The 144,179-nt window shown below is 44.6% G+C and overlaps 2 protein-coding genes, 1 long non-coding RNA gene and 1 pseudogene across 3 annotated transcripts in view; 3 read left to right on the forward strand and 1 right to left on the reverse strand.

The window, feature by feature from the left end:
- Positions 1–25,000: 25,000 nt before the first annotated feature.
- LOC117525719 lies at positions 25,001–26,915 on the forward strand (annotated as a pseudogene).
- Positions 26,916–29,961: 3,046 nt separating this feature from the next.
- On the reverse strand, positions 29,962–109,222 carry aars2 (alanyl-tRNA synthetase 2, mitochondrial (putative)). The gene is made up of 22 exons (XM_034188431.1): positions 108,959–109,222; positions 95,947–96,135; positions 94,707–94,852; positions 92,832–93,023; positions 89,935–90,079; positions 89,696–89,841; positions 89,511–89,619; positions 87,680–87,718; positions 86,337–86,451; positions 82,464–82,591; positions 79,746–79,884; positions 78,074–78,243; positions 77,880–77,993; positions 77,559–77,699; positions 75,658–75,795; positions 74,046–74,149; positions 57,473–57,581; positions 55,292–55,417; positions 43,479–43,589; positions 30,505–30,588; positions 30,268–30,381; positions 29,962–30,191 (listed from the first exon to the last, which is right to left on the reverse strand). Exons 1-22 carry the CDS (start codon positions 109,175–109,177, stop codon positions 30,024–30,026), a joined length of 2,946 nt encoding a protein of 981 aa, XP_034044322.1. The 5' UTR covers positions 109,178–109,222; the 3' UTR covers positions 29,962–30,023.
- LOC117526372 lies at positions 34,833–42,543 on the forward strand. Its single transcript, XR_004565274.1, has 3 exons — positions 34,833–34,843; positions 39,400–39,403; positions 42,344–42,543. It is a non-coding gene; the product is annotated as an uncharacterized LOC117526372 (long non-coding RNA).
- Positions 109,223–143,515: 34,293 nt separating the features above from the next.
- alg13 (ALG13 UDP-N-acetylglucosaminyltransferase subunit) overlaps positions 143,516–144,179 on the forward strand; it is a 39,279-nt gene continuing 38,615 nt past the window's right edge. The window contains exon 1 of the mRNA XM_034187650.1: positions 143,516–143,691. Within this exon, the coding sequence (XP_034043541.1) occupies positions 143,572–143,691 (120 nt within the window). The 5' untranslated portion in view covers positions 143,516–143,571. The remainder of the gene's footprint in view (positions 143,692–144,179) is intronic.

Genomic DNA, 144,179 nt, shown 5'->3' on the forward strand with positions numbered 1-144,179 from the left:
TCCTGTGGCCACATTCTGACCTCACTGCCCACGGCTTTGTCCCACGTCACTCTGGGTCTGTATGTTGGTGTGAGTCATCCCTGATATCCTCCATAAAAGACTCTCCAACATCTCTGTGCCAGCTCCCACCTGTCAGTAGATCTCCAACTTCCTGATGGCCAGGAAACAGCAAGTGAGGCTGAGGAGCATCACATCTAGCACACAGACAATCAAAACTGGCTCCCCTCAGGGGTGTGTGCTCTCCCCACTGCTCTTCTCCCTCTATACAAATGACTGCACCTCAGGGGACCCCTCTGTTGAGCTGAACCCTCTTAAGACCATGGAGTTGATAGTGGACTTCGGGAGGAACCCACCATGCCCCCCCCCCCCCCCCCCCCCAAAATCCTCAACAACACTGTGCCTACTGTGGGCACTTTCCCATTCCTGGGATCCACCATCTCCCAGGATTTGAAGTGGACCTCCCACATAGACTCTACCAGGACAAAGGCACAGCAGGGGATGTGCTTCCTCAGACAGCTCAGGAAGTTCAACCAGGAACTGTTCATCATCTTCTACACATCCATCATCTAGTCTGTCCTGTGCATCTCCATCTCTGTTTTGTTTCCCTCTGCCTCAAAACATGACAGGCACAGAAAAAAAACCATCGATGCCAGCCTGCTCTCCATCCAGGACTTATACTGGTCCAGGACCAGGAAGCCAGCTGGTAACATCTCTGTAGACCCCTCCCACCCTGGACACACCCTGTTTAAACTCCTCCCCTCTGATCGACGTTACAGAGTTCTGTAAATCAGAACAACTAGACACAGGAACAGTTTCTGTCCACAGGCTGTCACACTGATGAACAACTTAACCTGACAAAAACCTCACTCATTCATATACCTCATGTACAACTTCAGTCTGTTTGTCTGGTTCTCTGTGCACATTTTTTTTCTTGCACATTTCATTTGCATAATTTTTTGATGTTGTATTATTCTGTGTATATTTCTACATGCTGTACAGAGAGAGTGCAGCTCAAACCAAAGTCAAATTCCTTGTATTCTTGTAAATGCTTGGCAAATAAAAACTACTCTGATTCTTCTGATTCAATATAAATAAGTGTTTTCACTTTATTGTGTCATCCGTGTATTATTTGATGCGTATGGAAGCCCGTTTGTGCCACTTGAAAATAGATTACAATTTGTTCATGTAAATGGGGAGTCTTCTTCACGGACTAAGGTTAATTATGGAGTTCCACAAGGTTCATGCATTTATTTCCTCTAGGCTGGACTTGTTGTGTGTTGGGGGGGGGTTTGGCTGGACTTTTTGGTGTTCTTTTCTTTTCTTTGCTCTCCAGGTGGTATGCAAACTGATTTATCGTCTGTGGAGAAGGTGCTGGCAGAAGAGTCCTTCACCCTCATCAACGTGATATGCAGCACCTGTGGATGATGCTCACGTGCAACCTTAAAGACTTTCAGCTGAAGCAGATAATGAGATGGCGTTCTGCATTTAAGCCATGTGTGATTCAAGCAGAATTGCCGGGAACTCGACCTTGTGACGTTCGTTTGTGAGACGCTGAGGACCGCGCCAGGGTTTGACACATCGTGCCTGTGAAGGAGGACGGGTGAGGGACACATGCTGTCAGCACACATCAGAGGTGATTTGATTGTCTGAATAATTGTTAACAGTAATTTGGTATTTTGTTACGCAGTATATGTGAATATTGATGAGAGTTGTGCAGCTTGCTTCTCACGGCCGTGGCGTGCGGACAGATGATCCTCCACCTGTTGTGAGAAGCTGCTCATTTACATAAAGCTTAAATTCAGACCTGAATGTGTTGCTGAGAGTGTGTGCCTTTGAAGGATATTAGTTGTAGCTGCTGACTTACCTCACCTTTTCTATCCTTCACAGAGTCGGTTTGTCGTGTCCACCTGGGGGGTGTTTGGCGGTGAACGTGGGTCCAGAGGCGCCGGGCTTCAATCCCTTTGGGCGCTGGAGAGTGTGCCGTCCTTCACTCCGCCAGACAGACGCGTTTTATGTTTGTACACCGAGTATTGCACAAAAGGGGGAAAATAAATTGTTTTGTTATTGGAACCGCTTTCTAGTTATTTAGCGCTGTGTTCAGTCAGACGCAGGTCTGCTCCTCAACCTGCGTCGGCACATAACAGGACTATTGTAATTCATTATTATCAGGTTGTCCTAAAAGTTCCCTGAAAAGCCTTCAGTTAATTCAAAATGCTGCAGCTAGAGTACTGACAGGGACTAGAAGGAGAGAGCATATCTCACCCATATTGGCCTCTCTTCATTGGCTTCCTGTTAATTCTAGAATAGAATTTAAAATTCTTCTTCTTACTTATAAGGTTTTGAATAATCAGGTCCCATCTTATCTTAGGGACCTCATAGTACCATATCACCCCAATAGAGCGCTTCGCTCTCAGACTGCAGGCTTACTTGTAGTTCCTAGGGTTTGTAAGAGTAGAATGGGAGGCAGAGGCTTCAGCTTTCAGGCTCCTCTCCTGTGGAACCAGCTCCCAATTCAGATCAGGGAGACAGACACCCTCTCTACTTTTAAGATTAGGCTTAAAACTTTCCTTTTTGCTAAAGCTTATAGTTAGGGCTGGATCAGGTGACCCTGAACCATCCCTTAGTTATGCTGCTATAGACTTAGACTGCTGGGGGGTTCCCATGATGCACTGAGTGTTTCTTTCTCTTTTTGCTCTGTATGCACCACTCTGCATTTAATCATTAGTGATTGATCTCTGCTCCCCTCCACAGCATGTCTTTTTCCTGGTTCTCTCCCTCAGCCCCAACCAGTCCCAGCAGAAGACTGCCCCTCCCTGAGCCTGGTTCTGCTGGAGGTTTCTTCCTGTTAAAAGGGAGTTTTTCCTTCCCACTGTCGCCAAGTGCTTGCTCACAGGGGGTCGTTTTGACCGTTGGGGTTTTTCTGTAATTATTGTATGGCTTTTGCCTTACAATATAAAGCGCCTTGGGGCAACTGTTTGTTGTGATTTGGCGCTATATAAATAAAATTGATTTGATTTTGATTTGACTTGAATTCTGACTTATTATCTTGCAATTCTGAGATACTTTACGTTACGAAATGCATTGCCCGCTACTCCACATGGTCATTCCATGGATTCGATCATTGAAAGCTATTTTCGGCGTGGTTTCACAAACTGTGAATAAGTCAGAATTGTGAGATAAGTCAGAATTGCGAGATAAGTCAGAATTGCGAGATAATAAGTCAAAATTGTGAGATAATAAGTCAGAATTGTGAGATATCAATTAATTAATTAATCAAAAAAACTTTTTTTCAAGTGGCACAAACGGGCTTCCATAGATGCGCATACTTTGATATGTGTATTAAATAAATTCAATCAATGAAGTTTCAACAGTGAACCTCTTCCAAACAGTTGGGGTGTTTTATTGTGAAAGTCGTGACAGGATTCAGTGCTTCTTATTGGGTCCGCTTTGATTCATCCAGGAGGACGGGACACGCCCTTTTTGCGTCACTCACCTACAGACTTTCCGAACACTTCCGAACTTTTCCGACTATCAGCATGTCAGGCATCGCGAGCACCCTGCAGCAGCGCCAGGACCGGAACCAGGGTCTGGGGTCTGGGGTACCTGAACCAGGACTACGAGAGCCTGCGCTCCAGCTGCCTGGAGTCCGGGTACATAAAAAAACAAAACAAATAACTTCATTTCAGCGAGATTTTTCACTGAAACTGCCTCATTTGATTGATGATAAATACTTTACCTGGTTATTTCAAACACATAAATTTCTTTTTTTTTCTGTTATACGTTTATTTATCAAAAATATCCAAGTGGATAGAAATCTTTAATGCAATAAGACAGAAATCCTATAATTGGAATTATTATAATAACTGTCGTGTTGTCCGTGGGGATCCACGGGCTCCAGATCGGTCGTGTTTCTAAAATAAGTCGCAGACATTTTTCAAAGGTGGTAATAAATTAAGCAATGGGTTTGAATGACGTGTGAGTCCAGAGTGTTTTTAGAACCTTAGACCTCAACAGTTTTTAGATAAACAAATCAACCCTTTTATTTCCTGTTAATTATGTCATTTTTAATGTTCATTTATTGTCTTAATGTCTTTATAAATTGTTTAGGTTCTTGTTATCATATACACACTATTATTATCATTATTATTTTATTTTTACTTCTGTTTTGTCATTTGATTTTTAAATGAATCATAATGGAACTAAGTGTAAATGGTAAATGGACTGCATTTATATGGCGCTTTTCCATCTGCATCAGACGCTAACCCTAACACTTTACAATAATGCCTCACATTCATCCCGATGTGAGGGTGCTGCCATACAAGGTGCCCACTACACACCAGGAGCAACTCAGGGATTAAGGACCTTGCCCAAGGGCCCTTAGTGATTTTCCGGTCAGGCTGGGATTTGAACCGAGGATCCTCTGGTCTCAAGCCCAATCCTTAACCACTAGACCATCATTCATTAAGTGTTTTCACTTTCTTGTGTCATCCATGTATTTTTAATGCATTTACAATTATATATTATGTACTTACATTGAACTTACTAAATAAAATCACACACGCACACTTTTAATATAAAGATGATTTACCGCCCCCTGCTGGAATGGGATGTGAATCCAGAATGTAAATATCAACATCCATTGTTCAGTGTTGTTGCAGCTGGTCTGCTCTGTGCGAGTCTGATCCCGTCAGATCTCAGAAGCTAAGCAGGGCGGGACCTGGTTAGTACTTGGATGGGAGACCTCTTTGGAACACCAGCGGCTGTGTGCGTTTCTCCAGGTTACACTGGAGTTGCGTCAGGAAGGGCATCTAGTGTAAAACCTGTGCCAAATACCAATGTGGATCTGGCTGTATATATGCCGTGGCGACCCCAAACAAAACAGGAGCAGCTGAATGGACAACAACAACAGTGTTATTAGCTAATACATGTAGTTTCTCTAAAAATATTAATTCTGTCAAGGTTCCGTTTTCACACTGTTCATCCTTGATCCAAAATATTTCACCCTATAACGCCAAGTGTATCATATTTGATACAGGATTTTCTGAGATGTCTGCTTCATCAGTGTGATATTTCCTCCCCAAAAAACCCATCGTATACAATGAGATACTTGTAGTGCACAGACAAACCACCAGATGTCAGTATCTTATGCATCAGAGGGCCTTCAGATGAGACATTCATAATGGCTGCCTGAAACAAGTGAGCCACAGCAATTTCCCTAAGAAAATGCAGCATTTTATAGGTTTTTATGTTTGCTCTGGATTTAAAATTGATGTTTTTATGCTAAAACGCCCAATGTAGCAAATATGATACAAATAAAAACTCATATATGCAAAAAGTTTTTTTGTTTTTTGTTTTGTTTTTGTTTGTTTTGTTTTTTTTGGTGGGTTTGTTAAAAGGTCCAATAAAGACTCTTGTTTCAAAAAAATTAGAATTTTCTGACAATTATTTCACAGGGTGGGCTTTATAGGGATAAACATACCAAATAGCAAATTTCAGCTTTCCCCAGTTTGTGCATACTCAAAATTGCACACATACACAGCTGCTGTAAGCAGGTGCTTTTAATTTGACAGAGACATTGGTGGACAATATTAAAAGCTAAACACAAGTTTCCAGTCCATCTAAACTGCATGTCTTTGGATGTGGGAGGAAACCAGAGGGAACCCACACAGACACGGGGAGAACATGCAAACTCCACCCAGAAAGGTCCAAGCAGGAGTCGAACCCATGACCTTCTTGCTGTGAGGCAACAGCGCTAACCACTAAGTCACAGTTCACACAAAAGTAGCCAAAGACAAGAACTTTTTGACTGAAAACAGTGTCTGTGTGTTTCTGTGTGTGAGTGAGAACATAAACCCCAAATACATTCTTGATACTTACACCAAAGGTCTACCCTATATATGAGCTGATTAGTTTGAGGTTGTTTGTTTTTTTTTCTCAGAAACGTATGAGGAAATTGAGCAACCTGAGATATCGACGTCACAAGCAGCCGGGTTTACGACTGGATAGACAACAACGCTACTCATGTTTAAGATGCGTCTTTAAAATCTATTTTCAATGAGACATTACTGCTGCAGTCAGCAGCATCAAACAATCAATAGTGTGAGCCTCACTCTGATTGGCTGAGCAGCTGTAAATCTCATGAGCACTGTTTTTCCAGAAGTGTCTGGACTGTGCGAGGGTTCTGAACGCGGCACTGATGTTGTTGAGGTTTATGTTAATGATGTGGTTGTTTATGTTCCTGATGTTGATAATGTTGTTGTTTATGTTGTTGTTGTTTATGTTGATTGTTGTTGTTATGATGTTTATGTTGATGATGTTGATGTTAATGATGTGGTTGTTTATGTTGATTATGTTGCTGATGTTGATAATGTTGTTGTTTATGTTGCTGTTCATGTTTATGTTGATGTTAATGATGTGGTTGTTGATGTTGATAATGTTGTTGTTTATGTTGTTGATGTTGATTGTTGTTATGATGTTTATGTTGTTGTTTATGTTGATTATGTTGTTGTTTATGTTGCTGATCATGTGTATGTTTGTTATGTTTATGTTGATGATGTTGATGTTAATGATGTGGTTGTTGATGTTGATAATGTTGTTGTTTATGTTGTTGATGTTTATGTTGATTGTTGTTGTTATGATGTTTATGTTGTTTATGTTAATTATGTTGCTGTTCATGTTTATGTTGATTGTTGTTGTTGTTATGATGTTTATGTTGATGATGTTGATGTTAATGATGTGGTTGTTTATGTTGTTGATGTTGATAATGTTGTTGTTTATGTTGTTGATGTTTATGTTGATTGTTGCTGTTGTTATGATGTTTATGTTGATGATGTTGTTGATGTTAATGATGTGGTTGTTTATGTTGATTATGTTGTTGATGTTGATAATGTTGTTTATGTTGCTGTTCATGTTTATGTTGATTGTTGTTGTTATGATATTTATGTTGATGATGTTGTTGATGTTGATAATGTTGTTGTTTGTTGTTGATTTTTATGTTGATTGTTGTTGTTATGATGTTTATGTTGATGATGTTGATGTTAATGATGTGGTTGTTTATGTTGTTGATGTTGATAATGTTGTTTATGTTGATTGTTGTTATGATGTTTATGTTGATGTTGTTGATGTCAATGATGTGGTTGTTTATGTTGTTGATGTTGATAATGTTGTTTATGTTGATTGTTGTTATGATGTTTATGTTGATGTTGTTGATGTCAATGATGTGGTTGTTTATGTTGTTGATGTTGATAATGTTGTTATGTTGTTGATGTTTATGTTGATTGTTGTTATGATGTTTATGTTGATGATGTTGATGTTAATGATGTGGTTGTTTATGTTGTTGATGTTGATAATGTTGTTTATGTTGTTGATGTTTATGTTGATTGTTGTTGTTATGATGTTTATGTTGATGATGTTGTTGATGTTTATGTTGATTGTTGTTGTTATGATGTTTATGTTGATGTTAATGATGTGGTTGTTTATGTTGTTGATGTTTATGTTGATTGTTGTTGTTGTTATGATGTTTATGTTGATGATGTTGTTGATGTTAATGATGTGGTTGTTTATGTTGATTATGTTGTTGTTTATGTTGCTGTTCATGTTTATGTTGATTGTTGTTGTTATGTTTATGTTGATGATGTTGATGTTAATGATGTGGTTGGTTTATGTTGCTGTTCATGTTTATGTTGATTGTTGTTGTTGTTATGTTTATGTTGATGTTAATGATGTGGTTGTTGATGTTGATAATGTTGTTATGTTGTTTATGTTGATGTTTATGTTGATTGTTATGATGTTTATGTTGATGATGTTGTTGATGTTAATGATGTGGTTGTTTATGTTGTTGATGTTTATGTTGATTGTTGTTGTTATGTTTATGTTGATGATGTTGTTGATGTTAATGATGTGGTTGTTTATGTTGTTGATGTTATGGTTGATTGTTGTTATGATGTTTATGTTGATGATGTTGATGTTAATGATGTGGTTGTTTATGTTGATTATGTTGTTTATGTTGCTGTTCATGTTTATGTTGATTGTTGTTATGTTTATGTTAATGATGTGGTTGTTTATGTTGTTGATGTTGATAATGTGGTTGTTTATGTTGTTGATGTTGATAATGTTGTTTATGTTGTTGATGTTTATGTTGATTGTTGTTGTTATGATGTTTATGTTGATGATGTTGTTGATGTTTATGTTGATGTTGTTGTTATGATGTTTATGTTGATGTTAATGATGTGGTTGTTTATGTTGTTGATGTTTATGTTGATTGTTGTTGTTATGATGTTTATGTTGATGATGTTGTTGATGTTAATGATGTGGTTGTTTATGTTGATTATGTTGTTGTTTATGTTGCTGTTCATGTTTATGTTGATTGTTGTTGTTATGTTTATGTTGATGATGTTGATGTTAATGATGTGGTTGGTTTATGTTGCTGTTCATGTTTATGTTGATTGTTGTTGTTATGTTTATGTTGATGTTAATGATGTGGTTGTTGATGTTGATAATGTTGTTATGTTGATGTTTATGTTGATTGTTATGATGTTTATGTTGATGATGTTGTTGATGTTAATGATGTGGTTGTTTATGTTGTTGATGTTTATGTTGATTGTTGTTGTTATGTTTATGTTGATGATGTTGTTGATGTTAATGATGTGGTTGTTTATGTTGTTGATGTTTATGTTGATTGTTGTTATGATGTTTATGTTGATGATGTTGATGTTAATGATGTGGTTGTTTATGTTGATTATGTTGTTTATGTTGCTGTTCATGTTTATGTTGATTGTTGTTATGTTTATGTTAATGATGTGGTTGTTTATGTTGTTGATGTTGATAATGTTGTTGTTTATGTTGTTGATGTTTATGTTGATTGTTGTTGTGATGTTTATGTTGATGATGTTGATGTTAATGATGTGGTTATTTATGTTGATTATGTTGTTGTTTATGTTGCTGTTCATGTTTATGTTGATTGTTGTTGTTATGATGTTTATGTTGATAATGTTGTTGTTTATGTTGTTGATGTTTATGTTGATTGTTATGATGTTTATGTTGATGATGTTGTTGATGTTAATGTGGTTGTTTATGTTGATTATGTTGTTGTTTATGTTGTTGATGTTTATGTTGATTGTTATGATGTTTATGTTGATGATGTTGTTGATGTTAATGATGTGGTTGTTTATGTTGTTGATGTTTATGTTGACTGTTATGATGTTTATGTTGATGATGTTGTTGATGTTAATGATGTGGTTGTTTATGTTGTTGATGTTTATGTTGACTGTTGTTATGATGTTTATGTTGATGATGTTGTTGATGTTAATGATGTGGTTGTTTATGTTGTTGATGTTTATGTTGATTGTTGTTATGATGTTTATGTTGATGACGTTGTTGATGTTAATGATGTGGTTGTTTATGTTGTTGATGTTTATGTTGATTGTTGTTATGATGTTTATGTTGATGACGTTGTTGATGTTAATGATGTGGTTGTTTATGTTGTTGATGTTTATGTTGATTGTTGTTATGATGTTTATGTTGATGATGTTGTTGATGTTAATGATGTGGTTGTTTATGTTGTTGATGTTTATGTTGATTGTTGTTATGATGTTTATGTTGATGTTGATGTTAATCATGTGGTTGTTTATGTTGTTGATGTTTATGTTGATTGTTGTTATGATGTTTATGTTGATGTTAATGATGTGGTTGTTTATGTTGTTGATGTTTATGTTGATTGTTGTTATGATGTTTATGTTGATGATGTTGTTGATGTTAATGATGTGGTTGTTTATGTTGTTGATGTTTATGTTGATTGTTGTTATGATGTTTATGTTGATGATGTTGTTGATGTTAATGATGTGGTTGTTTATGTTGTTGATGTTTTATGTTGATTGTTGTTATGATGTTTATGTTGATGATGTTGTTGATGTTAATGATGTGGTTGTTTATGTTGTTGATGTTTATGTTGATTGTTGTTGTTGTTATGATGTTTATGTTGATGATGTTGATGTTAATGATGTGGTTGTTTATGTTGATTATGTTGTTGATGTTTATGTTGACTGTTGTTGTTATGATGTTTATGTTGATGATGTTGTTGATGTTAATGATGTGGTTGTTTATGTTGTTGATGTTGATAATGTTGTTGTTTATGTTGTTGATGTTTATGTTGATTGTTGTTATGATGTTTATGTTGATGATGTTGTTGATGTTATGATGTTTATGTTGATGATGTTGATGTTAATGATGTGGTTGTTTATGTTGTTGATGTTGATAATGTTGTTGTTTTATGTTGTTGATGTTATGTTGATGATGTTGTTGTTATGTTTATGTTGATGATGTTGTTGATGTTAATGATGTGGTTGTTTATGTTGTTGATGTTAATGATGTGGTTGTTTATGTTGTTGATGTTGATAATGTTGTTGTTTATGTTGTTGATGTTTATGTTGATTGTTGTTATGATGTTTATGTTGATGATGTTGTTGATGTTAATGATGTGGTTGTTTATGTTGTTGATGTTGATCATGTTGTTGTTTATGTTGTTGATGTTTATGTTGATTGTTGTTGTTGTTATGATGTTTATGTTGATGATGTTGATGTTAATGATGTGGTTGTTTATGTTGTTGATGTTTGTTCATTGTTGTTGTTATGATGTTTATGTTGATGATGTTGTTGATGTTAATGATGTGGTTGTTTATGTTGATTGTTGTTATGATTATGTTGATGATGTTGATGTTGATAATGTTGTTGTTTATGTTGTTGATGTTTATGTTGATTGTTGTTGTTATGATGTTTATGTTGATGATGTTGATGTTAATGTGGTTGTTTATGTTGTTGATGTTTATGTTGTTGATGTTTATGTTGATTGTTGTTATGATGTTTATGTTGATGATGTTGTTGATGTTAATGATGTGGTTGTTTATGTTGTTGATGTTTATGTTGATTGTTGTTGTTGTTATGATGTTTATGTTGATGATGTTGATGTTAATGATGTGGTTGTTTATGTTGTTGATGTTTATGTTGATTGTTGTTGTTGTTATGATGTTTATGTTGATGATGTTGATGTTAATGATGTGGTTGTTTATGTTGTTGATGTTTATGTTGATTGTTGTTGTTGTTATGATGTTTATGTTGATGATGTTGATGTTAATGATGTGGTTGTTTATGTTGTTGATGTTTATGTTGATTGTTGTTGTTGTTATGATCTTTATGTTGATGTTGTTGATGTTAATGATGTGGTTGTTTATGTTGATTATGTTGTTGTTTATGTTGCTGTTCATGTTTATGTTGATTGTTGTTATGATGTTTATGTTGATGATGTTGATGTTAATGATGTGGTTGTTTATGTTGATTATGTTATTGTTTATGTTGCTGTTCATGTTTATGTTGATTGTTGTTGTTATGATGTTTATGTTGATGATGTTGTTGATGTTAATGATGTGGTTGTTTATGTTGTTGATGTTAATGATGTGGTTGTTTATGTTGATTATGTTGTTGATGTTGATGATGTTGTTGATGTTAATGATGTGGTTGTTTATGTTGTTGATGTTGATAATGTTGTTGATGTTTGTTGATTGTTGTTGTTGTTATGATGTTTATGTTGTTGATGTTAATGATGTGGTTGTTTATGTTGATTATGTTGTTTATGTTGCTGTTCATGTTTATGTTGATTATTGTTATGATGTTTATGTTGATGATGTTGTTGATGTTAATGTGGTTGTTTATGTTGATTATGTTGTTGATGTTGGTATGATGTTTATGTTGATGATGTTGATGTTAATGATGTTGTTGTTTATGTTGATTATGTTGATTGTTGTTGTTATGATGTTTATGTTGATGATGTTGTTGATGTTAATGATGTGGTTGTTTATGTTGTTGATGTTGATAATGTTGTTGTTTATGTTGTTGATGTTTGTTGATTGTTGTTGTTATGATGTTTATGTTGATGATGTTGTTGATGTTAATGTGGTTGTTTATGTTGTTGATGTTTATGTTGATTGTTGTTGTTATGTTTATGTTGATGTTAATGATGTGGTTGTTTATGTTGTTGATGTTTATGTTGATTGTTGTTATGATGTTTATGTTGATGATGTTGTTGATGTTAATGATGTGGTTGTTTATGTTGTTGATGTTAATGATGTGGTTGTTTATGTTGATGATGTTTATGTTGTTGATGTTGTTGTTTATGTTGTTGATGTTTATGTTGATTGTTGTTGTTTATGTTGTTGATGTTTGTTGATTGTTGTTGTTTATGTTGTTGATGTTTGTTGATTGTTGTTGTTTATGTTGTTGATGTTTATGTTGATTGTTGTTGTTTATGTTGTTGATGTTTATGTTGATTGTTGTTATGATGTTTATGTTGATGATGTTGATGTTAATGATGTGGTTGTTTATGTTGTTGATGTTAATGATGTGGTTGTTTATGTTGATGTTGTTGATGTTAATGATGTGGTTGTTTATGTTGATGATGTTGTTGATGTTAATGATGTGGTTGTTTATGTTGATGTTGCTGTTCATGTTGATTGTTGTTGTTATGATGTTTATGTTGATGATGTTGATAATGTTGTTGTTTATGTTGTTGATGTTTATGTTGATTGCTGTTGTTATGATGTTTATGTTGATGATGTTGTTGATGTTAATGATGTGGTTGTTTATGTTGTTGATGTTTATAATGTTTATGTTGTTGATGTTTATAATGTTGTTGTTTATGTTGTTGATGTTTATGTTGATTGTTGTTATGTTTATGTTGATTGTTGTTATGATGTTTATGTTGATTGTTGTTATGATGTTTATGTTGATTGTTGTTGTTATGATGTTTATGTTGATGTTGATGTTAATGTGGTTGTTTATGTTGTTGATGTTTATGTTGATTGTTGTTATGTTTATGTTGATGATGTTGGTGTTAATGATGTGGTTGTTTATGGTGATTATGTTGTTTATGTTGCTGTTCATGTTTATGTTGATTGTTGTTATGATGTTTATGTTGATGATGTTGATGTTAATGATGTGGTTGTTGATGTTGTTGTTTATGTTGTTGATGTTTATGTTGATTGTTGTTGTTGTTATGATGTTTATGTTGATTGTTGTTGTTATGATGTTTATGTTAATGATGTGGTTGTTTATGTTGATTATGTTGTTGATGTTGATAATGTTGTTGTTTATGTTGCTATTCATGTTTATGTTGATTGTTGTTGTTATGATGTTTATGTTGATGTTGTTGATCTTGGTAATGTTGTTTATGTTGTTGATGTTTATGTTGATTGTTGTTGTTGTTATGTTTATGTTGATGATGGTGATGTTAATGATGTGGTTGTTTATGTTGTTGATGTTTATGTTGATTGTTGTTGTTATGATGTTTATGTTGATGTTGTTGATGTTAATGATGTGGTTGTTTATGTTGATAATGTTGTTTGTGTTGCTGTTCATGTTTATGTTGATTGTTGTTATGAGTTTATGTTGATGTTGTTGATGTTAATGATGTGGGTGTTTATGTTGTTGATGTTAATGTTGTTTTTGTTGATGTTTGTTGATTGTTGTTATGATGTTTATGTTGATGATGTTGATGTTAATGATGTGGTTGTTTATGTTGATTATGTTGATGTTGATAATGTTGTTGTTTATGTTGCTTTTCATGTTTATGTTGATTGTTGTTATGTTTATGTTGATGATGTTGTTGATGTTAATGATGTGGTTGTTTATGTTGTTGATGTTGATAATGTTGTTGTTTTTGTTGTTGATGTTTGTTGATTGTTGTTGTTATGTTTATGTTGATGATGTTGCTGATGTTAATGATGTGGTTGTTTGTTGATTATGTTGTTGATAATGTTGTTGTTTGTTGCTTTTCATGTTTATGTTGATTGTTGTTATGTTTATGATGTTGTTGATGTTAATGATGTGGTTGTTTATGTTGTTGATGTTGATTATTGTTGTTGTTATGATGTTTATGTTGATGATGTTGTTGATGTTAATGATGTGGTTGTTTATGTTGATTATGTTGTTGATGTTAATGATGTGGTTGTTTATGTTGATTATGTTATGTTGCTGTTCATGTTTATGTTGATTGTTGTTATGTTTATGTTGATGATGTTGCTGATGTTAATGATGTGGTTGTTTATGTTGTTGATGTTGATAATATTGTTTATGTTGTTGATGTTTATGTTGATTGTTGTTATGATGTTTATGTTGATGATGTTGATGTTAATGATGTGGTTGTTTATGTTGTTGATGTTTGTTGTTGTTTATGTTGATTGTTATGTTTATGTTGATGATGATGTTGATAATGTTGTTTATGTTGCTGTTCATGTTTGTTGATTGTTGTTATGATGTTTATGTTGATTATGTTGTTGATGTTGACAATGTTGTTGTTTATGTTGCTGTTCATGTTTGTTGATTGTTGTTGTTATGTTTATGTTGATGATGTTGATGTTAATGATGTGGTTGTTTATGTTGTTGATGTTGATAATGTTGTTGTTTATGTTGTTGATGTTTATGTTGATTGTTGTTGTTATGATGTTTATGTTGATGATGTTGTTGATGTTAATAATGTGGTTGTTTATGTTGATGATGTTGTTTAAATCAGGTAAATCAGGCTTGCCACGTGCCTGACTGTTTCAAAACCTCCATCATTGTTCCTGTTCCCAAGAAACCGAGGATCATTGGACTCAATGACTACAGACTGGTGGCACTGACTTCTGTAGTGATGAAGTCATCTGAGCGTCTGGTTCTGTCCCACCTCAAATCTCTCACGGCCTCCCTCCTGGACCCCTTACAGTTTTCTTACAGAGCCAATAGGTCTGTGGATGACGCCATCAACCTGGCTTTGCACTTCGTTCTGCAGCATCTGGACTCCCCGGGAACCTACGCTAGGATCCTGTTTGTGGACTTCAGCTCTGCCTTCAGTACCATCCTCCCAGATCTTCTCCAGGCTAAGCTTTCCCAGATGAACGTGCCTGATTCTACCTGCAGGTGGATTGCCAACTTCCTGAAGGATAGGAAGCAGCACGTGAGGCTGGGGAAGAATGTCTCAGACTCCCGGACCATCAGTATCGGTACTCCTCAGGGCTGTGTCCTCTCTCCTCTGCTTTTCTCCCTGTACACCAACTGCTGTACCTCTGATCACCAGTCTGTCAAGATTGTCAAGTTTGCAGATGACACCACCCTTATCAGACTCATCTCTGATGGGGATGAGTCCGACTGTAGGTTGGAAGTCCAACGACTGGTGTCCTGGTGCAGCTATAACAACTTGGTGCTGAACACAGAGAAGGCAGTGGAGATTATTGTGGACTGTAGGAAGAACACAGCCCCTCTCCCCTTCATTACCCTGGCAGACACCCCCATCACCATAGTGGACACCTTCTGTTTCCTGGGAATCACTCTAACCCAGGACCTCAGGTGGGAGTCCACCATTACTTCTGTTGTCAAGAAGGCCCAGCAGAGGATGTAGTTCCTGCGGCAGTTGAAGAAATTCAACCTGCCAGCAAGGATCATGGTGCAGTTTTACACTGCCATCATCGAGTCCATCCTCACCACCTCCATCACCGTGTGGTATGCTGGAGCCACCACCAGGGACATACAGAGACTACAGTGCATCATACACTCTGCCGAGAAAGTGATTGGCTGCAACCTTCCATCTCTTCAGGACCTGTACACCTCCAGGACACTGGGGCATTCAGGCTGGAGCCGATCCTTCTCACCCTAGATATAGCCTTTTTGACCTCCTCCCCTCAGGCAGGAGGCTACGGTCCCTTCGGACCAGAACCTCCCGCCATAAGAACAGTTTTTCCCCCTCTGCTGTTGGCCTCATCAACAAGAACTTTTATAACTATATTGTTGATTGTTGTTATCACCATTTATTTATCTTAGCTCATACATTCTGTACATTTTGTAACATTGTTATAGTGTTAAGTTTTATTATATATTACTTGTTTTACTGCTTTTTGTAATGTTAACACCAAGTACCGCAGCAATTTCCTAATGTTGTGAACTTGTTCACTCATATGGCAATAAAACGTTTCTGATGTTTATGTTGATTATGTTGTTGATGTTTATGTTGTTCATGTTGTTGATGTTTATGTTGATTATGTTGTTGATGTTTATGTTGTTCATGTTTATGTTGATTATGTTGTTGATGTTGTTTAGGTTGTTGTTTATGTTAATTATGTTGTTGATGTTTATGTTGTTGGTTTGTTGACATTGTTGTTGTTTATGTTGGTTTGTTGACATTGTTGTTTATGTTGTTGATGTTGATTATGTTGTTGATGTTTATGTTGATGTTGATTATGTTGTTGATGTTTATGTTGTTTATGTTGATTATGTTGTTGATGTTGTTTAGGTTGTTGTTTATGTTGATTATGTTGTTGATGATGTTTATGTTGTTGATGTTTATGTTGTTGATGATGTTTATGTTGTTGATGTTTATGTTGATTATGTTGTTGATGTTTATGTTGTTGATGTTATGTTATGTTGATTATGTTGTTGATGATGTTGTTTATGTTGTTGATGTTATGTTGTTGTTTATGTTGATTATGTTGTTGATGATATGTTGTTGTTTATGTTGATTATGTTGTTGATGATGTTGTTTATGTTGATGATGTTTATGTTGTTGATGTTATGTTGTTGATGTTTATGTTGTTGATGTTTATGTTGATTATGTTGTTGATGTTGATTATGTTGTTGATGATGTTGTTTATGTTGTTGATGTTATGTTGTTGTTTATGTTGATTATGTTGTTGATGATGTTTATGTTGTTGATGATGTTTATGTTGTTGTTGATGTTTATGTTGTTGATGTTTATGTTGTTGATGTTTATGTTGTTGATGTTTATGTTGACATTGTTGATGTTTATGTTGACGTTGGTGTTTATGCTGCTGATGTTGTCATCATAGTTGACTTCAAACCCTCAGTTTATCATTTCTGGAGCATCGAGGACGGACATCTGCCCCCACTTATTAAAAATATTTATGTTTGTGAATCTTATAGTCTAAACAGCGCCACCTTCTGCTGAAAAACAAACCAAAACAGCTAAGAGGAAATAAGTTTGACATCAGGATAAACTGTTTAATGTCATGAAATAATTTGTTATTCTGAACAACTGCTTGTTAAATCATTTTGGTGCAAAAAAACTTCAAATGTTTACCACTGCAGTACTCACGATGGCGCTATACTCAGGTTTATCTGCTGTGTGTTAGCCCAGAAAGCCCTTTTATTCCAACTGACCCATGTTACGTCTACAACATAGGGCACAAGATAGGACGTGCCGGCCCCAAGCCCAGATAATTGGAGGGTTGTGTGAGGAAGGGCATGCAGTGTTTAAAAAAACACACACACAAAAAAAACTGCTGCCAGTGCTGTTGCCCAACAGGGTGCCTGTGGAAACTGGGCTACAGCTGGGCGAAGCAGCAGAAGAGAACATGTCCAGAGACAGAGGGGGAGAGCTGGCTGATATGATGGAGAGAAGAACAGTAGACATACTGCTTGTGCAACAAAGCACGTGGAAGGGAAGTAAGAGCAGGAGCATCGGGAGTGGGTTTGAATCGTGGTATTGTGGTGAGGACAGGAAGAGAAATCTGTTGGGGTCATTTCAAAAGAAGAGTATGTTAAGAGTGTGTTGGAGGTTAAGCGAGTGTCTGACAGGGTGATGAGTGTGAAGTTGGAAATTGAAGGGGTGATGATGAATATCATCAGTGCATATGCCCCACAGGTAGGTGGTGAGATGAAGGAGAAAGAAGATTGTGGAGTGTGTTCGATGAGGTGGTGGAGAGTGAACCCAAGCATGAAAGAGTGGTGAGAGGAGCGGACTTCAATGGGCATGTTGGTGAAGAATGCCTCATATTCACCCCGATGTCAGGCTGCTGCCATACAAGGTGCTCACTACACACCGGGAGAAATAGGGGATTAAAGACCTTGCCCAAGGGCCCTTAGTGATTTTCCAGTCAGGCTGGGATTTAAACAGAGGATCTTCTGGTCTCAAGCCCAACGCTTAACCACTAGACCATCTCCTCCCCAGAACAGAGGTGATGAGGAAGTAATGGGTAGATATGGTATCAAGAACAGGAATGTGGAAGGACAGATGGTAGTTGATTTTACAAAAAGGATGGAAATGGCTGTGTTGAATACCTACTTTAAGAAAAGGGAGGAGCACAGGGTAACATATAAGAGTGGAGGAAGGTGCACACAGGTGGACTACATTCTGTGTAGGAGATACAATCTAAAAGAAATTACAGACTAAGGTGGTGGCAGGAGAGAGTGTCATTAGACAGCATAGGATGGTGGTTTGTAGAATGACTTTTGAGGTAAAGAAGAAGAGAGTGCGAGCTCAACAAAGGATCAGATGGTGGAAGCTGAAGGAGGAAGATTGTTGTGTGAAATTTAGTGAGCAGGTGAGAGAAGCACTAGTTGGAGGGGAAGCAATTTTGGACAACTGGGAAAGTACTGCAGATGTGATGAGGGAGACAGACAGGAAGGTGCTGGGTAAGACATCTGGACAATGGAAGGAAGACAAGGAGACTTAGCAAAGGCTAAGGAAAGGACATGTTAGCTGTACAGGAAGTTTAACAGTAAGGAGAAAAGGACGTGTATAAATTGGCACAACAAAGGAACAGAGCTGGAAAGGATGTGCAACAGGTTAGGGTGGTAAAGGATGCAGATGGTAATTTTCTGACAAGTGAGGAGAGTGTTTTGAGAATGTGGAGGGAATATTTTGAGGTGCTGATGAATGAAGAAAATGAGAGAGAGAAAAGGCTGGATGATGTGGAGAGAGTAAATCAGGAAGTGCAAGAGATTAGTAAGGATGAAGTGGGGGCAGCTATGAAAAGGGGAAAGGGAGTTGGTCCAAACGACATTCTAGTGGAGGCACGAAATGTCTAGAAGAGAGGGTATTGAATTCCACTCAATTTAATTCATTTTATTTATATTGCATCAAATCACAACAAAGCTGTCTCAAGGCGCTTCACACAAGTAAGGTCTAACCTTACCAACCTCCCTCAGCAAGAACACAGGCAACAGTGGTAAGGAAAAACACCTGTGGATTCCTGAGGAGTGGAGAAATGGTGCGCTGGTAATAATGGTGATGTGCAGAGCTGCAGTAACTACAGTAATTAAGTTGATCAGCTACAGCATGTAATAGTGGGAAAGAGTAGTAGAAGCTAGGCTTCAAAAACAAGTGAAGATCTGTAAGCAGCAATATGAAGAAGAAAGAGCACTACAGATGCAATGTTTGTGGTGCAGGACATGTATAAGGACAGTGTGACAGTGGTGAGATGAGCAGTAGGAATGACAGACTCCTTCAAGGTGGAGGTGGGATTACACCAAGGATCAGCTCTGAGTCCTTTCTTGTTCGCAATGGTGATGGACAGGTTGACGGATGAGATCAGACAGGAGTCTCCATGGACTATGATGTTTGCAGATGACATTGTGATCTGCAGTGAGAGTAGAGAGCAGGCTGAGTCTAGTCTGGAGAGATGGAGATATGCTGTGGAGAGAAGGGGAATGAAAGTCAGTAAGAGTCAGACTGAGTCCATGTGTGTGAATGGGAGGGAGCCCAGTGGAATAGTGCAGTTACAAGGAGTAGAAATGGTGAAAGTAGTTGAGTTTAAATACTTGGGGTCAACTGTTCAAAGTAATGGAGTGGGTGGAGAAAGGTGGCAGGAGTGATTTGTGACCAAAGAATATCAGCAAGAATGAAGGGGAAAGTTTACAAGACAGTAGTGAGACCAGCTATGTTGGACGGCTTAGAGACGGTGGCACTAACAAAAAGACAGGAGGCAGAGCTGAAGATGTTGAGATTCTGTTTGAGAGTGACAAGAATGGACAGGATTAGGAATGAACATATCAGAGGGACAGCTCAGGTGGGACAGTTTGAAGACAAAGTCAGAGAGGTGAGACTGAGATGGTTTGGACATGTGAGGGAGGAGTTCGGGGAGGCCATGGAGGAGGACTATTGGTCGGCCTCAAAGAAATTCTGGCAACCGTCCGACGCCTCAGGAGGCGGAAGCAGCTCTCCACCAGCACTGTTTACGGTGCAGGTGGGGAGCTGTTGACCCTGACTGGGGATGTTATCAGGCGGTGGAAGGAATACTTTGAGGATCTCCTCAATCCCATCGTCACGTCTTCCGAAGAGGAAGCAGAGACTGGGGACTCAGAGGCGGACTCATCCATTACCCAGGCCGAAGTCACCGAGGTGGTTAGAAAGCTCCTCGGTGGCACGGCTCCTGGGGTGGATGAAATCCGTCCTGAGTATCTTAAGTCTCTGGATGTTGTGGGACTGTCTTGGCTGACATGCCTCTGCAACATCGCGTGGCGATCGGGGACAGTGCCTCTGGATTGGCAGACCGGGGTGGTGGTCCCTCTGTTTAAGAAGGGGGACCAGAGGGTGTGTTCCAACTATAGGGGGATCACACTCCTCAGCCTCCCCGGTAAGGTCTATTCCAGAGTACTGGAGAGGAGAATTCGACCGATGGTCGAACCTTGGATTCAGGAGGAGCAGTGTGGTTTTCGTCCTGGTCACGGCACACTGGACCAGCTCTACACGCTCCATCGGGTGCTCAAGGGTTCATGGGAGTTCGCCCAACCAGTCCACATGTGTTTTGTGGATCTGGAGAACGCGTTCGACCGTGTCCCTCGGGGCACCCTGTGGGGGGTGCTCTGGGAGTACGGGGTCCGGGGTCCTTTGCTAAGGGCTATCCAGTCCCTGTACGACCGCAGCAGGAGCTTGGTTCGCATTGCCGGTAGTAAGTCAAACCTGTTTCCAGTGCACGTTGGCCTCTGACAGGGCTGCCCTTTGTCACCGGTTCTGTTCATTATTTTTATGGACAGAATTTCTAGGCGCAGCCAGGGTGTAGAGGGGGTCTGGTTTGGGAACCACAGAATCTCGTCTCTGCTGTTTGCGGATGATGTGGTTCTGTTGGCTTCGTCAAATCAGGACCTTCAGCGTGCACTGGGGCGGTTTGCAGCCAAGTGTGAAGCGTCCGGGATGAAAATCAGCACCTCCAAATCCGAGGCCATGGTTCTCGACCGGAAAAAGGTGCTTTGCCCTCTTCAGGTCGGTGGAGTGTCCTTGCCTCAAGTGGAGGAGTTTAAGTATCTCGGGGTCTTGTTCACGAGTGAGGGATGGATGGAGCGTGAGATCGATAGACGGATCAGTGCAGCATCTGCAGTGATGCGGTCACTGTATCGGACCGTCGTGGTGAAGAGAGAGCTGAGTAGGGGAGCAAAGCTCTTGATTTACCGATCGATCTACATTCCGATCCTCACCTATGGTCATGAGATTTGGCTCATGACCGAAAGAACGAGATCGCGAGTACAAGCGGCCGAGATGAGTTTCCTCCGCAGGGTGGCTGGGCGCTCCCTTAGAGATAGGGTGAGGAGCTTGGTCACTCGGGAGGAGCTCGGAGTCGAGCCACTGCTCCTCCATGTCGAATGGAGTCAGTTGAGGTTGCTCGGGCATCGTTTCCGTATGCCCCCTGGACGCCTCGCTGGAGAGGTGTTCCGGGCACGTCCCATTGGGAGGAGGCCCCGGGGAAGACCCAGGACACGCTGGAGGGACTACATCTCTCGGCTGGCTTGGGAACGCCTTGGGGTTCCCCCGGAGGAGGTCTGGGCGGCTTTGCTTGAGCTGCTGCCCCCGCGACCCGACTCCGGATAAAGCGGAAGAAAATGGATGGATGGATGGGTTGGACATGATGACTTGTCATTCTGAGGGTGGACACGACAACTCGGCGTTCCGAGGGCGGAAACTGCAATTCGGCGTTCTAAGTTCAAGCTTGAACGTTCTGTCGCCCCTGTAGGGTGAACGGATGCTACGAGGTGCTGTCTGGAGGATCGACCACTGGGGGCTTCAAGGATTTCACTGGAGGCATTGCAGAGGTCCACGAGCTCGTCCGGCCCCACCCCAACCTTTTCCACATCATCCAGAAGGCGCTGAGCCGCGGTTCACTCATGGGCTGCTCCATTGATGTAAGCACTGCGGCATGCTGGGAAAGTCCCTCCAGTGATCCAAATTTAACCTTCTTTCTTTCATGTATTTATTATTTCAGATCACCAGCTCGTCTGACTCTGAGGCCGTCACACGTCAGAAGCTAGTGAAAGGCCACGCCTACTCTGTGACTGGAGCAGCTAAGGTGAGATCAGTCCTGCCCCGTGCCCACAATGCTCTGTGTTCACTTTCAGACCTGGAGTAAACACTGGATTTCCCATGAGGCTTTGCTGGAGCATTATGATTCATTTCCTGTTTGCCTGCCTGTCACTCAAAAAACCTGAGACAAGAGCAAAGGGGCGGAGCTTAAGGAAATAAGATTTATGTCTGTTGTGAAAGCAGCAACAAAATAAATTCAGAATCATGTGTGTCTCTGTCTGTCTGTCCCTCTGTCTGTGTCTCTGTCCATGCAGATGTCTTTGTCTGTGTGTCTCTGTCTGTCTGTGCGGATGTCTCTGACTGTTTGTCTGTCTGTCCCTCTGTCCATGCAGATGTCTCTGTCTGTGCGTGTCTCTGACTGTGTGTCTCTGTCCTTGCGGATGTCTTTGTCTCTGTCTGTTTGTGACTCTGTTTGTCTCTCTGTCTGTCTCTGTCCCTGTGTCTCTGTATGTGTCTCTCTGCCTGTGTCTCTGTCTCTGCCTGTGTCTCTGTACCTGTCTCTGCTTGTGTCTCTGTGTCTGTATCTCTGTATGTGTCTCTGTGCCTGTGTCTCTCTGTCTGTGTCTCTGTATGTTTCTCTGTGCCTGTCTCTGTCTGTGCATGTGTCTTCATCTATGTCTCTGTCTGTCTGTGCGTGTCTCCGTCTGTGTCTCTGTGCCTGTATCTCTGTCTGTCTCTGCCTGTGTCTCTCTCTGTGCGTGTCTCCATCTGTGTCTCTGTGCCTGTCTCTGCCTGTATCTCTGTCTGTGTCTGTCTTTGCATGTCTCCGTCTGTGTCTCTGTGCCTGTGTCTCTATATGTGTCTCTGCCTGTGTTTCTGTCTGTGCATGTCTCCATCTGTGTCTCTGTGCCTATTTCTCTGCCTGTGTCTCTGCCTGTGTCTATGTCTTTGCGTGTCTCCATGCCTGTGTTTCTGTATGTGTCTCTGTGCCTGTGTCTCTGTATGTGTGTCTATCTCTCTGCCTGTGTCTCTGTCTCTGTCACTGTGTCTCTCTGCCACTGTCTCTGCCTGTGTCTCTGTCACTCTGCCTCTGTCTGTGTCTCTGTGCCTGTGTCTCCATATGTGTCTCTGTGCCCTTGTCTCTGCCTGTGTTTCTGTGCCCGTGTCTCTGTCTCTCTGTCTGTGTCTCTGGATGTTTCTCTGTGCCTATGTCTCTGTGCCTGTGTCTATGTCTCTGTCTGTGCGTGTGTCTTCATCTATGTCTCGGTCTGTGCGTGTCTCCGTCTGTGTCTCTGTGCCTGTATCTCTGTCTGTCTTTGCGTGTCTCCGTCTGTGTCTCTGAATGTGTCTTTCCCTGTGTCTCTGTGTTTGTCTGTGCGTGTCTGCATCTGTGTCTCTGTGCCTGTGTCTCTGTCTTCATCTGTGTCTCTGTCTCTGCGTGTCTCTGCCTGTGTCTCTGTCTTCATCTGTGTCTCTGTCTCTGCGTGTCTCTGCCTGTATCTCTGTCTCTGCCTGTGTCTCCGTCTGTGTCTCCATCTGTGTCTTTGTTTGTGCGTGTCTCCGTCTGTGTCTATCTCTCTGCCTGTGTCTCTGTGACTGGGTCTCTGTATGTGTCTCTGTGCCTGTCTCACTACCTGTGTCTCTGTCTCTGTGACTTTGTATCTGTATGTGTCTCTGTGCCTGTCTCTCTGCCTGTGTCTGTGTCTCTCTGCCTGTGTCTCTGTCTCTCTGCCTGTGTCTCTCTGCCTGTGTCTCTGTCTCTCTGCCTGTGTCTCTGTCTGTGTCTCTGTCTCTCTGCCTGTGTCTCTGTCTGTGTCTCTGTCTCTGCCTGCGTCTCTGTGCCTGTGTCTCCGTATGTGTCTCTGTGCCTGTGTCTCTGCGCCTGTGTCTCTGTATGTGTGTCTGTGCCTGTGTCTCTGCGCATGTATCTCTGTATGTCTCTGTGCCTGTCTCACTGCGTGTCTCTGTCTTTGTATGTGTCTCTGTGTCTGTATGTTTCTCTGTATGTGTCTCTGTGCCTGTGTCTGTATGTGTCTCTGTGCCTGTATGTTTCTCTGTATGTGTCTCTGTGTTTCTCTGTGTCTGTATGTCTTTGTGCCTGTGTCTGTGTGTCTCTGTGTCTGTATGTGTCTTTGTGCCTGTGTCTGTATGTGTCTTTGTGCCTTGTCTCTGCATCTGTCTCTGTGCCTGTTTCTCTGTATTTGTCTCTGTGTCTCTGCATCTGTCTCTGTGTCTGTATGTGTCTCTCTGCCTCGTCTCTGTGCCTGGGTCTCTGCATCTGTCTCTGTGTCTGTGCCTTGTCTCTGTATGTGTCTCTCTGCCTTGTCTCTGTGCCTGGGTCTCTGTGTGTCTCTGTGCCTGGGTCTCTGCATCTGTCTCTGTATGTGTGTCTGTGCCTTGTCTCTGTATCTGTGCCTTGTCTCTGTGCCTGTTTCTCTGTATTTGTCTCTGTACCTGTTTCTCTGTATTTGTCTCTGTACCTGTGTCTCTGTGTCTGTATGTGTCTCTCTGCCTGTGTCTCTGTATGTGTCTTTGTGCCTGTGTCTCTGGTTGTGTCTCTCTGCCTGTGTCTCTGTCTCTCTGACTGCGTCTCTGCGCATGTATCTCTGTATGTGTCTGTCTCTGTGCCTGTCTCACTGCGTGTCTCTGTCTCTGCCTGTGTCTCTCTGCCTGCGCCTCTGTGCCTTGTCTCTGTGTCTGTATGTGTCTCTGTGTCTGTATGTGTCTCTGTGTCTCTGTGCCTGTTTCTCTGTATGTGTCTCTGTGCCTACACCTGCTCTGGGAACACCGGGTGCCCAAACTAGCCCCTCCCACAGTGCCAGTCTTCCCTGCCACGCCTCCTGTTGGGTGTCAACTGGCGGTCACAGTCAGATGAGACCATGGCAGTCAAACCAACGCATCTGCCATGGGCCTGAGGCCAAAGGTCAAACCTGAGACTTGATGGTGCTGGAACGCTGGTCATGGTCGGGTCTGGGTTCTGGATTCAGAGTTGGTTTGTGCACAGGTCATCTGAGTGGAGCGACATCAGCGACGATGACAGAGAGCGACTCAGCCACCGCGGGGAGGACGGAGAATTCTGTTAAGACCACCATCTTTAATGAGCACACAAATGCACGCTGGGGGGTTCTGACCGTCCGCCTCCAGGATGTCTTTTAACGACTTCCTGCAACACTACTCCCACCTGGAGATCTGTAACCTGATACCTGATGCCCTGACCGACGACTCCATCTCCAAGTGGGCACTGTCAAAGTTTGAGGGCAGCTGGAGGCGTGGATCCACCGCCGGCTGCTGCAGGAACTTCCGCTGTGAGTCTGCCGGACCCGTTTGGATTGGACCATCGGTCAGTCCAGGTGCGAGCACCGCACATACAGAATGTGTCTGACCGCTTTCTACTGTCCACAGACACTTTCTGGACCAACCCCCAGTTCGTGATCAAGCTGAAGGAGGAGGACGAGGAGCCGTACGATGCCGACGCCCGCTGCAGCCTGATCACCGGACTCATCCAGAAGAACCGCAGATGCATGAGGAAGATGGGCAAGGATGTGCACACCATCAGCTTTGCCATCTATGAGGTGAATCGCCAAGAAACGCATCAACACCATTGGGGGTGGGGCACAGCCATACTTGGCCCCCTCGTGCAAAGTCAACCAAAAACAGAGAGGGCGGAGCCCAGTAGATACAAGGGGGTGGAGGTACACAATCCATGAGTGAAAAAAAGGAAGGTGGAGCCACTCCCCCCCCACGCATTTCTAAAATGCACACACACACACCCAGAGAGGCTTCTGGAACATAATCCAGTGATACCCAGAAGCCTCAGCAGCCGTTGGTATGATGACGCCAAAAGCAGCCAATCAGAGCTCATGACTCCTCTGTGACAATTGCAGGCAATGACACACTCACTCATCTTCAACTGCTTCCTCCAATTAAAGGTTGCGGGGGGCGGAGCCTATCCCAGCAGTCACAGGGCATGAAGTGGGTTCACCCTAGAAACCAGATCCCATCACACACTAAACATGTATAAATATTTTTAAATTCAGGTTGGTGACCTTTAAGGTTTCCAAGGGCAGGACTCACATGCACTACACGTGCACATTAGTACAACCCCAATTCCAGTGAAGTTGGGATGTTGTGTAAAATGTAAATAAAAACCGAATATAATGATTTTCAAATCCTCTTCAACCTATATTGAATGTTGAGAAACATTGTTCTTAAACTGTTGGACTATTTGGACTATCCTCCCACTCACGCCTCGCTGCATCAGTGTTTCTGTTCAAGATGGTGCTCTGCTTTTCCCACATGATTAAAGTCCCCAGCTGAGGGTGGGGGAGGCAGGGCCGAGGGGGGAATCTTTGTTTACGTCCTGGAAAAAAACTGAAGCTTGTGTAACATCGAGTGGCAGAAAAAAACTGTTGGAATTGTGCTGTGGACTCACTGGTCGTTTGTTTTTTTGCTTTTAGGTCCCTGATGAGGTGCCGACACACTGACCTGTAGCGACACCTAGTGTTAAGCAGAAATAGTCCTACTGGTTCTCAACATTTCACCTTGCCATTTCACTAACTTTACCGCTTACTCAGTTTAGTCAGAAACTGAACCATTGTCTCTCGTCCAGTTTTGCGGCCAGAGGAACATCCATTTGAGCAAAAACTACTTCCTGCAGCATGCCTCAAAGGCTCGGTCTGAAACCTTCATCAACCTGCGGGAGGTCTGCAGCCGCCTCTCGCTGCTGCCCGGCGAGTATGTCATGGTCCCGTCCATCTTTGAGCCCAACAAGAATTGAGACTTTGCTGTCCACGTGTTCATTGAGAAACACTTTCATGACCTAGACTTCCTGTTCATAGGGGGAAACAGTCAACAAAAACAAGCATAACTCAAAGTTCTTGTTCGACATGGTGGCAACACTTATTCATGGACAACCACCTGTAGTTCGCTCTCCTTTTACAGCACAAGATTTCTTGGATTACTTTGAGAAGAAAATAGAAGACATCAGGTTAAACATATCCCAGCATGCCTTAATCCAGCCACTACATCCTGCTATTGAGGTGGGCGCCACTACTGAGGTATTACCTAGATTTACAGAATTTGATAGTATCTCACTAGGCATGCTGACAAAACTCATAACGTCAACAAAAAGCACAACCTGTTTATTTGATCCTATACCAACAAAACTGTTTAAGGACCTGTGGTCCACTCTTGGGTCGACTATGCTGGAAATGATTAATCTTTCTTTAACTTCAGGATCTGTTCCTAAATGTTTCAAATCTGCAGTGATTAAACCATTACTTAAGAAACCTAATCTTGACCCTAGTGTATTGACAAACTATCGGCCGATATCAAATCTATCATTTTGCTCTAAAATTCTGTAAAAAGTGGTGTCACGGCAGCTCGTAGACTATCTTACTGAGAATAATCTTTTTGAGCCACTGCAGTCTGCTTTTAGAAAATATCATTCCACAGAGATGGCTCTCACTAAAGTGGTGAACGATCTTCTGCTTACAATGGATTTGGACACCACTACGGTTCTGTTGCTGTTAGATCTCAGTGCTGCATTTGATACAGTGGATCATCATATTCTACTTGATAGGCTGGAAAATCATTTTGGGATTACTGGGAGTGCCCTTGCATGGCTGACGTCCTACTTGACCAGTCGTTCCCAGTCGTGTTTTGTACAGTAACACTACCTCTAACCTTAGTGACATGAAATTTGGGGTTCCTCAGGGGTCTGTCTTAGGTCCCTTGCTTTTCTCCCTTTATGTAGCACCCTTTGGACACATATTAGGGTGTTTTGGGATTAATTTTCACTGCTATGCAGATGATACTCAGTTATACAAGCCAATAACTGCTGGTAATCTCGTTCACATAAAATCCATAGAAGATTGCCTTGCAGCAGTGAGAAGGTGGATGTGTAGAAACTTCCTACTTTTAAACTCTGATGAGACTGAACTGATGGTTCTTGGTCCAGTGAGACATCGACATCAATTTAACCAGTTAACACTGACAAAGTGAGGAACCTTGGGGTAATTTGTGATCCTACATTGTCCTTTGACCTCCACATTAGAAATATTACTAGAACTGCTTTCTTCCACCTGTGTAATATAGTGAAGATTCGTCCCATCCTGTCTATGGCTGATGCTGAGACCCTGATCCATGCGTTTGTCTCTTCTAGATTGGAAGACTACAATGTTCTATTTTCTGGTTTACTGCAGTCCAGCATTAGGGGTCTCCAACTGGTTCAAAATGCTGCTGCCAGACTTTTGACACAAAGCAGAAAGTTTGACCACATTACACCCATTTTGGCGTCTCTTCACTGGCTTCCTGTCCCAGTGAGATCAGATTTTAAGGTTCTGCTACTAGTCTATAAAATCATTCATGGACTGGCACCTCCCTACCTAGCTGACCTAATTAAACCTTACGTATCGGCCCGGGCTTTGTGTTCTCAGGGTGCAGGACTACTTTGTGTCCCTAAGGTGAATAAGAAGTCTGCGGGTCACAGAGCTTTCTCTTATCGTGTCCCTGTTCTGTGGAATGATCTCCCTGCATCAATAAAACAGTCAGATTCTGTGGAGACTTTCAAGTCCAGACTTAAGACGCACTTATTTTCCCTTTCGTAGGGCTAGCATACTGGTACAGTTTTGTTTTACACTTTTTACTCTTTTAATTCATTTTATTATAGTTATTTATAGTGGCCGGCGATCACCTTAGTATTTCTTCTGTTTTTCTTTTTTCTTGTTGATTAATGCTGACAAATTATACTGTGTTTCTTGTCTTTCTGATGCCTGATTTTTTTCTCTGTTTAAGGTGCAGCTCCATCCAGAGATGGATGTGGTGTCTGTTTCTGTAACCCTCCTGTCCTGTGCGCCAACAGCATTTCCTGTATATTTGTTTTGTGAATTGTTTTGTAATTTGTGTCTGTATCATGGCCCAAGCAGAGGGTCACCCCTTTGAGTCTGGTCTGCTTGAGGGTTCTTCCTCAAGCCCCTTTCACACTGGGGCTGCTTCGAGTTGCTTCCTGTGGCGTCATGAATGTCTGCGTCAGGTGCGAGCAGCAGGGGGCAGAGAGGAGGAAGCAGCCTGCAGGTTCTCTGCACAGAGAAACAGTTTGGCTGCAGACAGACTGTGCACTCTGATTTCTCTTCTAGTTTATATTTGTTCTTGTGCTGAGCTACAGGTCTGCACTCTGAGTTCCGTTATAGTTTATCTTTCTTTGTTTGACCGCGAGATGCGTGTGTGTGAACACACACTGTCCGTGGAGTTATACTGGGTTGCTTCCACGTGCCGTCGTCATGACACCGCACGACACAACTCGAAGTGGGCCCGGTGTGAAGGGGCTTTAGCTTAGATCCTACTTGTGTGAAGCACCTTGAGGCAACCTTGTTGTGATTTGGCTCTATATAAATGAAAATAAATTGAAATTGAACGTCACATCAGTGTTTATCAGCCATCAGTCGCCTCTTCCCGCCATGAAAAGAAATCCCATGATCCACCAAGACAAAAACAAAATTAAATCAAACAAATGTTAAATTCTTCTGTTTGGTGTCCGTGTGAGATGTGTACGAGGTTCTTGTGAACACATAAACCCACACGCTCACATCACATGATAATTATTAATAGAAAATGTGAACTTTGAAAATAACTGTAAAAATTTGTTCTATTTGATACAATGACACTATTATACCATCATTTTTAAAGAGGTCCCTTTAAAACGTTTGTGTAACGCTACATGTTAGCATATCCTGTAATGATAAACCTTTAGCATCAGCATTCTTAGCATGTTAGCATCAGAATTGTTAGCATGCTAAAACATTTCTCATTTTATTTACATATTTAAATCAATATGACATTAGCCGTTAGCATGCTGAAACACCACCACACCATGGTGGCGGTTGGCATAGGGGGTGTGTCCAATCACAGCACTATCTCCCAAACGGATTAAGTGCTGATTTTCTCCTCCCAGCAGCAGGCGACGCTGTAACAAGGATCACCTCTCCGTTTTTTGGCGAGCAAATTCCTCTGCCCACCTCAGAGCATTAGTGATGTCACTGGTATTTCCTGTTCCCCTGGCAACCAGTGCAGAGCCCCCGGCATCGCCCCCCATGTGGTGACAAACTGCTACAGCCCAATCACAGGCTGAGAGGGGCGGAGACTCCTGATGAAAGACAGCAACAGCCAGTCACACAGCGTGCTAAAGGCTCCACCTGCAGGTGGCAGTGTGATGGCATTACCTTGGGAACCTGGCAGGCACACAAAACCTTCCCAGAATCCTTCTTTTGAGCGAGCAGCATCACCAGACTGTTGGGTGCGGCAGCGCTGACCCGGTTCACCGTCTTCATGAGGATCTGATGGTCATGTGACATAGTCATGATCGATAATCAATAAATGTGATCATCCACTGTACAGACGTTTTCACTTTCATGAACAGGAAACAGAAAGTGGCCATGTTTGTGTGTTGTTTTTCGTACCGACGCAGAGTCCGTGTCCACAGCATCGACCAGGAGCTCCTTCACACCATTTTTCTCCAGCACACCCAGAGCTCGCGCCACAGCCTGTGCAAAGCATGATGGGAAAGAACACAGAAAAACATTACAGGCAGCGAAACATGAGCCAAATGAGTTTTACAGACACCAGGTTCCAACGCCGAGGAGACCTCAGAGGGCCATGTATCCATCCCCCAACAAGTCAGGGGATGGATACATGAACATTTTAAAGTCACTGAATATGTCTTGAACTTCATTTCCATCAGTTATGTAGAAATACAAACAGTTTGGCACTCTATGGTAAATCTGTGTGGAGTAGACAGTTCACAAAAACTGAGTGACTGTGCAAGATGGAGAAGTGAGGAAAGCCACCAAGACACCCAGACAACCCAAAAGAAGTTACAGGCTTCTGTGGCTGTGACTGGAGGAATTTTGTATTTTATATCCCCGGTTATACAGCATCATAATGAAGTGTTACAGAGGAGGACTTTCACCAAAACATCAAATCTAGGCTTGCATCTCAGATGTTCCTTCTGGAAAAATGTAGATGAACTTTCAGGTCTTCTTTTTAAGAAAGTCCTCCTCAGTTTTTGAGAACTGTGTTTCTACATAACTGATGTAAATAAAGTCCAAGACATTCAGTGACTTGGAAATGTTCATGTATCCATCCCCTGACTTGTCAGAAGAAAACTGGCAATAAAACTGGTTGTTTACAGGTATTATACCAAAGGGGCCAATTACATTTGCAACCCATCATCTTGGCTTTTATATTTTGAATTAATTTACAGTTGTATGTAAAAGTTTTCCTTTGTAGGGAGACTTAAAACCAGGGGGACAGGGCTTTTTCTGTGGTGGGCCCTCAGCTGTGGAATGATTTTCCCCTTAACAACCGAACAGCCCCCACTGTAGAGTGTTTTAAGTCTTGTCTAAAGACCCATTTTTATGCTTTGGCTTTTAACACTGCGTGAGTGTGTGATCCTCTGTGTGTGTGTGTGTGTGTGTTTTTGTTGTACAGCACTTTGGAAACTATGTTTGTGAAATGTGCTATATAAATAAAGGGTATGGTTTATAAATCACTGGTTGTCTGGATCAGCAATTTCAGTTAAATATATCATATAGCAGACGAACACAGTGATAGTTGAGAAGTGAAATGAAGTTTATAGGATTTACAGAAAGTGTGCAATAATTCTTTAAACAAAATTAGGCAGGTGCATAAATTTGGGCACCCTTGTCATTTTATTGATTTGAATACATTTAGCACTAATTATTGGAATACAAAATTGGTTTGGTAAGCTCACTGACCCTTGACCTCCTTACACAGGTGAATCCAATGATGAGAAAGTGTATTTAAGGTGGCCATTTACAAATGTTTCCCCTCTGGAAATCTCTTCTAATGAGTGGCAACATGGGAGCCTCTAAACAACTCTCAAATGACCTGAAAACAAAGACTGGTTAGTCCCACTGAGAGTACCGACAGGCACGAAGGGCAGCAGCCTCTGCTGTGGGGGAGGCAAAGCAGCAGGTGTGGGAGGAGTTCAGAGCAACCATGGAGAAGGACTTTCTGTCAGCATCAAGGTGCTTCTGGCGGACCATGAGGCACCCCAGGAGGGAAAATGGGGAACCATCCAAGCTGTCTACAGTAAGGATGGGACTCTGTTGACCTCAGCTGAGGATGTAATCCGGTGCTGGAAGGAACACTTTGAGGAACTCCTGTATCAGACCCGAGCGCCCTCTATAGGAGGGGCAGAGCTGGAAGCTGATGGAGGATTTTCATCAATGTCCCTGGTGGAAGTCACTGAGGGAGTCAAACAACTCCACAGTGGCAAGGCTTCAGGAGTTGATGAGATCCGTCCAGAAATGCTGAAAGCTTTGGATGTGGAGGGACTGTCTTGGATGAGACGTCTCTTCAACATTGTGTTGAGGTCTGGGTCAGTGCCTAAGAAGTGGCAAACTGGGGTGGTGGTCCCCATATTTAAAAATGGGACCAGAGAGTGTGTGCCAACTACAGGGGCATCACACTACTCAGCCTACCTCGTAAAGTCTACTCCAGGGTGTTGGAAAGGAGGGTTTGGGCGATAGTCGAACCTCTGATTGAAGAGGAACAATGCGGGTTCCATCCTGGCTGTGGAACAACCGACCATCTCTTCACTCTCACAAGGATCCTAGAGGGGACCTGGGAGTATGCCCACCCAGTCTACATGTGTTTTGTGGACTTGGAGAAGGCGTATGATGGGGTACCCCGGGAGATACTGTGGGAGGTGCTGCAGGAGTATGATGTGAGGGGGTCCCTTCTCAGGGCCATCCAATCTCTGTACTCACAAAGCGAGAGCTGTGTTCGGGTACTCAGCAGCAAGTCGGACTCATTTCCAGCGCCACCCCTTGTCACCAATCCTGTTTGTGATATTCATGGACAGGATATCGAGGCGTAGTCAGGGGGAGGGGTTTTCCCAGGTGTGTAGGCTCAGGGTCTCATCACTGATTTTTGCAGATGATGTGGTCTGAGGCCGTGGTTCTCAGCAGCAGTGGCGGTCCTAGAGTGATTTACTCCCTGGGCGAAACCCCCTGCGTGCGCCCCCCCCCCGCGCACACTAACGTGGCCACCACCTCCGCCCCACCACCCATGAAAACACTAACTTCATCCTGAACACCCACAATCCCACAAATTAACTCACAACAGCTATTTTGAAGAACAAATTTCCAGTTTTAATGACTACTGCAATAACAAACCCAAAGAAATTGGCACAGTCTAATGTGTCATCATCCATGGACTTATCTGCAATGATCATCTCAAAAGTTTGCAGGAGGCATCATAATTGTTTGCCACAGTGCTCACTATCCGTGATGTGAAATTCCATCGAGTAGGAGCATTTCTGGGCAACCTTGAGCAGCCTGCAGACTCAAGGAAAGACATCTTCTTTGTGGATTTTGAGAAAAATGTGGCAAACCCAGAGAGTGATGCAAAAAATATTCTGCACTCAGATAAGCATTTAGCCCCCTGAGACAGAACCAGATTCAGTCTGTGTGCAGAGCAATGCACAAACATTGACCTGGGGGCTGTTGCTTTAACTTTGGCCTGCAAACCATTGAGAGCTGAAGCCATGACAGCAGCTATGGCTTCTTCATAAGGAAGACTATCAAATGGCTTCACCAAAATCTGGTCCACAACATTCAAATTGTCTGCCATTATGTGCAGCTTGCTACCTAGCTAGCTCGCTAGCTGGGACTGGCGCGAGGCTCGTGTGAAGTTTGTCCACCTGTGAGTGCTTTGTGACGGTGGAGGAGCTCAGCAGCACCTGCTGCTCGGTAGGAACAGAAACTGAGATAGAAGACAGAAAGCGTGATAGAAGTCAGTCTGCAAACACAAGCAGCTACAAAAAAAACACCAGAAATAGAAGCTCGATTTGTCGCTAGTCGTTTTTAACAAAGAAAATGCCGCTAAGAGAATTAGGAAAGTCTCCGGTTCAACTCAGAACAGAATGAAAATTTAAAAAATGCTCCCACGGATGTTTACACCAAAAGATCGCTGATTCGCTCATTTCGCTGTCAATCAAAAAGGGATTCAGCCTCAGACCGATCAACCAATCATCATGCAGAAGCTGAGCGTCCGGGCCAGCCGAGGCCCGCCCACTGCCCCACAGACACGCTGAGCATCCGATGGGCGGGACAAAGCCCAGCATTTATCCAATGACTCGTCTCGTTTCACTGCAGTCTTTGCTTCGCTACTGTTTATAACACTGTGAAGCTGCGGGAATGAGTGAGAGGAAAGCCGCCATGGGACGGGAAGGTGGGGGCGCCGCTCTGCCGTAACGTAACCACGATCCCCCCCGTCAGGACAACCCCCCCCACCCCGTTTTTTTTCCCCACACGGTCGTGCTGCCCCCCCCCCCGCGATGCCGCCCCTCAGCAGGAAACCAATGGATTGCCTACTCCAGGTAGGGAATGAGGTCTTGACCCAAGATAAGCAGTTCAAGTAACTTGGAGTCTTGTTCACGAGTGAGGGGACAATGGAGCATGAGATTGGCCGGAGAATCGGCACAGCAGGGGTGGTGTTGCATTCACTCTACCGTACTGTTGTGACGAAAAGGGAGCTGAGCCAATGGTCATGAGGGTTGGGTCATGACTGAAAGAACTAGATTGCAGGTACAAGCAGCCAAAATGGACTTCCTCAGGAGGGTGGCTGGTGTCTCCCTTAGAGACAGGGTGAGAAGCTCAGTCATCCGCGGGGAGCTCGGAGTAGAGCTGCTGCTCCTTCGCGTTGAAAGGAGCAAGCTGAGGTGGTTCATGCATCTGGTAAGGATGCCCCCTGGCGCCTCGCTAGGGAGGTGTTCCAGGCACGTTCATCTCGGAGGAGACCCCGGGGACAACCCAGGACTAGGTGGAGAGATTATATCTCCACACTGGCCTGGGAATGCCTTGGGATTCCCCAGTCAGAGGTGGCCAATGTGGCACGGAAAAGGGAAGTCTGGGGGCCCCTGCTAGAGCTGTTGACCCCGACCCGTGATCCTGGATAAGCGGTTGAAGATGAGTGAGTGAGTGTCTTGTCTGTGTTTTTTTGTGGACCCCAGGAAGAAGAGTCCTCACTATGGTGATGACTAATGGGGATCCTGTTCATAATAAGCAAACAGTAAAAATGTGCACATAAAATGTGCAGTAAAAAATGTGTGCAAAAGAGAAACAAACAAACAGATTGAAGTTGTACATGAGGTATATGAATTGGTTCATTTTTGTCAGGTTCATTTGTTCATCAGTGTGACGGCCTGTGGAAAGAAACTGTTCCTGTCTCTGGTTGTTGTGATGTACAGAGCTCTGTAATGTTGACCAGAGGGGAGGAGTTTAAACAGGGTGTGTCCAAGGTGGGAGGGGTCTGCAGAGATGTTACCAGCTGGCTTCCTGGTCCTGTACTGGTATAAGTCATGAATGGAGTTCAGCCTGGCTCTGATGATTTTTTTTCTGCAGTTGGTTGAAGTCTGTGCCTGTCGTGTTTGGAGGCAGAGGGAAACCAAACAGAGATGGAGATGCACAGGACAGACTGGATGATGGATGTGTAGAAGATGATGAGCAGTTCCTGGGCAGGTTGAACTTCCTGAGCTGTCTGAAGAAGCACATCCTCTGCTGTCCCTTTTTCCTGATGGAGTCTATGTGGGAGGTCCACTTTAGATCCCAGGAGATGGTGGATCCCAGGAACTGGAAAGTGTCCACAGTCGACATAACTGTTGAGGACTGGGGGGGGCAATGGTGGGTTCTTTCTGAAGTCTACTATCATCTCGACAGTCACCGCTGGGTTCAGATCCAGCAGTGGTGGGCACAGATAACAAAAAAATTTACTTCCATAACAGATAATCAGATAACTGAAAAGTTATCTTTGATAAAGCTAAAACGATAAACAACCCGAAAATGTATCGGAAGTTACAGATAACCGATAAGGGATAAATTTCAGTATTGTTTCCGGTAGACTTGCCACTACTAACAAGCTGATTTTGAGTTTTAACACCACGATCGATTCTGGAAGCATCAAACAGGACGATAGACCCAAACAAAGAGTCAGCACTTCTGTCTTTGAGCATCCGGCCCCCTGCTGGAAGCTCCTGTTTACTACATGGCTTCCAGCACAGAAGCAAGTTGAGAGAAGCCATGAAGCTCAACTTAAATTAACTCAAATTAATACTGATAGAATAACTCCATTAATGTCAATTCTGTCATTTGTACAAAGTTAAAATATAACATATCTTTTAATCTTGAATAATGCAGTAATTCTGAGGTTTTGTAACAAACACAGACAGATCACAAAGGATTCTGGGTAAAATGTGCCTCTGCAAAACACTGACTGGTTCAGTCATTCATTATGTAAACCAACAGGTTAATGTGACGTGTGTCGTGTGTTGGTGTTTCCAGATAAATGTGCTTTTGTAAAATATGCCATTTTTATTTGTAAAAAAGGCATTTTCAAAAAAAAAAAAGCCAAGTTGTAATTAGATAACTGTCTGATATAACCGGTGTCAAAAATAAATAATAGAACACTGTAGGGCTGCAACAAACGATTATTTGGATCATCGATTAATCTGATGGGGTTTCGACACGCTTAATCGATTAATCGGATTAGCGGGGAATTTTTTAAAAATGTGCCAGGGAAACAATTTTTCTCTCCTATCACTTTATTTAACAACAGAACATTATTTGAAAACTTAAAATACTTGAAAATCAACAAATTGTCAAATGTCCCTTGGCTGTTGAAATATAAAATAATAAAGAATAAAACAGTTTATAATAAAGAACAAAAATAATTATTTCAAATGGCATTGCTTTATCAAAGTGCTGAGTTGCCATAAAACAACACTGAAACATACGAGGTCTAATAGAAAAGTATCCAACCTTATTTTTTTCAAAAACCATATGGATTTGAATCACGTGTGATTACATCAGATAAGCTTGAACCTTCGTGCGCATGCGTGAGTTTTTCCACGCCTGTCGGTTACGTCATTCGCCTGTGAGCACGCTTTGAGTGAGGAGTGGTCCACCCCTCTTGTCGTTTTTTTCATTGTTTAGGAATGGCTCAGAGACTGCCGCTTTGCTTGATCAAAATTTTTTCAGAAACTGTGAGGGACATCAAAGTGGACACCATTCAAGAAATTCAGATGGTTTGTGGTGAAAATTTTATGGGCTTCAAAGAGATTACGGAGTGTTACTGTCGCTTTAAGGACGGCCCCCAGAGGCTGTGGGGCGCGCTGCACTCCCAAGCCGCCATCGACAGGCTGAGTGACCATTTCATTTCTAAACGGATGGCTGTATGGATCCGTGACCATCGATGCGCGAAGCCTCCGCTCCTCTTTCCATGACAAAAACTCCTGTAACAGTGGAATGTGCCGTTCATTTCCAAACTGGACGCTGTGTTTTATCCGGGACGTCGTCTGACTAGCACAGGAATTGTGAAAAGACGTGGACATCAGCACTTTTTCGGCACATTGAGACAGACGTGCGGAGGAATTCTGCACGTTGCGGCGGTGCCGCATGGCGCACAGCAACGTTGTGATGAAGCCTCACGGGACATGTTCTGGCATGTCCAGGCACATCCACAATTTCTCGGATAATCACTCGATGGAAAAACCACTGACAGCTGTCTGAACGCCATCTCAAAGCCGTCCTGTGAGACCAAAACGGAGGTGGTTTTGTCTCGCTCCAGTAGCGAATCCATCGTGATGCGCGAAGCCTCCGCTTGGCTTTCCATGACAAAATCTCTTGTTAAAAGTGAAATCTGCCGGAAAATGGTTGATGTCCAGCTCTTGTGATAACCAGGGAAATGGCACACGATGGTCAGGATCCAGACAGCCATCCGTTTAGAAATGAAATGGTCACTCAGCCTGTCAATGGCGGCTTCGGAGTGCGGTGCGCCCCACAGCCGCTGGGGGCCGTCCTTAAAGCGACAGTAACACTCCGTAATCTCTTTGAAGCCCATAAAATTTTCACCACAAACCATCAGAATTTCTCGAATGGTGTCCACTTTGATGTCCCTCACAGTTTCTGAAAAAATTTTGATCAAGCAAAGCGGCAGTCTCTGAGCCATTCCTAAACAATGAAAAAAACGACGAGAGGGGTGGACCACTCCTCACTCAAAGCCTGCTCACAGGCGAATAACGCAACTGACAGGCGTGAAAAAACTCACGCATGCGCACAAAGGTTCAAGCTTGTCTGACGCAATCACACGTGATTCAAATCCATATGGTTTTTGAAAAAAATAATAAGGTCGGATAGTTTTCTAATAGACCTCGTATAAATGTTATAACATATATGGTGAAAAAGAGGTATTTTTATTTCTGCAAATGAGCAATTAGCATAACCAGTTAACCATAAAACCTAAATCAAAAACTGTAGCCGACTCATTATATGTTCAACATTCTCTGGATAACTTGTAAACTATGTGGTCATTTCACAGTGACACACGTGACTCATCCCACATATTTCTCTTTCTCTCTCTCTCTGCGAGGGAATGAGAGACTCTTCACTCTCGCACCGTATTTGAGCAAACTTTGGAAACATGAAGACTTTCAACTGTAAAATAAAGCCTATAAATTAATTTCTGGGGCTATACAAGCTGAAGGAGCTGGTTTTATGTGAAGACTGATGGAGTTTTTTTTTTTCTCCGCTGCAGCGCTGCTCGGCTCTCTGTCTGCAGGGCGGCCAGTGCAGCACAAACAGCCTGGCTGGATTTTACGACTGCTTAAACAAAAACATTTGTTAACTTGCCCAGACACTGAGCTCTCCCCTTCCTCGTAGATGACTCCGATATGCTTTCGTTTGAGATGCTGCATCATTACGTCGTACTCCCGTGCCATGTGAGGTCCGACTTGCAAATGTTGGAGTTAACAAACGTCTTTGCGTTGTTTAACGTAAAGTGCTCCCACACTTTTGAAGTCTTGATTTTCTTCTGTCTACTTGTTTCTGCCATGTTCTAAGTGTGTAGTTCTTCTACGAAACAGCGTCTGATCTGCTCTGTGCACTGGTCGCTACTGGCGTCAGGAGCGGCCAGCAGCTTCTGACGCCATAATCGCTCGACACAATGCGTTGCCAACGCCTGTTGTAATCGAATTTTATCCATTTTATCGATTCGTTGTTGCAGCCCTAGAACACTGTCATGATCTACTGGTGCCAGATGTTCAGTACTTAAGCTGGGTTTACACTGTGCGAGTTTTGGCCCTTTTTCAGCTGATTTTTCATTCTTGCAAGAATTTTTTTGGATCGCACTGAGTTTCAGGTTAATCGTGCGTCCTGCATCATGTAGTATACATGGAGTAACGAGCTGTGTTTAAATCTCATGACCACCTCCTGATCGGCGATCATATGGTCAGATGAAAATCAAACCTGTTTGATATTCTGGTCGGCCGTCAGGAGGGTATCCTGCTGCTGAAGAGCTACAAGCATCCAACCTCTCGCACTGTGCCTGCAAACACCGCAGACCTGTCTTGTAAATTTTTTTTTGTTTGTTTTTTAAACTTTGATGTCTCCCATCGAGAGTTTTTGTAAAAAAAATAAGAAATGTAAATTAAATTTGAAAAGAAAAAAAAAAAAAGCTTCTGTTTACGTTTTGCTTCTGGAAACATGAGTCCGAGGTGTGGTTTTTGAACGTACAATGTGTGTGAGAACATAAATTGTGCGCTCTGAACTTTTACACCGTGCGGTTCTGTGGTACAGTTTGAGCTGGAACCGAATACAGCGATTGAAAACATCAGCCCAGCTTCAGTTTGAATACTGCCATGAACACTCCTGGCCAGTAGATGGCAGGAGACACAGTGAAAACTTGCCAAAACAAAATTCCATATAATCTGTGTCTGCTACATTTAAGATGCGTGAAATTTAACAAACGCAAACACAACAACAATGTTTATAAACCCAGAGAATATATTCACGAGAGTTTTAGGCACTAGAGTTTAATGCTGTTGTCTGTGGAGCCTGATCAGAGTGTCTCAAATGCATTTCTCATGTCGTGAACGTACTGAGATTACCCTATCATACCCATAATGCACTGGGCACAGCATGTCCACACTAAAATCTTACAAATTAGCGCATTACTTTAAAACTAAAACATATATCTGATATTTTCACTTTATAAAACTTCAGATGTGACATTAATTTAAATAACTTGTCCTAAATTAGTTTGGTTAAAATTTGAACCATAAGTTAAAAATGTATCCCTCTGGGTGACTTGGGTGATATTGCCCGCGTATCAGTATGGGGTTAAAAGAAATGAGTTTTTTTTGTGACCAGTTCTCCTTTGTCTGCAGAGGATAGAGCGGTTTCTTCTAGAAGCGGCTCTCCTCTGTTTGCAGAGGGTAGAACTACAAATCTGCTATAAAACATTTAACAGGTAGATGCTCAACTGATTTTAAATTTTAAAAATGTTTGTAGCTGTTCAGCTTTATTTACCAAGTTAACGGTCTAAAAATTATCGAACAAAAATTTATCGGAAGATAATTAGTCCGATAATGGTTTTTAAAGTTATCTGAAAAAATAATCTGATAATGAAAACATTATCTTCGATAATTATCGGTTATCGGAACTGTGCCCACCACAGATCCAGGTTGTTCTGACCACACCAGAGGACCAACTGTTCCACCTGCTGTCTGTATGCAGCCTCAGCACCATTCTGGATGAGTCCAATGATGGTGATTCATTCATAAGAGGGGTTCCCTAAGGTGCAGTTGTTCGTACAGAGGGAGAAGAGCAGTGGGGAGAGCACACACCCCTGAGGGGCGCCAGTGCTGACTGTCCGTGTGCTGTATGTGATGCTCCCCAGCCTTACCTGCTGTGTGCTGCTCATCAGGAAGTTGGAGATCCACTGACACATGGGAGCTGGCACAGATAGGTTGGAGAGTTTTTGATGGAGAATGTCGGGATGATGGTGTTGAATGCCGATCTGAAGTCCATGAACAGGATCCTCACATACGTCCCTGCAGAGTCCAGGTGCTGCAGGATGTAATGCGGTCATGTTGTCTGTATCCTCAACTAACCTATTTGCTCGGTAGGCAAACTGCAGGGGGTCCAGCAGGGGTCCTGTGATGTCGTTCAGGTCGATCAACACCAGCTGTTCAAAAGACTTCATGACTACAGATGTCAGGGTGACGGGCCTGTAACTATTTCGTCCTGTGATGGAGGCCTTCTTTGGGATTGGGATAATAATGGAGTGTTTCAGCAGGAGGGGATCTTCTTGATCTTTTATAATCATTAGATCATTGGTGTGGGTGGGTTGCAGAGGGGAGGTGGAAAGAGGTGTCGAGGGCAGGTAGTCCATTGTTGTTGGGGTGGGTGAGGGGTGCATGAGGGCCTCTTTCAAATTTTGGATAAAAGAGGTTTAACTCCTCAGCCAGTTGGAGATTCTCCACAAGTTGGGGGTTGGTCTCCTGTAATGTGTGGTATGCTGAAGACCTCTCCACAATGTTGCAGCATCGTTGGATGATAACTGGCTTTCAGCCTGTCAGAGTAGCTCCTCTTTGCCGCTCTGATCCCCTTTTTCAGTGTGTTCTTGGCCTTCTTTTACAGGAGCCTGTTTCCACTTCTGTAGGCCTCCCCCTTGGCTTGACGGAGTTGCCTTAGTTTCCCAGTAAACCAAGGTTTGTTGTTGCTTTATGTGCAGAAAGTTTTGGTCTGCACACACAGGTCCTCACAAAAACTGATGTAAGATCACAAAGTATCACAAAGTCCATGAATGTCTATCGATGCAGCTTCAAAGATGCTCCAGTCTGTGCAGTCAAAACAGGCCTGTAGCTCCTGCCTCGACTCATCTGTCCAGTGCTTTACAGTCTTCACTACAAGCTTTGCAGGTTTTAATTTCTACCTGTAGGTAGGAATGAGGTGGATCAGACAATGATCAGAGTCCCAAAGCTGCACGGGGAACAGAACGATAGGTGCCCTTTATTGTTGTGTTACAGTGGTCAAGAATATTTGCATCCATGGTGGGACATGTGATGTGCTGTCTGTATTTATGGAGATCCTAGCTGAGACTTGGCTCTGGTAAAATGTCCAGAATGATGAACAAGGAGTCTGGATACTTCCTCTCCATGTCTGTGATCTGGTCAGCAAGCGGCTGCGCCTCTGTTGAGCATGGCTGGAGCGGAATATACACGCCGACCACCACGAACGAGGAGAACTCCTGTGGTGAATAGAACAGGCAACAGTTGAAAAAAGTTTCCATCTGAGGGCTGCATGTTGTCTTCAACACTGTGGCATCTGTACACCAACCATCGTTTATATAAACGCATGCTCTGCCTCCTCTCGTCTTTCCAGAGAGCTCCGTTATGCAGTCCGTGTGCAGCAGCTAGAAGCTGGGGAATTGCAGAGCACTGTCAGGGATATGTTCACTGAGCCAGGTTTCAGCGAAACACAATGCTGCGCATCTGCCAAAGTCTGAGTTTTTCCTGTTGAGAAGCAGCAATTCATCCATCTTGTTTGACAGAGAGCGTACACTGGCGAGGTGAACTGACGGGAGCACAGAGCACAGCTCCCACCACCTGAGTTTTATGAGCACTCCTGCCCGCTTCCCCCTCTAGCGTCTCCTGAAAACTCCAAACAGAGCTGCTGCTCCTCCAACCAAACCATCACCTCCTCCTCCATCACCGTCTGGTATGCTGCTGCCACTGCTAAAGAAGGGAGCAGACTGCAGCATATCATCCACGCAGCAGAGAAGGTGATCGACTGCAGTGTGCCATCCCTACAGGACCTGTGCACCTCCAGGATGTTTGTGAAGATAGTGGCCGATCCCTCTCACCCAGGACACAAACTGTTTGTCTCCTTCCCCTCTGGCAGACAGCTGAGATCCATCAGGACTAAAACCTCAAGACACAAAAACAGCTTCTTTCCATCAACAATGCCAGAGACCCCCACTTACCCTGTGTCACCCCCACCCCCCCACCACAAAGTACAGATTGGTACTGTACATCTGTACTCCAATCACCTGTTTTTGCACAGCCCCATTCCACTACATTGTATTTATTTAACAGTGAACATAGTTTTGCCTATTTGAGTCTTTGTTTTCTTTTTGTTTATGTACTAATAACACCAGATCAAATTCCTTGTATCTGAGAACTTACTTGGCAATAAATTTGATTCTGATTCTACAACTCCCTGGATCAGTGCAAACCAGCGAAAAAGATGACAATCCAATGTTTATGAGCTCTTCCCTGGTGTAAGAGACCAAAGAAGGTGAGCACAGTGCAAAAAAACAAAACAAAAAAAACCAAAATGTGCAACATATGGGAGAGTGCAGTACCACGGCGTCATCTGCAGTGCCACACAGTATCACTTAAGGATGATCTGCTTTTTGTAATCTGTCACCATTAAAGCATGATCTAATTTGAATAATCTGGGACAAATAAAGGACGATCTGATTTTTGTAATCTGTGACCACAAAAGATGACATGATTTTTTTAATCTGGGACTCCTAAAGGATGGTGTGATGTAATAGCCTGGTTCACCTCCATGGTCTCCAGTTTCCTGACCATGGTGTTGGTCTTCCTCTGCAGCACTTTGAGTTGACTCTGCAGCTCTCGGCGTTGCCACTGAGGGATGGGCGTATTATCTACAGCCTGACAGAAAAAAACAAAAAACAGCAACAGTCACAATAAACTCATCATTTTAATCTGACGACAAACAGGAAAAAGACCAAGGGAGCAACTTTCCATGAGCAGTTCTTTACATTCTTCAGTTTGAGTATCTGCTAGTAGATACTTTGGAAATATCTTATTTTTGTTCAAGGTAATTCAGGTCACAGAGCGGCACTTGACAAATCAAACTTGTTTGTGTTGGTTTCCATAGTGATGCTGCTTCCTGAGGGGATGCAGATTTTATTTTGTAACAAAGTCAAACTGAACTTTTGTCACAGTGCAGTTAAATGAAGCCGACCTGACAGGAAGTGATGTCACGCTGAGCTGTGAGCTTGCTGTCATGTTTTCAAGGTTTACATCTGCAGGTCTCACAGTGTGCTGCTGCCAGCGGACTGGAGAGCATTTCATGATGTACTTGTATCCTGATGTCATCGTTTAGGGCGACTGCGTCTCCCACACGATCAATGTCAAGTTATTATTTACTGTCAAACCTTAAAGCTCGGGTAGGTAACTGTGTTCAGAAGCACTTTTTGTTATATTGGGTGAAATGGTCCATCTATCCTAACAGTTGTCAATACATTATGTATTCAGACGTCTGTAGCAGCTGTAGGATCGATAAAACTCCGACCAGTATAAGCTCCGCGGTGCGCTCTCAAAAAAACAATCAGATGCCTTCATGTCTAGTTCTTCCTGTTCGCATCACCAGGCTCAATGCCCCCCTCCGTCCCACCCTCCTCCGCGCGTGCACACTAGGGATGGGTATTGATAAGTTTTTATCGATATCGATGCCATTATTGATTCCTTTTCAATTCCCTTATCAATACCTCTTGTGAATTTTCTGTGTACTAAAAGTACGAGGTCTGTTAGAAAACTATCCGACCTTTTTAATTTTTTAAAAAACTATATGGATTTGAATCATGTGCGCTTGCATCAGCCAAGCTTGAACCTTCGTGCACATGCGTGGGTTTTTTCACGCCTGTCGGTTGCGTCATTCGCCTGTGGGCAGGCTTTCAGTGAGCACTGGTCCACCCCTCTTGTCGGATTTTCATTGTCAGGCAAATGGCTGAGCGACTGGAGCAGCGCTGAATCAAATTTTTCCAGAAACTGTTAGAGACAGCCAGGTGGAAACCATTCGGAAGATTCAGACGGCTTTCGGTGGCTTTTCAGTCGAGTGAGTATCCGAGAAATTGTGTAACAGCTCGGTATGTCACAACTTGTCCTGTGAGACTTCCAACACAGACGTGCTTTTAGTTGCGCGCCATTGCGGCTCCGTCCCGACGCGCGAATTCCTCCGCACGTCTTTCATTACAAAATCTCCTGTAACAGTGGAATGTGCCACAAAAGTGCTGATGTCCAACTCTTCTGCAATTTCTCTGGTAGTCAGACGACGTCCCAGATCAACACAGCCTTCACTTTGGAAATGATCTGGTCGTTTCAGCCTGTCGATGGACGCTCGGAGCGCGGCGCGCCCTGCGCCGCTGTGGGCTGTCTTTAATCCAGTTGTAACGCTCCTTAATCTGTGTGACGCCCAGAGTATCCTCACCGAAAGCCGTCTGAATCTTCCGAATGGTTTCCACCTGGCTGTCTCTCACAGTTTCTGGAAAAATTTGATTCAGCGCTGCTCCAGTCGCTCAGCCATTTCCCTGACAATGAAAATCCGACGAGGGGGGTGGACCAGTGCTCACTCAAAGCCTGCCCACAGGCGAATGACGCAACCAACAGGCGTGAAAAAAGTCACGCATGCGCACGAAGGTTCAAGCTTGGCTGATGCAAGCGCACGCGATTCAAATCCATATATACTCAACAAAAATATAAACGCAACACTTTTGGTTTCGCTCCCATTTTGTATGAGATGAACTCAAAGATCTAAACCTTTTTCCACATACACAATATCATCATTTCCCTCAAATATTGTTCACAAACCAGTCGAAATCTGTGATAGTGAGCACTTCTCCTTTGCTGAGATAATCCATCCCACCTCACAGGTGTGCCATATCAAAATGCTGATTAGACACCATGATTAGTGCACAGGTGTGCCTTAGACTGCCCACAATAAAAGGCCACTCTGAAAGGTGCAGTTTTATCACACAGCACAATGCCACAGATGTCGCAAGATTTGAGGGAGCGTGCAATTGGCATGCTGACAGCAGGAATGTCAACCAGAACTGTTGCTCATGTATTGAATGTTCATTTCTCTACCATAAGCCGTCTCCAAAGGCGTTTCAGAGAATTTGGCAGTACATCCAACCAGCCTCACAACCGCAGACCACGTGTAACCACACCAGCCCAGGACCTCCACATCCAGCATGTTCATCTCCAAGATCATCTGAGACCAGCCACTCGGACAGCTGCTGAAACAATCGGTTTGCATAACCAAAGAATTTCTGCACAAACTGTCAGAAACCGTCTCAGGGAAGCTCATCTGCATGCTCGTCGTCTTCATCGGGGTCTCGACCTGACTCCAGTTTGTCGTCGTAACCGACCTGAGTGGGCAAATGCTCACATTTGCTGGCGTTTGGCACGTTGGAGAGGTGTTCTCTTCACGGATGATGTGAAGGAGATGTGTTGCACTGCATGAGGCAAATGGTGGTCACACCAGATACTGACTGGTATCCCCCCCAATAAAACAAAACTGCACCTTTCAGAGTGGCCTTTTATTGTGGGCAGTCTAAGGCACACCTGTGCACTAATCATGGTGTCTAATCAGCATCTTGATATGGCACACCTGTGAGGTGGGATGGATTATCTCAGCAAAGGAGAAGTGCTCACTATGACAGATTTAGACTGGTTTCTGAACAATATTTGAGGGAAATGGTGATATTGTGTATGTGGAAAAAATTTAGATCTTTGAGTTCATCTCATGCAAAATGGGAACAAAACCAAAAGTGTTGCATTTATATTTTTGTTGAGTTGGATAGTTTTCTAACAGACCTTGTAGACTTTACAGGTTTTCTATGTCAACAACATTTGAAATCGGTCACTGGATCCTTGATCTCTGGACATAAATAAAAATAAATAAAATCTGTAGTTCTTGTCCAAAGCATTTCCTTTCAGACATTGTGGCATGAATGTCTCTCCATACCTCTGAGCTGAGCTCAGTCATCTGCTGCACGTCAGCGCAGGATGTCTCATTTTGGGAGGAAAAAACATTTTGATTGCAGTCTGTTTGTGTTACAACGTTTGGAAAGAGGTGTCATTTGATTTAAACGGTGTTTCACTTTGAAGTTATTAATTACGACTGGATTCTATTGTTCTAACTTGACTCGTCAGAGAGCCGTGCAGTGTTTGGAGCTGTGTGAACAGAACGGAGGACGATTCTCGTTTCTTTCTCGCAACAAGACAGGAGTCCCAGTTAGTGACTTTAGTCTGCACAAAAGTGACTCACGATTGACACATTCAGGGATGAAAGTGGTGAAAAACAAAAAAAGCTGAAACCCAAAATTATCCCCAACACCACCTGCATGAAAATGTTTGAATTCTAGAAGCTCTGAAATGCAATCTGGGACTATTCCAGACAATAAACTGGAGTGAGTGCAGCATCCATTTAGTGAGAAACAAAAAAAACAACTTTCCTTATTCAAATTCATTCCAGTAGTATTCTGCTCTTACTAGGATGCAGCAGTTTTCCAGTTTGGCAGATAGTTCTGGAGGAAAACACTGAAGAAATTAACACATTAAAAATATGGTTTGACTGAAACAAACTGTCATTAAACTTAAGACAGGGATGAAGTGGAGGTGGAAGAGTCACTAGGTGTTCACAGGAAACATTTATTTATGTATGTATTTATGTTCATTGCTAGTTGATTTTATATTTTCTGTTGTGTTTTTAATCAGGTTCTTTTTGTCTCTTTCTCTAAAATTGTATCATAGCATTATCAGTTATTACTATTGTTGTTGTTGCTGTTATTATTATTATTGTTAATATAAACAAAAATAAATTTAAAAAATATTACAATTTGTAATACATTTGACTCTTATGACAACAAACGCTGAGCCATTAATTATTATGCAGAAAACAAATGCACACAAATGTGCTGAGATGCGAACAGCTTAATGCTAACTTTAACACTGAACGCGCCATAGACATGCTAACGTGTTAGCTTCGGTCCCGTTTTTAAACTATAAAATACATCTGTCAACTGTTTCAGAAGACCATAACAGGTCAGTTCAACATAAAAAGGTAATTATTACTCACAGACATATGCTCTTTAGGGTTTTAGCGGGAAAAATTAAGATAAAGTGAAATAAAACAAAGAACCACAAAGCAGCGGGTCAGATCAATACTTCATTGCCTCAAGCTTCAAAGAAGAGCCGTGCTGCAGAAACGGTTGATTACAGACCCTGCAGGGTCATCTGAGAAATGATCATTTTCCCGACAAACACCCTCAAAAACAACGGCAACTCTGAAGGATCGATAAGGGAATCCATCCATCCATCCATTTTCTTCCGCTTTATCCGGAGTCGGGTCGTGGGGGCAGCAGCTCAAGCAAAGCCACCCAGACCTCCCGATCCACACACACCTCCCCCAGCTCCTCCGGGGGAACCCCAAGGCGTTCCCAAGCCAGCCAAGAGATGTAGTCCCTCCAGCGTGTCCTGGGTCTTCCCCGGGGCTTCCTCCCAGTGGGACGTGCCCGGAACACCTCTCCAGCGAGGCGTCCAGGGGGCATCCGGAAAAGATGCCCGAGCCACCTCAACTGACTCCTTTCGACGTGGAGGAGCAGCGGCTCGACTCCGAGCTCCTCCCGAGTGACCGAGCTCCTCACCCTATCTCTAAGGGAGCACCCAGCCACCCTGCGGAGGAAACTCATCTCGGCCGCTTGTACTCGTGATCTCGTTCTTTCGGTCATGAGCCAAATCTCATGACCATAGGTGAGGATCGGAACGTAGATCGATCTGTAAATCGAGAGCTTTGCCCCCCCCTACTCAACTCTCTCTTCACCACGACAGTCCGATACAGTGACCGCATCACTGCAGATGCTGCACCGATCCGTCTATCGATCTCACGCTCCATCCGTCCCTCACTCGTGAACAAGACCCCGAGATACATAAACTCCTCCACTTGAGGCAAGGACACTCCACCGACCTGAAGAGGGCAAAGCACCTTTTTCCGGTCGAGAACCATGGCCTCGGATTTGGAGGTGCTGATTTTCATCCCGGACACTTCACACTCAGCTGCAAACCGCCCCAGTGCACGCTGAAGGTCCTGATTTGATGAAGCCAACAGAACCACATCGTCAGCAAACAGCAGAGATGAGATTCTGTGGTTCCCAAACCAGACCCCCTCTACACCCTGGCTGCGCCGAGAAATTCTGTCCATAAAAATAATGAACAGAACCGGTGACAAAGGGCAGCCCTGGCGGAGGCCAACGTGCACTGGAAACAGGTTTGACTTACTACCGGCAATGCGAACCAAGCTCCTGCTGCGGTCGTACAGGGACCGGATAGCCCTTAGCAAAGGACCATGGACCCCGTACTCCCGGAGCACTCCCCACAGGGTGCGCCGAGGGACATGGTCGAATGCCTTCTCCAGATCCACAAAACATGTGGACTGGTTGGGCAAACTCCCATGAACCCTCGAGCACCCGATGGAGCGTGTAGAGCTGGTCCAGTGTGCCGCGACCAGGACGAAAACCACACTGCTCCTCCTGAATCCGAGGTTCAACCATCGGTCGAATTCTCCTCTCCAGTACTCTGGAATAGACCTTACCGGGGAGGCTAAGGGAATCGTTAAGCAAAAAGACTATTGTTGTCAGTGGACCGAATCATTTCTTAATGATACCCAAAAAGAACCGGTTCTCGATACCCAACCCTCGCGCACACTCATCTCGTTTCACCAAAGAAGTTCACTTCGGTACAGTGGCAGAGGGAACACAGCCGAAACTACCACTTCCACCGTTACGTTTAACGTCTTACCCCAACAGAAAGCCAAGGAAAAGAAAGCCCAAGACAGAAAAGGCTGCTATGAAAAAGGCTCAGGATGAAGCAAGAGGTCAGACGAGGGTCAACATCAGTGCAGCATTTTCACGGTGGAAACAACTGAGGGATCTGAAGGGCCTGAAAAGTGACACAGCAGTTACTCTCTTTCTGCTGGACAGGTAATTACTTCTACTTCGGGGGGATTTGTTATTTTCATTTAAGATTTGCCAACTTGGCTACTTTTGTAGCGCGTATTAGCCTTCTGTGGGGGCGTGGCTTTGGACGGAGCACTGACAGGGTAGGGGGTGGAACCTAGAGGAGGTGCTACTTTCAAATCTTCCTTGCTCTCTTGCTCGCTCTCCAGGACCAATTCTAGCTTTAAAGATGTTCAACTTTTTCCTCACAGCAACACATAAAATGGACATTTTGACCTTCAGGAGGAGAAAAGACAGATGGCATCAGATTCCCCTGGCTTGAATCTGGCAATTTCAAGTACTGTCCCTATATTTTCTTCTACTGTTTTTTCCATTCATTTCATTTGTTTTATTCTTTTTCCATGGTAATGAATTAAAGAAAAAGAAAATTGCACTTTACAGAGTACAAAACACTCCATGTAAACAGGAGTAGGATGAAGAAAACATCTTATTATCTCCTACCCCATTCTTGTTTCAACACAAGTTTAGACGGCCTCACCTTTGTGTTCCATTATAAGAACACATAACAATGAGCATTTTTTCCTTTTTCTTTTTTAGCTGTATTCATTTGAATTTTCATACAATTTTAATATTTTCTGTTTATACAGGCATTTAAATAGAAAGACATTTGAACAACATTTTAAATGATTTTCCATAGAGTTCCACTGTTTCACACCTGCCACTGAAACACACATTTGCTTCAGTGTAGATGAAGCAAAAGGGGTTTTTAAAATCATACCTTCTTCGGCTTGTCTCACTATTTACAGTGAAAAGTGTTTGCAGACTACGTGATAACAGAAAAAGTTTGGCTTTATGAGGAACTAATAATGTTTTTAAACCAACCAAGTCCTTCAGTTTTAATAGTTGTGACCTCAGAAACAGTTCTGTTGTATGTGCTGTCGGAGCAGCTCTATTAATTATCCTTTTAGCCCTCTTCTGTAAAATAAATAAAGGCATTACATTAGTGACATATGTATTGCCCCATATCTCCAAACAGTTCGTCGGGTATGGCAAAATCAAAGAACATTAAAGGAGTCTCATCGCCTTGCAACATATACTTGACCTTGCTCAAAACAGCAATATTTTTACAAATTTTCTTTTTTACATCTGCTATGTGCGACTTCCATTTCAAGTTTTCATCAATGAGTACTCCAAGAAATTTAAATTCAGACACTCTCTCAATATCAATGCCATTAAAATTCAGCTTGAAATTATCAGCGCATTTATGATTTGTAAACAGCATATATTTTGTCTTACTCAAATTCAATGATAATTTATTTTTAATAAACCATTTCTGAAGTAATATCATTTCATGTTCAACAGTCTTCTGAATTGTTTTTAAATTATTCCCAGACACAAAGAAATTAGTGTCATCAGCGAAGAGGACAAAACGTAATACCCTAGATACATCACAAAGGTCATTAATATACGAGTATATATTAAAGAGTTTTGGCCCCAATACCGAACCTTGGGGGACCCCACAAGAAATTGTGTTTAATATAGATCTCTGGCCTACATATTCTACATATTGTTTTCTATTTTCTAAATAACTAATAATCCAATACCTCTAATTCCATATGACTGTAGCTTGGCTAACAAAATTTTATGATCAAGAGTATCAAAAGCCTTTTTAAGGTCAATGAAAACTCCTACTGTATGATTTTTATTCTGAAGTTCAGTAGTAATGTCCTCTGTGATTTCATTAATGCCATATCTGTTGAACGGTTGCTTCTGATGCCAAACTGATTGTCATAAATTAATAGATTTTTTTTTAAGCAAAAAGTTCTTCCAAAATTTTGGAAAATTGAGAAAGTAAAGATATTTGCCTATAGTTAGTAAGACTGTGCCTATCACCAGTTTTGAAAAGTGGTCAAATCTTAGCCACCTTCATTTTATCTGGAAATACACCAGTGTTAAAAGACAAATTAAATATAAATTTTAATGGGCTACTAATGCAATGAATTGTCTCTTTGATAATAGAAATATCTAACCCGTCACTATCATATGAATATTTACTTTTTAATGTAGACACAATAGTAGTAATATCATTCTCACTAATTTCACCAAGATAAAAAGATTGCATGACTTTGCTTTCCCCTTTCCAACATTCTTTATTTTGCAAAAGAAAAATTTTAGCTAAATTTGGGCCAACATTAACAAAAAATAAATTAAATTCATCAGCCATTTGTAATGCACTTTTTTCAACATTCTGCTCATTTGTTAAATATGATGGCAAACTAAAGCTCCTTTTAGTACCAATTACATCCTTTAACACTTTCCACATTCCTTTAATATCATTTTTGTTTTTCATTAACAAATTTGTATAATACTCTTTTTTGGATCCCTGATTATAGACGTCAATTTGTTTTTATAGGCCTTATATCGCTTTTCAGCGTTTAATGTCCAATATTTTACAAAGTCTCACAGAGCTATAGCAGTAAATTTATTTTTAAATGTATTCAAATAATTATGTATCTTACCAAAATTAGAATACAAGCTTCTAGAATTAAAATGAATTAACGAAAATGTCCCATCTGTTTCAATATTGGTATTAAATTCTGCTTCTGTATAATATTTACATTCTTGATGTATGTTTTGGTACAAGTTATAATCCGAGTCCAGTTCATTCTCATTGTCATACACACGAGATTCTGAGGTTTCAATATGCGTAAATGTACGTGTAAAGGTATACCCGGACACTGTGGCCACAGCACTTTGAAATTAACTTGTGCTTTCCACTGGCCTCTCCTCGGTGTAATTTCCACATACCTTAATCATCCTGTAACTTGTTCTTCTTATATTTGTCCAAAGAAAGGTGTAAAGTTTCAACACTGGCAGTTATTTCTCCAACAGGAGCTTGTTTGTTCCTGCTGCGAGGGGACTGCCAACCTGCAGCGCACAATGCTAACTCCCAAGCCGGCTCCTTTTTTGGTGCTTCCATCATTACGCCAAATTCTTCGAGACCTTTGGCTGCTTCTTGTGGGTTGTCAAAAGTCAGTCTTTCCATCCTGTAGAAACAGCTTGAGTTTAGCAGGATTCGATCTTTTGTTCCTTCAATTGATTCCTCACATTTCTGTACACTGCGCGCTCCTTGAACACTTCGGTTGTGAAATCCTCATTGAAGTATATCCTTCTGTCATTAACCCAAATATCCTTTAAAGACATGCAGCCTGTAGAACTCGCTGTTTTTCTCTGAAACTGTGGAAATAAACAATGATGGATCTGATGTAGCCCGCACACCCAGTGGAAACACCTGTTGCGCCCTTTCGATGTAAATTTCTTCCCGGATATTCAGCTTGTCACAAATAAGTTTTGCAATAAAGGCTACATTTCCTTCTTCTGCTTTCTCAGGTACAGAGTAGATTCTTAAGTTATTCCGCCTTGAGCAGCTGTCCAGATCATCATATTTCCCTTCAAGGTGCTTATGTTTGTGCATAAAATGAAGAAGCACTTTTGTCAAATCCATATCACGATCCTTGTTGGACGCAATCCTCTTTTTGGCTTCATTCACTCTTGTTTTGAGATCTTCACAATTCTGCTTTATGTCGCTCACCTCTTTTCTTAGTGCAACAAAGTCCTCTACAGTTTCATTTCGAAAGTTTAAGTTCCTTTAATATTTCTGAGGTTTCGTCATTGCAGTCATCCCTTAGCTGCCTGATGTCCAACAACTCGTGGTTTGAGCCTGATTTTGGCATTATTAATGTCTTCTTTTTGCCTTCCTTGATAAGTTAATCTTTCCAAAAAAATATACTTATCATGCATAGAAGTTCACCTGCATTATTTCTATGTTTTACGAATTGTCTGTCATTCGTTATGCTCTGGCACCAGCTCCTTTGGCCATCTTGAAAAAATCCTTTCGAAGCTCTTTTCAGGCCTCATGACACTCACCTGTTTCCAATTAGGTGTTCTTTTTTTTGATGGGTGACAATAAGCCGTCTCCTACCTGGAATCTGTCCAAACGTCAGAAGCAGCCAAAGAAGTATTTCTTCACACTGCACGCACCAGACCATGGTTCAATTTGAGCCAAACCCAAACCACCTCTTTTGGTCAGACCGACTTTTGGTGTTTTGGTTTTGACTGCAGTCCAAGGTGACTGTCACACCTGCTGCTTTGGTTTGGACCAAACTCAAAAGTCAGAATCAGAGCTGTGAAACCAAAGAAATTGTTTGATCACACAAATACTTCAATTACTATCAGGACAACCCGCACAAAACTGATGCCCTTCAGCCTGATGGACACAACGCAGTGACAGCGTTAGTATACAAGTCTGGCGGTTAGCTGGTTCAAAGCTGTGGGCAGCTGGCCCTCAAACCCTGGAGTCAGGTAAGAGGTGCTGCAGGCAGTAAGTGAAGTGTGTCAAGCTGAATGTGCTTCACAATAAGTGTTTTAATGTCAAAGCAGCAGCTATTTAAATTTAATTTATTTTCATTCATATAGTGTCAAATCACAACAAAGTTGCCTCAAGCTGCTTCACACAAGTAAGGTCTAACCCTACTAACCCCCAGAGCAAGAACACAGGCGACAGTGGTAAGAAAAAACTCCCTCTGATGATTTGAGGAAGAAACCTCAAGCAGACCAGACTCAAAGGGGCGACCCTCTGCTTGGGCCATGATACCAGTTACAAGGTTTTTACAAGTTCACAAGTTTTACAAAAGATGAATCTGATGAGAAGTCCAAACAGGCATCCAGTCACGGGCAGGGGTCATCCATCATGACATTCAGTGGGCCTGGTCCCGTGGCAGAGTCTGTTCCACATCCATTTAAGAAATTATGCAGTCATCAAATTCAGCACATGATGTCATCCGTACTACACATAAGGTAAAATTCATCAGCATTAAGCAACAGGAGAGCAGAGAAAATACTAAGTTAATCGCCGGCCACTAAGCTTCACTAACAGACCCAGAATTTAGGTAAAGTTGAGGCCGTGGCACGCTCCGTTTACTAATAAAATGAATTAAAAGAGTAAAAAGCATAAAACAAAACTATACCAGTATGCTAGCCATATGAAAGGGAAAATAAGTGCGTCTTAAGTCTGGACTTGAAAGTCTCCACAGAATCTGACTGTTTTATTGATGCAGGGAGATCATTCCACAGAACAGGGGCACGATAAGAGAAAGCTCTGTGACCTGCAGACTTCTTCTTCACCCTAGGGACACAAAGTAGTCCTGCACCCAGCTACAAAGTAAAAATGCTGTTCAAGCACTAACGAGCATGCTAATGGTAAATGGACTGCATTTACGTAGCACTTTACAATGATGCCTCACATTCACCCACTCACACACACACACACACACACACACACACACACACACACACACACACACACACACACACACACACACACACACACACACACACACACACACACACACACACACACCAATGTCAGGGTGCAGCTGTGCAAGGTGCTCACTACACACCAGCAGCAACTAGGGGATTAAGGACCTTGGCCAAGGGCCCTAATGGGCCTCAGCTGGTGACAACTTTGTCCCAAAGCAGATTCTAACACATTAACAGAATAACGGCTCGTATTTCACAAAAAGCCTCAGGTTGCACAGCATCATGGGTACTTACATCAATCAGCACACCTGCCTCCTTCGCCAGACGCTCGGCAGCGAGGATGGAGGAAGGGGTGGAGCCTGAGACTCTGACCAATAAAGAGCCCACATCCTGAGCCAACACCTGGCCATCCTCTCGAGCCTGGAGACATTTTAAGACACCCAATTTTCAGGTGTTTAACAAAACACAAGAATAGGCTAATAGCTCCGCCCACTCCCAACCTCAGATGCAGAATTTCCTTTTCCTTCAGAGAAAAATGTGTTGTCATCCCCCCGACCTGTGGCCCGGAAAGTGTTGTGGTTCCGGTGGTGTCCGGTGAGCTTTCGCTAGCTCTTGAAAATCAGGGTGAGTGGGTGTAAATCTCACACCACGCTGTACTCATAACCACAGCAGGTGTCCAAGGTGAACAGTCTCTGGCATGTTGCAATAAGGCGGGTCAGGGAAGTCAGCAAGCCAGATCTGTAACTTCGGGATGAGGATTGGCTGTAAAGGCCCGCCCGCTGGAAGGTGCGGGCCCTGCTGGCCCACCTTGCAGGTAGCATCTCCCACCACCGCACAGGGGCAGGCTCTTTGCAAGGCGGTGCCCAGCGCCACACTGGAGGGCGGTCGGGGCCCCGGTGGCGAGGGAAACTGGTATGATGGCTGGCAGCAGCAACTCTGGATGCGAGCAAGGCCCTTCTCGTGGATCTCCACAGTTGCGTTGCCCTCAGCCTCAGCCCCAGATTGCTGAAGGGATGTGCTGTCCAGCTGTGTGGAATTTTACAACAAGTCGTCAACTTGAACCTGAGCCAGATGGTTGTTCCTGAGCGGTGGAAAACCTCTTGTCTGGTCCCTGTGCCCGAGAAGAAGAACCCCAACACACTGAATGACTACAGACCTGTGGCCCTGACATCACACCATATGAAGTCACTTCAGAACTCATCCTGAGGAACCTCCACACAGTCACTGAATCATCACTGGACCTCCTGCAGTTCGTGTACCAGCCCAACAGGGGAGTGCAGGACGCCATCATCTTCATGCTGCACAGAACTCACTCTCAGCTGGAGGAGGCAGGTAGCACTGTGAGAGTCATGTTCTTCAACTTCTCCAGTGCCTTCAACACCATCCGGCCTGACCTGCACAGCAATAAGCTACGGGACAAGAAGGTGGAGGCTCCACTGGTGGCCTGGATTACCAACAACTTCACAGGCTGCCCACGGTGTGTGAGGCTTCAGGACATTACATCAAACACCATCAGGAGCAGCACGGGGCACCACAGGGGACGGTCCTGTCTCCCTTCCTGTTCACACTCTACACCTCAGACTTCAGGTTCTGGTCCAGTCCTGCCACCTGCAGAAGTTCTCAGATGACTCTGTCATTGTGGGCAGTGACCAGGAGGCTGAGTACTGGAGTGTGGTGGACATGTTTGTGGAGTGGTGTGGACTCAACCACCTGCAGTTCACTGTATCTAAGACAAAGGAGCTGGTGGTGGACTTCAGAAGAAGAAAGACCCGTCTGAACCCAGTTATCATTAATGGAACTGAGGTGGACATTGTGGATAACTACAAGTACCTGGGTGTCCACACAGACAACAAACTGGACTGGACTGTAAACACAGATGCTGTATATCAGAAAGGGCAGAGCCGACTGTACTTCCTCAGGAGGGTCAGATCTTTCAATGTCTGCAGAAACATGTTGCAGATGTTTTAGTGTGCTGGGGCAGCATCAACAAACTCAACAAGCTCATCAGGAGAGCCGGCTCTGTCCTGGGGGTGGAACTGGAGTCTGTGGTGGAGGTGTCAGAGAGGACGATTCTGAGGAAACTGCTCAGCATCCTGGACAACACCTCTGACCCCCTGCATGCCACACTGACGCCCTGTCAGAGCACCTTCAGCCACAGACTGAGACCACCGAGGTGCACCACAGAACGCCACAGGAGGTCGTTCCTGCCTGTGGTAATCAGACTGCCTAACTCCTCCCCCTTCTGCAGGATGAATAAACAACAGTGTTATTCAGTTATTCTGAGTTATGTGCAATATTGTTGAACATCTTGTGCAAATATCTTCCAGTCATTTCACATAAATTTGTTGTACTTATTGTAAAAAAAAAAAAAAAAAAAAAAAAAAAAAAAAAAAAAATAGTTCCCCGTTTCAGTACTCAGGCAGAATAATTTCCTTTGGGATAAATAAAGTTCATCTCATCTTAAATGATGCTCACCCGCCGGGCGTCCCGTCCAGTCACGGCCACAATCCGACTGATTCCTTTAGCCAGCTGCTTCTCAGAGACGATGACCAGCTCCTCAACAGCGCCCGTCTGCAGGAGGTGACTGAAAACCACAGAGTTAGATATATGAAAGCTAGTGTCTGGACTCGAGCCCGGCCATGTGCTAACTTGGAGCACGCACTGCCACGCCCGCGGAGGGCAGAAAGCCAGATTTACTGCACAGTTTAATGGTGTAAGTGATACAGCGTAATCATGCTGCTGCCGTGTCTTCAGACTGATTTTACTTGGATTGGATTATGCATTCACTCAGATCCAGAGTGCGCTTCAAGCACTATTTAGTAGCAAGCTGGAAATTTCATGTGAATGAATGAATTTATTCGGCACACACAGATCCACAACAACGTCGTCACTGGGATCTTGGGACAGCAGCATCATGAGCTTTTATTTACACTGCATGATGCACTGTGCTGTGTTTAGCGATGATCAAGTCCACCATTTCTGCCAGGAAGGTAAGAAAGTGAACTCTTTATACTGTAATTTAATTAATAATATTATTTTCATTAAAACGTGAAGCATAAAGAGGTAGGTACAGCACTTATGGTCCCTGGAAGACCATTGTTTTTTGTTTTGATTTTTATGCATCAATTTCAAACAAAACAAAATCCTGAAATAGCTGCACACATAAAATTAAAAAGTAAAAGACCATAAGGGGCTTCTTGTATAATATTTACATATAATAAAAGTAGGGCTGGGCAAGTTAATATGTTATTATCACGTTAACCCATTCATTAATTAATGCTGAAAAAAAATTTTTAATCACCCATCAACACATTATTTTTCTTTATAAGCCCATAATGCAAAAGTCTCGGTGGGGGGACCTAAGCATCCTGAACCCCCGGCTTTTAAAGGTGATTTTTTTCCATCCAATTATGAAAAAAATCCTGTTAACTGCAACTGCATAAACAAAACGCTGTTGTTAAGTGTTTGCAGAACAAACCTTATGGCACTTTCTGTTGTGTGGGCCGCTGAAGAAGAGGTACTGCTGGCCCACCACCACCAGAGGGCGCCCTGCTTGGAGTGCGGGCTCCAAGCACGAGAGGGCGCCAGACCTAGAAGAAGTGACAGCTGTCATTCATCCCCTGCACCAGCTGTCACTCGTTCATCATCATCACCATCATAAAAGCCGGACTGCAACTCCACCTCCTCGCCGAGAAATCGACTACCAGTAACAAGGTAATTTCTCTGCTGACTGACACTGTGTGTGTTTAACCTGAACTTCTATTGCAGCCGTTTTCCTGGAGTGTTTCCTTATCTGGAGGATTGGCGTTTGGTGTGACAGTGACGGCTTCGCCTCACACCCCAACTCAGATAAGTGGTTGACCAGGAGCTGCACGAGTGTGTGTGATTGGAGGTGGAGGTGCTCCCTCCTAACTGTGTTTGGACTGTGAATTACTGAGTGTGCGGACTCACACTCACACATCATATCTCTGCTTTCTGCCAGCAGTACCAGGGTCGACAGCCGAAGACAGAGGCCACCTGGGGACTCGGGACTTGGCGGCTCCGGTGTTCTTCAGACCGTTGGTGGTGGAAGCCGTGTGGGACGCAGCTTCTCTCTCGTCGGGGGTCTTCTATCTTCGAGCCTGCCCACACGTCACCTGGTGTTTATTGACTGTGCAAATTACTGTACATTTCGTTGTGTATTATCACAACATTAAATTGTTACCTTTTGGCTTACTCATTGTCCGTTCATTTGCGCCCCCTGTTGTGGGTCCGTGCTACGACACCTTCCCAACAGGATTTCTCGGCCATCGCCATGGATTCCGAGGGGCGTCAACCCGAGCTTGAACGGCCAATGGAAGAGCCAGGAGCGCAGGCGTCAGCGGGAGGCGTGTTGAGTGAGCTGCAGCAGATCTTAACCGCCTTCACGGCTCGGTTAGATTTAGTGACCGAGCAGAATGTCCTCCTTAATCGGAGGGTGGAGGCTCTCACCGCCAGGGTGGAAGCACGCGATCAGGGCGCTGCTGCAGCCACTCCTCTGGCTGGTCCTGGGCCTGTATCAGACGTTCCACTGGTCGTTCAACGAACCCCCCCACCATCCCCTGAAGCATACATAAGCCCTCCGGAACCGTACGGGGGCTGTGTTGAGACGTGCGCAGACTTCCTCATGCAGTGTTCGCTCGTCTTTTCACAGCGCCCTGTCATGTACGCGTCAGACGCCAGCCGGGTGGCTTATGTTATTAATCTGCTTTGAGGAGAGGCACGCGCCTGGGCTACGGCGCTTTGGGAGCAGAATTCACGGCTCCTAACGTCTTATACTGGGTTTGTACGGGAGTTCAAACAAGTGTTTGACCATCCCAACAGAGGCAAGACCGCTTCAAACGTGCTGCTGTCTATGAGACAGGGGCGCCGTAGTGCAGCCGAGTATGCAGTCGACTTCCGCATCGCGGCAGCGAGGTCCGGCTGGAATAACGTTGCGCTCCGCGCCGCCTTTGTAAATGGACTGTCCTCGGTCCTTAAGGAGCACCTACTGGCTAACGAGGAACCGCGGGATTTTGACGGGCTTGTCGATTTAGTTATACGCTTAGACAACCGTTTAAACGAGCATCGTCGGGAGCAGGCCGGGGGGCGTGACCGGGCACGAGCCGTCCCTCCCCCTTCCGGTTCCGAAAAGGTGACGTCGTCCCCACGCTTCACTGCCAGAGAGCTCTGTGTGGCTACAGCTCCCCCTGCTGAGGAGACTATGGACACGAGCAGGGCCAAAGTAAAAACAAACATTAGACAAAGGAGGCTGGCCCGCGGGAAGTGTTTTATCTGCGGCTCTTGTGAGCACCTGCAGAAGGACTGCCCCAAACGGTCAAACTACAATGCCCGTCCTTAGAAACTGGGCTAAGGGTGGGCCATAACACGCACGCGGGGAAACCCCGCAAATCTGCACGAATCCCAGTAACAATCCTTTGTGGGGATTTAACCCTTCACGCCCCAGCACTGGTAGACACGGGGTCGGAAGGGAATCTGCTGGATAGCAGATGGGCAAAGGAAGTAGGGCTCCCCCTGGTGGCTCTGCCGGCACCATTGCAGGTGCGAGCACTAGATGGCACCCTGCTTCCGTTAATCACACATCAGACACAACCAGTGACTTTGGTTGTGTCTGGGAATCACAGGGAGGAGATTGTGTTCCATGTAACACCATCTACCTCCCGAGTGATTTTGGGCTTTCCATGGATGGTGAAGCACAATCCCCGGATAGATTGGCCGTCCGGGGTTGTGACGCAGTGGAGCGAAACCTGCCACCGGGAGTGTTTAGGATCCTCGGTTGATCCCGGCACTACGGCTAATGAGGAGGTCAAATTCCCCCCCAATCTATCGGCGGTGCCAAAGGAGTACCATGATCTTGCTGACGTTTTCAGCAAAGATCTGGCGCTCACTCTTCCCCCGCACCGACCGTATGATTGTGCCATCGATTTGGTCCCGGGCGCTGAGTACCCATCCAGTAGGTTGTACAACCTCTCACGTCCGGAATGCGAATCAATGGAGACCTACATCCGGGACTCCTTAGCTGCCGGGTTGATCCGGAACTCCACCTCCCCGATGGGTGCTGGTTTCTTTTTTGTGGGTAAAAAAGACGGCGGACTCCGTCCATGCATTGATTACAGAGGGCTGAACGAGATCACGGTTCGCAACCGATACCCGTTACCTCTGTTGGATTCAGTGTTCACGCCCCTGCATGAAGCCCAAATTTTTACGAAATTGGACCTTAGAAACGCAGACCACCTGGTTCGGATCCGGAAGGGAGACGAATGGAAGACGGCATTCAACACCCCGTTAGGTCACTTTGAGTACCTGGTCATGCCGTTCGGCCTCACTAACGCCCCCGTGACGTTCCAAGCTTTGGTAAATGACGTCTTGCGGGACTTCCTGCATCGGTTCGTCTTCGTATATCTGGACGATATACTCATCTTTTCCCCGGACCCTGAGACCCATGTCCAGCATGTACGTCAGGTCCTACAGCGGTTGTTGGAGAACCGGCTGTTTGTGAAGGGCGAGAAGTGCGAGTTCCACCGCACTTCTTTGTCCTTCCTGGGGTTCATCATCTCCTCCAACTCCGTCGCCCCTGATCCGGCTAAGGTTGCGGCGGTGAGAGATTGGCCCCAACCAACAAGCCGCAGGAAACTACAGCAGTTCCTCGGCTTTGCAAATTTCTACAGGAGGTTCATTAAAGGTTACAGTCAGGTAGTTAGCCCCCTGACTGCCCTGACCTCCACCAAGGTCCCCTTCGCCTGGTCGGATCGGTGCGAAGCCGCGTTCCAGGAGTTGAAACGCCGGTTCTCGACTGCACCAGTTCTGGTGCAGCCTGATCCTGATCGCCAGTACATAGTAGAAGTGGACGCCTCTGACTCAGGGATAGGAGCCGTGCTGTCCCAGAGCGTGGAGGCTGATAAAGTTCTCCATCCTTGTGCCTTTTATTCCCGCAGGTTGACCCCAGCTGAACGGAACTATGACGTCGGCAATCGGGAGCTCCTCGCAGTGAAGGAGGCTCTTGAAGAGTGGAGACACCTGCTGGAGGGGGCATCGTTGCCCTTCACGGTTTTCACGGACCATCGGAACCTGGAGTACATCCGGACCGCCAAGCGGCTGAACCCCAGGCAAGCCCGCTGGTCTCTGTTCTTCGGGCGCTTTGACTTCCAGATCACGTACCGCCCCGGGACCAAGAGCCAAAAATCAGATGCGTTGTCCCGGGTGCACGAAGAAGAAGCCAAAGCGGGGCTGTCTAACCCCACCAAGACCATCATCCCCGAGTCCACTGTCGTGGCCACCCTCACCTGGGACGTGGAGAAGACCGTCCGGGAGGCCCTGACAAGGAGCCCGGACCCGGGGACTGGCCCCAAGAACAAACTGTACGTCCCACCAGAGGCAAGAGCTGCCGTATTGGACTTCTGTCACGGGTCCAAGCTCTCCTGTTATCCCGGAGTGCGTAGGACAGTGGCAGTGCTCCAGCAGCGCTTCTGGTGGGCGTCCCTGGAAACCGACGTCCGGGACTACGTCCAGGCCTGTACCATCTGCGCCAGGGGCAAGGCAGACCATCGGAGGACTATGGGACTCCTCCAACCCCTACCAGTGCCTCATCGCCCCTGGTCTCACATCGGCCTGGACTTCATCACGGGCCTCCCGCCGTCCCAGGGCAACACCGTGATTCTCACGATAGTGGACCGGTTCTCCAAGGCGGCCCACTTCGTGGCCCTCCCGAAGCTCCCAACGGCCCAGGAGACGGCAGACCTCCTGGTCCACCACGTCATGCGGCTGCATGGGATACCATCGGACATCATTTCAGATCGTGGTCCCCAGTTCTCTTCGCAGGTGTGGTAGAGTTTCTGTAAGGAGCTGGGGGCCACCGTGAGTCTCTCGTCCGGGTACCACCCCCAGACAAACGGCCAGGCAGAGCGGGCCAACCAGGAGCTGGAGCAGGCCCTTCGATGCGTCACCTCCGCGCATCCGGCGGCCTGGAGTCACCATCTGGCCTGGATCGAGTACGCCCATAACAGCCAAGTTTCGTCTGCTACCGGCCTCTCCCCTTTTGAGGCATGTTTGGGGTACCAGCCCCCATTGTTCCCGCTGGTGGAGAGAGAGGTCGGTGTGCCCTCGGTCCAGGCCCACCTCAGGAGGTGCCGCCGGGTGTGGCGGACCACCCGCTCTTCCCTGTTAAAGGCCCGGACGAGGGCCAAGGCCCATGCGGACCGCCGGCGTTCCCCGGCCCCCACATACCAGCCCGGGCAGGAGGTGTGGCTCTCGACCAAGGACACCCCTTTGTGTGTCGACTCCCCGAAGTTGAAAGACAGGTTCATAGGACCCTTCAAGATCCTCAATATCATCAACCCGGCCGCAGTGAAGCTTCAACTCCCGGCTTCACTGCGGATTCACCCTGTTTTTCACGTTTCCCGTCTCAAGCCACACCACACCTCGCCCCTCTGTACTCCGGGGCCTACGCCGCCTCCTGCCCGGCTCATTGACGGGGAGCCTGCCTGGACAGTCCGCAGGCTCCTGGACGTCCGTCGTAAGGGCCGGGGGTACCAATATCTGGTGGACTGGGAGGGGTATGGACCTGAGGAACGCTCCTGGGTGAAGAGGAGCTTCATCCTGGACCCGGCCCTCCTGGCCGATTTCTACGCAAGACATCCGGACAAGCCTGGTCGGACGCCAGGAGGCGCCCGTTGAGGGGGGGGTCCTGTTGTGTGGGCCGCTGAAGAGGAGGTACTGCTGGCCCACCACCACCAGAGGGCGCCCTGCTTGGAGTGCAAGCTCCAAGCACGAGAGGGCGCCAGACCTAGAAGAAGTGACAGCTGTCATTCATCCCCTGCACCAGCTGTCACTCGTTCATCATCATCACCATCATAAAAGCCGGACCAACTCCACCTCCTCGCCGAGAAATCGACTACCAGTAACAAGGTAATTTCTCTGCTGACTGACACTGTGTGTGTTTAACCTGAACTTCTATTGCAGCCGTTTTCCTGGAGTGTTTCCTTATCTGGAGGATTGGCGTTTGGTGTGACAGTGACGGCTTCGCCTCACACCCCAACTCAGATAAGTGGTTGACCAGAAGCTGCACGAGTGTGTGTGATTGGAGGTGGAGGTGCTCCCTCCTAACTGTGTTTGGACTGTGGATTACTGAGTGTGCGGACTCACACTCACACATCATATCTCCGCTTTCTGCCAGCAGTACCAGGGTCGACAGCCGAAGACAGAGGCCACCTGGGGACTCGGGACTTGGCGGCTCCGGTGTCCTTCAGACCGTTGGTGGTGGAAGCCCTGTGGGACGCGGCTTCTCTCTCGTCGGGGGTCTTCTATCTTCGAGCCTGCCCACACGTCACCTGGTGTTTATTGACTGTGCAAATTACTGTACATTTCGTTGTGTATTGTCACAACATTAAATTGTTACCTTTTGGCTTACTCATTGTCCGTTCATTTGCGCCCCCTGTTGTGGGTCCGTGCTACGACACCTTCCCAACACTTTCATTCATATGGCAGAACATTTAAAATAAAATTGTGCTATACACGAGTTTTGAATTCATTTTTGGATTTTGTGTATAACAATGCAATTAATCATGATTAATCATGGAAATCATGCGATTAATCGTGATTCAAATTTTTAATCGATGCCCAGCTCTAAATAAAAGAACAGAAAATATAGGGCAATCAAACATTTACAGATCAAATTTGTCTATAAAAGAAACTGATTTTGAAGCATTATTGGATTCAATCAATGATAAAGACTTATAATAGTTTTACCTCATTTCTCCAATGACTGTCTGGTTTTGTCTTGGAAAAAAAACCTCAACAACATCATTTATCTTTTCAGTTGGTTAAATCTTGTTCACTCAACACGCACGGGATATTGCATATTTCGGTGCTTCGTGCCCTTTTTGCCCTCTTTGGTAGTGAGGCCGTGCCCCCACGTAGCCACGCAGTGTTATGTTAGCGGTATAGGGAGTGTGCCCTCTAGCTGAAAACAGACCAGCTGATTGGTCACCGACTCACCAATAAACTTTATGTAAGCTGTTGTCTGCATGTTGGCGTTTGTGTGTGATGTCACTGACAACACGTCGGCTGACACACTGTCGAGCGCGTGGCTTTAACCCTGTGAGGTCCAGAGGGACTTTCTGTAGTTCCTCTTTTCAGGTACTTTTTGGTGGTGTCCCCGTGGTTCTTTCTGTGTGGAGTTTGTGTGTTGTCCCCGTGTTTGTGTGGGTTTCCTCTGGGTGCCTCGGCTCCTCCCACAAACAAAGACATGCAGGTAAGGTGGACTGGAAACTTTAAATTGTCCGTAGGTTTGAATGTGTTTGTTTGTCTGTATGTGTCCCTGTGTCAGACTGGCATCCTGTCCAGGGTGAACCCCGCCTCATGCCCTGTGACTACTGGGATAGACTCCACCCATACCCTTAACTGGAGTAAGTGGGTATAGAAACTGGATGAATGTGTCACATCATTGCCTGGACCACTGGACAGAAAAATAACTTTTCTCTAACTGAAAAAGTTTTATACATTTTTTGATAAATCTTCAAATCTTTATTAAAAATACACCTTTATTTATGTATTAAATTACAGCATTATTCATATGGATGAACTGTTTTGGTGCTACAAATAAATTTACTAAAGTCTTCAGGTCACAAAAGTAGAATAATATATTAAGAAAAGTGTTTAATAATGTACAAAATGAAAATATGCAAATTCACATATTGAGTGAAAATGTCATTCAGAATATACAACCAAATCTGAGTAGGGTTGGGTATCGAGAACTGGTTCTTTTCGGGTATCATTAAGAAATGATTCGATCCACCGACATCAATAGTGTTTTTGCTTAATGATTCTCTTATCAGTCCTTCAGAGTGGCCGTTGTTTTGGGGGGTGTTTGTCGGGAAAATGATCATGTCTCTATGTTGATTACAGACCCCCTGCAGGGTCTGTAATCAACCGTTTCTGCAGCGTGACTCTTCTTTGAAGCTCAAAGCAATGAAGCATTGATCCGACCTGCTGTTTCGTTGATTCTTTGTTTTATTTCACTTTATCTTAATTTTTCCCTGTTAAAACCCTAAAGAGCATACGAGGTCTGTGATAAAGTAACAGACCTTATTATTTTTTTCAAAAACCATATGGATTTAAATCACGTGTGATTACATCAGACATGCTTGAACCCTCGTGGGCATGCAAGAGTTTTTTCACACCTGTCGGTTACATCATTCGCCTGTGGGCAGTCTTTGAGTGAGGAGTGGCCCACCCTCTCGTCGATTTTTTTCATTGTTTAGTAATGACTCAGAGACTGCTGCTTTGTTTGATCAAAATTTTTTCAAAACTGTAAGGCACAACTGAGTGGACACCATTCGATAAATTCAGCTGGTTTTCGGTAAAAATTTTAACGGCTGATGAGAGATTTTGGTCTGGTAGTGTCGCCGTAAGGACGGCCCACGGCGCCTGACGGCGATCTGCGCTTCGAGGCGGCAGCGTCTCACCGTTTCAAGTTGAAAACTTCCACATTTCAGACTCTGTTGACCCAGTAAGTCATCAGAGAACAGAGAACTTTCAGAAGAAGTCGGCATGAGGAGTTTATTCGGACATTCCATTGTTAACAGACATTTTGTAATGAAAGAACGTGCGGGCAGAGTCGCATGTCGAGCCGGACCCGACCGCGGGGGGTCGTGACAGGAAAAACACCTCCGTTGGAAACCTTAACAGACAAGTTGGAACATGCCCAAGCTGTTAAACAATTTCTCAGTTACTCACTTGTTGAAAGCCATCAAAAGCCGCCTGAATTTTACAAATGTTTTTCAACACGGAGGTGTTTTTCCTGTCGCGGCACACACAGAATTTGCGCGCACGTCTTTCATTACAAAATGTCCTTAAACAGTGGAATGTCCGCATAAAGTCCTCATGCCGGCCTCTTCTGAATCTTCTCTGTTCTCTCACGACGTCCTGGGTGAATTAAGCCTTAAATTAGGATGCTTTCAGGTCGAAACAGGCCGACGACGGTGCCTGGAAGCCATTTTTTGAAAAAAATAAAAAGGACCGCTTTTTTCATTACAGACCTCGTATGTCTGTGAGTAATATTTACCTTTTTTATGTTGAACTGACCTGTTACGGTCTTCTGAAACAGTTGATAGATGTATTTTATAACTTAAATACAGGACCGATGCTAACGTGTTAGCATGTCTATGGAGTTTCCAATGTTAAAGTTAGCATTAAGCTGTTCGCGTCTCAGCATGTTTGTGTGCATTTGTTTTCTGTATAATAATTAATGGCTCAGCGTTTGTTGTCGTAAAAGAGCCAAATGTATTACAAATTGTAATATTTTGTAAATTTTTTGTTTATATATTATTAATAATAATAATAACAGCAACAACAACAACAATAGTAATATAACTAATAATGCTACAATACAATTTTAGAGAAAGAGACAAAAAGAACCTGATTAAAAACACAAGAGAATATATAAAACTAACTAACACACACTCGCCTTCAACCGCTTAGTCCAATCAAGGGTTGCGGGGGGCTGGAGCCTATCCCAGCAGTAAACAACTAACAATGAACATAAATAAATGAATATAGAAATAAGTGTTTCCCGTGAACACCTAGTGACTCTTCCACCTCCATTTCATCCCTGTCTTATTTACGTTTAATGACAGTTTGTTTCAGTCAAACCATATTTTCAATGTGTTAATTTCTTCAGTGATTTCCTCCAGAACTATCTGCCAAACTAGAAAACTGCTGCATCCTAGTAAGAGCAGAATACTACTGGAATGAATGTGAATAAGGAAAGTTGGGTTTTTTCTCACTAAATGGATGCTGCACTCACTGCAGTTTATTGTCTGGAATAGTCCCAGATTGCATTTCAGAGCTTCTAGAATTCAAACATTTTCGTGCAGGTGGTGGTGGGGGGTAATTTTGGGTTTCAGCTTTTTTTTTGTTTTTCACCACTTTCATCCCTGAATGTGTCAATCGTGAGTCACTTTTGTGCAGATTAAAGTCACTAACTGGGACTCCTGTCTTGTTGGAAGAAAGAAACGAGAATCGTCCTCCGTTCTGTTCACACAGCTCCAAACGCTGCGCGGCTCTCTGACGAGTCAAGTTAGAACTATAGAGTCCAGTCGGAATTAATAAATTCAAAGTGAAACACCGTTTAAATCAAATGATGCCTTTTTCCAAATGTTGTAATACAAACAAACTGCAATCAATCTAAATGTCCTTTTTCCTCCCAAAATGAGACGTCCTGCGCTGACGTGCAGATGACTGAGCTCAGCTCAGATGTACGGAGAGACATTCAGGCCAAAATGTCTGAAAGGAAATGCTTTTAACAGAAACTACAGATTTTATTTATGTCCAGAGATCAAGGATCCAGTGACCGATTTAAAATGTTGTTGACATAGAAAACCTGTAAAGTCTACTTTTAGTAGACAGAAAATTCACAAGAGGTACTGATCAGGAGAATCGATATTGATAAAATCTTATCAATTCCCATCCCTAGAGAAAATGACACGAAATAAAGATGGCACACTGCACGTCAACTTTGATCCATTCATTCCATTGAGAGAAATTTACATTTTTAGAGCCGACCATGTTCACTTTTACACCAGAAATATTGGACAAAGAGCGACTGACGGTCCCTCTGAAACAGACAGGGTCACGTACAGTTAGTATAATCACACAACAGACAAGTAACAAACGGGCAACAGACAGGGTCACGTACAGTTAGTCCAACCAGACAGCAGACAGGCTCATGTACAGTCAGTCTAACCAGACAGCAGACAGGCTCATGTACAGTCAGTCCAACCAGACAGCAGACAGGCTCATGTACAGTCAGTCCAACCAGACAGCAGACAGGCTCATGTAAAGTCAGTCCAACCAGACAGCAGACAGGCGCATGTAAAGTCAGTCCAACCAGACAGCAGACAGGCGCATGTAAAGTCAGTCCAACCAGACAGCAGACAGGCGCATGTAAAGTCAGTCCAACCAGACAGCAGACAGGCTCATGTAAAGTCAGTCCAACCAGACAGCAGACAGGCTCATGTAAAGTCAGTCCAACCAGACAGCAGACAGGCTCATGTAAAGTCAGTCCAACCAGACAGCAGACAGGCTCATGTAAAGTCAGTCCAACCAGACAGCAGACAGGCTCATGTAAAGTCAGTCCAACCAGACAGCAGACAGGCTCATGTACAGTCAGTCTAGTCAGACAGGCTCATGTACAGTCAGTCTAGTCAGACAGGCTCATGTACAGTCAGTCTAGTCAGACAGGCTCATGTACAATCAATCAATCAATCAATTTTATTTATATAGCGCCAAATCACAACAAACAGTTGCCCCAAGGCGCTTTATATTGTAAGGCAAGGCCATACAATAATTACAGAAAAACCCCAACGGTCAAAACGACCCCCTGTGAGCAAGCACTTGGCGACAGTGGGAAGGAAAAACTCCCTTTTAACAGGAAGAAACCTCCAGCAGAACCAGGCTCAGGGAGGGGCAGTCTTCTGCTGGGACTGGTTGGGGCTGAGGGAGAGAACCAGGAAAAAGACATGCTATGGAGGGGAGCAGAGATCAATCACTAATGATTAAATGCAGAGTGGTGCATACAGAGCAAAAAGAGAAAGAAACACTCAGTGCATCATGGGAACCCCCCAGCAGTCTACGTCTATAGCAGCATAACTAAGGGATGGTTCAGGGTCACCTGATCCAGCCCTAACTATAAGCTTTAGCAAAAAGGAAAGTTTTAAGCCTAATCTTAAAAGTAGAGAGGGTGTCTGTCTCCCTGATCTGAATTGGGAGCTGGTTCCACAGGACAGGAGCCTGAAAGCTGAAGGCTCTGCCTCCCATTCTACTCTTACAAACCCTAGGAACTACAAGTAAGCCTGCAGTCTGAGAGCGAAGCGCTCTATTGGGGTGATATGGTACTATGAGGACCCTAAGATAAGATGGGACCTGATTATTATCCAAACCTTATAAGTAAGAAGAAGAATTTTAAATTCTATTCTAGAATTAACAGGAAGCCGATGAAGAGAGGCCAATATGGGTGAGATATGCTCTCTCCTTCTAGTCCCCGTCAGTACTCTAGCTGCAGCATTTTGAATTAACTGAAGGCTTTTCAGGGAACTTTTAGGACAACCTGATAATAATGAATTACAATAGTCCAGCCTAGAGGAAATAAATGCATGAATTAGTTTTTCAGCATCACTCTGAGACAAGACCTTTCTAATTTTAGAGATATTGCGTAAATGCAAAAAAGCAGTCCTACATATTTGTTTAATATGAGCTTTGAATGACATATCCTGATCAAAAATGACTCCAAGATTTCTCACAGTATTACTAGAGGTCAGGGTAATGCCATCCAGAGTAAGGATCTGGTTAGACACCATGTTTCTACGATTTGTGGGGCCAAGTACAATAACTTCAGTTTTATCTGAGTTTAAAAGCAGGAAATTAGAGGTCATCCATGTCTTTATGTCTGTAAGACAATCCTGCAGTTTAGCTAATTGGTGTGTGTCCTCTGGCTTCATGGATAGATAAAGCTGGGTATCATCTGCGTAACAATGAAAATTCAAGCAATGCTGTCTAATAATACTGCCTAAGGGAAGCATGTATAAAGTGAATAAAATTGGTCCTAGCACAGAACCTTGTGGAACTCCATAATTAACCTTAGTCTGTGAAGAAGATTCCCCATTTACATGAACAAACTGTAATCTATTAGATAAATATGATTCAAACCACCGCAGCGCAGTGCCTTGAATACCTATGGCATGCTCTAATCTCTGTAATAAAATTTTATGGTCAACAGTATCAAAAGCAGCACTGAGGTCTAACAGAACAAGCACAGAGATGAGTCCACTGTCTGAGGCCATAAGATCATTTGTAACCTTCACTAATGCTGTTTCTGTACTATGATGAATTCTAAAACCTGACTGAAACTCTTCAAATAGACCATTCCTCTGCAGATGATCAGTTAGCTGTTTTACAACTACCCTTTCAAGAATTTTTGAGAGAAAAGGAAGGTTGGAGATTGGCCTATAATTAGCTAAGATAGCTGGGTCAAGTGATGGCTTTTTAAGTAATGGTTTAATTACTGCCACCTTAAAAGCCTGTGGTACATAGCCAACTAATAAAGATAGATTGATCATATTTAAGATCGAAGCATTAAATAATGGTAGGGCTTCCTTGAGCAGCCTGGTAGGAATGGGGTCTAATAGACATATTGATGGTTTGGATGAAGTAACTAATGAAAATAACAGAACAATCTGAGAGAAAGAGTCTAACCAAATACCGGCATCACTGAAAGCAGCCAAAGATAACGATACGTCTTTGGGATGGTTATGAGTAATTTTTTCTCTAATAGTTAAAATTTTATTAGCAAAGAAAGTCATGAAGTCATTACTAGTTAACGTTAAAGGAATACTCGGCTCAATAGAGCTCTGTCTCTTTGTCAGCCTGGCTACAGTGCTGAAAAGAAACCTGGGGTTGTTCTTATTTTCTTCAATTAGTGATGAGTAGTAAGATGTCCTAGCTTTACGGAGGGCTTTTTTATAGAGCAACAGACTCTTTTTCCAGGCTAAGTGAAGATCTTCTAAATTAGTGAGACACCATTTCCTCTCCAACTTACGGGTTATCTGCTTTAAGCTGCGAGTTTGAGAGTTATACCATGGAGTCAGGCACTTCTGATTTAAAGCTCTCTTTTTCAGAGGAGCTACAGCATCCAAAGTTGTCTTCAATGAGGATGTAAAACTATTGGCGAGATACTCTATCTCACTTACAGAGTTTAGGTAGCTACTCTGCACTGTGTTGGTATATGGCATTAGAGAACATAAAGAAGGAATCATATCCTTAAACCTAGTTACAGCGCTTTCTGAAAGACTTCTAGTGTAATGAAACTTATTCCCCACTGCTGGGTAGTCCATCAGAGTAAATGTAAATGTTATTAAGAAATGATCAGACAGAAGGGAGTTTTCAGGGAATACTATTAAGTCTTCAATTTCCATACCATAAGTCAGAACAAGATCTAAGATATGATTAAAGTGGTGGGTGGACTCATTTACATTTTGAGCAAAGCCAATTGAGTCTAATAATAGATTAAATGCAGTGTTGAGGCTGTCATTCTCAGCATCTGTGTGGATGTTAAAATTGCCCACTATAATTATCTTATCTGAGCTAAGCACTAAGTCAGACAAAAGGTCTGAAAATTCACAGAGAAACTCACAGTAACAACCAGGAGGACGATAGATAACAACAAATAAAACTGGTTTTTGGGACTTCCAATTTGGATGGACAAGACTAAGAGTCAAGCTTTCAAATGAATTAAAGCTCTGTCTGGGTTTTTGATTAATTAATAAGCTGGAATGGAAGATTGCTGCTAATCCTCCTCCTCGGCCCGTGCTACGAGCGTTCTGGCAGTTAGTGTGACTCGGGGGTGTTGACTCATTTAAACTAACATATTCATCCTGCTGTAACCAGGTTTCTGTAAGGCAGAATAAATCAATATGTTGATCAATTATTATATCATTTACCAACAGGGACTTAGAAGAGAGAGACCTAATGTTTAATAGACCACATTTAACTGTTTTAGTCTGTGGTGCAGTTGAAGGTGCTATATTATTTTTTCTTTTTGAATTTTTATGCTTAAATAGATTTTTGCTGGTTATTGGTGGTCTGGGAGCAGGCACCGTCTCTACAGGGATGGGGTAATGAGGGGATGGCAGGGGGAGAGAAGCTGCAGAGAGGTGTGTAAGACTACAACTCTGCTTCCTGGTCCCAACCCTGGATAGTCACGGTTTGGAGGATTTAAGAAAATTGGCCAGATTTCTAGAAATGAGAGCTGCTCCATCCAAAGTGGGATGGATGCCGTCTCTCCTAACAAGACCAGGTTTTCCCCAGAAGCTTTGCCAATTATCTATGAAGCCCACCTCATTTTTTGGACACCAGTCAGACAGCCAGCAATTCAAGGAGAACATGCGGCTAAACATGTCACTCCCGGTCCGATTGGGGAGGGGCCCAGAGAAAACTACAGAGTCCGACATTGTTTTTGCAAAGTTACACACCGATTCAATGTTAATTTTAGTGACCTCCGATTGGCGTAACCGGGTGTCATTACTGCCAACGTGAATTACAATCTTACCAAATTTACGCTTAGCCTTAGCCAGCAGTTTCAAATTTCCTTCAATGTCGCCTGCTCTGGCCCCCGGAAGACAATTGACTATGGTTGCTGGTGTCGCTAACTTCACATTTCTCAAAACAGAGTCGCCAATAACCAGAGTTTGATCCTCGGCGGGTGTGTCGTCGAGTGGGGAAAAACGGTTAGAAATGTGAATGGGTTGGTGGAGTACACAGGGCTTCTGTTTAGGGCTACGCTTCCTCCTCACAGTCACCCAGTCGGCCTGCTTTCCCAGCTGCTCGGGATCTGCCAGAGGGAAACTAACGGCGGCTAAGCTACCTTGGTCCGCACCGACTACAGGGGCCTGGCTAGCTGTAGAATTTTCCACAGTGCGGAGCCGAGTCTCCAATTCGCCCAGCCTGGCCTCCAAAGCTACAAATAAGCTACACTTATTACAAGTACCATTACTGCTAAAGGAGGCCGAGGAATAACTAAACATTTCACACCCAGAGCAGAAAAGTGCGGGAGAGACAGGAGAAGCCGCCATGCTAAACCGGATAAGAGCTAGTAGCTGCGCTAAGCTAGCGGATTCCTAAAAACACACAAAGTGAATAATGTGTAAATAATTTAGAGGTGATTCAGCAGAGGGAGTGCTTTAGTTAAGGCACGTGAAGATTACACTGTGAAACAAATCGTTATCTAGGTAACTAGATCAATCTAACTGCGCAGATTAAACAGCTAACAGATACAGCAAAACACCGCTGTGCTCCGGAACAGGAAGTGATACAATACCGCAGTGAGCGCCAACCACCAGTAGAGGCAAGCAAGAGCCCGTACAGTCAGTCTAATCAGACAGGCTCATGTACAGTCAGTCTAATCAGACAGCAGACAGGCTCATGTAGACACTAATGAAACAAACCAGACAAGTAACAGACAGGTCACAGACAGGCTCACGTTCCACAGCAGAGCTCCACAGATGTGTTTCTGTCTGTGGGGTTTTCCAGCAGCTCGGACACTGGCAGTGAGACAGAAACCACCCTGACTGGGTCGGGATAAACCTGGACACAGGAGAGACGGAGCCTTTACATGAGAACGTCATTATTAGCACAAGATACACACAATCCTGATTCCTGACGTGTCCTCAGTTACTAGTGGTTAGAAAATAATTCACCACTTCATCATTAATATGCAGATATATGCAAACAACCCAGACAGCTTGTGTACTCCATACGGAGTACCTATGGTGGAAGTATCAAGTGCCATGTATGTGTCATTAATGAGTCATGGTGATCACAAGAACCCCCCCAACACACACACACACACACACACACACACACACACACACACACACACACACACACACACACACACACACACACACACACACACACACACACACACACACACACTTCATTGTGGTGGTTCAGCTCCAGTTCCTTTTCAAATCTGACCACAAACTGAAATATAAATTAAAAGCCTCTCAGTTTTTGAGGAAGACTCTTATTTAAGGCCCGGTCACATGGCACTTAATGAAGAGCAACAAAGCCCAAACAAAACAAGAAATATGGATTTTCGTTGACATTGTTTAACCTTTGTTCCTGCAGCTGGCGCTTCGTCAGGATTTTTAAACTGTTGAAAAATATGAAACAGCAAAAAAGTTGTATAATTTCCGCTGGTACTTGAAGGCAGCGGCAGCTCCTGTGTGCGCTTATTATTTTTTTATTAAATATAACAATATGAGAGTAGGAATGACAATCCAGGCTTTCTGTACATTTGACAACAGGTAGATGATTCAGATGATTATATAAGAGCTGTTCTGGAAGGAAGAATTCACGTTGTGGATCAGCTGCAGCTGGTGGAAATAACCGCACACACGGACTGATCAATTTACTGCTCTGATATATTCAGTCATCTTTACACTTATATTTATTCCCCCTTTTTACAGTTTTCTGTTCTAAATCTATATATGGCTTAGTAACGTAATACAGTGATACAGCAGTGACCACAGCACACCAGAGGATCTATTATTTTAACTGGAGAAAGACGTAGCCTCCCAGCAGGAGCGTGTCGACAGTGAGGATTCTGATGATGATGGAGATGATCCCTCTTTTTCTGGATGAGGAATCAGAGCAGGTGGTCCACTGACGTGCACATAGATCTCCACAGCTTCTGTTTGCAGTTTCTCCAGGACTCAGGTGCTATGAGCTCCGTCCCACCGCCGAGTCCTGGAACACAGAGATGCAGACACACACTGCTCCAGCTGTGGCTCCAGGCACGTTTCACTTAAAACGTCGAGATCAACGTCAGCTTCAGTTTCGTTTAGTTCCTCTTTCATCCACTTTGCGCTCATGATTCGCAGGTTATTCAGCGATAAAGCTCGTTCGTCCACCTTTTCTCAATGAACTGTGACATTTTTTTATTTTTTCCCTTCATTCAGGAATTGTTGGGTGCCATGTGACTGGCCCATAAGATGCTTTTATTGTGAAAAACTCAAAACGGTTAATGATGCTTTGCTCAGCAGCACTTCAGCAGGACTGATGAGATGCCATCAAAGAGGCTCACTGACCTCATCGACTGTCCGCAGCCCGGTGATGGATCTCGCTTGCTGCAGAGGAAGCTCTTGACTGTAGACGACATGATTGGCTGAGATGATGTCATTGACGCAGTTCTCAACCTGCTGCAGCTGAGACACGCTGAGGGAGTCCTAAGATGGGGACGGGGACAGGGAAAGAAGCCAGTGACACACTGTCCTGGGACAGTTTAATTTACAATGTGAACAACTGTCAAATATCACGGCAACAAATTTATAACAATTTTAACACAAAAATATTGTACGTATTCTTCACTTTTACCTGAGGCCATCAAATCTGGCCATCAGGTATTGCAAAGGCTTTTTGCCCGCCTGTGTGTGAGTCTGTCTGTCTGTCGGTGCTGCCAGAGTCTCCAAATTCACAGGGAACATTCTTAGGACACAAACCATGGACAAGTGTTCGGTTTTTGTTTTGAGTGGCAGGGGTGACAGCCAATCAGTCAGGTGGTGCCGTGACATCAGCGGCAGGTCTCTCTAAAAAACGCTTCATGTGTATATAACCTCTATGTCATTTATTATGTAAAACGTCGCGAGAAATAAACACTTCTAAAACTGAAGAGGCTGTTTTTGGAACCTGATAACACCGCTGGAGTGATTCACAAGACATCTCACAATTACTTCCGCTCTTGTCAAAAGCTCACAAACAGAAATATTGTTTATCATCGATTGATTGATAGAGGGGCTTTACTGAACATGTACAAATTGTAAGTAAAAACAATAGGATCTTCATAATTAAAGAACAATAAATGTGTGTGTGTATGTGACCCCCATCCGCCCTTCCCGATCAGCCTACAACATCCGACTTAAAGCCAACCGACAAATTCTATCAGGAAGGGCCGACCACCAAAACAACACAAAGACAGACAAGAACGAGAGACAAGCGGTGAAGACAATAACTGTGAAGTGATGAAAAGTGAGACACTGAGGAGACGGGGCGCCAACGGTATGACTTACCAGGACAAACCACCACACACAAACAAACTTTGCTTAATTTATGACCACCCCTGAAAAATGTCAGCGAGCTATTGTATAAATAAATACACACGTTTCCTGAGTAGTGTCTCAGGTGTCGCTGCCTCAGTGGTCAAACACTGCAGCCGTGTTAAGTGCATTAAATTTTTCTGGGTCTGTTGAAAAGTAACTTAAACCCGGTTAGAACTGCACAATATAATCAGGATTTTGTTTCCTCCCATATTGATCGAGTTCGATATTTATCACAATATATAATTTGATGAAACTGCCAATGCTGACTGAAGCCTGAATCACACATATTAGATTAAAATAATATTAGCTCAAGCCATTTTGTAGTTTAAAAGTGATGTTGCCAGTGCAGGTGCAATATACCCACATACAAATCCTACAACCATAAAACACAGCAGCCAATCACATCTACTGCTCACAGCCCACCAAAACAATCTCATGACATCATACAGTCTCTGGACTGTGCACCTCCGGGTTGTGTTTCCAGTTAAACCCACCTAATGGAGCAGAAACCAGACAAAATAAAATTCAAACACCACAGACAGCATCTGGCAACACTGTGTGAACAGTCCCTGAGGGGAAACAACTCCCCGTCCTGGTTCTCAGTGACCGTCTTCAATCTGCACTAAAAATTTCAACAAGTTTTTTTCCTGATTTGTTTTCTTTTCTTGTTTAGAGACAGAGGGGAAAAAAAACCCTGTTATTTTTTTCTGCACTTTCAAAGAGTCCATCATTGTTCTGGTGTACAGAATTACACGTGCAAAGTCCTTAAAAGAAAAACTGTCAGGTGACCGCCGCTAACTGACATCCAGAGTAACGGATATTTGTGGATCCTCTGGAACGTGCTCCTGGCGTGCTGAATCAGCGAATCGAGGCTACACGCATGTCAGACAAACCTTGGTACTGAAGTCAAAGCGCAGATGGACATGGTCCAGGTGGGACCCCCTCTGCTGCACCGACGGACCGAGGACAGACTGCAGAGCGAAGTTCAGCAAGTGTGTGGACGTGTGGTTCACCATGCAGGACAGTCTGTAGACCTGAGACGGGGACAAGAGGACAGTCAGCACGAGGACACGCCAACAACAGCGAGGAGTCATTCAAAGATCAGCTGACATGAGTATTGATTATTCATGGATCTAAATGTGCGCGTCAGCGTTTGTGACTCCAAGTGGGGACAGGTGTCTAAAAGGACGCTGAAGCGGGTGGACTGTGGTCACCTGGTCCAAATGGAGCTGAACTCTGTCTCCAGTCCTTAGGCCTCCAGCTGCAGTGACGTGGTGGACCACATAACCGCCTGCCGCCGTCATCGCCTCCACAGGATAGATCACATCCTGACAAAGATCAACAAACCTTTGTTTTGTCCCTCCCACATTTTCCCATGGTGCATTGTACCTCACAGCTGTCAGCTGACCTCGAGTCCTTCCCGGGTGAAGTAACCCTGATCATGTGACTGCCCACCCTGCTCGGCGTAGAAACAAGTTTGGTCCAAGATGACGGCGCATCGTTGACCCTCAGTGACCTCAGAAACCAAAGAATGACCGTCGTACAGAGCGACAACCGTCGCACGGCATGATGGGAACTCTGAGGCAAGAAAATAACATGTCAGTGCTAAAGTATCAAAATATCCAGACAACAACTGTGGAACCACCTTTGAGCCTGGATGACAACTACCCAGTACTTTCAGTACTTTCATTTATTCAATGTCTCCAAAGGAGCAACGAGCTGTACAGCAATCGGAATACAGAAAAGACAGAATAAAAAGAAAAGAAAAGAAAAACAAACCAAACATTCAGTACACAAGGGGGACACAGTACAGACCTGGATCAATGGAAATGGAACCGAGTTACCTAACGCGATTTGCCATCAACCCTATGTACCTGCTTCTCTCCTCTGGTCAGCATTCAGAACAGAGATAGCCACAGGCACAAAGGAGTGCTTATATCTGTTACTCCTCAATGTAGGAAACCTAAGCCTCGCTCCAGATGGCATATAACAAAATTCACCATGGAGAGGGTGGGCCAGATCAGGTAAGATCCTCTGAGCCTTCCTCCTCACCTGTCTGGAAAACAAGTCAGACAGTGAGGTCTGCTGGGCCCCCAAGATCTTGCTGCACAATTTTACAATGTTGTGAAGTGGCTTCCTTGCTTTAATGCTGAGATTTCCGTACCGGCACATCATCGAAAAAGTTAAAACCGATAAACACAAGATTTATAAAATAGGGTCATTATTGTTCTATTCACTTGAAAACAAACACCCAGGAAGACATCCGGCACATCTGCACCTTTCAAAAGTAACCATCTGTGAAACGGGGGCACGTCCTTGACCTTCTCACTTGTTGAGGTCCTCATCTCTCAAAGTTGAATGTGTAGTCTCAGAACCAAGATGCAGCTGATCGACTTGTCAGGTTTGAAGCCAGATTACCTGCCTTGTGATCTGGACTAAATCCAATCAAGAATAATCTTTACAATCCATCATTGGTCAAGTGTCACTCCTGGAAATAAAAAAAGTCTCCTTCAATATCACTTCCTCTGAAGGATGATGAAAAAACATCAAAAAAATAAAAACATCAATAGAACAGAACAGAGCCTTTAATGTGTTTCTTTTTGAGTGTATTTGCTTCTTTTTCTTTTAAATGGTAAAAGCGGTGGGTGTTTATAAAGCTTTACCTCTGCCGACACCCTTTCGGCCGCACAAAACTCTGAAATTGTTTTAGATTTTTGTTTTACAAGCTTTTTTTGTTAAGTATGTTTGTGCCGACTAAACTCATTCAATTCATTCATTCATCTTAGAACTGCTGTGGCTCCGAGTAGAAAAACAAAGGAGAAGCAGATACTTTTTAATACTGTAACTTAGAACCGAAGAAGGTTTTCTGGACAAAGAGCAAAATGTTTTCAAAGAACTAAAGAAGTCCAGTCAACTGGATTCAACCTACTTGGACACGTCCAAGAAAGAAACATTACGTTAAAACACCTTTTCCTCTTCCAGTTACTCAAACAGCAAGTTCTAGAGGAAATACCTGACCCAGGTCTGGTCTACAGGCAAAGGGATTTCAAACCTGGAAGATCTGAGTCCTGGTACCGTACCGTACTGGCCCTGCTGCAGTCTGTACTGGTACTTGTGGCTGTCATCAGTGTGAGGAACCCCAAGATGTTGCAGCTCCGCCAGACTCAGGACATCGATCGTCATGAGACCCCGGAGCCCAGACTGGGTGTCTGACGCCACCTGTCACACACAAAGTCAACAAAAAACAGCTTCTGTCATGTTTGATTGCATGTGTTTGTCTCTGTGTTCTAGTTCTGCTTCACAGACAGAACTTGCTGGATCATCAACCTCCCAGCCCCCAGCTCAGCACAATATCTTCAGTATGCTCGCAGAGCAGGACAAGTCCAGCAGAGTACAAGTGCAGCCACATCTCCAGGGGTGTGAGTGGCAGACTGGAAAAAGAGGAAGCGAGGCGGTTGCAGGGACATGCTCACTGGAACATCTTTCTAACTAAGGGCACCTTGATACTTGCATGGATTAGATCCCTGCACTGGCCCGTAAACCAGGGCTGTGAAGTGAAAATGGTAAAACCTGAAGAAAATTTGCAGGGAATGAAGCTGGGGGTTTAGGGCCCACTGGGCCCCAGAAACCAAAGTAACTTTGTATCAAATGATACATTTTCAACATCTCCTGGAAGAAAAAAAAAATCTCAAAAGTAGTGCATATTTAAATGAGCCTAGATTCAACCTTTCATTTGAACCATCAATGATCATGTTGAAATAAGAGAATATGATGTGGAAGTAGGACCTGGAATGATTTTCCTTTTAATTGTAAACCAAATTATGCATCAACTCAGAACAATTAAACTACATGAAATTCATGGAGACTGAAAAGACTGTTACAGCTTCTCAAAAACCATAATATTTTGAAAATCATGGTAAAATATCAATAACATACCTTTATAGTAAAAAAAAATAAAGTCACTGATATTCTTGTGTGAATTCCTGTTTAAATGGCACAATGTCTATTTTTCAGTGAGAGGAAAAAAGATGCAGGACGATTTCCTGGTTCTTTTATCTTTCAGATGTGTTCATGAAGATATTCATTGCTGACTTTAAACTCAAGCCAGCGCCAATTCCAGATTCTTGATTCCTTATCCAACTTTTTGAGACTGTCTTTCTTGACATCCTCCCTCTGTACGATGTCCCTCCGTAACACAGACATACCGCAGAATTCTTCTTTTAAAAACTTGGTAGCTGTAAAACTATGCGATGCCCACTTGCTACTTTTAGCTTAAGAACAGCATCTTTAACTGAACACAAGACAGAAGATAAACAAGAGCAGATGAAACAGAAGCAGCACAGAATGACACACAGACGACAGCCTCACTGCAGCAACCAGTCCCGCTGCACGAGGACTGTCCTAACAGCCATGCTTTGAGAGACGCATTTTACTCCGTGGAATTCCGCGGCTCTATATAACTTGTACGATGTTGTAAAAAAGAATGCTTTGCAATAACCATTCTCCTAACTCATGCCGATCACAATTACAGACCACTGGCAGAGTTCAACACTAACCCCAACGAAATCTTTTTTTAATTTCATGTCACTTGCATGAACTACTCATGAACATCCATCCATCCATTTTTTCCACTTTATCCGGAGTTGGGTCGTGGGGGCAGCAGCTCAAGCAAAGCCGCCCAGACCTCCCGATCCACACACACCTCCCCCAGCTCCTCTGGGGGAACCCCAAGGTGTTCCCAAGCCAGCCGAAAGATGTAGTCCCTCCAGCGTGTCCTGGGTCTTCCCCGGGGCCTCCTCCCAATGGGACGTGCAGGGAACACCTCTCCAGCGAGGCGTCCAGGGGGCATCTGGAAAAGATGGCCGAGCCACCTCAACTGACTCCTTTCGATGTGGAGGAGCAGCGGCTCGACTCCGAGCTTCTCACCCTATCTCTAAGGGAGCGCCCAACCACCCTGTGGAGGAAACTCATCTTGGCCGCTTGTACTCGCGATCTCGTTCTTTTGGTCATGAGCCAAATCTCATGACCATAGGTCAGGATTGGAACGTAGATCGATCGGTAAATCAAGAGCTTTGCCCCCCTACTCAGCTCTCCACTACTACCACTACTCATGAACATTTAATTTAATTTAACATTGCGCAACCTATTCGAAAACACTGCATGTCACCGCGCGCAGGGCATCTGAACAATTATGATTAGTCTGGCGAGAAGCCAGGCTAACAAGACCCGCCGCCATGTCAGAGATATTTTGTTAATAACCAACAACAAATCCAGCCGAATCAGTGCGACTCTGAATGACCATTTCAGGCCCTTTGATTCTGTATTCTCTCACACAAATGATCTTCTGTGGAGTAAATGTTGATTTTACAGAGATCTGAATGCGCACTAATCATTTCATTATTAGTCTTATGATTTTGTAATCTTACTGGCGGTCAGCTGACGGTAACGGTGCTTGCTGCGCTCCATTTGACTGCAGTGAGCATTCAATAGGTGGCGTCAGCCATCAAAATCTGACATCTATGACACAGGATTTGAAGAGTAATTTTTAAAATGTCCTTTCTGTGTGGGGTTTGTCTGTGTGTGTCCCTGTGTCAGACTGACGTCCTGTCCAGGGTGAACCCACCTCAGACTCCATGACTACTGGGATAGGCTCCGCCCCTGTGAGCCTTAATTGTAGTAAGCGGTTGAAGATGAGCGAGTGAGCAAAATAATTTGGACATTGGTCGGAAAACCTCTGATTCAAGTCTTCTGCTGGAGCTAAACTGTGGCTGTGCTTCAGTGTGGTGGTGTAGCGCCACCTTCTGGCTGCTTGTGATCAGCTGCTGCAGCTCCTGCTGGTCCACTCGAAGCCCCGTGTCCTCCAGTATCAGATCCACCAGGTCCAAAGGGAAACCCAGGTCCCTGTGCAAAGACCAGGCCACCGTCACTGCAAAGACACAACACCCTGGATTAGACCTGATCCACACCAAAGATAAAACCCACATCTGGACCAGAAAAGAAAAGGAAACCCTTTCTCCAAGGTTGGATTGGGGGGGGGGGGGGTCCCTTAAAAAATACACTCCCCTTTGCCCCTTGTGATACACAGACTCCGCCTGGCTTTCCAGTCCAGCTTGTGATCCAGATGCACACCCAGGAATGTGTGGTTAGAAACCACCTCCACCTCGGTGCCTCCGAGGGCAACAGGTGCTGCATGGACCACTCTGCCCCACCTAAAATCCACAATCATCTCCTTAGTTTTTCCGGTGCTGAGGCTAAGTTGATTGTGCTCACTCCAGGTGACAAACTCCCCAATGGTTCCTCTGTACTCCTCCTCGTCTTGTCCCTGAATCAGACCGACAACTGCTGTGTCATTGGAGAATTTCTGGAGGAAGCAGTTGTTGGTGTTATGCTTGAAATCTGCAGTGTAGATGGTGTAGAGGAATGGTGCCAATACTGTTCCCTGTGGCGCCCCTGTGCTACTCAGGATGGAATCTGAGACAAAACTCTGGAGATGCACAAACCACGGCCTGTGGGATAGATAGTCCACACACCACTGGACCACTGATGCATCCACCTCAATTCTCATCTTCTCAGCCAGCAGCACAGGACGGACAGTATGGAATGCACTTGTGAAGTCAAAACACATCAACCTCACAGAAGCATCAGGTGTATCCAGATGTGCAGAGGTCCTGTGCAGCATATAGATGAGTGCATCATCCACACTAATATTCAGTTGGTAGGCAAACTGTAGGACATCCATGTGAGGTGCTACAGTGGTCCTGATGAGGGGAGGATCAGCCTCTCCAACACCTTCATCACATGTGAAGTGAGGGCTTCAGGCCTACTGTCCTTATTTTCAGTAGGTTGACTTTTCTTTGGCAGAGGGACCAAGTAAGATGTCTTCCACAGCTTGGGGACCTTCTGTAAGTGCAGGCTCATATTATACAGATCTGATAAAATCCCAAACAGTTCAGCAGAGCAAGTCTTCAACAGCTTCGGGCTGATTTTGTCCGGTCCCACTGCTTTCCCCGGCTTCAGTCGGTCCAACTCCCTCTTGACCTGAGCTGGACAGAGAATCAGTGATGTCCCTGCCGGAAGAGGCGAGGAGCCTGGACCCTGAACAGCTAGTGAGGGTGGACTGAATGGAGGAGGAAAACACTGAATGGGGAGCTGGCTGTAGGTCAGAGTGGGAGGACTGTGGGGGCTGTGCTTGAGTGGGACGGTCAAATCTGTTGAAAAATCTCTTGAGATCATCAACTAGATTTTGGTCATCATCAGACAAAACCCCCCCTGTTTCATACCTGTAATCTTCCTCATACCAGCCCACACCTGCCCAGCTCCATCCTGCTGCAGCTACTGCTCCAACTTGGAGCTTGAAGCTTTTCTTTTCTTTACCCTCCTTCAGCTCCACCTTCACTTCCTGCTGGACTTCTCTGACTTTGTCCCTGTCACACATTCTAAAAGCATGTTTCTTCTCATTTATAAGAGCTCTCAGGTTGCTGGTAATCCATGGTCTGTTATCTGAATAGCAGTGAAGGGCTTTTCAGAACAAAAGTTGATCTAATGTGTTACACGTTCTGTTGTATCATTTCTACACACCTCACTAAAAAGGTCCCAGTCAGTTGTCCAAAACAACACTTGAGGGCTTGAACTGCCTCCAGGTTCCAGCGTCTGGATGTTCTGGTGGTGACAGGCAGCCTTTTAACTACAGGCAAGTAAGAGGGAGCGAGGTGAACCATGTCATGATCAGATCGATCAACAGGGGGCAGTGCAGTACATGTATACGCTTCTTTGACGTTACAGTAAAGCAGATCGAACGTCTTGTCCCCTCGTGTGTGACGATCCACAAATTGTCTAAACGTGGGCAAAATCTTAGTCAGAGAGACATGATTAAAATATCCTGACATAAGAAACACTGCATCAGGATACTTTTCCTGAAGTCTGACGATAGTCACACGTACTGTGTCACAGAGCACATCAGCTGACGGGGAGAAGTCAACAACAACGGCCCCCACCACAGTGAACTCCCACACCAGGCAAAACACGATTTCCATCACAAAAGCACTGCAGAAGGATGTGTCCTGCCAAGAGACGGCAACAAACACACACCAAACACCCACAAACACACACTAAACACACACACACACACTATGAGGTCTGTCCAAAAAGTAACGGACCTTTTTACTTTTTTCAAAAACTATATGGATTTGAATCACGTGTGATTGCATCAGCCAAGCTTGAACCTTCGTGTGCATGCGTGAGTTTTTTCACGCCTGTCGGTTGCGTCATTCGCCTGTGGGCAGGCTTTGAGTGAGCACTGGTCCACCCCTCCCGTCGGATTTTCATTGTCAGTGAAATGGCTGAGCGACTGCCGCTTTGCTCCATGAAATTTTTTTCAGAAACTGTTAGACAGCCAGTTGGAAACCATTCGGAAGATTCAGACGGATTTCGGTGAAGATTCTGTCGGCGTCACACGGATTAAGCAGTGTTAAAACCTTTTTAAAGACAGCCCACAGCGGCAGGGGGCACCCGGCGCACCGAGTGGCCATCGACAGGCTGGAATGACCAGATCATTTCCAAACTGAACGCTGTGTTGATCCGGGACGTCGTCTGACTACTAGAGAAATCGCAGAAGAGTTGGACATCAGCACTTTTGCGGCACATTCCACTGTTACAGGAGATTTTGTAATGAAAGACGTGCGGAGGAATTCGCGCGTCGGCACGGAGCAGCTCAGGACGCGCAGCAAAAAAACACCTCCGTGTTGGAAGTCTCACAGGACATGTTGTGGCATGTCCAGCTGTTACACAATTTCTTGGATACTCACTCGACTGAAAAGCCATCGAAAGCCGTCTGAATCTTCCGAATCGTTTCCAACACGGAGGTTTTTTTTTTTTTTTGTGCGCCATGAGTGGCTCCGTGCCGACCAGCGACATCTTCCACACATCTTTATTACAAAATCTCCTGTAACAGTGGAATGTGCCACAAAAGTGCTATGTCCAGCTCTGTTGCCATTTCTGTGGTAGTCACATGATGTCCCGGATCAACACAGCATTCAGTTTGGAAATGATCTGGTCGTTCCAGCCTGTCGATGGCCGCTCGGCGCGCCGCGCGCCCTCCGCCACTGTGGGCCGTCTTTAAAAAGGTTTTAACACTGCTTAATCTGTGTGACGCCGACAGAATCTTCACCGAAATCCATCTGAATCTTTCGAATGGTTTCCAACTGGCTGTCTAACAGTTTCTGAAAAAAATTTCATGGAGCAAAGCGGCAGTCGCTCAGCCATTTCACTGACAATAAAAATCCGACGAGGGGACTGGACCACTCCTCACTCAAAGCCTGCCCACAGGCGAATGACGCAACCGACAGGCGTGAAAAAACTCACGCATGCGCATGAAGGTTCAAGCTTGGCTGATGCAATCACACGTGATTCAAATCCATATGGTTTTTGAAAAAAATAAAAAGGTCCGTTACTTTTTGGACAGACCTCGTAAGCACCTGCACACACACACTAAGCACCCGCACACATTAAACACCCCCACCCCACACACACTAAACTTGAGCACACACACACACACTAAACACAAAAGGGACTTGTTCTAGCGGGGGCTGGTGATCCTCCTCACCAACTCAAACTGATTAATCTCCAACCTGCCTGTGGGCAGATGGGAGCTGTGGCTCAGAGGAGGAACTGACCAGGAAAAACTCCCTGCTTGTAGTCGAGTGTGTTCAGAGTGCGCTGGATCAGCCTGCTGCCCTGCTGCAAGGACGACAGGAACTGAGCCTCGTTCTCATTGATTATATCCATGATCTGCAAGGAAACAAAACAAACCAATGGACATGAAACATGGTTCAACCAGGATTTTCAGATGCCAGTTTGGATAAAGACAGAATGATTTCCTGTAAACAGGAAGCACCATATCAAAATGCTAACTTGCATCCCGCCCAACCCATGACCAATACGGACTCCATCTGGACCATGACGCTATGGATCAGGTCTTCCCATCTGCAATCAGTGATAAAATACACTCCACCCATTTACAGGCAAGAATGATTGTCGTAGCAACAAGGGGTAACCCTAAACCTGACAAAGCGAGACTGAAAAACAATTAGAAAGCTAAGTAAGCAGACAGAGATGGCTCTGGACAAGGAGGCATTTGTTAGAGAAATCTATGATTGGGTGACTCACTGACTGTGGTCTAGTGACCCTCGACCTGCTTTCAAAGAAATCAAAGTGCAGGGATGGTGGCCAAGTGGTTAAGTGTGCTTGTTTCTAGTGCAGAAGGTTCCCAGTTTGAAACCATCCCTGCCCATTCTCTGTGTAATATGGAGTTGCATCAGGAAGGGCATCCGGCATTAAACTTGTGCCAAATCAACCTGCAGATCCATGTTGGACCTGCTGCAGCGACCCTGAGTGGGACCACCCAAAGGGATTTACTTGCTCTGTTCCTGCAAACCTACACCTCATATCAAAGCAGTTATGACAGAGGATGGGGGACGGTTCAGTCCTGACAGATGGATGCTTCTGCTGTACCGTCACACTGGATCAGCTACTTTGAGCAGTTTTATCAGCCTGATCCTCCTGCTGGGATTTGAGACATCTCCAGTGCTAGGGTTCTTGTAGCTGGACAATTACAAGAGATGGTGACGTCTGTGACTACTTTGAGTGGTCCTGCTGTGCCAAAGATTCTTTATTCTCAAAAGGATGAAGAAATAATGGACCATCCATAATTCTGAGATGGCTACATCACAGCAGGACCACTGAGAGCCATAACGGATGCAAGTTTCACGGGACTGCCCAGATGTCAACTGTGAACCAACAAATGTTTGTGAGATCACAAAACATGGAGGTGGGGATCTTCTGTCCCACTCCGAAAAGGCTAACTACAGCATTGTTTGATGACTCAGCGGTCTGACCCACGTCTGGCTTTGCACCCGAGAATGCTAAGGCTAGCTCCATACGCTCAAAAGTTCACACAGCTTCAGTCACAAGAAACCTAAGTGAAACTGCCGAGTCATGTTCTGAGATGCACACTCACCCGGTGGGCTTCACTGTGGACTTCAGGATACACGTCACCCTGGCAACCAGGAAAGCAAGCTGTCAATCAGCCAGTAAGATTCATAACAGCCAGCTAGGCTACGCTAACCCAGCTAGCAGCATGACGAGCGAGCGCTCTGTGCATTTTTAATGAACACCGAATATGATCATATTACATATCACATGCTCGCTGTGCACGTGAGGTGAACGTCTTTTAACTCGCATCCCTTTGTAGTGGCTCAAACTCCAGTTTGATTTTACCAAAAGTTACCTGACCCATGGGTGCTGGTGAGAAAAATTTTTTTGACTGAACATTTTTTGGCTGTGGACGGTTTGTGCAGCGCAAACGGTACGGGGGGGGGGGTCCAGGGGCATCCCGGATTTTTTTTTTTTTTTTTTTTTTTTTTTTTTTTTTTTTTTTTTAAATGGTGCATTTTGGTGCATTCTGGGGAATTCTGGAAACACAATTCCTAATTAGAGAAATCACTTTTTCTCTTTAATTTCTCAATTATTTTTTCAATTAATCTTTTTTTTTTTGCTGTTTTTAATTACACGTGAGTTTTGCCATTATTTCTTTAAGTGAGTTATTATTAAAAGGCCTTTATCATGCAAGATCAACATTTGAGCTTGTAATAAAGTTATGTTATATTCTCGTCAAAAACATACCTGGAGTGTTTTTTGTTTTACTTTAGACATACATACATCACAAAGAGATTTCCATCAGGTTTAGATGCCGACAGCAACTATCTCAACCACTGACAACATATTACAGCAAGAGTCCACAAAAGTATTTTAAAGGCCTGACTAAAGCGTAATAGCAATTGAGAACTGACGGAAATGACGGAAAATGAATTTCAATTTTGATGGATTTCCGTCATTTGACGGAGAACTAGCACCCACGCTGACTTCAGTACATAGTACAAGCAACCACATCTAGACCCCGTGGTTCCCCACAGATCACCATCCTAGTATCTTAATATTAGAACTGGGTACTGTAGTCTCATTTGAGGGTGGGTGAAATGAAAGAACATATGATGCAAAAATTGTACTTCCGGGGACAGCCCCATGATCATTATTTACATTAAATCTTGCTAAAACTTACTGACATGACCTCTCCCAACAGAATAGTACACCATCTTTCCGTGTGAAGTGATACTATGTCTGTGTTGCACACTAGCGGGCTGTCCCAGGAAGGGGTCAAATCCCGCGATATCATGCAGGGGTTCAACTGAGACTGAAATTGCCCCATCCGCCCTTTTCAGGTTTCAAATCCCGCAAAACCTCAGAGAGGTCGCCGCGCTGTGAGATCTCAGTAACAGTGAGAACTGCATTGAGACGCTCTGATCACGCTGCACTTTAACCGCTGCACACAGACAACACCATTAACATCGCAACATAAAACTATTTTTATATTGTGCCTAAAACTCTCATGAATATATTCTCTGGGTTTATAGACGTTGTTATTGTGTTTATTTTATGTAAACATGTGAGAATCACAGTCTGTCTCTCTGTTATTTTCAATGGGAGCTGCTGTGAGCTACAGTCACTTCCTGTTCATGTCGGAAAGTGAAGTTTGCTGTTTAACGTCTTGATTATTGTTCTTTACAACACTGTTTGTCCTCGGTGCACAAAAAACGGTGCAAAAAAAAAACAAACAAAAAAAAAAAAACACAAACAAATACACGGGGAATGACCCCACTTGGTTTCTTGAGGGTTAATGGTTAAACAAGTCAGTGGCATGAAAAGGAAAAGACACGATTTCCATCAGAAGGAAACTCAGAAAACCTTTATTTCCCCCCATTATGCAGTCAGAAGAATTATGGGAAACGTACCAATATTTGGGCAACAGTGGGAACCAGGCTAGCCAGCGCTCCCTGAGGAGCCTTCAGGAGATCAACAGAGAAACGAACTGCCCGCCGTAAAATCCTCCTCAACACCAGCCTAAGACAGGAAAGGGTTAACATCACCAGGGAGACAGTTCTGGACTCTAGGTGTCCTGAAGCAAACAAAGACTCACTCAGGTCCTGACATGCCAGGGTAAACACCATCACCGATACAAATTGCCAGAGTGCGAATGTGGTCTGCCACCACACGATACGCCATGTCCACCTTCCCCTCATCAGACACACCCGTCCTGCCCTGGTAGGACCCAACACCAGATCGCTGAGGAGGACAAACAGCATCATGAATACCACAGCGTTGTACCTGGTGCCACGCTTCAACTAATCTACTGCATTGGTTTAGAGGTTTTTGTACCTGATGGATCGCAGCGAGCAGGGGGCTGAACAGGTCGGTATCATAGTTGGATCTCTTGCCCTGCAGGATGCTCACTAGTCTCTCCAGTCCCATGCCGGTGTCCACACTGAACTGTGGAAGGAGGCGAAGACTGTGGTCTGCTTCCCTGACAAACACAGTCACAGACCTTTATGCTGCATTTACACATAACGACGACAAGTCACGAATGCCACCAAGTACACATTCTGGGCCACTGATCACAAATGTGATGATTCGGGGCAGAAGCGTCAGGAGTCCTCAGGAACTGTTGCAACATGTTACCATGCGAAACGATTAATGGCACGTATCGCTGGCGAATTATCAGGAATTATATAACAGCTGAGTGGATCCTTGTCATTTCATTGGTGCTTTGTATGTCACATGACATGGATTATTTGTCCCATTTGTGTTGCACTGCATTTAGAGTGCAAATTTGATTCCATACATTTGGTACCATTGCACTCTATACACACACACACGCACACACATGCAGACGCACGCACACGGCTGTAAGCCACCTGGAGGCATGAAGAGCTGTTCAGATTAAAAGCTGACATGATTTTTGGCTGGACTAAGGAACCACACAAAGTCTTTTTTATTATTATTATTAATATTAATATGGAAGTACGAAGTCAGTGCACAGCATCACTGGACTACACATCATAATTTGGACTCCTATTTAAAGTTTGTGTTGGAATTCAGCACCAGTGGAACACCAAAATGTAAGTCCCTTTTTTCAACGAGTTCCTTTTTCAACGAGGCGTTGAATGGTTTGTTCCAGCTTTCACCAAATTAAATATTCATTCCATTGAACACATAAATATTCATTATTTGCATACCATTACGGACGATTAATAATAATGTTCTGTGCTGTTGCGCACCATAATGTTCTGTCACATTGTGAATCAGGCAAATTGTCTCCAAATACACCCCATGTTCATCGTACCGTCAGCAGATGAATCCACAGCAGAACAACTTTGTGACTGCATGCTTAGTTGGGCTCTGTACCGTGGAGTGGTGCAGAAAGGAGGAGGAGGAAAGAGCCGGATGTGTGGCTGCACGCAGCTCTCCTCTGGCTCAGACTCCTTCTCTCGAACATCAGGCACAACAGCGGGTGGAACACCTGAAGGAGCGCGTTGAGGAGCATTGGAACGAGACTTGGCGTGACTGTCCTCCTGCAAACTGCAGCAATGGAACTGAACGCGGTGCAGCAGGGTTTAATTGTGTGCACGTGAGAGAAATGGCATGTAGTGAAATGTGACACCGCATTACAATTTCTGTCAAAACTTGACAGTTTCCATGTCAATTCGTAACAACACATGACAGTTTGGGCTCCAAGAACCATCACAGGAACCACTACGAACGCTGTCACGCTCTATTAAGGATCATCGCTCATCAAGACGTATCACAACACGCTCAATTGCGACCTCCACGACATGAGACAAAATGAGGGTGGTGTGTGACATTCGTGGAAGATTTTTTGACAGGCAAAAACATGCTCCATGAAATCACGAATATCACGCACCGACACACACTGTTAAGAAACCTATTCAGACGCATTAAGTCACGTTAAGAATGTCAGGAATGTGCCAAGAATGATGCAAATATGACATTGTAACGCATCCTGCCTATGTGTAAACGCTGCATTAGACTGGAGCCTGACTGGACTGGGTTTAACAGTCACATACGGATTTAAAGAGTCTCATTTGGTTTAAGGCGCGTCGGCCTGGTACCGGCACGTGGCTTAAGGCGCGTCGGCCTGGTACCGGCACGTGGCTTAATGCATGCAGTTACAGTTTCATGCGAGTAAATCAGCTGCATATTCAGCTCTGAGGTTCTGGATTCTGCAGCTCGTATTAGTCTGTTAAGACGTCAAATCAGCCAAAAATGAATAGAGACGGGCTCACTGCTCTTCACGGGCTCCTCTGAGCCACTGCAACTACGCAGGAACACGTCTCAATTACTCACGCGACTCACATTCACTCACGTTCCCAAGGCAGCGTTTTGTGTTGGACTTAGATCCACGCAGTGATAATACCAGCAGCGGTACTGGGCCACCTTACTGGTGTCAACAGTCACGTAAGGGTTTAACGTGTCTGAAAGGTGCTGATATCAATCAATCAATCAATTTTTTTTTATATAGCGCCAAATCACAACAAACAGTTGCCCCAAGGCGCCTTATACTGCAAGGCAAGGCCATACAATAATTATGTAAAACCCCAACGGTCAAAACGACCCCCTGTGAGCAAGCACTTGGCTACAGTGGGAAGGAAAAACTCCCTTTTAACAGGAAGAAACCTCCAGCAGAACCAGGCTCAGGGAGGGGCAGTCTTCTGCTGGGACTGGTTGGGGCTGAGGGAGAGAACCAGGAAAAAGACATGCTGTGGAGGGGAGCAGAGATCGATCACTAATGATTAAATGCAGAGTGGTGCATACAGAGCAAAAGAGAAAGAAACAGTGCATCGTGGGAACCCCCCAGCAGTCTAAGTCTATAGCAGCATAACTAAGGGATGGTTCAGGGTCACCTGATCCAGCCCTAACTATAAGCTTTAGCAAAAAGGAAAGTTTTAAGCCTAATCTTAAAAGTAGAGAGGGTGTCTGTCTCCCTGATCTGAATTGGGAGCTGGTTCCACAGGAGAGGAGCCTGAAAGCTGAAGGCTCTGCCTCCCATTCTACTCTTACAAACCCTAGGAACTACAAGTAAGCCTGCAGTCTGAGAGCGAAGCGCTCTATTGGGGTGATATGGTACTACGAGGTCCCTAAGATAAGATGGGACCTGATTATTCAAAACCTTATAAGTAAGAAGAAGAATTTTAAATTCTATTCTAGAATTAACAGGAAGCCAATGAAGAGAGGCCAATATATGCATGTTAATCAACCTGTTGTACTGCATAAAGACCAGGTTCCAGACCTCCACCACATCAGGACAATCTGCATTCACAAGTGAGGCAGCATTTCGACCTCCAACGTGGTCATAGTGGATCTCAGTACAGGGACCGCAGGGGCCTGAGTCCCCCATCTCCCAGAAGTTAGTACTCAGACCACATGGCAGGAGGTGAGCTGGAGGAACTCTGTGGAAGATACATTCAGTCAGCTGATCCCACCTCAAAGACACACCCACTTCCTTGGCCTGAATTTCAGATATACAGTGGATCAAGTACTAATTTGATCCACTGTCGATTTTGCAAGTTTTCCCACCTACAAGGAATGTAGAGGTCTATCATAAGTACACTTCAACTGTGAGAGACAGAAACGGAAAAAAAAGGTAAATAAATGGTATTTACCTTTTTTTTAAATCTTTTAAAAAATGTAAATGATTTTTAAAATATCATTTTAAAAATTATTAAAAATCACAACTGTTTGATTTTTAAATAATTAGCATTTTATTGCCTGAAATAAGTATTTGATCACCTACCAACCAGCAAGAATTCTGTCTCTCACAGACTTGTTAATTTTTCTTTAAGAAGCCCTCTTATTCTGCACTCTTTACCTGTATTAATTGCACCTGTTTGAACTTGTTACCTGTATAAAAGACACCTGTTCACACACTCAATCAATCACACCTCAACCTGTCCACCACTTCATGGGGTCAGGATGATTCTGAGAAAGCTCAGAACTACACAGGAGGACCTGGTCAATGACCTGAAGAGAGCTGGGACCACAGTCACAAAGATTACATTAGTAACACATGATGCTGTCACGGTTTAAAATCCTGCAGGGCAGCAAGGTCCACCGGCTCAAGCCAGCACATGTCCAGACCTGTTTGAAGTTCACCAGTGACCATCTGGATGATCCAGAGGAGGCATGGGAGAAGGTCATGTGGTCAGATGAGACCAGAATAGAACTTTTTGGAATCAACTCCACTTACCATGTTTAGAGGATGAGAACAACCCCAAGAAAACCATCCCAACCGTGAAGCATGGGGGTGGAAACATCATACTCTGGGGGTGCTCTTCTGCAAAGGGGACAGGACGACTGCACCGTATTGAAGGGAGGATGGATGGGGTCATGTATTGTGAGATTTTGGCAAACAACCTCCTTCCCTCAGTAAGAGCATTGAAGATGGGTCATGGCTGGGTCTTCCAGCATGACAATGACCCCAAACACACAGCCAGGGAAACACCGTAAGAAGCATTTCAATGTCCTGGAGTGGCCTGGCCAGTCTCCAGACCTGAACTCAATAGAAAATCTTTGGAGGGAGCTGAAATTCCAAATCTGAAAGATTTGGAGAAGATCTGTATGGAGGAGTGGACCAAAATCCCTGCTGCAGTGTGTGAAAACTTGGTCAAGAACTACAGGAAACGTCTGAACTCTGCAATTGCAAACAAAGGCTACTGTACCATATATTAACATTGATTTTCACAGGGGGTCAAATACCTATTTGCAGCAGTAACATACAAATAAATTAAAAAAAAATCATATTGTGATTTATGGATTTTTTTTTTTTTTTTAGATTATGTCTCTCACAGTGGACATGCACCTAAGATGAAAATTTCAGACCCCTCCATGATATTAAGGTCTGTTTTTCTATTGGATCAAATACTTATTTTATGCAATAAAATGAAAATTAATTATTTAAAAATCAATACAATGTGATTTTCTGGATTTTGTTTTTTTTTTTTTTAGATTCTGTCTCTCACAATTGAAGTGAACCTATGATAAACCTACAGACCTCTACATTCTTTGTAGGTGGGAAAACTTGCAAAATGGACAGTGGATCAAAGACTTATTTGCCTGACTGTATGCAAACGCACCCGATATCCAGCCAGATCTGACGAGTCTCCTCATCAGCCAGTAAAGCAGACGCAGCATCTCCAGCAAAATATGATATGTAGAGTCTGTCGGCGGGTATCCCATAATGCTCTGTGAGGAGGCTCCAGGCCATGGAACATGCTTGCTCCTGGATACACAGTCACAGACACAAAGTGACACGTGGCTCAGGACACGTATCAGGATTTAGGTGCATCAAGACATTTAGAAGGAGTAGGAGGGCGGGAGGTGGGGGGGTTCAGTGATCCTGATCAGAGCCAATCACAGTCATTGAAAGAAAAAAAAAAAAAAAAAACTTGAATCGACCCTGAACATACAGAGTAGAAGTTGACATCTTTCTGGCTGATTCCTGACTTTCTGGTTCTGTTGTCTTTACTGTATTGTTTGGTTGCAGTGAAAAACTTAATGTCATGTGACTTCCTGAAATGATGCTCATTGGTTCTTCTCCACACAGACATTCAGCCGGATCATCTCTTTGCTGACTCCAACTCCAGCACTTCAGCTGCTGGACGTCTCGGACCTATATTACTGCACACTCATTTGACTTCCTGTCCACGCTGAGACTTCATGTTCCTTTCTGTGCTCTGCGTTCCCTAAAGGCAGGCCCACTCTGTGTTCCAAAGGTGAAAAAGAAGTCAGCAGGCCACAGGGCTTTTTCTACCTGAGATAAGTATGATTCTGATTTAAAACTCTTCTGTTCTCTTTAACTGAGAGTTGGCTGTTGCTGATTCGTGTTTCTTCCTACAGCTAATGATGACTGTTAGTCCTACTGGGTTTGGATTTCAGAGTGTAGGCTGCTTCATAGAATCAAAAGATCAGTACTGTTCATGAGGATGTTCAAACTAGTTCTGTATCCTTTCCTAAGTCCAATCCCTCTGTCCTTCTTCACTCCATCCTTGTCTCTCTGGGATGACCAAACAGTTTGTGATCTCTGGGTTAGTAAGGTTAGACCTTACTTGTGTGACGCACCTTGAGGCAGCTTTGTTGTGATTTGGCACTATATAAAATTAAAAAAATGAAATAAATTGAAATTTAGTGTCCCAGAAATAAAAACTGAAACAGAGTCAGATCAGACAACAGACACACAATTAAAACCCCACCTGCCTGTGACCTTGAAAAGCAGGTGGAGGTCACAGCATGAAGTTTTACGTTGACAGAAATGTTGTGATAACCAGCAAACATCAACAAACAAACAAACAAACTCCATCACTTTGTCCTCTTCACCTTGAAGTAATCTCCGAACGACCAGTTTCCAAGCATCTCGAAGAAGGTGTGGTGGTAAACATCTCTGCCCACATCGTCCAGGTCATTGTGCTTGCCGCCAGCTCGAACACATTTCTGTGTGTTGACCACGCGCCGGTATGACGCCATCTCGCTGCGAGGGTCCACCGTGCCCAAGAAGATCGGCTTAAACTGAACAAACAGGGAACCCAGAACAACACTCTTAGATCCTGAAGTGTCCATGAACACATCACCAGTGAGACTTAAAATACTAATTCATAACTTTAAAAAGTGAAATTGTGTGTGTTTCTTTGGAAAATACTTTTATGGCTTTTATCCCTGACCGGACAGAGGGAGGACAGGATGACACTGTCCTCAATCAGACCACAATAACTTGAACAAAACTGAACTTATTTTCACCATATTTCAAGCAGACACCAAAACATTTGTCTATCTGGGATGACGTCAACTTCAATCATGATCAGGTGCTGCAGGACTTTCTAAGGACCATCCACTGTGAACATTCATTCATTTTCTCCTGCTGATCTGGGTGCGGGTCGCGTTGGCAGCAGACCGAGCAGCTCATCCTCGGCCAAGTCCTCCACGTCTTCCTGGGGGAATGCCAACATAATCCCAAATCAGATGGGAAAAGTAATCCCTTTGGCATGGTCTGGGTCTTGAAAGAAGAAAAGCACAAAATGCACACCAAAAAAGTCTTACTTGAGGTGCAGATGAAGAAGCAGTAGACTCAAAATTACAAAATACAGCATCGCACACTCCTGTTGCAGATGTTACAATTTTTTAAGATAATGTTTTGGCCTGTAGCCTTCATCAGGTCATTTTCTTTTCTTCGAATAATGAACGGAGAAGCCCAGGTGTTTTCAGGCCTGTCCTTAATGAGGGGGTGGATCCCAGACAATCACACCCAGTGTGATTTAAAAACTACAGAAATATATTTACAATACAATTCATTTACATACACAATACAATGTACAGAGACATTTTATAGAAAACATCTTAAATCAAAATCAATGTTTAGTCCATGAGGGGACAGAGTCTTAAGGTGGTAGATCAGTAATGTTGTCCTTCAGAGAGGAGAACTTCCACGTTCCCACCTCTAGGGGGCAGTTTTACCAGTTCAATGCCAATGTATCTCATGAATGAGGAGACTGGATGTTTTATTTGATGTTTTCAAAGAGCAACCCCCTGGTGGTGGACAAAAGAGGAAGAAACCTTAGAGACAGACTTGTTCATTCATATCTTCCTCCAGAACAAACCACTTTAGCTCCTGTTCCTAATGGAAACCGTGGCTGTGGTGTTTGCAGCCAGTGTAACGACACTTATCGCTGCAATAGTTTTAAACATCCTCATAGAGGAAGGATCACAGCCATCAGAGGGGTTATATCTCTTATTTACCTTATTACACGTCCACATGGGAAGGCATATGTGGGTACAGACGACTCAAACCACGGATTGGAGAGCACAGAAGTACCATCAGATACAAAAATATGAATTCCCCCGTGGCAGTGCACTTTGTGGAATTTAATCATCCAATCTCCTCATTAATAAGATACATTGTCATTGAACTGGTAAAACTGCCCCCTAGAGAGACTTCTGGTGTCATGGCGCAGTGAGCAAGACGTGTCTGGTGTCCGCTCCATAATATTCGAAGTAATAACCCACCAAAACTCGCCATTAATAAATCAAACTGGAACAACAAGTACCTTGTAGGTGGTAAAGGGACTGTAAGAAGCTTGGAAGATACATGAGACAAGATATGAAAGAGCTGACTGAAAGAGTGGATAATGCGGAGGAACGTGTGGGGCATGCAGAGGACGTGATACTGGAGTTGACCGATGCAGTGGCTGAGTGCATCAAACGACAAAGAAACATTCAAAATAAAATGACAGACATAGAATCGAAATCCAGAAGAAATAACATACGCCTCTTTGGGATCAAGGAGGCAGAAGAAAACAAATCGATGATGCAGTTTGTGACGGAATTTCTAAAGCATGAGTTGCCACTACCGGATGGACTGGACTTAAAGATCCAACGTGCGCACCGGGTCCCATAACAAAGACCTCGTCCCGATGCACCCTCGAGACCGATCGCGGTCAACTTCCAAGAATTCACTACAAAAGAACTGATTCTCAGAGAAGCATGGAAAACGGGGCGGATCCAGCGAAACGGGAGGACCATTTATTTTGATCACGACTATGCAACAGAGATCGCAAAGAATATCAAGGGATTAAAAAAAGTGCTGAAGGAAAAAGGTGTACGCTTCCAAACACCATACACAAGCATGCAGATCCACTGGCAGGATGGTGTGAGGTATTACGGTAACGCGCGCGTTGCGGGACTCGAGCTGCAGAAGCGAGGATACAAGGTGGAGGTGCCAGCTGATTCAGGAGAGGATACGACGTCACGACTCCTCAGGTGCTTGGAGTGGCAGAGGAGCGCACGACCTCGTGAGGAACGTGTGCCAGCTGCTGCTCAAAGGGCTAAAGAAAAACTGAAGGAGTTTCTAAGAAATGCAGATGAGTCATAATTTTGTATACCCCCTCTTTGTCCACACTTTTCATGGGGTCATGATGGGAAAGACAATTCTCCCACCGGATGGGAGTCACAGGTATTCCAAGTATGTTAGTCTGTTCAATATAATTGTTCTCTGTTCTTGTTCTTCTGTGGGGTCTATCTATTTTGTTATTTATTTTTTATTAACAGAATAAGACATGACTGGCATAGCAAAATTAAAAATTATGTCAATGAATGTTAATGGCCTGGGTAACCCAATTAAAAGGAGCAGATAATTGACAAAATTAAAAGGGAAAATGAAAAAAATGAAAAGTTATATTTATTCAAGAAACCCATATGGCAAAAGAGGAGCATGAAAAATTCAAAAAATTTGGTTAACTCTAATTCCTTTTACAGTTTGCATAAAAACAGAAGAAGAGTGATAACGCTAATATCAAACAAAGTGCACTTTGAAATACTGCAGGAATGCCGAGATAAGGAGGGCAGGTTTGTAATTGTTAAAGGGAGGTTTGACAACACTACGGTGACCCTGATTAATGTGTATGCACCTCCAGAAGAAGATAAACTTTTTCAACTATTATTTGATAAAATATCTAGCATAAGTGATGGCATTTTGATTGGCGGGGGAGACTGGAACACTATTTTGAATTATTCAAAAGACACAACAAAAAAGTCAAATCAATCAATCAATTTTATTTATATAGCACCAAATCACAAACAGTTGCCCCAAGGCGCTTTATATTGTAAGGCAAGGCCATACAATAATTACGTAAAAACCCCAACGGTCAAAACGACCCCCTGTGAGCAAACACTTGGCAACAGTGGGAAGTAAAAACTCCCTTTTAACAGGAAGAAACCTCCAGCAGAACCAGGCTCAGGGAGGGGCAGTCTTCTGCTGGGACTGGTTGGGGCTGAGGGAGAGAACCAGGAAAAAGACATGCTGTGGAGGGAAGCAGAGATCAATCACTAATGATTAAATGCAGAGTGGTGCATACAGAGCAAAAGAGAAAGAAACACTCAGTGCATCATGGGAACCCCCCAGCAGTCTACGTCTATAGCAGCATAACTAAGGGATGGTTCAGGGTCACCTGATCCAGCCCTAACTATAAGCTTTAACAAAAAGGAAAGTTTTAAGCCTAATCTTAAAAGTAGAGAGGGTGTCTGTCTCCCTGATCCGAATTGGGAGCTGGTTCCAGAGGAGAGGAGCCTGAAAGCTGAAGGCTCTGCCTCCCATTCTACTCTTACAAACCCTAGGAACTACAAGTAAGCCTGCAGTCTGAGAGCGAAGCGCTCTATTGGGGTGATATGGTACTATGAGGTCCCTAAGATAAGAAGGGACCTGATTATTCGAAACCTTATAAGTAAGAAGAAGAATTTTAAATTCTATTCTAGAATTAACAGGAAGCCAATGAAGAGAGGCCAATATGGGTGAGATATGCTCTCTCCTTCTAGTCCCCGTCAGTACTCTAGCTGCAGCATTTTGAATTAACTGAAGGCTTTTCAGGGAACTTTTAGGACAACCTGATAATAATGTCTTTCTTCCAGATCTGATTGATAATGACCAGACAAGTTTCATAAAAGGACGTCAAACGCAAGATAACATCCGGCGCACATTACATGTCATAAATGAAGTAAATAAACACAACATTCCACCTGCCTTAGTAAGCTTAGACGCTGAAAAGGCTTTTGATAGGGTATCATGGGAATTCCTATTTGCAGTCCTAAAAAAGAATGGGTTTTAACAATGCCATAGTTGAGTGTATTCAGGCCTTATATCAAAAACCATCAGCCAGGATCAAAATAAATGGAGATCTGACGGACAGCTTCAAGTTATTTACAGGCACTAGGCAAGGCTGTCGCTTAAGCCCCTCCCTCTTCGCACTGTTTATTGAACCACTGGTTCAACATATACAACAAAGCAGTAAGTTGGAGGGAATTAGGGTTTCGAGGGAAGAACAAAGAATAGGTCTATTTGCGGATGACGTTATTGTATTCCTCCAAAATCCTGATAATACATTTCCCCAGCTGCTAAAAATTCTCAAATATTTTGGAAGGAAATCTGGGTACAAATTAAATGTTTTAAAAACTCAAATGTTATGTATCAAATACAGCCCCAGTGATTCAATCAGACAAAAATATAAACTAAAATGGGATTTAGATCAAATAAATTATCTTGGAGTATATCTAACTAGAGATCCAAACCAACTGTATGAGGAGAATTATTATAAGATTAATGTCGTAGTTCAAAAAGATCTGACAACATGGGCAACTCTGACTATGGATCTCAGTTCTAGAATTGAGGTCATAAAAATGAATGTGCTGCCTCGCCTATTGTATTTATTCATCTCCTTAGCAATTCAAATTCCAGATAAACAATTTGCCAGGTGGGATAAACTTGCATGTAGATTTATTTGGAGGGGAACAAAGCCCAGGATTAAATTGAAAACACTCCAACTTGAGAAAAAACAGGGTGGGCTGGCCCTCCCAAATTTTAAAAATTATTTTCTGGCTGCTCAGCTAAGATACACTGCCTACTGGTGTTCACCAGAATATGAATCAAAATGGAAACAAACAGTTAAATTACTATACTTGTCAACCACAAACGAGACTTGGTGAAAAGCATAAGACACAACCGGAAAATATGAATCCTATTATTGAGACGACTATTAAAATCTGGTGGGATGTGGTGAATAGACGTGGGATTGAGGGTGACTGTACAGTTTTGGTGTGGCCAGCGGACTCCCCAAAATTTGGAGGTGGACAACTGGATGCCACCTTTATAAAATGGGTTGATAAAGGAATCACAGCCATATGTACATTGGTAGAAGGAAATATTTTTAAATCTTTTGAGAAAATTAAACAGGAATTTGATCTCGACAAGTCTGAATTATTTAGGTATTTCCAAATAAGACATTTTTACAACTCAGAAATTAGAAAACATTTGACAAATGATGGCAGTGATTTAGTAGAAATTATGACCAAGGCATATAGACAATTACCCCCAAAACTGTATCAAGACTGTATAAATCATTGCAAAATGCAAACACGAATAATACTTGGTATATAAAACAAAAATGGGAAACAGAACTGAATACTGAATTGTCAGAGGATGATTGGCACTCTATACGTCTCTCACAGCACACTTCAACCACTTCAAGGCAATGGAGAGAATTTGGTTGGAAAAACGTGGTGAGATATTTTATTACTCCAAATGTCAAAAGTGAACAACTGAAAAAACAACAACAATGCAGGAGATTGTGTGGGGTTCAGAATGCCAATCATGCTCATATATTTTGGAAGTGTTCAAAAATTGTTTTGTTTTGGGAAAATCTTGCAAAAGGAATGGGAGAAATACTGGGCTACACAATTCCTAACAACCCACGTGTTGTATACTTGGGCTTGCTACTTGAAGGAATTATTCAAACTGAAGACTTCTATTTGTTCATAATTATGCTTGTGGCCAGCAAAAAAAGTTATAACAAGGAACTGGTTAAAAAGCAACCCACTGGAAATACAACAGTGGACTGACATAATCAAGGAAATTTATTTGATAGGAAAAAATTACTCACTGTCTGAGGTTGAAAGCTGGTAAATTTGAGAAACAATGGTCAAAGTGGATTGATTATAAAACTCTGTCTACTGTATACGAGGTCTATTAGATAAAAAACCAACACTTTTATTTTTTTTTTTTTAACTATATGGATTTGAATGCTTGAACCCTCGTGCGCATGCATGAGTTTTTTTTCACGCGTGTCGGTGACGTCATTTCCCTGTGGGCAGGCCTTGAGTGAGATGCGGTCCCGCCCTCTCGGCTAAATTCCTTTGTTTCACACGCTGCTCGAGACGGCGCGCGTTGCTTTATCAAAATTTTTTCTGGACCTGTGAGGAATATCCAAGTGGACACTATTCGAGAAATTAAGCTGGTTTTCGGTGAAAAGTTTAACGGCTGATGAGAGATTATGGGGTGTTTCTGTTGGTGTAAGGACTTCCCACGGAGCGGGACGTCGCGCAGCGCTTCCAGGCGCCGTCGTCGGCCTGTTTCGAGCTGAAAACATCCTAATTTAAGGCTTAATTCACCCAGGACGTCGTGAGAGAACAGAGAAGATTCAGAAGAGGCCGGCATGAGGACTTTATGCGGACATTCCACTGTTTAAGGACATTTTGTAATGAAAGACGTGCGTGCAAATTCGCCGAGTCGTTTCCGTGACGACTCAGTGAATCTGTGTGCGCCGTGACAGGAAAAACACCTCCGTGTTGAAAACCATTTGTAAAATTCAGTGGCTTTTGATGGCTTTCAACAAGTGAGTAACTGAGAAATTGTTTAACAGCTTGGGCATGTTCCAACTTGTCCGTTAAGGTTTCCAACTGAGGTATTTTTCCTGTCCGGCCCGACATGCGACTCTGCCCGCACGTTCTTTCATTACAAAATGTCCGTTAACAATGGAATGTCCGAATAAACTCCTCATGCCGACTTCTTCTGAAAGTTCTCTGTTCTCTGACGACTTACTGGGTCAACAGAGCCTGAAATGTGGAAGTTTTCAACTTGAAATGGCGAGACGCTGCCGCCTCGAAGCGCAGATCGCCGTCAGGCGCCGTGGGCCGTCCTTAAAGCGACACTACCAGACCAAAATCTCTCATCAGCCATTAAAATTTTTACTGAAAACCAGCTGAATTTATCGAATGGTGTAAATGAATTGTATTGTAAATATATTTCTGTAGTTTTTAAATCACACTGGGTGTGATTGTCTGGGATCCACCCCCTCATTAAGGACAGGCCTGACTGGGCTTCTCCGTTCATTATTCGAAAGAAAAGAAAAATGGTCTGATGAAGGCTACAGGCCAAAACATTATCTTAATAAAATTTTGACACCTGCAACTGGAGTGTGTGATGCTGTATTTTGTAATTATGCTCTGGATCTTGCCCAGGGCCTCCACCAACTTGGACATACCTGGAAGATCTCCCTAGAGAGACAACCAGGGGGCGTCCTCACCAGATTCAATTCAATTTGTTTATTGATGCCTGAACCACCTCAACTGGCTCCTTTCAATTCAAAGAAACAGCGGCTCCACTCTGAGTTCCTCCTGGACAGTCAAGCCTCTCACCCTGTCCAGGGGCCTCATGTGCAAAGACTTCTGTGGATTTCCTACACCAAAACCCAGAAACTGTTGTATGCACAAAAAAAATTCAGATGTATCAAGGTGTGCGTACCCATGGATCCAAACACGTTTTTTTGTACATCCCACTGAACGTTGAACTGAGTGCACACCAAGCTCCTCCCTTTCCACACCCCTATTTAAATATGCAAATCCATGTAAACAGGCCGTGGGAGCTGGGACTCCACTACTTCAGATCACTCAACATGAACACAGGAAAGAAATTATACCAGAGCTACAGATGACGTGGAGACATGCAGGGATAGTTTATTTGGGACCCTGTCAAAAGGAATACACATTAGATAGAACTTTATTGATCCCTTGGGAAGACTCCCTCAAGGAAACTGATGCTCCAGCAGCATTGTGTAGCAGCACACAGGGTAAGAAGCACACAGAGTATCAAAAGTGAAAGTAAAAAAACAATTTGCTAATATAAATACAAAAAACATGAAACGGTAAAAGAGTTAGTGTAAGTGTGTGTGTGTGTGAGGCTGCAACGCTGCAGGCTCAGCGCAGCACACACGCACTGAAGTAAAAGATGTGAGGCATGCTGCGGCCGACAGTGTGTGACACCACAGGCAGACATACACATTTATTAACAAATACTGAACATGGGGGACCTGTTAAGAAGCTCTAGTGTCATGATCACGAAGCAAAACAACTAATTAATAAAAGAAAATCCCTTCAGCTGCTCCCTTGTTTTGCACTTGGGGTCGCCACAGCAAATCTGAGGTGGATCTGCATGTTAAATTGGCACAAGTTTTACACCGGATGCCCTTCCTGGCACAACTCCACATTACATTGAGAAATGTGGTAGGGGTGGGGTTTGAACTGGGAACCTTCCACACTGAAGTGCACTAACCACTTGGCCACCACACCTATCAAAAATAAATAAATAAACAACAACAATAACAATAAAACACATTTGAATGCGCACATGCACAAATTCGCCCATGCGGGTTTATTAGGAACAATTACGTGAACAAGCTATTTTCTCATCGCGCACATCCCATATGGGTGCACAAAATGCGTGATGACATGGGGTGGGGGTGGTTCTGGTTTGGCTTAGGAGAAGGATTAGGGTTAGAATAATAAAATAAAATTTTAAAAAGTGTCACAGAAATGTCACTCATCTCGTGACAGGAGCATGAAAAAAAAAGGCATGAAAAAGAGAGCTGCAATGAAATTCGAGCCGATGGCTTCGGCACGAAGCTGCTGACGGAGCAAAAGTGCCACTGTGTTGAAGTCTCACAGGACATGCTGGACTCCGAAAAATGATGCCCACCTCTTCCACCATTCGAAACATTCAGACGGCTTTCGGTGGCTTTTCAGTCGTGTGACTATCCGAGACATTGTGGACAAGCTGGACATGTCTGGGCATGTTACAACATGTCCTGTGAGGCTTCATCACGGAGGCGCTGTTGCTGCGCCATCAGCTTCATGCCAATGAATTTCGCCGTCACTCTTTTCATGGCAAAATCTTCTGTCACAGTGGAATGTGCCAAAAAAGTGCTGATGTCCACCTCTTCCACAATTTCTCGGATAATCACACGATGGTCCCGCATCACCACAGCGTTCACTTTGGAAATGATCTGGTCGTTTCAGCATGTTGATGGCCGACCGGAGCACGGCTCGCTCTCCACCGTTGTGTGGCCGTCTTTAAACCGGTTGTACCGCTCCTTAATCTGTGTGATGCCCAGAGGATCGTCACCGAAAGCCGTCTGAATAATCCGAATGGTTTCCACCTGGCTGTCGCCCAGTTTCTGGCTAAATTTGATGAAGTCGCGCTGCTCCAGTCGTTCCACCATTTCCTTGGAATGAGAAAAAAAAACGCCGAACGCACGACACACACCTCACACAAAAGCTGCTTACCAGCAACTGATGCAATCGACAGGCGTGAAAAAAATCACGCATACGCACGAAGGTTCAAGGTTGGCTCATGCAATCACACTTGATTCAAATCCATCAGGTTTTTGAAAAAAATAAAAAGGTTGGATACTTTTCTAACAGACCTCATATTCAGTTATATAAATGGTAAATGGGCTGCATTTATATCGCGCTTTTCCATCTGCATCAGACGCTCAACACGCTTTACAATTATGCCTCACATTCACCCCGATGTCAGGGTGCTGCCATACACACTGGGAGCAATAGGGGATTAAAGACCTTGTCCAAGGGCCCTTAGTGATTTTCCAGTCAGGCTGGGATTTGAACCAAGGATCTTCTGGTCTCAAGCCCAACACCTGAACCACTAGACCATCACCTCCCCCAATATACAACATTTGTACGAGTTTTGTTTTGATTTTAACAGGCTGTGTTACAGTGCGACATGACACTGACGGAAACTCTGGAATTAATCTGCTGCTCTGTTCTTAACGTTAGCAGCTACATTCCATTCAAGCGCACGCTGGGACGCTTCTAATAGTGATGTCACCGCTGTCGGAAACACACAAGGAGGTCTCCATAGAGGTTTGTTGCAAATGCCGTTAACTTTGAAACCAGTCACAGAAGTGCACAAAGTAAGCCAGGTGGGTCATCGGCTGGTTGCTAACAGACTAAATCTAAATGAAGTGGCTATGGGTACGTACATCCGTATCTTATGCGGGACTGCTAAAGGTACGGACCGAGGTTCACTGAAGATACAGACAATGTACGGATGAGTTCTGAAGCCTTGTCGGACCTTTAGCCGCATATGGTACGGGTACGGACATATTTGCACATTCTGATTGGTCGGTAAGACACCCTCCGTATCTTTAGAACGGTCTCTGTAGATACAGGTCCGTACCCATAGCCACGGCCAAATCTAAATTATGATTTCGGTGCAACACGTCCTATGGGTTGCTGCGGACTTTACACCGAGCACCCTCTGGTCAGACCCGGCACCACGAGGGGGCGTTTGGGGGCAACGCCCCCTCACGTCATCAATCCGGCCCCCTCAGATGTGAGAGTTATCAAAAAAGAAAAAGAAAAATGAAAAAGAAATACTGGAAAATATAGCAAAATATTATTTATTCAATAATATCACATATTTAACAAATAAACCAAATTAATTAACTACAGTAATTAATTTTAAACAGATATGGCGTGTTCAAGCGATTTGATAGGTTGAGGGTTGCGCTTGTCAGTGCGGCAGAGGGCAAGGATCCTGAGTCCAGCGATTACGGCAAGGTGGACGAACTAAAGCATGCTCGATTTATTCAAGCAGTGTCAGAGCTGGAGTTCCTGGGATTCATCAAGTCCATCAAGCAAAAGGCAGATCATGTAGCACAACTCACTTGGGGAGGGTGTTAATGCTACATTTACACATAACGACGACAAGTTACGAATGTCATTTTTCTGTCATTCCTGGCACATTCCTGACATTCTTAATGTGACTTAACGCCTCTGAATATGTTTCTTAATAGTGCGTTTTGGTGCGTGATATTCTTGATATTCGTGGAGCATGTTTTTCTCTGACAAAAAATCTTCCACGTATGTCACACACCACCCTCATTTCGTCTCATGTCGTGGAGGTCGCAACTGAGTGTATTGATCCGTCTTGATGAGTATTGATCCTTAACAGAACGTGACAACATTCCTAGTGGTTCCTGTGATGGTTCTTGGAGCCCAAACTGTCACGCGTTATTATGAAGTGACACGGAAACTGTCAAGTTTTGACACAACTTGTAACGCGGCGTCACATTTCACTGCGCACCACGATGAATCAGTTTTCTGTCATGTGCGCACAATTAAACTCGGCTCCAAATGTCGTTCCACAGTTCCTGCTGAAGCTCCTCAGGACGCTCCTGCAGGTGTTCCACCTGCTGTTGTAACCGATGAGCAGGAGAACGAGTCTGAGCAACCAGAGGAGCGAGAGGAGACTCACGTGTAGCCAGACATCTCTGCACCTCCTCCAGTCTGGCGGAGGAAGAAGCGCGCGCACAATTAAACCCTGCTGCACTGCATTCAGTTTGATTGCTGACACCAAGTCGGCTAAAAGTATAATTTCAGTGCTCTTCAGCGCGCTCCTGCAGGTGTTCCACCTGCTGCATGTGCCTGATGCCGCATGAAGCCACACATCTGGCTCTGTCCTCCTCCTCCTCTCTACACCACTCCATGGCACAGAGCCCAACTACGCATGCAGTCACAAAGTTCTTCTGAAAAACTGGAGCGATCTGAATTCGGTTGGATGAATATGGGTGTGTGTGTGTGGAGACTAGTGCTCTGCGCTAGTTGAGATGCGCTGTTACGCGTAATAGCGCACAACAACACAATTCTCAGGTGTCCTCAGGAACTGCTGCAACCTGTTACCACACGTTATGATTAATGGCACATGTTGCTGGAGAATTATCAGGAACCATGACGCATGGTCAAGAATAGTGTTCCGTGTTATGCGCAATAGTGCACAACAGCGCATTGTTAAGTTCTGTCAGGTTGTGAACGAGGTGAATTGTCTCCTCACACACACCCATATTCATCCAACTGAATTCAGATCGCGCCAGTTTTTCAGAAGAACTTTGTGACTGCATGTGTAGTTGGAGTGGCGCACATGCCCAATTGCGCTGTGTTTGCGTTTGTGATGGAGGGCTGTATGTGGCGTTAATCTACTGTCTCGTGTCATTTCTCAGATCAGTTGTTGGTTTGGTTTTGTGGTATGCAGATCACTTGACCAAGGGTCTATACGTTCAAATAATAATTAAAAAAAATACTGTCATCACTCTTTACTCTTACTCAGTCAGTCTCTTACAACGGTGTAGCCTAAATACGAGTACATGAACTTTCCAGGAGCGCACCCAATTCATTACGCACACTCAGAGGCACGTCTCCTCCGGTGCACTTATTTTGGGGGGGAGGGGGGGGCGACCCCGCCCCCTGTGATAAACTCATCGCCCCCTTAATATTTTTTTCTTGCGCCGGGCTTGCCTCTGGTGGCCGTTTTTGGCCAATGAAAACGTCGCAGACCTCAATAGAAATGCATGTAATTTGGTCACTTTTCAAAGGGGTCAGACTCGTCAGTAAAGTCAGTTTAATGTACAGTGGCTCATTTCAGGTCAGCTTGGTGTTTAAATCTCGTGGTTCCAGGCAGCGAGAGCCGTCAGCTGGCTGTTAGAAGCAAGTTAGAGACAAAACAAAACCAGCTGATTTCAACAGACAGTCAATGCAGCCCCAGTTCGTTTTCATCGGGCGGCCAATCGCGGAAGTACGAATTCTCGCCTTCGGATTGGCCACTTCACCGGAAGTGACGTGAGTCCGCGGCCACCCATAAGGTGAAACAGAAAATTCGAACTTCAGCCACAAACGCTTGACTTTTATTTTGAAAAGTGGAACTGGACCGGGTCTGACTGACCTGGTTCATGCCGGCGTTGACGAACAGCAGACTCGGGTCTCCTCTGGGCCGGATCGAGGAGGACGGAACCAGCTGGTGACCGTGTTTGTGCTGAAAAAAGTCCAGAAAAGAGGTTCGGATCCAGGAGGCGGGAAGGTTCGGACGACCGCCGCTAAAGGAGCGAGCAGAGCGGCCACACAGGACCAGACCCGGCCGAACCAGGCTCGGCTGCACCAACATCCTCACGACCCGAACTGGTTCTGACACGCTGACCGGAGCACGCGCTCTGACGGCTTCTTCTTTTATCGTTGTAATGGCAACAGAGCGGAGAAACAGCGCCCCCTGCTGGTACCAAGTAAAAACGACGCTTTGGGAAATATCTGACTTTTGTGGTGAAAAGTTCGATTTGATCTGCATTCAGATATTAAAATGATTACAATACTGCAAGTTCAAGATTTCGAAACAAAATGTTAAAACTGTTAAATGTGTTTGACAGATTATCAACATTCTCAGTTTACTGCACAAATGAAACAAACATCATCACATGAAGACAGACTGAGAACATCAAAAGCAGTCGACTGACACACAAACATATGAATGATGGAGGAACAGATTGATGATGGATGAAGGGGGACGTGGTGAAGATATCGTCTGAAATCTGTGCACCTCTGGGTTTGTGTCAGTATCATGACGTTGTCTGTGACATGTGAACATCATCGCTGGAACTCTTTCGTCCAAGAAAGAAAAACCCACAACAGTGACTGACAGCTGGCAGTCAAAACCCCTCTCTGCAGCTGGCTGCTGGACTTTCTCAAGGGAGGCCACCAAATGTGCATTTGGGCAGAAACACCGTCAGGACCGTCACACTGAGGCCGTGACCTCAGCCTGCTGACCCGAGCACAGGGTCAGTGACAGACCACACGCCTGTGCTGGGCCTCGTCACTGACACCGATGAAGCCAGCGACAGGAACCAGGTGAGTGTAACCAGGTGTAAACACAACTGTCTCTTCCTGAACGTGGGAAAGACCAATGAGACTGCGGTAGACTTCAGGGGAGGACAATCAGAGTGTCACCCAACGACCGTCGACGGTGCCGCTGTGGAGAAGGTGAGCAGCACAAAGTTCCTGGGGGGGGGGGGGGGGTGCATGTCTGTGAGGACGTCTTCTGGTCCAACACCACCACATCACTGTCCATTGTCCAAGAACTCACTTCTCCTTCCTCCACAGATTGAGGAGTGTGGGAGTCTCTCTCCTGACCCAGTCATGTGCTCATTCTACGGGGGCCCACAGAGAGAGTCCTTACTGGCTGCATCACTGTGTGCTTTGGAGGCTGCACTGTCTCCTGCTGGAAGACTCTGCAACACATAGTGAACAGAGCCCCTCAGCTGGAGACACCTCCCACCTCCACGCTCCCTCTGCAGCCTCCTGCCTTCAGGGAGAAGGTCCCAGAGCCTCGTGTTACCATCACTGATCTACGATCAATATAAGATAATGGCAGTTCCTGAACGTAAGATGACATTTTACGGCCAAATCAAATAGCCAGTCATGGTAGACACCTTCTAGCCAATCAGAGGCAAAAAGGGCGGAACCTTCCTTTACCATCTTACGTTTCACAAATTCAAGTTTGTGGGATTGCATTAACTAACCCACAAGCTCTTATCTGCACTTTGAGAGGTTCCCTTTTACATACACACATTGTCCCTTCTTTGCACTCTATTGATCCAAAACTGCCCCCATGTGGACAAAAAAATGTAATAAATTTCTTAGAACTTTCCTCACCAATTAATTTTTTCTCTTATCTCTTAGAAGAAAGAATTTATTAGAAGGATTCAGTAGTCAAGATGTTAGAAGCATTAGATGCAATTATGTTAAATATCTAATCCCACCCAAGGCCAAAGAAGTTCACTTTAAGATCATTAACAACATTTATTTACATTCCAAATTCAATATTGCTGACAATGAATGTATTTTGTTGTAGTAATAATAATATAGAAAGAGAAGAACATCTCTTTTTTTAACCTGTATTTTTACAAACATTTTCTGGGACAGTTTTTATTCATGGGCTAAACATTTTAACTTGGGTATCCTGTCTTTGAACTATACAGACGTAAAATGTGGTGTTATATTACAAAACAAGAAAAAAAATAAGAGTTTAGAATTAATAACCAGCTTATCATGGCAAAATTCTTTTTACAGAAATGTCATTCTGAAAATAACAAACCTGCCTTTAGTGTTTTTTGTTTGTTTGTTTGTTGTTGTTTTTTTTAGAAATGTCTTCCATTAAGGACTCTTTAAAAATAAGAAGGCATTATGGCTTTATGACATCATGGTAGATTTGTCTTTTACATGGAAACAGAGACTGGAATGGACGTCACGTGACTAGCGGCGTGCGGCCGTTACTAAGGGTGGAGAGAGACCTTGAGCCAGTGAAGGAACCTGTTAAACAGAAGAGAAATGAGGGAAAAAAGGCAGCCAGAGCTTCACCATCAACGGCACCAACTACAAAAACAAATTCTCCAGTACTAAAATGAACTGTACAAGAAAACAAATGTCTATTTTAAAGTCGCTATGTCGCAATTTAATATCGATATACTGAGACTATAACTCCATAAGGCCATAAGTTCTTTTCATGAAACTGCGTTCACATGCAGACCAATATGGAAACAAAAATGTTTAAATATATTTATATCTATATACTTGCAGTTGTTGTTTAATATGATATGTACATGTGGTCACAGGAGGCATTTAAATTTGAACAGTGTGGTTGGGGGGATGGAGGAGGTACTTTTTACCCTGACTGAGGGTCAAAAGTCATAAATTCTGAATGGTTTTATATCTACTTGTAATAAAATGTTAGTAAAAATCATATATATGTTGTTGTCATTAAAAGACGAGCAATAATATTACAGAAGCAGGAAGGTAAATGAGCACAATGGCAAGGCATCAGATTTATATTTTAATACATAAGGATTTTTTATCCAGGCATGTATGGGTTCATTAGAGCTTTTAATCAGCTTGAATACAACTTACAAGGCTTCATTTATAAAAATCCATCAAGAATTATGATGACAGGAAAAAAAAACATCACAGTAAATGAACAGAATGTCATATTTTCCCCAAATTTCCACACTTTACATAAAACATTTTTTTTTTCTACCCAGACGTGTATGGGTTCGTTAGAAAGAGCAATTAAAGGGCTTTAAAACAAGCCTACTTTTATTAAAATCTGTTAACAAATAGCGACAATAGAGAGAGAAAAGCAGCACAGTTTGACATAATTTCCCCAAATTTATGCATTTTACATAAACTTTTTTTTTTTTACCCACACATGCATAGGTTCATTGGAAAGAGCTTTCAAATGGTTTTAAAACAAGACTAGGTTGATTAAAATCCGTTAAGAAATAGCAACGCTAGTGCGAAAAAAGCGGTCAGTTTATTATTGATGATCTGCACATCTCCACTCTTAGTAATGGCGCCCCCCTGTGGTTAGTGACGGTAACAGACTGAGGCGCGCACGAACATTCCAGTCTGTTTCCACGGTCTTTTACCCCGGTGGCACCTTAATGCTGTTGGCTGTTTCTTTGTTTGTATTGTTTCTTTTTGTTTTTACAAATGGCTGCTCAGATTAATGTGAAAGTGTTATAAACCTGTAATCTTTGTTTGTTGTTATGAATTAAAAAAAAGAAGACGTTTGGCAGATTCACCTCCGGGTCATTTCTTCCACACGGCTGTCAGGATGTTGAACTCTGGCCACTAGCGCCCCCCTCTGGCCACTGACTGTAACACAAACAAATCTCCAGTGATTTTATGAGGTCTGTTAGAAAAGTAACGGACCTTTTTATTTTTTGCAATAACCTTATGGATTTGAATCGTGTGATTGCATCAGACAAGCTTGAACCTTCGTGCACATGCGTGAGTTTTTTCACGCCTGTCGGTTGTGTCATTCGCCTGTGAGCAGGCTTTGAGCACTGGTCCTCCCCCCTCGTCGGATTTTCATTGTGAGGAAAATGTCTGAACGGCTGGAGCAGCGCTGCATCAAATTTTTCCAACTGTGAGAGACAGCCAGGTGGACACCATTCGGAAAATTCAGATGGCTTTTGGTGAAGATTTTATGGGGATCACACAGATTAAGGACCATTACAACCGGATTAAAGACGGCGCACAATGGCAGAGGGTGCACTGCACTCCGAGCGGCCATCGACAGGCTGAAACGACCAGATCATTTCCAAACTGAACGCTGTGTTGATCCGGGACGTCGTCTGACTACCACAGAAATGGCAAGAGAGGTGCACATAGCACTTTTCCGGCACATTCCACTGTTAAAGGAGATTTTGTCATGAAAACAGGAGCGGAGGAATTCACTACAGAGCTGCTAATGGCACAGAACGAAAGCACCTCCGTGTTGGTCTCACAGAACATGTGACATGCTCAGCTCTTCGACAGTTTCTCAGATACTTGTTATATGGCTGGGGGGGCCTGGCTGCCTTTTTGTTTCTGTCCTTTGTTTCTCCTTCCAGGTGGCTTGCATTTGGGACTGAGTGGCTGTGTTGCTGAGGTTATCAGGACCTCACCCTGATCACCTGCGGCTCGTCAGGACTCACAGCTGAGGTGCATCTATATGGATTGGAACATGGTGGCATTTAAGACTGGAGTATACAGTGTGTATTTGCCAGAGACTCGACCTTGTGACCAGACGGGTGAGATCGTCGTCTCGGGAGCCATCTCATCATCAGTGGATGCAGAGAACGTCCAGGGTTTGATGCACGGTCTGTGAAAGAGGAGGGGGTGAGGTCTCACGCTCGTCAGCACACTTCCTGAGGTACGTTAGATTTTGTGACTAACATTTATACATTCAGTAAATGTGGTGTCCCTCACACCTTTATTATATTGAGCTGTATGTTAGTCATGTATCGGCTTCCACTGCAGTGGAGTTTTGTGAACTGGATGTTCCATGCCTGCAGGTTTGGAAGCTGATTAGTAATCAAGCCAGGAAGTGTTTGCTGTTTGTACACCTTTAAGTGTTCTCTCTGTGTGTAGAGTGTGGACTCACATAATGGTTCCTTCTTTCACAGACTCGGTTTGTTGCGGCCACCTGGGGGGTGTCGGCGGGGTCCTTGGGCCCGAACAGCTTCTGGCTCCGGACCATTAGCGCTGTTGGGAGCGCACCACGCCAGACCGCACTTTCTGTTATTTTTGTATCACTGTTATGTATTAAATTCAGTTAGCCTTTGTACCGTGCTCTGCTTATTTCATACTGGGTCCTTCAAACGCTGGTCGGTTCTCCAAGCTGCGTCCGACACATAACAATACTCACTCGACTGAAAAGCCACCCAAAGTCATCTGAATCTTCCGAATGGTGGAAGAGCTGGGCATGTCCTGTCAGACTTCCAACACGGAGGTGCTTTTGTTCCGCACCATGAGCGGCTCAGTCCTGACATGCGAATTCCGCCGCACGTCTTTCATGACAAAATCTCCTTTAACAGTGGAATGTGCAGGAAAAGTGATATGTCCACCTCTCTTGCCATTTCTCTGCTAGTCAGACAATGTCCCGGATCAACACAGCATTCAGTTTGGAAATGATCTGCTCGTTTCAGCCTGTCGATGGCTGCTCGGAGTGCAGTGCGCCCTCCTCCATTGTGCGCCGTCTTTAATCCGGTTGTAATGGTCCTTAACCTGTGTGATCCCCATAAGATCTTCACCGAAAGCCATCTGAATTTTCCAAATTGTTTCCACCTGCCTGTCTCTCACAGTTTCTGAAAAAAATTTGGTTTAGTAAAGTGGCAGTCGCTCCGCCATTTTCCTGACAATGAAAATTCACCGAGGGGGCTGGACCACTCCTCCCACAAGGCGTGCTCACAGGCGAATGACGCAACCGACAGGCGTGAAAAAACTCACGCATGCGCACGAAGGTTCAAGCTTGGCTGATGCAATCACACGTGATTCAAATCCATATGTTAATTGCAAAAAATAAAAAGGTCCGTTACTTTTCTAACATGTTATCAGAAAGTTTGTCAAATGTTATCAGAACATTTGCCAAAGGTTTGTCAAATGTTATCAGAAAGTTTGTCAAATGTTATCAGAAAGTTTGTCAAATGTTATCAGAATGTTTGTTAAATGTTATCAGAACATTTGTCAAATGTTATCAGAAAGTTTGTCAAATGTTATCAGAACATTTGCCGAAGGTTTGTCAAATGTTATCAGAAAGTTTGTCAAATGTTATCAGAATGTTTGTTAAATGTTATCAGAAAATTTGTTGGTTTGTCAAATGTTATCAGAACGTTTGTCAAATGTTATCAGAACGTTTGTCAAATGTTATCAGAAAGTTTGTCAAATGTTATCAGAACATTTGTCAAATGTTATCAGAACATTTGTCAAATGTTATCAGAAAGTTTGTCAAATGTTATCAGAACATTTGCTGAAGGTTTGTCAAATGTTATCAGAAGGTTTGTCAAATGTTATCAGAATGTTTGTTAAATGTTATCAGAAAATTTGTTGGTTTGTCAAATGTTATCAGAACGTTTGTCAAATGTTATCAGAATGTTTGTCAAATGTTATCAGAAAGTTTGTCAAATGTTATCAGAACATTTGCCGAAGGTTTGTCAAATGTTATCAGAAAGTTTGTCAAATGTTATCAGAATGTTTGTTAAATGTTATCAGAAAATTTGTTGGTTTGTCAAATGTTATCAGAACGTTTGTCAAATGTTATCAGAAAGTTTGTTAAATGTTATCAGAACGTTTGTTAAATGTTATCAGAACGTTTGTCAAATGTTATCAGAACGTTTGTTAAATGTTATCAGAACGTTTGTCAAATGTTATCAGAACGTTTGTCAAATGTTATCAGAACGTTTGTCAATGTTATCAGAACGTTTGCCGAAGGTTTGTCAAATGTTATCAGAACGTTTGTCAAATGTTATCAGAACATTTGTCAAATGTTATCAGAATGTTTGTTAAATGTTATCAGAAAATTTGTTGGTTTGTCAAATGTTATCAGAACATTTGTCAAATGTTATCAGAAAATTTGTTGGTTTGTCAAATGTTATCAGAATGTTTGTCAAATGTTATCAGAACGTTTGTCAAATGTTATCAGAATGTTTGTCAAATGTTATCAGAACGTTTGCCGAAGGTTTGTCAAATGTTATCAGAATGTTTGTCAAATGTTATCAGAACGTTTGTCAAATGTTATCAGAATGTTTGTTAAATGTTATCAGAAAATTTGTTGGTTTGTCAAATGTTATCAGAACATTTGTCAAATGTTATCAGAAAGTTTGTCAAATGTTATCAGAAAGTTTGTCAAATGTTATCAGAACATTTGCCGAAGGTTTGTCAAATGTTATCAGAAAGTTTGTCAAATTTTATCAGAACGTTTGTCAAATGTTATCAGAACGTTTGTCAAATGTTATCGGAACATTTGTTGAAGGTTTGTCAAATGTTATCACAACATTTGTCAAATGTTATCAGAATGTTTGTTGAAGGTTTGTCAAATGTTATCAGAACATTTGTCAAATGTTATCAGAAAGTTTGTTAAATGTTATCAGAAAATTTGTCAAATGTTATCAGAATGTTTGTCAAATGTTATCAGAACATTTGCCGAAGGTTTGTCAAATGTTATCAGAACATTTGTCAAATGTTATCAGAATGTTTGTTAAATGTTATCAGAAAATTTGTTGAAGGTTTGTCAAATGTTATCAGAACATTTTTCAAATGTTATCAGAATGTTTGTTAAATGTTATCAGAAAATTTGTTGAATGTTTGTCAAATGTTATCAGAATGTTTGTTAAATGTTATCGGAATGTTTGTCAAATGTTATCAGAAAATTTGTTAAATGTTATCAGAACGTTTGTCAAATGTTATCAGAATGTTTATTATTTATTAGAAAGTGGAAGAAACACTAGATGACTGTCAATCTCCCTCGGTCTGGGATTCCATGCAAGATCTCCCTTTGTGGGGTAAGGATGATTCTGAGAAAGCTCAGAACTACACAGGAGGACCTGGTCAATGACCTGAAGAGAGCTGGGACCACAGTCACAAAGATTACATTAGTAACACCTGATGCTGTCATGGCTTAAAATCCTGCAGGGCAGGTCCCCCTGCTCAAGCCAGCACATGTCCAGGCCCATTTGAAGTTCACCAGTGACCATCTGGATGATCCAGAGGAGGCATGGGAGAAGGTCATGTGGTCAGATGAGACCAGAATAGAGCTTTTTGGAATCAACTCCACTTACCGTGTTTAGAGGATGAGAACAACCCCAAGAAAACCATCCCAACCGTGAAGCATGGGGGTGGAAACATCATACTCTGGGGGTGCTCTTCTGCAAAGGGGACAGGACGACTGCACTGTATTGAAGGGAGGATGGATGGGGTCATGTATTGTGAGATTCTGGCAAACAACCTCCTTCCCTCAGTAAGAGCATTGAAGATGGGTCATGGCTGGGTCTTCAGCATGACAATGAAGTGGGAGAACTTGCAAAATCGCAGGGTGTTCAAATACTTATTTTCCTCAATGTATTTCCATTAAAACCCCGAGCAGTCTGGATGTGCACAGTAACAGAGGTACAAGAAAATACAGAGGTTAGAAAATATAATATTCCTTTTCACTGCTTTGCAGATGATCTGCAAATTTATCTTCCGCTGTACCCGGCAGAGACAATTTAAAACTTTTGAATAATTGTTTGAAGGAAGGGAAGACAGCCACGATCATCCAGGGAAGATTTTGGTGGCCTCGGTTACTTCCCGACGTCACAGCTTATGTGGGGGCATGCATTGTCTGCGCTATGCACAAGTCAACCAACCGCTCACCGTCCGGCAAGCTCCACCCATTACCCGTCCCCACCCGACCATGGTCACATATCTCGGTGGATTTCGTTACCGGGTTGCCGCCATCCAAGGGGCATACTGTTATTCTGTCAGTGGTGGACCATCTGTCTAAGATGGCCCATTTCATACCGCTACCAAAACTCCCATCAGCTAAGGAAACCGCGGAGGCACTGTTGCACCATGTGTTTAGATTACACGGTTTCCCGCAGGACATCGTGTCCGATCGTGGGCCACAGTTCGTGTCACACTTCTGGGGAGAGTTTTGTCGACTCCTGGGAGTCACCTCGAGTCTCACCTCCGGGTATCACCCTCAGGCGAATGGGCAGGCTGAGAGGGTCAATCAGGAATTGGAAAAGGGGTTACGTATCCTCGCCTCTCAGCACCCCGCTTCCTGGTCGTCACAATTAGTATGGGTAGAGCTCGCTCACAATAGTTTACCGTCTGCCTCCTCTGGTTACTCCCCAATGCACGTGTCGCATGGATATGAGCGCCTTGGGGCAACTGTTTGTTGTGATTTGGCGCTATATAAGAAAAAAGTTGATTGATATCGACCTTCTTTGTTCTCTCCTACAGTCTTAACCACCCGGGTGCCTTCGGCCCTTTCCTTAATCCGTCATTGTCGTCTAATCTGGGAGCGGGCCCGTCGAACATTGCTGCGCTCTTCAGCGATCTACAAGGCTGCTGCCGACAGGAAAAGGACTCTAGAACCACATTACTCCCCGGGACAGCGGGTTTGGCTCTCCACCCGGCACCTATCCCTCCGGGGTCTGCCACGGAAACTTGCTCCTCGGTTCGTGGGGCCGTTCCCCATCATGAGGGTGATCACTCCGGTCTCTGTACGCCTTCGTCTGCCCCGGACTATGAAGATACATCCCACCTTCCACGTCAGCCAGGTCAAGCCTGCTCGGTCCTGTGTCTTGTGCCCTCCGGCCGTTCCCCCACCTCCCGCCCGGTTTGTGGCCGGGGGCCCGGTTTTTACTGTGCGCCGCCTTGTGGGGTCCTGGCGGCGTGGGCGGGGGGTGCAGTACTTGGTGGACTGGGAGGGTTACGGACCTGAAGAACGCTCATGGATTCCTTCTCGTTTCATTTTGGATCCTGGACTGATCGCGGACTTCCATGCTCGGCATCCTGGGTTCCCTGGGCCGTCAGGTGCCGGCCGTTGAGCGGGGGGTCCTGTTATGTATCATGTTAGTGTTGGGGTTTTTGTTTGTTCCCTTTTGTGGCTGGGTGGTTTGTGTTTGGGTTTTTGGGTCTGTATGTCTCTTGGCTGCCTTCACTGTGCTTGGTGGGGGCGGTACTCGGTGAGTGGGTCACGCCCTGTTCTGGGCCTTTCTACACTTGTTTCCGGGAGTATTTAGACGCTACTAGTTGCACTTGGTGTTGCCTGATCGTTGTGCCCTGTGCCAGTGCTTCAAGCTCAGTACTACGTTTTGTTAAGCTGTCTCTTGGTGTTTTGACTGCCTGCCTGTGTTTTTTTCTACGCCTCTGCCTGATGTTTCGGATTTGGTTGCTCTTCTTGGACTGTCTGTTTGTGTACCGAACCTTGCTAAGCACCTCAGTAAAAGCCTCTCTGAACCAGAACTGTTCCAGTGAGTCCTGCATTTGTCTCCTGCCTTCCTCATCTGACAATTGTGATAGTGATTTGACACTTTGCTGCTTTTAATTCTTCGTCTCCCATCATATTATATAATGCGCACGCTGATTAATGGATCAGAAAAGTCTGCACATTCCAGCACAAAGTTTGTAAAAGAGGAAATTGTCCATATTACCTTTAATTTGGAGGTGATGATTGTGGAAAGAAAAGCTTGTTGAGGGTCAAATTAATCCAGAATAAAGCAAAATCCAGAGACGGAGAACTTTAAAACTGTCACACAGGTCATTGTATGACACAGAGTTACAGAGCTGCAGACGCATAAATCAGGCTTTAAATTCATTAAATAAATCATCATAAATTGTAAATTTATGTAAATTTGATAGTTTAACTATTTTATATTTATTTTGATAGCACCTGTACCTGGATGTGTTGCTGTATGTTGTTAAATTATTTTTAAAAATGTTGAAAACATTAAAGGTTCATTTAGTTCAGCACAGTTGGTACCAAAATGGTGCCACGTTCTTTTTTTTTTTTTTAAATACTTTATAACTTTTCATTTTACAAGAACCAGAACACAATACACACACATGACCTTTTGCTCCCCCAAAGCCCTCCCACCCCCAAGCAAGACAGATAAACTAAAGAGAGGGAGAAAAAAAGATAGCAATAATGGCAGTACAACCTAAATGTATAAATATATAAAACATTTATAAAATAGTCAAAAAAAAAAAAACACTGCTCCATCACATTTATGTTTTCTGTATCGACAAAAAGGAGATGTTGAGGATTTGTGGTGGTTTTTTACATAGTCAACAAAAGGAGACCAAACCCCCCAAAATGTCACATGACAGTGAGCTCTGCAGTGTCTCAGTTTTCTAGCTGCAGCATGGAGAGCGTTTCCTTCATCCAGCCATCAAATGAAAGAGGTTTGTCTGATTTCCACTGGAGAAGAAAGAGTCTTTGCACCATTAATGAGGCAAAAGATAAAGTCTTGCTTGTGGTCTAGGAACAATGGTCTCAGGCAGAAGGACTCCGAAGATGGAAGTATATGGGGAAGGTTTCCCGCACATGTAAATGACATGAAAAACATTTTTCCAGAACATTTTCAGTGATTGACAGTGCCAAAACATTCTAACCTTCTAAGCAATATTGCCAAAATGACCTAGAGAGGTCAATATTTAAATCTTTTTTCCCACGCTGATTTACTTTTATTCCAAGAGGGTGGTTTAATATTCTGAATCATTGTGTAAATTTTCAAGATATTGCCTTTAGTGTCATATGTGACATTCTTAGAAAGTGAGCCCAGGAAGCTAAAATATTTATTAACAAAACTTCTAATTTGTAAAAATCTAAAAACTGAGAGTTCAGGATATTGTATATTTTTTGTAGCTTTTCAAATGACATAAATGCTCTATTTCTAAAAAGGTCTTTAAAAAAGACGACTGATTTGAAATGCAGAATCAAACTGAGATGGCTGGAAAAGGTGACTGTTCAATACAGGAGAAAATGAGGATAACTGATTAATATGAAAGTGCTTCCTAAACTGGAACCAAATGTTTAAAGTAGACCTGCACTGAAATAAATGCAGTTAGATCTTTGGACCAAAAAATGACTTGTATTTACACATAAGATCCTTCTGAATGTAGTAAAGTAAATCTCCAGATCTGTCATTCAACGGAGAAATCTTCATTTAAAAATGACAAATTTACAGCTAACATTCAGCCCTCCGCAAAACTGTCATCACATCCGGGACAGCTGCCGAGACGTCAGAGAGAAGACTCTCTCCCAGCATGCATTGCACGCGCCAACTGTAATTTGTGGATTTACATCAGTTTGCATCTGCACCTTTTTCTTGTCTTATACAGAAGGATCTACTTTTTTTAAAACTTCATATTGTCTTACGGTACATTTTGTTGGGAAGGTGTCGTAGCACGGACCCACAACAGGGGGCGCAAATGAACGGACAATGAATAAGCCAAAAAGGTAACAATTTAATGTTGTGATAATACACAACGAAACGTACAGTAATTTGCACAGTCAATGTAACTCCAGGTGACGTGTGGGCAGGCTCGAAGATAGAAGACCCCCGACGAGAGAGAAGTCGCGTCCCACACGGCTTCCACCACCAACGGTCTGAAGAACACCGGAGCCGCCAAGTCCCGAGTCCCCAGGTGGCCTCTGTCTTCGGCTGTTGACCCTGGTACTGCTGGCAGAAAGCAGAGATATGATGAGTGAGTGTGAGTCCGCACACTCAGTAATTCTCAGTCCGAACACAGTTAGGAGGGAGCACCTCCACCTCCAAACTAGGAACACACTAGCAGCTCCTGTTACCACTTATCTGGATGGAGTGAGAGGCGAAGACGTCGCTTCTCTCACTGACCGCCAACCCAGCTGAAAGGGCACCACAGGACAACGGCTGCAAACAGATCAGACGTAAGTCACAGTTTAAATTCAGCAGAGAAATTACCTTGGTAATGGTAGTCGATTTCTCGGCGGGGAGGTGGAGTTGCAGTCCGGCTTTTATGGTGGTGATGATAAACGAGTGACAGCTGGTGCAGAGGATGAGTGACAGCTGTCACTTCTTCTGGGTCTGGCACCCTCTCGTGCTTGGAGCCCGCACTCCAAGCAGGGCGCCCTCTGGTGGTGGTGAGCCAGCAGTACCTCCTCTTCAGCGGCCCACACAACAGGACCCCCCCCTCAACGGGCGCCTCCTGGCGTCCGACCAGGCTTGTCCGGATGTCTTGGGTAGAACTCGGCCAGGAGGGCCAGGTCCAGGATGAAGCTCCTCTTCACCCAGGAGCGTTCTCCAGGTCCATACCCCTCCCAGTCCACCAGATATTGGAAACCCCGGCCCTTACGACGGATGTCCAGGAGCCTGCGGACTGTCCAGGCAGGCTCCCTGTCAATGAGCCGGGCAGGAGGCGGCGTAGGTCCCGAAGTACAGAGGTGCGAGGTGTGGTGTGGTTTGAGACGGGAAACATGAAAGACAGGGTGAATCCGCAGTGAAGCCGGGAGTTGAAGCTTCACTGCGGCCGGGTTGATGATCTTGAGGATTTTGAAAGGTCCAATCAATCTGTCTTTCAGCTTTGGGGAATCGACACACAAAGGGATGTCCTTGGTCGAGAGCCACACCTCCTGCCCGGGCTGGTATGTGGGGGCCTGGGAACGCCGGCAGTCCGCATGGGCCTTGGCCCTCGTCCGGGCCTTTAACAGGGCAGAGCGGGCAGCCCGCCACACCCGGCGGCACCTCCTGAGGTGGGCCTGGACCGAGGGCACACCGACCTCTCCCTCCACCAGCGGGAACAATGGGGGCTGGTACTCCAAACATGCCTCAAAAGGGGAGAGGCCGGTAGCAGACGAAACTTGGCTGTTGTGGGCATACTCGATCCAGGCCAGATGGTGACTCCAGGCCGCCGGATGCACAGAGGTGACACATTGAAGGGCCTGCTCCAGCTCCTGGTTAGCCCGCTCTGCCTGGCCGTTTGTCTGGGGGTGGTACCCGGACGAGAGACTCACGGTGGCCCCCAGCTCCTTGCAGAAACTCTTCCACACCTGTGAAGAGAAATGGGGACCACGATCTGAAACGATGTCCGATGGTATCCCATGCAGCCGCATGACGTGGTGGACCAGGAGGTCTGCCGTCTCCTGGGCCGTCGGGAGCTTCGGGAGGGCCAGGAAGTGGGCCGCCTTGGAGAACCGGTCCACTATCGTGAGAATCACGGTGTTGCCCTGGGACAGCGGGAGGCCCGTGATGAAATCCAGGCCGATGTGAGACCAGGGGCGATGAGGCACTGGCAGGGGTTGGAGGAGTCCCGTCGTCCTCCGATGATCTCCCTTGCCCCTGGCGCAGATGGTACAGGCCTGGACATAGTCCCGGACGTCGGTTTCCAGGGACGCCCACCAGAAGCGCTGCTGGACTACTGCCACGGTCCTACGCACTCCGGGATGACAAGAGAGCTTGGACCCGTGACAGAAGTCCAATACGGCAGCTCTTGCCTCTGGTGGGACGTACAGTCTGTTCTTGGGGCCAGTCCCCGGGTCCGGGCTCCTTGTCAGGGCCTCCCGGACAGTCTTCTCCACGTCCCAGGTGAGGGTGGCCACGACAGTGGACTCGGGGATGATGGTCTCAGTGGGGTTCGACAGCCCCGCTTTGGCTTCTTCTTCATGCACCCGGGACAATGCATCTGATTTTTGGTTCTTAGTCCCAGGGCGGTACGTGATCTGGAAGTCAAAGCGTCCAAAGAACAGAGACCAGCGGGCTTGCCTGGGGTTCAGCTGCTTGGCGGTCCGGATGTACTCCAGGTTCCGATGGTCCTTGAAAACCGTGAAGGGCAACGATGCCCCCTCCAGCAGGTGTCTCCACTCTTCAAGAGCCTCCTTCACCGCGAGGAGTTCCCGATTGCCGACATCATAGTTCCGTTCAGCTGGGGTCAACCTGCGGGAATAAAAGGCACAAAGATGGAGAACTTTATCAGCCTCCACGCTCTGGGACAGCACGGCTCCTATCCCTGAGTCAGAGGCGTCCACTTCTACTATGTACTGGCGATCAGGATCAGGCTGCACCAGAACTGGTGCAGTCGAGAACCGGCGTTTCAACTCCTGGAACGCGGCTTTGCACCGATCTGACCAGGCGAAGGGGACCTTGGTGGAGGTCAGGGCAGTCAGGGGGCTAACTACCTGACTGTAACCTTTAATGAACCTCCTGTAGAAATTTGCAAAGCCTAGGAACTGCTGTAGTTTCCTGCGGCTTGTTGGTTGGGGCCAATCTCTCACCGCCGCAACCTTAGCCGGATCAGGGGCGACGGAGTTGGAGGAGATGATGAACCCCAGGAAGGACAAAGAAGTGCGGTGGAACTCGCACTTCTCGCCCTTCACAAACAGCCGGTTCTCCAACAACCGCTGTAGGACCTGACGTACATGTTGGACATGGGTCTCAGGGTCCGGGGAAAAGATGAGTATATCGTCCAGATATACGAAGACGAACCGATGCAGGAAGTCCCGCAAGACGTCATTTACCAAAGCTTGGAACGTCGCGGGGGCATTAGTGAGGCCGAACAGCATGACCAGGTACTCAAAATGACCTAACGGGGTGTTAAATGCCGTCTTCAATTCGTCTCCCTTCCACATCCGAACCAGGTGGTACGCGTTTCTAAGATCCAATTTAGTGAAAATTTGGGCTCCATGCAGGGGCGTGAACACTGAATCCAACAGAGGTAACGGGTATCGGTTGTGAACCGTGATCTCGTTCAGCCCTCTGTAATCAATGCATGGACGGAGTCCGCCGTCTTTTTTACCCACAAAAAAGAAACCAGCACCCATCGGGGAGGTGGAGTTCCGGATCAGCCCGGCAGCTAAGGAGTCCCGGATGTAGGTCTCCATTGATTCGCGTTCCGGACGTGAGAGGTTGTACAACCTACTGGACGGGTACTCAGCGCCCGGGACCAAATCCATGGGGGAAGAGTGAGCGCCAGATCTTTGCTGAAAACGTCAGCAAGATCATGGTACTCCTTTGGCACCGCCGATAGATTGGGGGGAACTTTGACCTCCTCATTAGCCGTAGTGCCGGGAGGAACCGAGGATCCTAAACACTCCCGGTGGCAGGTTTCGCTCCACTGCGTCACAACCCCGGACGGCCAATCTATCCGGGGATTGTGCTTCACCATCCATGGAAAGCCCAAAATCACTCGGGAGGTAGATGGTGTTACATGGAACACTATCTCCTCCCTGTGATTCCCACACAAAACCAAAGTCACTGGTTGTGTCTGATGTGTGATTAATGGAAGCAGGGTGCCATCTAGTGCTCGCACCTGCAATGGTGCCAGCAGAGCCACCAGAGGGAGCCCTACTTCCTTTACCCATCTGCTGTCCAGCAGATTCCCTTCAGACCCCGTGTCTACCAGTGCTGGGGCGTGAAGGGTTAAATCCCCACAAAGGATTGTTACTGGGATTCGTGCAGATTTGCGGGGTTTTCCCGCGTGTGTGTTATGGCCCACCCTTAGCCCAGTTTCTAAGGACGGGCGTTGTAGTTTGACCGTTTAGGGCAGTCCTTCTGCATGTGCTCGCAAGAGCCGCAGACAAAACACTCCCCGCGGGCCAGCCTCCTTTGTCTGACATTTGTTTTTACTTTGGCCCTGCTCGTGTCCATAGCCTCCTCAGCAGGGGGAGCTGTAGCCACACGGAGCTCTCTGGCAGTGAAGCGTGGGGACGACGTCACCTTTCGGAACCGGAAGGGGGAGGGACGGCTCGTGCTTGGTCATGCCCCCCGGCCTGCTCCCGACGATGCTCGTTTAAACGGTTGTCTACGCGTATAACTAAATCGACAAGCCCGTCAAAATCCCGCGGTTCCTCCTTAGCCAGTAGGTGCTCCTTAAGGACCGGGGACAGTCCATTTACAAAGGCGGCGCGGAGCGCAACGTTATTCCAGCCGGACCTCGCTGCCGCGATGCGGAAGTCGACTGCATACTCGGCTGCGCTACGGCGCCCCTGTCTCATCGACAGCAGCACGTTCGAAGCGGTCTCGCCTCTGTTGGGATGATCAAACACTTGTTTGAACTCCCGTACAAACCCAGTATAAGACGTTAGGAGCCGTGAATTCTGCTCCCAAAGCGCCGTAGCCCAGGCGCGTGCCTCTCCTCGAAGCAGATTAATAACATAAGCCACCCGGCTAGCGTCTGATGCGTACATGACAGGGCGCTGTGAAAAGACGAGCGAACACTGCATGAGGAAGTCTGCGCACATCTCAACACAGCCCCCGTACGGTTCCGGAGGGCTTATGTATGCTTCAGGGGATGGTGGGGGGGTTCGTTGAACGACCAGTGGAACGTCTGATACAGGCCCAGGACCAGCCAGAGGAGTGGCTGCAGCAGCGCCCTGATCGCGCGCTTCCACCCTGGCGGTGAGAGCCTCCACCCTCCGATTAAGGAGGACATTCTGCTCGGTCACTAAATCTAACCGAGCCATGAAGGCGGTTAAGATCTGCTGCAGCTCACTCAACACGCCTCCCGCTGACGCCTGCGCTCCTGGCTCTTCCATTGGCCGTTCAAGCTCGGGTTGACGCCCCTCGGGATCCATGATGATGGCCGAGAAATCCTGTTGGGAAGGTGTCGTAGCACGGACCCACAACAGGGGGCGCAAATGAACGGACAATGAATAAGCCAAAAAGGTAACAATTTAATGTTGTGATAATACACAACGAAACGTACAGTAATTTGCACAGTCAATGTAACTCCAGGTGACGTGTGGGCAGGCTCGAAGATAGAAGACCCCCGACGAGAGAGAAGTCGCGTCCCACACGGTTTCCACCACCAACGGTCTGAAGAACACCGGAGCCGCCAAGTCCCGAGTCCCCAGGTGGCCTCTGTCTTCGGCTGTTGACCCTGGTACTGCTGGCAGAAAGCAGAGATATGATGAGTGAGTGTGAGTCCGCACACTCAGTAATTCTCAGTCCGAACACAGTTAGGAGGGAGCACCTCCACCTCCAAACTAGGAACACACTAGCAGCTCCTGTTACCACTTATCTGGATGGAGTGAGAGGCGAAGACGTCGCTTCTCTCACTGACCGCCAACCCAGCTGAAAGGGCACCACAGGACAACGGCTGCAAACAGATCAGACGTAAGTCACAGTTTAAATTCAGCAGAGAAATTACCTTGGTAATGGTAGTCGATTTCTCGGCGGGGAGGTGGAGTTGCAGTCCGGCTTTTATGGTGGTGATGATGAACGAGTGACAGCTGGTGCAGAGGATGAGTGACAGCTGTCACTTCTTCTGGGTCTGGCACCCTCTCGTGCTTGGAGCCCGCACTCCAAGCAGGGCGCCCTCTGGTGGTGGTGGGCCAGCAGTACCTCCTCTTCAGCGGCCCACACAACACGTTTGGTGAGTACACATTTCTTTTATTTGTGCTTAAAAAAGATTTTGGGGGACTTTTTCATACGCCCATTTGATTGAGTGGTGTCGCATTGAAAATCTACTGTCTTTAGCCTCCGGTGTTACCATCGCGGGATACGGAGGCGAGACCCGCAAAGAATTCAAGTCATTATAAAGATACAAACCTCTCTCAGCGGCCACGGAGCTCTGTGGCTGTGGTTACCAAGACCAGGTGGTGCTGCGGATTTTGCCGCAAGAAGTCTGTCTTTGCGGGCAACAGGTGTCACCGGCTGCTCCGTATCAAAACAGCGAGCGTAGTCTCTGGACTTGTTGCCAAGTTGGCTGCACCTCCATTCAGTAGACAGAGAGGTGGTGCCGGCTGCACAGCAGACACGGGGGCGGTGTGAGTGGCCCGCTGCAGCGTTTACCGAGCCCGCAGACTCAGTAAGCGCATCGGAGGCAGAGAGAGCGAGGCGTCGGGGAAGAACATCGCCCGCTGTCGATGTCACCGCTGATCTGAGCATGCAGATCTGTATCTCACATTCATTGCAGCTTACTTTTGGATGTTGAAACCAGGATGTGTATAACAGTAACATTACTAACAGATAAAATCAATTTCAATGCGGCATCGGACTGAAGGCGCGAACGCTCCGTCTTCTGCCTCACGTCACTGCAATGACCCGGATGTACAGTTTTCGCTGAGGGCCAAATTTTAGCTGCAAATTTGTCATTTTTCAACAAAGATTTCTCCGCTGAATTACAAATTTGGGCTTACAGATTTACTTTACTGCATTCACAAGGGTCTTATAAATACATATCAGCTATTTCTTTCTGAAATCTGACCACATTTATTTCAATGCAGGTCTACTTTAAGAACTGGATTAAGGATCTGAGGTTGTGGACCTGTTGGGATCGCAGAACTTAATAGAGAAATAGGGCAAATTCCTGGGTTACTATACAATTCCATATTAGCGCAAACTGGACCCTGAGTATCACCCCATGTGGAGATCCAGTATATTTTACTTTCTTTCTGATGGCAGTGCGCAGGAGTGCAGCAGCCTGACAACTCTCTCGTGCTTTTGACCTATTTTTGACTTTTTTTTTCTTTACTTTTACTTCTAACCCTACTAAATTATGTGTTTTACGAAGTACAGCAGAGAGGAGCTATTCTGGATTGGTATGTGTTATGGCGAGGCGCACTCCAAACAGAGTTTTAACCGTAACTTTCCACCAGAGATCGCACGACCAGCAAGTAGCTTGGAGCTCACCTGGGCCAAACAGAGGAGGAGGCAGAGTAGGAAGAGGGGCTGCCGAGCCGGTGTCCAGGCTAGGCTACGGAGAGACCCGCGCAGGCCAGTGTTACCCAGCATCTTCCTCACAAACGCCAGGTAACTGAACATGTTTGATGAGCTATCGGTCACCATCGAGGCACAGAAAACTGTGCGGGATAGCTGCATCGTCGTCATGACAGAGACCTGGCTTCACCCCGGAGTAGCAGATGAAGTTATTGCTCTAACAGGCTGCACAGCGCACCGAGTCAACTGGACGAGTGACTCGGGGAAAAGCAGAGGAGGAGGACTGGTCATCTACTCCAACAACAGGTGGTGTACAAACACTACAGTGACTGAGACACACTGTTCCCCTGATTTGGAGTTTATGACACTCAGATGCCGTCCGTTTTATTTGGCCCGAGAGCACACGGTCGTCATGGTAACGGTTGTGTACATACCACAGAGTGCTAATGCTAATGTAGCATTAAAGACCCTGCTAACAGCTGTTAGCAAACAACAGTGCGCCCACCCAGATGGCATTTTCATTGTGACCGGAGACTTCAACCATGTTGATCTAAGATCTGTGCTCCCTAAGTTTTACCAGCACGTTACATGTGTAACGAGAGGCCATAACGTGCTGGATAAGGCTTCTTACAGTAACATCAAGGATGCATATAAAGTCTCCTCCCTCCCCCACCTCGGACAATCAGACCATCTGTCCCTGTTCCTCACCCCAGCATACAGGCCTCTCATACAAAGAACTCTGCCTGAGGCGAGATCTGTTCGGATCTGGCCTGAAGATGACATTCCACAGCTCCGGGACTGCTTCCAAACTACCAACGGGGACATCTTTGCACAGGAGCACCTCACGGACTACACATCCATTGTCCTGTTTTACATTAAAACGTGCATGGATAATGTCACACTGGAGAAGAGGGTTAGACATTATCCAAATAAGAAACAGTGGATGAACAGTGAGGTCAAACAGCTGCTGAGAGACTCTGCTCTGGTCTGGGAAAATGGAACTGTACAGCTCAGCCAGATCCAACCTGAAAAGATCCATAAAACGGGCAAAGGCAGCATATGCAAAGAAGATCGAGGGGCACTTCACGGAGGAGAACCCCCGACGTGTCTGGCAGGGCATTTGTGACCTTGTCAACTTGAACACTTCCTCTTCTAATGCCACCACCACCAACACCAGCACAAGCCTAGCGGAGGAGCTAAATCGGTTCTTTGCTAGGTTTGAAGTTAGTGAGGAAGAGAGTGTCCCCAAGCTGCCACCCGCTGACAATCTGGCCCTCACTGTGAGCATGGAAGAGGTCAAGAGGGTGCTCCGGGGTGTGAACCCGTCGAAGGCTGCTGGTCCGATGGTGTCCAGGGGAGGGTATTGAGAGGCTGTGGAGACCAGCTGGCAGAGGTTTTACTACCATTTTTAACCTCTCGCTGGCTGCCTGCACAGTCCTGAGCTGCCTAAAATCTGACACTATCGTGCCCATCCCCAAGAGACAGTCAGTCAGCAGTCTGAATGATTACAGACCTGTGGCTCTCACTTCAACTGTGATGAAGTGCTTTGAGAGGCTGGTGCTGAGGCACATAAAGTCCTTACTGCCTCCCAGCCTTGATCAGCACCAATTCACATACAGAGCCAACAGGTCCACAGGTGATGCCATCAACACAGCCCTCCACACAGTGTGTCAACATCTTGAACAGTCTGGCAATTATGCGAGGATGTTGTTCGTGGACTTCAGTTCTGCTTTTAACACACTTGTTCCAAGCAGACTGATGTTCAAACTGCACAGTCTGGGTATTGGAGAGCACACCTGCAGATGGATCAGAGACTTTCTCACCAACCGTCTGCAGTCAGTCAGGATGGGGTCCCACCACTCTTTAGTGCTGACAGTGAGCACTGGGGCCCCTCAGGGCTGTGTGGTCAGCCCCATGCTGTACACTTTGTACACCCATGACTGTGCACCAACCCACAGCAGCAACATCTTTGTCAAATTTGCGGATGACACTACTGTGGTTGGGCTGATTCATAACAACGATGAGACGGCCTACAGAGAGGAGGTCCTGAACCTCACTACTTGGTGCTCCCTGAATAACCTGGCACTTAACTCCTCAAAGACAAAGGAGTTGGTACTAGATTTTAGGCAGAAGAGGGAGGACCCCCCCCCCCCCCCCATTCAGGGAGACACCGTACAGAGGGTCAGTGACTTCAAGCTCCTGGGAACATACATTTCTCAGGACCAACACCAAAGCCCTTGTAAAAAGGGCACAGCAGCATCTGTACTTCTTAAGGTCACTGAGGAAGGTCAACCTGTCCCAGGAACCGCTGCTGTCCTTCTGTAGGTGTTCTGTAGAGAGTGTCCTCACCAACAACATGTTGGGGTGGTACAGGAGCTGCTCTCAGGCTGACAAGAAGGCTCTGGAGAGAGTCAGGAAGTCAGCACAGAACATCATAGGAGCACAGCTGTCCTCTCTGTCAGACATCTATAACACCAGCTGTTTGCACAGGGCCAGAAGCATCAGCTTGGATGGTTCACACCCCAGGCACAGCTTGTTCTCACTGCTGCCCTCAGGAAAGAGGTACCGGTCCATCAAGGCCCGCACATCCAGACTCACCAACATGTTGTACCCAAGTGCACTACGGGTATTGAATGCACATTAGCCTTCAGTCTGCACTGTTCATTGGATTTATTTTTTATAAAGGTGAATGTAATGAATAGTACAGACTTCTATTATATACAGCTACTGGCTCCTTGTAAATACATGTACATATTCTTATTTGTCTTTTTAGATTTACTTTTACACCTTTGCACTATGGGAGTTGTCTTTTAATTTCCTTGTACCTTGTGTATAATGACAATAAAAGCATTCTATTCTATTCTATTCTTCTATTCTATTTTATTTGCAGCCTCATAGTACTTAATGAAGCAGGGCAAGCCCAGACCACCTGCTGGCCTGGGTACCTCCAGAAACTTTTTCCTCATTCTTGGGACAGATTTATTCCATATGAAAGACAAAATCAAGGTGTCTGTCTCCTTAAACACAGACTTGGGTAGAAAAAGGGCAACATTTGAAATAGATACAGGAAGTGTGGTAGGACTGTCATCTTAATTGTATTCACTCTTCCAGCCAAAGAAATGGGTAATGTAGACCATTGTGACAAATCTTGTTTGGTGCGTTCTAACAAGGTTTTAAAATTATACTGATAGAGATCTTTATACAGACGTGTAACTTTGACTGGTAAATATGTGAGTTCTTCATCTCTGTTGAAAGGTGAAAGAACTAAAGTCTATTAATTTTGCCAAATCATTAATAGGGAACAAAGTACTTTTGGAAAAAATTTAGTTTGTACCCTGATATATTGTCATATGTGCCTAATATGTCAATGAGGGCTGGTAAAGATTGCGTAGGATTTGACAGGTATACTAAAAGGTCATCTGCATAAAGCGACACCTTGTGTATCCTGTCATGTCTAGACACACCACTGATTCTACCATCCATTCTCAGAGCAATTGTTGTGAAAGTGTAGTGACACGGACCCACAACAGGGGGCGTAAATGAACGGACAATGAAAGAGTCAAATATGAACACTTTACTGTTGTGAAAAGCACAACCAAACACAGCAGATTACAGAATGTGTACAATAACCAATTAACAAGGGTGACGTTGTTGTGGGCTGGGGTGTTTGGCTGGCTTGGTTTTTGTTTTCTGTTTCTCCCACCAGGTGGTATGCATTCAGGACTGAGTGCTGAGCATTAGGACCTCACCCTGAACACCTGAGGCTTGTTTTCACGTGCAGGTCATCAGGACTCACAGCTGTGGTGTATTTTGTCTTGATCAGAGATTGCTGCATTTAAACCTTGAATGCACAGTGTGTGATTGCCAGAGACTCGACCTTGTGAGCAGACGTGTGAGATCGACGTCAGGAGAACAATCTCACCATCACGGACGCAGAGACCACTCCAGGTTTGATGCCAGTCTGTGAAGGAGGATTGGGTGAGGTCTCACGCTCTTCAGCACACTTCCTGAGGTAATTCGGTTTTTGGTGACTTTATGAAGTAATGACAGTGGATTTGGTGTCCCTCACACCTTGTGTTAGTGAGCTGTCACGTTATGCTAATTGTCTAATCAGCTTCTGCTGCAGTGGAGATTTGAACTGAGTTGTTCCGTGCCTGCAGGGTGAGAAGCTGATGTATAGATTTAAGCCAGGAAGTGTTTGCTGATTGCGTGCACCTTTGAGTTGTGTCTCTCTGTGTGGAGTTGGACTCACCTCATGTTTTCTTTCTTCACAGACTTGGTTTGTCGCAGCCACCTGGGGGGTGTCGGCGGGGTCCCTGGGTCCGAACTGCTGTGGCTCCGGACCGTTTGCGCTGTTGAGAGCGCGCCGTGTTTCCACCTCACCAGACCGCGGACTTTTTGGTTGTTTAGCACTGCACACTGTTATGTTTATTAAATTCTGTTATCTTTTGAACCGTGCTCTGCTTATTTTATGCTGGGTCCTTTCAAACGCTGGGTTGGTGCTCCGACCGCGTCCGACACATAACAGACGTGTGGGCAGGCTTGAGGATAGAGGACGTCTGTCCTGAGAAGAACCGGAACCACACGATTTCCTCCGCCACCGAACCTGGAGAATACTGGAGCCGCCAAATCCCGAACACCCCAGGTGGCCACCGTCTCCGCGTGTCGGATCCGGTACTGCTGGCGAGGAGCAGAGACAATCAGATGTGGGTGTGTGAACACCCAGTACAAACAATGGTGGAAATTCCACCTCCACCTCTCATACAGAAAAGCTGGCACGTGCAGTAGTATGTGTACTTATCAAAAGGTTGGAGTGAAGATGTCAGTCCAAACCCCAGCCTCCAGCTGCAAGCACTCACAAAACCGACTGCAAAAATAACACAAGCAAACACTGTCTGTGGTAGACAAAATAATGGCTGAGAACAAAGTACCTCCTAAGGTAGACGATATCTCGGCAACGAGGTGGAGATGACGCCCGGTCTTTATGGAGTGGGATGATGAAGTGTAGATGGGTGACAGCTGTCAAGAGATAATGAGTGACAGCTGTCACCCCCGGCTGTGTCCGTGGCGGCAGCGCCCTCTCGTGCCAGAAGCCCGCACTTCAGGCAGGGCGCCCTCTGGTGGTGGGCCAGCAGTACCTCCTCTTCTGGCGGCCCACACAACAGCAATGGCCAAAGGCTCTATGGCCAAGTCAAAAAGGAATGGTGACAGGCAACAACCCTGTCTCGTGCCATGGTGCAACGGGAAATAACTTGATGTCACAGAGTTGGTGCATATTACTGCCAGTCGAGTTGAATAAATTATTTTTACACAAGATATAATGGCGCCATGTTCTGAGTTGATGGCACTCTCCAATCAAGGCACTCTAGTGCCCGACTGACAAACCCTCTGGCCCCAGCCAGGCCTCCTCAGTAAAATTGGTCTAGAACCACCTTTGAAAATTGAAAGGGCTCCTGCAGAGTATGATCAGAAGATCGGTGGCTTGACAAAGCTTTTTATTTGTTTGCCTTCCTCCCCCTGATATATTCTGCACAGGATGCGCGTTTGTGTGCAGCTGCTAATTCAGAAGGCAGAATAACACACCATTCGTGCGCTCCGAAATTCATCTACATTTGGTTGCGCAAATAAAACTTCTGGCTCTTTAAAAATGCTAAAGTAACCAGAAACAGACACAAAGCAGCCTTCCTGTTTTTTTGGCTGTTGTTGCTGGAAGCTCCTCTCTTTCTTTCCTCTCTGATTATAAACAGGGCTCTTCCGAGGTGTGCTGCTGCATTCCGGCTGCAGAGGACTGTATATCTCTTACTGGCATGGCTGCGTTCTGTCTTATTTTCACCCCTTGTTCCACGACTTCCAGACTGTACCCATCAATGTTAGTGTTATGGGGAGCAACTGTGCCCTGCACTATGACGTATGTCTTCTTCAGACTGATGGTCAGTCCGAACTCCTTGCAGACGTGAGAGAGGCGACTAACAAGCTGATGCAGACTGTCTTCAGAGTGTGATGTCAAGGCTGCATCATTGGCAAAGAGCATCTCACGGATTAGTACCTCCACTCCCTTGAAAATGAGCAAATATTTGCACAAAAACAATATGAGGTCTGTTAGAAAAGTATCCGACCTTATTATTTTTTAAAAACTATATGGATTTGAATCACGTGTGATTACATCAGCCAAGCTTGAACGCTCGTGGGCATGCGAGAGTTTTTTCACGCCTGTCGGTGACGTCATTCGCCTGTGAGCACGCCTTGTGGAAGGAGTGGTCCAGCCGCCTCGTCGGATTTTCATTGTCTGAGAAGTTGCTGAGAGACTGGCGCTGTGCTTGATCAAAATTTTTTCAAAAACTGTGAGGCACATCTGAGTGGACACCATTCGAGAAATTCAGCTGGTGTTCGGTGAAAATTTTAACGGCTGATGAGAGATTTTGGATTCTTTCTATCGCTGTAAGGACTTCCCACGGAGCGGGACGTTGCGCAGCGCTCTGAGGCGACGTCGTCATCCTGTTTCAAGGTGAAAACCTCCAAATTTAAGCCTCTGTTGACCCAGGACGTCGTGAGAGAACAGAGAACTTTCAGAAGAGGTCGGAATCAGCAGTTTATCCGGACATTCCACTGTTAAAGGAGATTTTTTTAATGAAAGACGGACGGATTGGTGCGTGGGCTCACAGCCGGCGCGGCGCGCCCGCCACAGGAAAAACACCTCCCTGTTGATAACCATTTGGAAAATCCAGGCGGCTTTTGGTGGCTTTCAGTTGAGTGAGTATCTGAGAAATTGTTTAACAGCAGGGCATGTTCCAACTTGTCCTTAAGGCTTCCAACGGATCAAAAATTTTGATCAAGCACAGCGCCAGTCTCTCAGCAACTTCTCAGACAATGAAAATCCGACAAGGGGGCTGGACCACTCCTTCCACAAGGCGTGCTCACAGGCAAATGACGTCACCGACAGGCGTGAAAAAACTCACACATGCGCATGAGGGTTCAAGCATGTCTGATGTAATCACACGTGATTCAAATCCATATAGTTTTTTAAAAAAATAAAACTGTCAGTTTGTTTTCTCGCAGACCTCGTAAAGTTTGTGTTGTGTGGGCCGCTGAAGAGGAGGTACTGCTGGCCCACCACCACAAGATGGCGCCCTGCTTGAAGTGCGGGTTTCAAGCACGAGAGGGCGTCGGCTTTGCTGGAGGTGACAGCTGTCATCAATCAACACAAGCTGCAACTCCACCTCCTTGCCGAGAAATCAACTACCATTCAGATAATTTCTCTGCTGACTGACACGTTGTGTAACAATCTAATCTCATTTGCAGCCGTTGTCCTGTGGTTGTTCCCTTATCTGGGATTTTGGCGTTTGGTGTGACTGCGACGACTGCGCCTCACACTACAAACAGATAAGTGGTTAATCAGGAGCTGCACGAGTGTGTAATTTGGAGGTGGAGGTTCTCCCTCCTAACTGTGTACAGATCGTGGACCACTGAGTGTGTGAACTCACACTCATCTGGACTGTCTCTGTTCTCTGCCAGCAGTACCGGGTCTGACTGCTGAAGACAGCGGCCACCTGGGGCGCGGGGCTTGGCGGCTCCGGTGTTCTTCAGCTCCGTTGGTGTTGGAAGCTGTGTGGGAATCCGGCTCTTCTCTCTCCAGGCGTCTTCTATCGTCGAGCCTGCCCACACGTCACCTGGTGTATGATTGACAGTCCACCATATTGTTATTGTCTGTACGTTGTTGTGCGATTCACAACATTAAATTGTTACTTTTTGGCTTATCCATTGTCCGTTCATTAACGCCCCCTGTTGTGGGTCCGTGTCACGCCACTTTCACAACAGTTTGAACATTAAATATCTTGTCTTTGTGGTGTATTCAATTGAATATAGGTTGAAGAGGATTTGAAAATCATTGTATTCTGTTTTTATTTACATTTTACACAACGTCCCAACTTCATTGGAATTGGAGTTGTAAGTCTTCAATACTCTTTTTGAGCAAGGAGGAAAGAAATAACCCAATCATGAGATCACTATTATAAAAAATATAAATGCCATAATCCAAGCAAATTATGACCAACTAATGGGTGAAGTGGGAGAATCCCTTGAAAGGTGCATAACACTGCCTATATCATTAATTGGCAGGATCACTTTGATCAAGATGACTATTCTGCCAAAATTCATTTACCCGTTTCAATCTCTTCCACTCCCATTGCCACAATCCTTTTTCAAAGAAATTAATAGTCTATTCTGTAGAATAGAACAACAAAAAAATCTCGTGTCAGACTCAAACTACTCTGTCTTCCATATAATAGGGGCGGCTTGCAAATGCCATGTTTACAATAGTACTGCTGGGCCGCTCAACTTAGATCTGCGATGTTTAATTTTCTCACTCAACCATGTCCAGACTGGGTCTCTACTGAACAAACAATGTCTAACTCCCATTAAAATGATATGTATATTCATCAAATCCTAACTTCAAAAAGAGAAACAACAAATCCCTTCCTAAGAAATACTATTGATATTTGGTTCAAAGCTTAAACATATTGTGATATGCCCTCTATTTCTCAGTTTTCCCCCATTTGGAGTAATTTACAGTTTTCTCCGGGTGGGTGGCTTGGGCTGACAAAAGTATACAAAAAGTATACAAAAAGTTGGAGATTTATATGAACAAGGCACTTTGTCAACATTTAACCATCTCAGTCTGAAATATTCAATCGCTCAAAAACATTATTTTAAGTATTTACAATTGGAACATTTTATCTTGAAATATTGTGATGCTGTGCGTGAACCGTCTCTGTCCTGTCTGGAGGGGAGTATGATCTATACTGTATGCAGCACTGACACACTGAGGGCACAGAGCTGAGACATTAAAGAAGAGATGATGGAGCTGAGTGGACAACAGCCTGTTCAAAAGCTCAAACACAAACATCAACACTACGAGGTCTGTCCGAAAAGTAAAGGACCTTTTTATTTTTTTCAAAAACTATATGGATTTGAATCACGTGTGATTACATCAGACAAGCTTGAACCTTCGTGCGCATGTGTGAGTTTTTTCACGCCTGTCGGTTGCGTCATTCGCCTGTGGGCAGGCTTTGAGTGAGCACTGGTCCACCCCTCCCGTCGGATTTTCATTGTCAGTGAAATGGCTGAGCGACTGCCGCTTTGCTCCATGAAATTTTTTTCAGAAACTGTTAGAGACAGGCAGTTGGAAACCATTCGGAAGATTCAGATGGCTTTCGATGGCTTTTCAGTCGAGTGAGTATCCGAGAAATTGTGTAACAGCTGGACATGCCACAACATGTCCTGTGAGACTTCCAACACAGAGATGTTTTTTTGCTGCGCGTCCTGAGCTGCTCCGTGCCGACGCGCGAATTCCTCCGCACGTCTTTCATTACAAAATCTCCTGTAACAGTGGAATGTGCCACAAAAGCGCTATGTCCAGCTCTGTTGCCATTTCTGTGGTAGTCACATGATGTCCCGGATCAACACAGCGTTCAGTTTGGAAATGATCTGGTCGTTCCAGCCTGTCGATGGCCGCTCGGTGCGCCGGGCGCCCTCTGCCGCTGTGGGCTGTCTTTAAAAAGGTTTTAACACTGCTTAATCCGTGTGACGCCGACAGAATCTTCACTGAAATCCACCTGAATCTTTCGAATGGTTTCCAACTGGCTGTCTAACAGTTTCTGAAAAAAATTTCATGGAGCAAAGCGGCAGTCGCTCAGCCATTTCACTGACAATGAAAATCCGACGGGAGGGGTGGACCAGTGCTCACTCAAAGCCTGCCCACAGGCGAATGACGCAACCGACAGGCGTGAAAAAACTCACGCATGCACACGAAGGTTCAAGCTTGGCTGATGCAATCACACGTGATTCAAATCCATATAGTTTTTGAAAAAAATAAAAAGGTCCGTTACTTTTCCGACAGACCTCGTAGAATGAAATGATCAAATCAAATCAAAATCAAATCAATTTTATTTATATAGCGCCAAATCACAACAAACAGTTGCCCCAAGGCGCTTTACAATATAAAGCGCCTTGGGGCAACTGTTTGTTGTGATTTGGCGCTATATAAATAAAATTGATTTGATTTGATTTGATTTATATTGTAAGGCAAAAGCCATACAATAATTACAGAAAAACCCCAACGGTCAAAACGACCCCCTGTGAGCAAGCACTTGGCGACAGTGGGAAGGAAAAACTCCCTTTTAACAGGAAGAAACCTCCAGCAGAACCAGGCTCAGGGAGGGGCAGTCTTCTGCTGGGACTGGTTGGGGCTGAGGGAGAGAACCAGGAAAAAGACATGCTGTGGAGGGGAGCAGAGATCAATCACTAATGATTAAATGCAGAGTGGTGCATACAGAGCAAAAAGAGAAAGAAACACTCAGTGCATCATGGGAACCCCCCAGCAGTCTAAGTCTATAGCAGCATAACTAAGGGATGGTTCAGGGTCACCTGATCCAGCCCTAACTATAAGCTTTAGCAAAAAGGAAAGTTTTAAGCCTAATCTTAAAAGTAGAGAGGGTGTCTGTCTCCCTGATCACAACATAAATGGCTGATGAGGACACATGTGACGCCTGAGAAGCTTATCAAATGGTCCCGCACATTCCAGACATGTAGAAAGTGTTTAACTGAAAAAGGCACGTTCATTCATTGTGTCTGGGAAGCTGAAAGATTTTGAGGAAATGGTGGTCCACAACTTCAGTAAAATTACAGGTGTGCAAATACCGTGTGTGGCGAGGCTTTGAATTTTAAGAATATATCCACAGAATGTTTCAGTTTGCACTGGACATCAGACTCTAGTCGGCTTTGGCCTCCTGCAGGCCTGGAGGACAACTGCTTTGTCTTGGAGAGAGACACACAGACACACACACACGCACTGAGACAGAAACACACACATGCACTAAAACACACAAACACACACACACACCGAGACGCACAAAAACACTCACTGAGACACACACACACACACACGCACCGAGACACACAAACACACTCACTGAGACACACAAACACACACACACACCGAGACACACAAACACACTCAGTGAGACACACACACTGAGACACACAAACACACTCACCGAGACACACAAACACACTCACTGAGACACACAGACACACACACACACTGAGACACACAAACACACTCCGTGAGACACAAAGACACACACACGCACTGAGACACACAAACACACTCACTGAGACACACACACACTGAGACACACACACACTGAGACACACAAACACACTCACTGAGACACACAAACACACACACACACCGAGACACACAAACACACTCAGTGAGACACACACACTGAGACACACAAACACACTCACCGAGACACACAAACACACTCACTGAGACACACAGACACACACACACTGAGACACACAAACACACTCCGTGAGACACAAAGACACACACACGCACTGAGACACACAAACACACTCACTGAGACACACACACACTGAGACACACACACACTGAGACACACAAACACACTCACTGAGACACACAAAAACACTCACTGAGACACACACACACTGAGACACACAAACACACTCACTGAGACACACAAAAACACTCACTGAGACACACACACACTGAGACACACAAACACACTCACTGAGACACACAGACACACACAATGAGACACACAAACACACTCAGTGAGACACAAAGACACACACACGCACTGAGACACACAAACACACTCACTGAGACACACAGACACACACACACTCACTGAGACACACACACGCACTGAGACACACAGACACACACACACTGAGACACACACACGCACTGAGACACACAAACACACTCTCTGAGACACACAGACACACACACGCACTGAGACACACAAACACACTCAGTGAGACACAAAGACACACACACGCACTGAGACACACAAACACACTCACTGAGACACACACACACACACACACACACACACACACTGAGACACACAGACACACACACACACTGAGACACACAAACAAACACACGCATGCGCACTGAGACACACACACACGCACCGAGACACACAAACACACGCACTGAGACACACAGACCCACACACTGAGACACACACACGCACTGAGACACACAAACACACTCACTGAGACATACACACACACACACAGACGCACAGAGACACACAAACACACGCACTGACACAAACAAACACACACACTCAGACACACACACACAGTCACACAAACATACACACACTGAAACACACTGACACACACACACTGACACAGACACTTACATACACACACACACTGAGACACGTAGACACACACAGACACAGACACACACACACTGACACAGACACTTACATACACACACACACTGAGACACGAAGACACACACAGACACAGACACACACACACAGACACTTAGACACACACATACTGACACAGACACTTACACACACACACTGAGACATGTAGACACACACAGACACAGACACACACACAGACATAGACACTTAGATACACACACACACTTAGACACACACACGGACACTTAGACACACACACAGACACAGACACTTAGATACACACACACAGACACACACACAGACACAGACACTTACATACACACACACACTGAGACACGTAGACACACACAGACAGACACTTAGACACACACAGACACTTAGATACACAGACACACACACAGACACTTAGACACGCACACACACTTAGACACACAGACACTTAGACACACACACAGACACTTAGACACACAGACACACACACACACTCAGACACAGACACTTAGATACACACACAGACACTTAGACACAGACACAGACACTTAGACACACACACAGACACTTAGACACACACACACAGACACTTAGACACACACACGGACACTTAGACACACACACACAGACACTTAGACACACACACGGACACTTAGACACACACACGGACACTTAGACACACACACAGACACTTAGACACACACACACTGACACAGACACTTAGATACACACACACAGACACTTAGACACACACACACACTGACACAGACACTTAGATACACACATACACTTAGACACAGACACACACACAGACAGACACTTAGACACACACACACTTAGACACCGACACAGACACTTAGATACACACACACAGACAGACACTTAGACACACACACAGACACTTAGATACACACACAGACACACACTTAGACACACAAAGACACTAAGAGACACACACACACACACACACACACACACACACACACACACACAGACACTTAGATACACAGACACACACACTTAGATACACAGACACACACACAGACAGACACTTAGACACACAAAGACACTAAGACACACACACACACACAGACACTTAGACACACACACACACAGACACTTAGATACACAGACACACACACAGACACACACACACACACACACACACACACAGACACTTAGATACACAGACACACACACTTACACACACACACACAAACAGACACTTACACACACACACACTCTGACACAGACACTTAGATACACACACACAGACACACACTTAGACACACAAAGACACTAAGACACACACACACACAGACAGACACTTACATACACACACACACACACACACACACACACTGAGACACGTAGACACACAGACACTTAGACACATACACACAGACAGTCACTTAGACACACAAAGACACTAAGACACACACACACACACACACACTTAGACACACACACACACAGACACTTAGACACACAAAGACACTAAGACACACACACACACACACAGACACGTAGATACACAGACACACACACACACACTTAGACACACACACACAGACACAGACACTTACATACACACACACACACACACTGAGACACTTAGACACACAAAGACACTAAGACACACACACACACACACAGACACTTAGATCAATCAATCAATCAATTTTTTTATATAGCGCCAAATCACAACAAACAGTTGCCCCAAGGCGCTTTATATTGTAAGGCAAGGCCATACAATAATTACGTAAAACCCCAACGGTCAAAACGACCCCCTGTGAGCAAGCACTTGGCTACAGTGGGAAGGAAAAACTCCCTTTTAACAGGAAGAAACCTCCAGCAGAACCAGGCTCAGGGAGGGGCAGTCTTCTGCTGGGACTGGTTGGGGCTGAGGGAGAGAACCAGATACACAGACACAGACACTTAGATACACAGACACAGACACTTAGATACACAGACACACACACACAGACACTTAGATACACAGACACAGACACTTAGATACATAGACACACACACACACACACACAGACACTTAGACACACAAAGACACTAAGACACATAGACACACACACACACACACACAGACAGACACTTAGACACACAAAGACACTAAGACACACACACACAGACACTTAGACACACACACATAGACACTTAGATACACAGACACACAGACACTTAGACACACACACACACACACTTAGACACACACACACACACACACTTAGACACACACACACACACACACACACACACAGACACTTAGACACACACACACAGACACTTACATACACACACACACACTGAGACACTTAGACACACAAAGACACTTAGACACACAGACACACACACACAGACACACACACACTTAGACACACACACATAGACACTTAGATACACAGACACTTAGACACACACACACACACACACTTAGACACACACACACAGACTTAGATACACACACACGCGCGCGCACACACACACTTAGACACACACACACACACACAGACTTACACATACACACACACACACACACACACACACAGACTTACACATACACACACACACACGCACACACACACACACACACTACGGGCCAAGTGACAAACACACACGCACGCGCACAGCAGCTGTGAAGCTGGTATTTCCGCGCCGCGTTCGGACCGTGAACGCAGCAGATGCCTCGCGCGCTGATGACTAATTAAAGTCACCTGTCGTCTCTGTGCGCTGGCTCGCGCACGCGCTTAACAGGTCGCGAGTGTATTCGGACGGTGTCGTGTGGACGGTTCCGGTCGGGCAGCATGCAGAAAGGCCTGAAGAAGTACTTCGTGAACATGGATGAGTTCCTGTCCAGTCTGGGACTCTACAGGAAGATGGTGGCCCGGGACGCGTCCAGCCTCTTCCGGGCCGTGTCCGAACAGGTGAGACAGCGGCGCCCGGCTTTATTACGTCACACTCACTAACGGGAACTCTGAACGTTAAGTCACATTTTCAGCTGAAGGTTGAACCTTTCTGTGTCTGTCGCTTTAAATGGTGAGGAGCTGCTGCTGGCCACGCCCCCTGCTTCTGAGAGGCCAGGGCCTGGTCCCGGTACCTAACGTGGTTAGTACACCCAGAACCAAACATTAATTATTTGTTTTCTGTGGGTCAAAGGTCCACGTGCTATAAATCGCTTCCTCACACCAAGGACACTTCTTAAATTTTTTTACCAGAAGGAGGCGGAGTCTTTCGATGGCACCAAACATACAGAACCAAAATGCACGATAAACAATGTAAATCAATAAACAGACTGTTTTTCTGCACCATGGGACAGATGATGTCATTGACAAACAATCCACCAATCAAATGACGCAAAGCTATTTTGGCGTTGTTTGTAATACCCCACGTTACTGTAGTATTACTACAAGTA

Source organism: Thalassophryne amazonica, chromosome 15, assembly GCF_902500255.1.
Source record: "Thalassophryne amazonica chromosome 15, fThaAma1.1, whole genome shotgun sequence".
Taxonomy (NCBI): Eukaryota; Metazoa; Chordata; class Actinopteri; order Batrachoidiformes; family Batrachoididae; genus Thalassophryne; species Thalassophryne amazonica.

Coding starts and splice junctions, on each gene's coding strand:
- aars2 (XM_034188431.1), bottom strand. CDS start 109,177: ATGTTGGTGCAGCCGAGCCTGGTTCGGCCGGGTCTGGTCCTGTGTGGC. Junction 79,885..82,463: donor TGATCACAAGCAGCCAGAAG/GTGGCGCTACAC, acceptor TGTGTGTGACAG/GTGGCGTCAGACACCCAGTC. Junction 77,994..78,073: donor TCACCCGGGAAGGACTCGAG/GTCAGCTGACAG, acceptor GATCTTTGTCAG/GATGTGATCTATCCTGTGGA.